General features: G+C 41.2%; 1 protein-coding gene across 3 annotated transcripts; it reads left to right on the forward strand.

Annotated features, from left to right (window-relative positions):
• Window positions 1–57,978: 57,978 nt before the first annotated feature.
• LOC124606623 (U6 snRNA phosphodiesterase) lies at window positions 57,979–102,527 on the forward strand. Of its 3 annotated transcripts, none has more exons than XM_047138615.1 (5): window positions 57,979–58,143; window positions 64,258–64,400; window positions 64,490–64,670; window positions 64,751–64,910; window positions 102,335–102,527. In XM_047138615.1, exons 1-5 carry the CDS (start codon window positions 57,980–57,982, stop codon window positions 102,524–102,526), a joined length of 840 nt encoding a protein of 279 aa, XP_046994571.1. In that variant the 5' UTR covers window position 57,979; the 3' UTR covers window position 102,527. The 3 variants fall into 3 exon arrangements, with proteins under 3 accessions (XP_046994571.1, XP_046994574.1, XP_046994573.1); XM_047138618.1 differs by lacking the exon at window positions 57,979–58,143 and adding an exon at window positions 58,333–58,531; XM_047138617.1 differs by lacking the exon at window positions 57,979–58,143 and adding an exon at window positions 58,793–58,938.
• The last annotated feature ends 9,340 nt before the right edge of the window (window positions 102,528–111,867 follow it).

Consider the following 111,867-nt stretch of genomic DNA (forward strand, 5'->3'; position numbering starts at 1 on the left):
CTTTCCTTATTGCCAGCAACAGTATTAGGTCACAAAAACCTTCAGAAACGGCAACTCTCTGTTCACCAGTTCCATAATACATGTCTATGGTGAAAGACTACTGAACTTCGAAACAGGCCTTCGACGAAAATTTTCCATGGCCATTTCTTCTTGTAGATGTTCGCCGAACAGTTTTTTGTGCCAGTTGTGACGTACAATTTTGATTTTATATATATATATAAAATTTTCGGTGTCTACAGTGTCACGTCTTTCAGTGTCACACAAATTTTTATTTTTAAAGGGGGTCACTTAAGACTATTTCCATGGGTTTGCCCCTCAAATTTCTCGCTCATATCACAAAATTGTCGTCTGATGTAGTACAAACTGAAAAAATAAATTCCTTTTAAAGCTCAGTTTCGTATATAATTTATATACAAAACCTTACACCTGTGTCACAGAACAAATCCTACATCGAGAATACTTTACACAAGTTTAAGGGAAGAAATGCTTCCGATAATTATTACAGTATTTAAAGAACATCAAAATACAAACAGTACATGAGACTACGTCAATCAATTCAACTGTAAAAAGCTAAGGAGCATATTACTAGCAAAATGAGAAATATGCAAAAGTGAAATCAGAATGGCTGAAAGAGAGCACAGTAACATGAGCCATAAACGAATAAGAGCTAAGCAACTAAAAGAATAGGCAAAAATGAGATGCCAACAAAATGAGAGATGGCCCAACTCCGTCGGCACTTATATATGGTTGCGCTCGTCGCGGCACCTCGCGGCCCGTACGCAACACGCGCGCCTGCTATCGCAATGCACTCTTAGCGCTCGCGGCGGCGTCTAGCGGCTCGTACGCAAGTTGTGCGATTGCTGTCGCAGGTCGACCCTTAATCTATGCTGTTACACAGTGTCGTTACTTGATGTTAAGTCATAAAAGTTGCTCTATCGGAAAACTTTCGTTGTTGCTGCAGGCTCTGTAGACGTGCCTGCTGACAGTTTAGTGTTTTTGATTGACCCACAGAATGAATATCGAGATTTTCTAAAGAGATATCCTGTCATTCCCATGGAGAAATCTGATAACAATTTTTCTGAAATTAATATGCAACATACAATCACAATGACAGTACCTCCACTGCATGCACAAGCCACAAGTCACCTAAAAAATTGGCGAAACCAAAATTTGAATTTCAGAAGATGATCAACATGCCATGTGTCGTCTTCCAAAAGGTCCTTGTCAGTTTCCCTTCATCTCATTCCAAAGGAAGATTGAACTTGATGTCCCATGGAGCTATAGAGTTTTAGATGCTATCACAGTCCCAGACCGCTATCCAATACAGTATTTATAAGATTTCAACTGTAAACTGCACAACAGAAATATATTCTCTAAAACTAACCGTATATGGGCTTATCACCATATTCCTGTCGCAAAAGCAGATGTACCTAAAACAGCTCTATTTGGACTTTTCGAATTTTTAAAGATATCATTAGGTCAAAATAATGCAGCGCAAACATGTCAGCAATTTGTTCATAGGATTTTGAATGATTTTCCTTTTATGTATTCCTATTTAGATGATATTCTTGTTGCTTCAGTGTCAGTTAAAGAACACACATCGGATCTGCAACAGCTTCTTCAATGGCTGGCTAAATATCATATTAATATAAAAGTGAGAAAATGCATTTTTGGAGAGAAAGAGATATCATTCTTGGGTTATCGTGCGTCACACCAAGGAAGTCCACGATCGGAAGAAAAAGTGAAAATACTGAAGGACTTTCCTAGTCCTAAAATACTTTTAGATCTTCATCGTTTTTAGGACTGGGGTATTTCTACTGATGATTCCTACAGCACACTGCAGAACTCTAACAGTCTTTGCTAACTTGTGCAAAAACACCAACAGGAAACTTAATCGCTCTGTTACATGGACCATTGAAGCAGGTAAATCGTTCAAAAAGTTAAAAGAAGAATAAAACTCAACTTGCTCATCCCTCAACAGATCTTCCCTTAATTTTCCTAATTTTGATGGCTGATGCTTCAGACTATGCTATAAATGCTTCGTTACACTAATTGCAGGAAGGAACATCTGAACCAGTTGTGTTTTTCTCCAATCTCTCACTGGTACACATGGTAATTTTATTACCTGCAACTATGAATTCTTAGCAGCATATTTGATAGTCAAACTTTTTTTTGTTATCAGTCGAAAGGCAGAGAATTCACAGTATTCACAAAGCATAAGTCATTAACATTTGCCTTTGAAGACAACCAGTCAATTGCTCAATATGGAGTTTCTTGGTCAATTCACCACAGATAATCGATACCTTCCTGGAGGAGACAACATTCCTGCTAAGACATGCTCCAGAATGAAGGAAACATACTGGATTAAAAACTAATGTACCATCATTATTTACACAAAATACAAACAACAGGCACATGGTACGAATAAACTAGCTACTGTAATTGTGAAGTAATTAACGATTAAAGTTCCAATATTTCAAGTCATCGGAAGGCAGCTATTTTTATGTTTTTTAAGTCAGAAATTGTTTGTCCTCCAGAGAGAAATATGACACCATGATTTTTCAGTCAGAATCAAACATGCTCGCGTTCTAATTGGTATTAGTTAATAGAGCTGTAATTACAACCATATAGATATGTAAAATTTTACTTATACTAAATTTAATTAATTGAATCTAGGCCTTTCATTCAATAAAACTAATCACTCTGTTCATCTGAAAACGATAGGATAATTTTCCTTTGAGTCAGTAAAATAATACATGGAAATTAATGAAATATGTTGTTGCAATAATAAAACATGTAATTTATATAAAGTAGGTTGATTCTTACAAAGAAGAAGACAGCAACCAGCTACTATTGATACCGCTATATATTTAAGTAAATAGCGCCATAAGCGGTTTCGAACTGACATGTTCATCGTCAGATGGCTATTCACAAGATTTATAAGATGTTGGGATGTTAGTTATGTTTACATAGCGCCTTTCTAACACTGTTTTCTACCGTAGGGCGCCAACACACCAAGAATATTTCGCTACAGTGGAAGAAGTAAAATCTAAAACTGACGATCTGAAAAGTGCATCTTGTAAATCTTGTGAACAGCCGTCTGATGATAAACTTGTCAGTTCGAAACCGGTTACTGCACTATTTACTTAAATAAATAGCAGTATTAATAGTGGCTGGTTGCTGTCCTCTTCCTTGTAAGAATCAAACTACGTTAACTGTACACAGCCACTGCCTCACCATGTACGTTTTAGACAAAATAGCACATAATTTATAGTCTTAATAGAAACAGATCCTTTCCTGTCTTTGTATGAAATTATTCACTGTTATTCCATGTAATTTCCTATATAATTTGAGAAGATGTATGTAAGACCTTTAATTGTTAATATAAAAAATTCAATATGTAACAATGACAGTAATTGTTTAAAATCATATAAATAGAGACGATTTGTAGGCCACCAGAGGTCAGTCTAAAGTCAGTCTTGGACTGAATCAACAGCATGTAGTCAGACTTTGTATGTTTGCTGCCGAACATCTAGCATGAGAAATAAAATTCTCTGTGAACAAGAAGTACAGAAACTTATTGAAACCATTACGTCAGTCCCATGTGGCAATGCAGATGATCAAGATGAACCTACGGCAGCATTAAGTAGCATCACCCCACATTACACAAGATATGTATTTTTTTTTGGTGGAGGATATCCTTAGTAAGACGTGGAATATTGAACATTGATTTTCTTGTGTTAAACAAAGATAAACATAAAAAACTTCATCACAAAAACATTTTCGCAGCGTTTTATTACACTGCAGACATCAGGTTATCACCATATTCGCCGGCCGGTGTGGCAGTGCGGTTCTAGGCGCTACAATCTGGAGCTGAGTCACCGCTCCAGTCGCAGGTTCGAATCCTGCCTCGGGCATGGATGTGTGTGATGTCCTTAGGTTAGTTAGGTTTAATTAGTTCTAAGTTCTAGGCGACTGATGACCTCAGAAGTTAAGTCGCATAGTGGTCAGAGCCATTTCAACCACCACCATATTCCAATGCCTGTGTTTTTACAATGTACTCTCCAATGTCCTTCAGACAGCATGCATATCTGAAGGAACAGTCACTGCTGCGATCGACAGCTGTATGAAATACAATAAATGTATTCGCATTTGCGAATATGACCAGTTTACAGCTGCACAGCCACGAGATGGGGATTCGAATCTGGATTTCCCGCTTTACGCACGGAGTCGTCTTACCCGATTCAGCCATTCCAGCACGCATCTAGGACCAACCCAAACTTCCATATGTCATTGTGTGTCTATGTCCTGCACTTTCGCAATTGCTGTGGTTCTCACTCATGGAGAAACTTATGATTATTGTTGCAGCCCTGTCTTGGCCTGACATACTGTATTGCTTTGCCTCTGTTCTATGATGTGCTCTGCAGTGTCCTTTGCACATGCTTGGACGTAAAAACACATGCATTGCAAATAGTATTTCATGTCAAGACAAGGTTGCTTTAATAATTATAGGTCTCCCTGTCCAGGAATCACAGCAAGTGTGGAAGTACAGGATGTAGACACTCAGTGACATATGAAAGTTCAGGTCGGTTCTGGAAGCATGCTCAGATGGCCATGGTGGTTAAGTCAACCACTTATGTAAAGCTGGACATCCAGGTTCAAGGACCAGTCAAGCATAGATTTTCATTGTCATGCATCTGGAGTCTCATCATATTCGCAAATGTTAATACACTTTTTGTATCATGTTATCAGCGAACATTTTTTAGGAAGATATTACAAACGCACAAAGCAGTGACCCAAAACTGGCCAAAGTGAACAATTCAGCCTCCTGTTCCTTAGTGTTTGTAGCAGTGTTGTTACTGTTGTTGTTGCTGAAGCATTGCAGCCAATTTGTTATAATTCTACAGGATGTGACAAATTTAAAAATTCATATTAATTTATTGAGAGGAGATACAGAGCTGGTTTAGTGTTACTTTGTAGGGAGACACAACAAGTTTTTTATCTTAAACTAAAGATGTTGTTTGTGGCTTCCGTTGGTTATCCTGCAGACATCTCATCACAAGTCAATTTCTTCCCCAAACTCTGTAGTATTGCGGGTGTAACTTGTTCCGTGATGCCCTAAATTCTTGCCCTAAGTTCAGGTAGAGAATCTGGCAGAGGAGGTACAAACATGATATCCTTGATGAATGCCCATAAAAAAAAAAATCGTGTGGTGTCAGTTCTGGGGAACGTGGGGACCATGCAATTGGCGTATCACGACTAATCCACTGACCTGGAAAGTGGTCACTGACAAATTAGGGAACGTTAGCCAGGTAGTGGGGTGGTGCACCATTTTGCATGAAGTAAACATTTCGTTCTTGGTCATCTTCATCGATCTGTGGTATCAAAAACTGTTGTAACATATCCAGGTACACCATCCTGTTGATGGTTCTCCTTGGAAAAATGGGGCCATACACTTTGTTCTTGCTCAGTGCACAAAAAACGTTCAGTTTAGGGCTATCACGAACATGTTGCAATGGTTGATGTGGATTTCCACTGCGCCAAATCCTACACTTATGTGTGTTAACCTCGCCACGCAAGTGAAAAGTCGAGTCATCAGAAAAGATGATTTTGTCCAAGAAATGTTCATCCTCATACAACCGATTTAACATATCCGCACAGAAGTTGTTGCGAGCAATTTTATCAGTGTCTTTTATTGCTTGAACGATCGTCAATCTGTACGGTTTCAAATGAAAACGGTTTCTCAACTCACGCCAACAGTCGTATGCGGGATTTTGCAGCTCGTGAGATGCACGCCCGGTCGATTTCGTAGGGCTGTTGACAAAACATTGTCTCACTCGCTCAACGACGCGTCAGATGTGCTTGGACGACCTGATGATTTCCTATGTATTAACGAGCACCCTGTTTCTACAAAACATTTATGCCACTCACAAACTGTGTGCTTACTGGGAGGATCTTTAGCGTATTTGGTATGGAAATTACGCTGAACTGTTGTCGCAGACTTCGATTCTTCAAACCAAAACACACATGCTCGGGTCCAGTGAAAGCAACCATCTTTAACACAACTGCCGCTAGCGCTCCTTACAGTGCGATTTGGTAGTAGCGTATTCGTGAGACAAAACTTGATGTATTTCCCTGCTAATTGACACTACAATCATCTCTGTAGGTACTATGAATTAATTTATATGAATTTTCAAAGTTGTAAAGACGTTTTTGAGACACCCTGTACAGGTAAACTCGGGCTGTCTGTTCCTCATCCTTACTGACAACAAGTCTTCCATAAACTATACGACTTAGGTCACCCTGGCATCAAAGGCACAGTAGACTGGATCGACAGCGCTTCATTTGGACTTCATTGAAACACGATATAAAGCTGTGGGCAAAAACATATGTTCGCTGTAAATGAGCAAGAATTTCAAAACATACAGCCAGTACCTGTGGAGCTTTCAGTAAAGTCGGCAGTTGCTTCTCGCATACACATGTTGATCCAGTCGGACCATCACCTTGCCCTCAGTGCTTCATCTATCTTTTAGCAGAGAGAGACACGTTTCACACTGAGGTGACCTAAGTCATGAGATAGTGATATATACATACGCAGATGGCGGTAGTATCGCATATACAAGATAAGAGTACAAAAGGGCCTTGCATTGGTGGAGCTGTCATTTGTACTCAGGCGATTCATGTGTAAAGGTTTCTAATGTGATTGTGGCTGTACAGTGGGAATTAAGAGACTTTGAAGTTAGACACATGGGACATTTCATTTTGGAAATTGTTAGGGAATTCAATACTCCGAGATCCACAGTGTCAACAGCGTGCTGAGAAAACTAAATTTCAGGCATTACCTCTCACCAAGAACAATGGAGTGGCTGACGGCCTTGCCTTAGCGACCGAGAGCAGCAGCGTTTACATAGAGTTTTCAGTGGTAACAGACAAGCAACACTGTGTGAAAATACCACAGAGGTCAATGTGGGATGCGCAAAGAAAGTATACATTAGGACAGTGCGGCGAAATTTGACGATAATGGGCTATGGAAGCAAATGACCAATGTGAGCCGCTTTGTTAAAATTATGCCATCACCTGCAGCACCTCTCCTGGCTCGTGATCATATTGGTTGGGCCTAGATGACTGTAAAACCACGACCTGGCTCGATTTCAGTTGGTAGGAGTTGATAGTAGGGCTGAAGTTTGGAGCAGACGTCATGACTCCATGGGCTCAAGTTGTCAACAAGGCACTGTGCCAGCTAATGGTGGCTCCGTAATGGTCTGGGCTGTGTATGGTAAAATTTGCACTCTCATACCTTGCACATTTTTGTGAATAGTAATTAGTAATGTTGAAAAGAGAATCAAAAAATTAATTAGTTAAAACAGGACTTTAAAAGAAATAAGAAATGAAGGAAAATCGTGGCACAGTGATTTATTTCAGTACATCATTTTTTAATTTTTTTTACAATAGAAACAGAGCAGAGTCAAGTTATCCATCGCAAAGGAAGGATGTGTTGTAGGGCTTAAATGAACATTTGGACAGAATATTAGGAACAGTTCTCAATTAGTGAAATTTCTTGTATATGCAACAGATGCATTTTAATCATAGGCCACATTTAAATTATTTAACAGTTAGTCACTCTGCATATTCTTGTGTGTCATTCATTTTATTCATTAAAATCACCTTCCTAAAAAGTAATTTGCATAAATAAGTTCGTGTGCAAAAGTAGGGTAGTCATGCTGAGTCTACAGAGTGAGTGAGAGGTCGCACCTTAGTTTTAAATCTCCATAAATTTTTATTAACGAATATTTGCACGTGGAACAAGCAGGAGTCTGTTCTCAGGACAATGAAAATATGAGTACTACACTACAATTCCTTATATACTCCTGCGTTGTTGACCAAATGATGTAGACATATAGGAATACCATCAACTAATTTGTACAGAAAAGTCCTGTTACATTTCTGAAGACAACTGTGATCCTCTCATCTAATACATTTAGAATGCGTTGGTTTGTTCAGTAAACCCTTTCTTTGGTTCACCCCAACAATAAGAAGTTACAAGGGAGACCATTCATGGAGTCCTCGCTGCCCAAACTAACATCTTGAAAAGTGTTCATCCAGCCAGTCACAAATGATGCAGGCAAAATGAGGTAGAGTTCTGTCTTGCTGAGAAAAGGATATCTGCAACATTGTCTGAATGTGATATCAGTGGTCACGCATATTCATTCAGCGTCTGGCCATGCCGGTCGCTGTTCATTGTGTCTCGCAGTTTGAATGGACCAGTGAGACGATCTGCGGTCTTACCACACCAGACTGTCAATTTTGGTCGACTTTGTGATTTTTCAGTTGTCTTTCCTGGCTTTGTTTCTGCCCAGTAATAGCAGTTGACGAATCCTCCAACATGAAACACCGCCTCACCTCTCCAAGTAATGTTCTTCAACAAATCTGGCCGACTGTTACGCCATGACAGCATAATTTCCCCACATTCCGTTCACCCGTCACAATCCTCCAAAAATAACACATGAACATAATGGAGTTTCCAGTGTTTCCAGATCAGGCTCTTCTTTATCCAATATGCACTGTGTGCCTGCTGATTCCACTCTCACGACCTGCCTGGTGCGTCGATTTACCAGGAATGTGTGTGATGACGTCCCTCCACGTCACTACATTTTCGTGCGATCACGGCAATGAGGGTCGTTCTCCTCTTGTTTTGTCCACAACTGATGAGTTGTCATTAGCTAGGTGTGAGAATTCCTAATGGTTTTAGCATCAAGTGAGGCACGAGTGTCATGAACACCCCATCACCATAGCTCAATATGGGATACAGACGGCCACACTTGAAACCATGAAGCGACCTGGGCACACTCTTGTAATGTCAACATCCATGCCATCTCATCATTAACCATGACAAGATGCTATGGACGGTATTCTCAGGGAACCTGTAACAAAACACAACAATGTTCATTAGCAAACATCAGCATTCACATAACTTATAGACATTTAAAACTACGGAGCGACTTCTCACCCGTCCTGTAGATCAGAATTTGCAGTCGAAATTTAAAAGTCAGACAGTTTTCAGATCGTTAGCGAAAAATTCAGCTATGCATAGTTTACAACTTCCACTGTTTATCGTTTCCATTGCAACTGTTAAATCCAGCCTAGTCGTCAAATATGGGGCATCCACTTAACTTTGTGTTACACAGATGTGTCGCAAGTAAAGGGCGACAGACAAAATAAGAAATCTCTTCAGTATAACGATTCCCAAGTCTGTCTGACATAGTATAGGATAGTGATTAGCGTTGATGCTTCTATCCAGGTTGCTTGTCTTGAACCAGCTGCATAACTGAGGTGCGACCAGTCGGGTGTCTCACTTATGTCCTCTTCATACAGGGGCCGTTGCTGTCATGTTGGTGTCCCAAAGAGGGGTCGGTCAGAATGCAATTGGCTGTCGTCGTCTCACAACCATCGCTTTTCTATCGTTCCCAACTGGCTTTCCAGTGCCTGACTTCACGCTGTAACAGCAACTGTCATTAAAAAGTCATATTATATGTGCATTCTTCGTTGTTTCATTTGTGTGATGTAACTTATTTTCATTAGAACCCCCAGTACTACGCACAGCCACCAGGTGTGATGGAAAAGTTGAAAGCCATTTAACCTACTAGAATGATTATGTCATTTTCCCCCTGTCAGTCAAGAGCCTACACTACTGCTGACAGATGGTATGAAGCATTAATTTCTTAGTTTTCCTTTCCTTCTTTGTTGGCAAATTTCTAAATCAGAAAATTTATTCACTTAAATTGACCTAGGTAATTTTATCTGCAGCTATTTGATTATGTAACTTACATAAGATCATGCCATGTGTTTATCATAGTAGAAACAAGCTCCCACCAATGTTCATGTAAGTCAAATTTCATGTGAGAACACCCTACTTGTATTCCATCATGTCAACTGACGCATAAGCTACGAAAGTTAAAACATGTATGACTTTCTTGTCTGAATCCGACTCCCCTGCATTCACCTAAGGCCAAGTTTCCATAGCATTGCACATCTTGCTAACAAATAACTTTTATGTATAGTGTACCATGCTCTATTTGAGCCATACATATTGTATGCAGTTACTCTTTGGGGAAATTTGAACAGCAATAGTACAAACAGAAGTTTTGTATTGCAAACAAGGCCATTAGAACGACATTACATAAAAAAAGAAACAGACCTATGCAGAACTGCCTTCCATAATCTAAAAGTACTGATATTTCCATGTATGTACATCTACAGAACAATAATATTATTAATCAAAGGCAACGCATTACTATAAAAAATGATGTTCATTCATGTGACACAAGAAATAAAGACCAGATGGTAAGTATAAAACACAAACTGAGAACTCCTGAGAAAGGTGTTCAATATACAGTTAGTGAAGCATCTTCCTAAGAGTGTACAGGACAGTATAAGTGAAAATACATTCCTGAAACTTCTACTGAAATATTTAATGGAAAAATAATTTTATGATATAGAGGATGTATGTATAATGAACTAGAAATGCCATTATATTTGTATGTATGTAGAGACATCACTTGAATATATTGTGACATGTATTAAGTAATAATTTTAAGACCTAAATATTAATCAAGAGAAAAAAATTATGCAACATTATTATCACTGATATATGCAAACTGAAGCGACTTGAAAAGGTCTCTGGGGCCATATAGTTTTATTTGATTATTTTCACTGTTGCCAATTTGATATCTTATATGGTAATAGGTAGTCTAAATATTAGGTTTAAGTTGATTTGTCCTAAATTACAACTATAGCTCTATACATACTGTAATCAAATGGGATCAAATAAGAATCAATCAAGCCTTAATTACTTTCAAATTCATCCTCCCACACTACCTTTACATGACAGTTTCCACACATTGAGGTTGGACTGACTGTCTGATTTTTATTTGATCCTGTTAAATTACACTCTGTATGAAGGTTGCACTGTAATGTAGGAGAAGTCAAAGAATACAGTATTACATGTTCAAAAAGAGGAGAAAAAATAATAATGTAAACATATAAATAAAAGGTATAACTACAACATTACCATCAAGGATTCAAGAAAAATGCAGTACTATAGACAATATACATAAAATATGTACAATATTACTTTATTTGCATACAAATTACATTATTCATAATATAACATATTTCATACAAAACGTATAGCTCTGGAAATTAATTTAAATTACATGCAGTATTGTTTATGACGAATTATTTCAGTTCCTCTTGAATACAAGAGAATTGTCAATGTTCTTTTTTTATACTGAGTATTAGCTTATTGTAAATTCTTATTGCAGACTGCATAATTCCTTTTGTACTATACTGAGAGTTATTGATCTTTGTGAAAGCTTTGTTTCTGCCTTGTGTCATAATTGTGAATATGATGGGTAATTTGGAAAGCTTTCTGGTTGCTGATTAGAAACGCCATCATCGAGTAGATTACTGACTTGTGACTGTCAGTATCTCAAGAGTTTTGAACATATGCCTACAGGTTGGCCGATTTGTAACACAGATCATTCCCACAGCTCGTTTTGTAATTTAATTTTTTTTCATTTTTGCATCGTTTCACAAGAGTATTATAGCACCCAAGATCAGAAAGTGGAAACATGCAGAATAGGACAACATTATTATCCAAAATAGCTCTTACTGTAAAGCATGCCAAGTCTAGTTTCTTGGGTAGGTGCTCAATATGTTCATTTCATCTTAATTTATTATCCATTCACATGCCTAGAAATCTTATACATTAATTTTCCTTCATTTTCTGATAATTGATATCTATTACAAGGACTTGTAGCTTGTTACCTGCTATCTGAAGCTGCATTAAATTTATTTTTCGGGAGTTTTAATGACACACTAATTGCTGTGAACCATTTCTATACTTGTTGTGTTTTTATTTCACTATTAATTTGCATTGAGGATTGCACCTCGCTGTGTACAGGAATTGGCGAAGGTAAGGCAATTTCAGGACATGGGCATCTGGGAGGGCATGAAAAGCAAGGGAATTGTTCAATTGCGAACAACAGAATATGGTTAAAAGCAACTGACTGGTATTTATTTCCAAAATCTTCCTCTAAGGGGTACTAGTGATGCCCAGCTGGCCACTAACAGACTAACAGACTCAGGGGCATACTGCCTAAGAGAGGGATGGAAGTCACGTCAGGTTGTGTTGAAATTGATTGCCAAGAGAGTCTGGTCATTTCCGGTCCATTCTTGCTAGCCAACTCTGTGGCCCCCACATGACCATTTGCAGCCCTCTGATTGGTTGCTGGAGCGTTTTCTAGAAGTTTTCCCTCATCAGTGAGGCTTCATCTAAGCACAACCTCTTAAATTTTCTCGCTGTGAAATGGTATGCATTTGAACAAAATGTGGATATCCAATGTTAAATGGCCCTGAACCAGCTCACACCTAGATATGGCTCTGCAGTAAAATGTAGCTCAGTGGCATATAGAACAAAACTTGTAAAATTAAAGATTTGAATTAAAAATAAAGCTTTCCCCACCCAGGCTGTCAGTCCACCATGCACATTCCCTCTCCCCTCCCATAGGAGCAGGTTATTGATCCCAAAATTACAAACATGGTAGTTGGATTTTAAAAATGCTCCCTTGAACAGGTGGTGGTTGCTAAGGCGTGCTACATTTAATGGGGCTAATATATATATATATATATATATATATATATATATATATATATATATATATATATATAACAAAATTTCTGAATGTAGTAGAAAGGGGACAGAGGTAGGAAGCCTGAAATAATTTTTCATTTAATAAATAGTAATAGAATAACTTAGAGTTTGAATTGGCTGATTTTAGTTAATAGAACAGAAAAGTATGTGGCCAACTGAGGTGGTGCACTGATGTGGTGGTGTGGTGGTGCAGAGATGATGCCAGGTGTGGCAACACTGTACTGAGCCAGGAAGGACAATGCCAGGATTGCTGAGGTGTATTGGCTGGGCAATGGGTGGCACAGTGGCCATGCTTGAACACAGTGATAGAGTATTGTGGTTGGGCTGCTGAAAATGGTTGTCAAGTGTGGACTCTAGTCTCAAAGATCATGGGAGACTCTAGCACTCCATCAAAGAGGCACAGTAGCGGAAGCTCATGGGGTGTTTCAATACAAGTAGGAGGGTTTAGCCTAAGAAAATTGCTACAGTTCACTGCCTTTCCTACAAACTCTATAGTTTCTTATACAGACATTATGATGTCTAAAGTTATTGAAAAGATATATTATAAGCTGATTACTCATGAACAGGTTCTATTAACACAATTCTTAACACTTGTTTTTCAACTTAATTCATATACCTCTCAATAGGGACTAATATTAATTGTTAAATTCTCATTTCCTATGACAAATTACTTATTTTGTCCCAGATCAAGGTACAATCATATTACAAAACAGTCAAAAAGGACCAAATTATCTAATGGAAGCAAACTAATACATATAAACATCCCCTAATGCTCAGTTATAAATGAGAGCCATGCCTGGATAACACCAATTTTAAGATGCTTCCAGTTATGATAATCATCCTATGACGACTGCTTGGGAACAGCTGGTTTTGGCGATTTGCGTCATTCACAAAATTCTCTGTTTGTAACACCACAGATTAATACTGTAAATAATTTGTATTGATTTATTATGAGTAATGTAAAGCATATATTCTTTAATATGTAATATCTTGGATCTACTTTAAAGAAATGTAAAGGTTTTGTGATATGTTTACTCTTTGCAAGTCAAGTTCTCAGTATTATTTGGAGGAGAGTAGTATTTAATTACGTTGACTTCTTCATATGCTTAAATGATGAGATTTTTTAAAATATGTTTGTTGGTAACTAGATTGTAACTGGTTCATACACAGGGACTTCGCATAATATAAAGAAAAACACAATGCAGTTCCCCTCTGCAATGGAAGCAAGTTGGCGTGCTAGGAAAAAGTGGATGTGGCGCTCGTCTGTGCGCCAAACGAGAGAGCACAGTAAGCAGTCGACAGCAAGTAACTGATGAGCAGACAGCGCAGGTACTGAGTGAGGCTTATAGTATTACAAGTGGAATGGAATGTCCTCGGATTTAATATGCAGCTGTAAAATGGTGCTCTCGATTTGGGAAAAGCTCTAAAATTATTATTAACAACGCCAAGAAGAGGTAAATAGAACCTGACACATACTCGCCACCTTGATTGCGCAACCACTTCGTCACACTCACAAGAGGTCAGACATGTTTTAATGTGTGAACCAGTAATGTTGTGTTAGGTTTATCAAAATATAATCCTGATGTTCAAGAACGTGTTTGAACAAAGTGTCCATCCTATGCACTTTTCCAAGTGGGATCCTCTCTGTTAAGTAATGAAACCCGAGAATATCCTTTTGCATAAAAAGCATTAACAATTCTGTGGTGTATTTTTTTGAAGTGTGGCTAAGTTTCATGCCAGTACAATTAATATGAAAGGCAAGAATTACTTGTTTCTCATACATATAACAGTGACTGTCCATGTTTGAATGTTTTAAAACTTAACTAGAAAATGAACTTAAAAGTCAGTTTAGAAAAGAGTATTACTTGGAAAAGAGATACTAATGTTTGCTGATTTAAAATTGTTTTCAAAACTTACTTGTTTCACAAGTGGTACCATAAACATTTTGTTTAGAGGTTGTTTGAAGTAAAATTTTACTGGAAATTGTCTCTGTTTTGTAGAGGTTATTGTCTGGGTAAAGAATGTTAAAATACACTCCTGGAAATTGAAATAAGAACACCGTGAATTCATTGTCCCAGGAAGGGGAAACTTTATTGACACATTCCTGGGGTCAGATACATCACATGATCGCACTGACAGAACCACAGGCACATAGACACAGGCAACAGAGCATGCACAATGTCGGCACTAGTACAGTGTATATCCACCTTTGGCAGCAATGCAGGCTGCTATTCTCCCATGGAGACGATCGTAGAGATGCTGGATGTAGTCCTGTGGAACGGCTTGCCATGCCATTTCCACCTGGCGCCTCAGTTGGACCAGCGTTCGTGCTGGACGTGCAGACCGCGTGAGACGACGCTTCATCCAGTCCCAAACATGCTCAATGGGGGACAGATCCGGAGATCTTGCTGGCCAGGGTAGTTGACTTACACCTTCTAGAGCACGTTGGGTGGCACGGGATACATGCGGACGTGCATTGTCCTGTTGGAACAGCAAGTTCCCTTGCTGGTCTAGGAATGGTAGAACGATGGGTTCGATGACGGTTTGGATGTACCGTGCACTATTCAGTGTCCCCTCGACGATCACCAGTGGTGTACGGCCAGTGTAGGAGATCGCTCCCCACACCATGATGCCGGGTGTTGGCCCTGTGTGCCTCGGTCGTATGCAGTCCTGATTGTGGCGCTCACCTGCACGGCGCCAAACACGCATACGACCATCATTGGCACCAAGGCAGAAGCGACTCTCATCGCTGAAGACGACACGTCTCCATTCGTCCCTCCATTCACGCCTGTCGCGACACCACTGGAGGCGGGCTGCACGATGTTGGGGCGTGAGCGGAAGACGGCCTAACGGTGTGCGGGACCGTAGCCCAGCTTCATGGAGACGGTTGCGAATGGTCCTCGCCGATACCCCAAGAGCAACAGTGTCCCTAATTTGCTGGGAAGTGGCGGTGCGGTCCCCTACGGCACTGCGTAGGATCCTACTGTCTTGGCGTGTATCCGTGCGTCGCTGCGGTCCGGTCCCAGGTCGACGGGCACGTGCACCTTCCGCCGACCACTGGCGACAACATCGATGTACTGTGGAGACCTCACGCCCCACGTGTTGAGCAATTCGGCGGTACGTCCACCCGGCCTCCCGCATGCCCACTATACGCCCTCGCTCAAAGTCCGTCAACTGCACATACGGTTCACGTCCACGCTGTCGCGGCATGCTACCAGTGTTAAAGACTGCGATGGAGCTCCGTATGCCACGGCAAACTGGCTGACACTGACGGCGGCGGTGCACAAATGCTGCGCAGCTAGCGCCATTCGACGGCCAACACCGCGGTTCCTGGTGTGTCCGCTGTGCCGTGCGTGTGATCATTGCTTGTACAGCCCTCTCGCAGTGTCCGGAGCAAGTATGGTGGGTCTGACACACCGGTGTCAATGTGTTCTTTTTTCCATTTCCAGGAGTGTTGTTCAAACTTAATTATCTCAAATTGAGAGAGTACTCCAATTCTACCTTAATGATACATAAATTTTAAAGTGTATACAATTTTGTTATTACAATGAAAGCGCTAGTTTGTTGGCTCACATTTCTTTCTCATCACAACAAAAAGAATAAATCAGTGTAGTAAGTTTCTAACTAATGATTCTTGAAGTAATCACTGAGAAACAAAGGTAAAAGGTTTGTAGACTGTGCGTCCTATTCGCTTCTTTATAGTGAATGTGTGTATTAATTGTACTTGACAATTATTACGTGCTATCTGGTCTTGTGTGGTTAGTGAAGGGCAGGTTTCAGCAATATTAGTTAAAGACAAAAGTAATGATTGAAGTAAACAAGAAAAGGGCTCATTTGCAAATCTAATGACTACTTAACTACTAAAGTGACAACTACTGATACCCACCGTGCAATTTGTCCGTTTGGGTGTGTTCATTGCTCTTCATAGAACTGTATTTAATGAAAGTTCGCTTTGAAGTAATAAAAACAGGTTGTTGATGAATAATGCTTTTACATTATTATGCCTAATTGGACTGGCGACCGTATAACTATTTCATTTAATAGTAATCAGTTACTGTTACTCCTTGCAAAATTATTTCTTTCTGTCATCTGTCTACAGCTATTCTTACAAAATTAAGGTTCGATTCCAATATTCCGTTAGGTAAACTCGGTCAAATTTCTAAATTCCTCTCAGAGGGTAACATTTACTGCAAGTTTAGGCCATATTTGGCAAATTTAGTACCGCTGTAGTGTTATATGTGGCTGCCTTGTGACAAAAATAAACCTTTTCGTCAGTAGGTAAGTGAAACGAGCAGACAACGTAACAGTGGGTTGATTACATTTCACAACATATAGAGGATCCCTCTCTGTCCAGATTGCCATAACAGGGATTCACTCGCTAAAAGGCGATTTGTAACTCGCCTCACCCTATTTTTTCTTCATTTAACAACATTAAATCCATATCAGCCATTATCACGACCTGGTGCGGAGTATACAATAGATTGTCCAACCATTGAAACATTATGCTGGAAGATGAAGGGTGGTTTCAGAATGGCAAAGTGTCTGCAACATCAGCAAACAAAGCAAACAACATACTCGTGCAGCAGTTCATCTTAATTAACTGGCGACAATAAGCGAAGGCACAACAACACCAATTTGGGGTGCATCGGCCATATCGCTCACAAACTCAATTATCTGTAAAATCACCAGCACAAAATGTTACAATGTGGCAAATAGTACGTTTTGCACAAGGCAGTAGATTCAATGTTCTGGCATGTTCCGATGAACTAGTAAAACAGTGATACATAACGTTGGACTTAAGTGACTTCACACTCGAATAACTGACAGGATGTTCACAGGTCGAACGATGTCAATAACGCAGTGAAGGAGAACTAAGTCAGTATGAACAGACAGAGGACGCAGGAGGCATTGTCTGGTCATTTATGCCTGCAAATCGCAAGTGTCAGCACTCACGCGGAGGTAAGTATAATAGAATACCGATGCTCGATTCCCTCGCAATCGAAACCACCGATCAGCAGGATTTGTAACATACTGGCAGACGCTAGCAGTTCAGAATCTTTGCACAAGTTCACAAGTTCATTATTCTTACGAGAAGGTAGTGAAGATTTATAATGACTGGGGTTGAATATTGAGAATCATAAATTCACAGCTAATGGTAAAAGTAGCGAGATTTGTGCAGGCTTTTAGAAAGGGTAGAAGGACTAGTGACCAGGCATATGGCAGGTCGAGGACGGCCATTTAATGAAAAAAGAAACCAGTAGCTAAAGTAGAGGTAAGCTTGCTGCTAGACTGAATTGAGGATCCAGGCAGCAAGAAACCACGCAGCAGCTGGTTATTGTAAATGGCCTACCGGCTGTTGCCCTTATTCCAACCTTCACGGATACACATTAGCCATGTGTATCCATAGCCAAACCAGTCTCAATTACTGTATTTGTGACGAAATTAACGTTGAGAGGATTTCTTAACTGCGTACAATATATTGAAATATATGAGAGGATGCGATAAGGATATGAGGTTAGGCTAGGAAGGCAATCGTGATCAGTTGTTCAACTTCGTAGCGTTCTAAGCAAATTGGCGCGTTGTGCACCAGACGGGATAGCCCATTGTGCGACAAACTGGAAACAAGTGTTCACAATAGTAACTTTTTGAAAAGGAATCTAGTGTTGTAACTACTCAGGGACCCTAGTGGTCCACACCAGTACTAATTAAATCAGACGAAAAGACCAGTTGGCAGAACATGACAAAGTCAGAAGGTGTATATACAGGAAGAGGAAAAGAGATGATATAATGCATTACAATAATTGCGGCGTACATTTAACGATAAAGGCAGACAAAAGAAACCACAGGAGATTTTTTTTTCTAGATAAGTCTGACGTTTTCAGTCATCTCGTCAGCATATCAGGGTGTAATGAGGCCTATGAGTGGTAGAAATCGAAGTGAGTGTGCAGCTGCCATACCAGAAATGTGTAGTGAAGCCATATACATAATGTTATGCAGTTACAAAAGGTATGCCAAGGATAGGGACAAAAGCAATGTGAAGCTGCGAAGAAAGGCCAGTACATCTGTGAGGTAAGTAAATGCCTTAAAAGAGCCATATCATTTGAATTTTTGAACAGCGAAGTAGTACTGGCAAAGAGGACATTAATTTGTAGTTGTAGCAAGTGTTGTTTTAAGGGTAGAGCTAATGAATGAGTTGCATGAAGGAAGCAAAATCTTTCCACTAGCAAAATAGTCGTCATCAGACGAGTCTGCATTCACATGATAAAAATAGCAGTGCCTGACTGGAAAGTATAAGGGTGATTAGTCAAAACACATCAGTAGGAGGGACAAGTGCGCGAATTTATGGGTCAGAGAATCTTTAATTAGAGTGTGAGTATAGCTGATAATGTTGGTAGTGGCCATATCGGAAGAAGACTTCATTCTTCATATTTTATTTGAAATTATGAGCAAAGCTGAAGTTGGCATGACGCCAGGTACGTGAGCCAGGATCTGTTCGCTAAACATAACTCTGTACACTCATAAACACTGCTTTAGATTCATGGGAGAATGTAACACACGGGGCATTCAATTCAGTACGCCAATACACCATACTATTTCCCACTCCTTTGGCTACAAAATTCTATTTTTCAACATAAGCTCCGTTCAAATGGGCAGCCATATGCCACCTTACTGAAGGACCTGTATGCCTGAATGGCACCACCTTACTGGTCGCCGTCGAAGTCAACGGCTTCTTGCTTCAATAATCTCTCCATCATCCTGGGCCAAACAGACAGAAGTCGGAAGCTGTGAGATCCATCCCATAGGGTGAATGAGAAAGAAAAATGGAATGAGGTTTTGTGAGTTCCTCTTGGATGCACTGGCTTGTGTGAGGCCCTATGTTGTCATGGAGAAAGAGAAATTCATTAGTATTCTCAAGGCGACGAACACACTGAAGTCGTTTCTTCAATTTCCTGAGGGTACAACAATACATTTCAGTGTAGATCATTGCACTAGGAGGGAGGAAACCGAACAGCATAACCCCTTCAGAGGTCCAGAAGACGTCACCTTGACTTTACCGTTTAAGGGTGAGGCTTTGAACGTTTTCCTTGGTGGAGAGGGTGTGTGGCACCACTCCATGGACTGCCATTTTGTTTCTGGTTCGAAGTGATGAGCCCACCATCTGCAACGATGTTCGACAAAAAATTGCTACCATGAGCAATGCTACACAGACGGTCGTCCGCTGCTCTTTATAGTCTTCTGTTAGGCAGCGAGGAACCCAGTCGGCTGATACCTTTGATTACCCCAAATGATAGACCAGTGTGTCGAAACTATCAACAGAGACGCCTGGTTGAGGAGAGAAATGATTGATTGTGACCTGTCGATTACCTCGAATAAGAGTGTCTGCTCATTTCAATACACAGCTATGTGTGCCCAGCTGGCACATGGAAGATGGGACAAGTAGTAAGGCAACAGCGCCATCAGTGCACTTTGCGTTCCCTACATTAGGGGCAAGCATACATTCAGAGGCAAACCTATTGTTCTCTTTTGATTAACAGGTCCTTAACCTATTGTTCTACAAAGAGGATTAAGACCCCCTGGGAATAATCCTCCCTTTTGATTGACAGGTTATGGCCCCCTGGGAACAATGCTCCCTTTTGAATGATAGGTCCTTAACCTATTGGTCCCCCACCCCTCCCCCCACCGCCTCCTCCTCATTCTCCACCCCCTCCTCCCCTATCCCACAGGGAACTCCTCTCACTGATACAAACATTTTTGATATCAATTTGATTGACGAATTAAATTAATCGATCAATTAATTAAATCCACGCTTTTGGAAAGCCCGAACCGTCCTCTCCCCTCCCGCACCCCAAAAGTGGTGGGAAAAGGACTCAGTTGATCGGTCATTTGTAAGGAAATCGATTGCATTGTGTGGAATTTGTTTATTTAAACAATTTATATGAAATGAGACAATGTATGGTATATAGTTTATTTGTTTATGTATAGAATTTGGTGGTTGGCGGGAAATCTATTGTCGTGTAGGGAATATTGTATAAACAATTTAGACATCATGTGGAATATTGGATATTTATTTATGGTAGTATGTGGGATATGGTTTATTTATTTATTTAAGGAATTTGGTGAGAAATCCATTGCAGTGTATAGAACATTCTTTAAACAATTTTGAGAATGTGTTGAATAATGTTTATTCAAACAATTTATGGGATACAAGTGGGTGTTTGGAATAGAGTTTATTTATTTAATTAAAGAATTTATCAGGAAATTGACTGCAGTGTATGGAATACAGTTTATTTAAACAATTTGCAGGATACTAGGTGGTGCATGGAATGTACTTTATTTAAAGAATTTGTCAGGAAATCAGACGTAGTATGGAATATTTAAACAATTGCATCGCTTTTTTTAATTGTGATTGCGCTTGAAAATGGTGAGTAGGTTTCCTTCAGGATAACAACATCACTCGACTAGAGTGGCCAGCATTTTCTCCAGACATGAACCCTATCGGTCATGCCTGGGATAAACTGAAAAGGGCTGTTTATGAAAGACGTGACCCACCAACCACAGAGGCGTGTGGTAGCCGCAGCGTCTAGGGCGCCTTGTCACAGTTCGCGTGGCACCCCCTGTCGGAGATTCGAGTCCTCCCTCGGGCATGGGTGTGTGTGTTGTCCTTAGAGTAAGTTAGTTTATGTTAGATTAAGTAGTGGGTAAGCTTAGGGACCGATGACCTCAGCAGTTTGGTCCCAAACGACCTTACCACAAAAATTTTCCACAAACCACTCTGATGGATCTAGGATGAATCGCCCTTGAGGAGTGGGACAATCTGGACCAACAGTGACTTGATGAACTTGTGGATAGTATGCCACGACGAATGCAGTCACGCATCAGTGCAAGAGGACGTTCTACTGGGTATTAGAGGTGCTGGTGTGTACTGCATCCTGGACCACCACCTCTGAAGGACTCGCTGTATGGTGCTATAACATGCAGTGCGTGGTTTTCATGAGCAATAAAAAGGGCAGAAATGATGTTTGTGTTGATCTCTATTCCAATTTTCTGTACAGGTTCCGAACTCTCAGAACAGATGTGATGCAAAACGTTTTTTGATGTGTGTACATCTACCTACTCTTCTACCAAAACCATGTGGCTCTTCTGGCGTTCGTCCACTAGGACATTCCTGCTAATTTTCCATAACACTAATGTATTATACACGGTTGCAAATCTTTGGGAATTACTTCTCTATAACCCAGTGGGCGTCTTGCGGTATAGAATACCATTATCTGTAACTGGTCGCATTCTATATCTCTCTCCTGTGCTTCTCTCAATTCTTCTGTTAAAACATCATCTGTCTGAACAACTCTGAACTTCCAGAATGAGATTTTCACTCTGCAGCGGAGTGTGCGCTGATATGAAACTTCCTGGCAGATTAAAACTGTGTGCCCGACCGAGACTCGAACTCGGGACCTTTGCCTTTCGCGGGCAAGTGCTCTACCAACTGAGCTACCGAAGCACGACTCACGCCCGGTACTCACAGCTTTACTTCTGCCAGTACCTCGTCTCCTACCTTCCAAACTTTACAGAAGCTCTCCTGTGAACCTTGCAGAACTAGCAGTCCTGAAAGAAAGGATATAGCGGAGACATGGCTTAGCCACAGCCTGGGGGATGTTTCCAGAATGAGATTTTCACTCTGCAGCGGAGTGTGCGCTGATATGAAACTTCCTGGCAGATTAAAACTGTGTGCCCGACCGAGACTCGAACTCGGGACCTTTGCCTTTCGCGGGCAAGTGCTCTACCAACTGAGCCACCGAAGGATGACTCACGCCCGGTACTCACAGCTTTACTTCTGCCAGTACCTCGTCTCCTACCTTCCAAACTTTACAGAAGCTCTCCTGCGAACCTTGCAGAACTAGCACTCCTGAAAGAAAGGATATAGCGAAGACATGGCTTAGCCACAGCCTAGGGGATGTTTCCAGAATGAGATTTTCACTCTGCAGCGGAGAGCTTCTGTAAAGTTTGGAAGGTAGGAGACGAGGTACTGGCAGAAGTAAAGCTGTGAGTACCGGGCGTGATTCGTGCTTCGGTAGCTCAGTTGGTAGAGCACTTGCCCGCGAAAGGCAAAGGTCCCGAGTTCGAGTCTCGATCGGGCACACAGTTTTAATCTGCCAGGAAGTTTCAACTCTGAACTTACGACTTAATGTATCAGTTTGTTTGTGGTGTACTTCATAGTCAGATGCAGATAATTTTAATAACGAAAAAGTTGAATGGCTGCTGGAGGCCTTTAGACTGAGAATCCTCATAATAGCGGCTTGGTCGGTGACCACAGCAAATTTTCTTCCACACAAACAACATTTGAAATAGTTCACTGTGAATACAAGTGGTAGAAACTTTTCCCAGTGACACTGTAATGGGTTTCTGCTTGATTTAACTCCCAAGAAGGGAGGACTTTCCCCACCATTATATTCCTGACTAAGAACAGCACCAATTGCATAATCAAAGGCATCTGTTGATAAGCTAAAAGGCGAGTCAAAATTTGGATTTATTAATAAAGGTGAATTCATCAAAACATCTTCGATATTCCTCGTAGGTGACTCATAGTCTTCTGTTGGGTCCTCCACACTGTGCAAAAGAACACTTCTATCTTTAGACTCAAATGTTCACACTGTAACATCGAAAATACGTTCCTTAGTCTCTCCTCATCAGTCCTGTAAAATATGGTATCATTCAAATAAACTAAAAACATAGTAGGCTTCAATTATCTTAACACCAAGTCAGCAAATCTTTGTAATAGGCAGGCGCATTTCTAAAGCCAGAAGGTATGCTTAAAAACTCATACATCACTGAGGGAACCAAAAATATGGCCTTTAGTTGGTCTGGTGGTGCGATTGGAATTTGGTGGTAACCAGAACGCATATCAGTGGTGGTAAAATATCTACAGTTGCCCAATCTGCCCAGTGTTTCGTCGATACAGGGTAGGAGGTAAGTATCAGGTGTCATTACCTTGTTCACCACGCACATATTAACGCATACATGATAGGCTTTCTCCTCATCGATTCACATTTTGAGTATCACAACTAAAGTCAACGACCAGATGTTGTCAGAGGGTTGAATTATTGCTGCAGCCGATGTTGTTTTAGTATCTTCAACAACAGATTGTATGCTGAGTGGGAGGCCATATAGTTTCTCAGCAATTGGCTTGACCTCTCCAGCCGCTGGCAAACACTACCATTTGTCGAACAACCAAGCATATTCCTCTAATACTTGGTATAAAAATTTTTCTCCTGATTCAACAGATAGCTAATTTTTCACCTAAATGATTTCTAAGTAAAGGCGCGATTACGCAAACATATTTTCACACTGAAATTCTTCCTGACAGTAGCAAGCACGTGGAAACTCAATATATCTTTACCAGAATTATCAGTACATACTGGAACAAAAAACATGTTTCCTACTATCTCTGTTTTACTGTTACCACTTCTCACATGAATCTGCTACGTGTCGAGATTGTCGTTCTGACTGAGCAGATCAACTGGTAAGCCCGATCTCACTGGTTTTCAGGTATTGACACTTGTGTATAGAACCTTCCCTGTGTCAGTACTGATTGTAACAGAGCTGATAGTTTTTAATGCTCACGTACCTGGTTTTGTTGGAGCTGATGGAGGAGGCTTCATTCCTCAAGTTCCTCACAACTGAAGGGCGTGGGCACTGCCAAAACAGTGAGATGCATTATCGAATCTAACTGTATCCATCCTGTAATCCCCCACCACACGGTACCAGTGTAGGAAACCATTCCCTGGGATGACATTGAAATCTCTTATGTATCTCCTCACAACTTCCAAATCAGAACCATATTTCTTAATATCTGCAATTTTACAGAACATGTTCCTGCAGATACTATTATTTCTTCCCCCAATCCACTAAAATTACATAGCGGTGGCTTGAGCATGTGGTTATCACTATAAGAAACAAATAGCAGACTAAGTTGATCCCCTGTATCTACTAATACTTTGAAAGTCTTTCCCCTGATGCTATCTTCTAAAATACATTAGACACCTCATTTACATTTTACATTTCCATATTCAACAGGATTCATTATTCATTAGTCATGTTTTGGAGTGAGGGTGCGCAGTAGGTTTATCGGATTTTCCAGTCTGATTTGAGAATATCAGCCAACAGATAAATAATGATATAACATGATAGTAGTATATGACCAAAGTATAAATTTTTAATGGCGCTTAACGCAAACTTTGGGCCCTTGACAATGGCTTTTTGCGTAAAGTCCGTTCATTGTAAGTTTGACCTTGTGTGACTCTTCTGAAAATATTTCTTTATCGGCTTGAGTAATTCCAAAGTTTGGGCTCATGCTGGGCCGTTCATAAGGTTTCTAATACGGCACCTTTAGCCAGGTCAAGACGCTGTTTAATTGGGACAATAGCTTGCAACATAAATGAAGCACAAGATTATATAATATAATTGTATTCACAAAATATTATACAAAATTAAATTGCGTCCTAATAAAATAGAATAATGGCGGTGTGCCAAATAATTATCTGCAGCAATGGCAGTTATGCATCCGATCTGGACCGCTACTAGAACAAAAAAGGTACTTTCTTCTCGGCAAGACAACTGAACTGCATAATTATTCTAATGTTTCAGTGGTTGCACGCCACAATCGATACATCTATATCTACATCTACATGATTACTCTGCTATTCACAATAAAGTGCTTGGCAGAGGGTTCAATGAACCACCTTCAAGCTATCTTTCTACCATTCCACTCTCGAACAGCGCGCGGAAAAAACGAGCACTTAAATTCTTCTGTGACAGCCCTGATTTCCCTTATTTTATCGTGATGATCATTTCTCCCTACATAGGCGGGTGCCAACAGAACGTTTTCGCAATCGGAGGAGAAAACTGGCGATTAAAATTTCATGAGAAGCTCCCGTCGCAACGAAAAATGCCTTTCTTTTACTTCCTTTACTAATTAATATCTTAAATAATTATTTGTTTATATTCTCAACTTATATCAACTTTTTTGCAATATGTCAACGCCCATCCTGCAAATGTGCCTTTGAAAGGTCCATTTGGATACCATGTACTCGCATTTTGTCTCTTATTTCACAGAGGATTCTACTTTGAGGACTCTGTTTTTAATATTGTGGGTAGCTATTGCTCGTGTGTCCTACCACATGGCGTTTGGTACACCACAGCGTACAACAGTGCTTACTGGTTTGGTCTGGCTTCCCACAACGTCTACAATTTGTGTTATTTACAGCGACTCATCACTTTGTGATGGAGTGGTAACGAGCAGTTTAGCCTCATCAGGCAACAAGGCTAATCTCATTGCCTCATGTAGTGAAGTATGTGAGACGACTTTGACTTCACTGCCTATATGCGAATTTATTCCAAGTATGAAGACAGTAGCTGCTCTGGCATTACCTTCCTCAATTAACAAGACATTACATGTGGCAGTCCGTCCTAGCAAGTACGTGCGACATGACACATCTCGTATTTAGTCGGCAAAATCTTCGAAATCTTTAGTCGGCTTTTGCTGTATGATGAATAAACGATCTGTTTAGTAACTGATTCCTCTTTTGCGGGATAGCACTCTGCTAATCAGTGCGCCACGGCTTTAAATGTTACTGCATGTTGTAATGTATTGTCAGATTCCAAGCATGTACGTGCAGCACCTAACAACTTTAGCCTCGTTCTGTCTCTACATCTACAGCTACATCTAGATAGATACTCTGCAGCTCACATTTAAGTGCCTCGCAGAGGGATTATCGAACCATCTCCACAGTTCTCTATTGTTCCAATCACGTATAGCGTACCTTTCCGTATGAGCTCTGATTTCCCTTGTTTTATCATGCTGGTCGTTTCTCCCTACGTAGGTCGGTGCCAACAAAATATTTTCGTATTCGGAGGAGAAAGTTAGTGGTTGGAATTTCGTGAGAAGATTCTGCTGCAACGAAAAACGCCTTTGTTTTGATGATGTCCACCCCAAATCCTGTATCATTTCAGTGACACTCTCTCCCCTATTCCGCGATAATACAAAACGTGCTGCCCTTCTTTGAACTTTTTCGGCGTCGACGGCACGGACAGCGACCAGTACTCTGAAAGATTAGCCTGTCACACAGGGGGCAGCGTCACCCAATGGCGGCGCCTGTGGCTCAGGTCTGACTGGCACCCACGGCGACGTGGTGGCGACACAGACTAAAGAATATGCCCACGCAGCAAAGGAGCTGACTATGGCTGGAACCCTGAGGTTTTGCGCCCTGTGCGCATTTTCACGCAGCGCGGCGTATGTAGGCGCATCTGAATGCAAACAAAATTGGAAAAACGCCTTATAGCGTGGTTTAGCCCAGCTCGCCAAGTGTCTAAGACAGTGTAGCAACGCTCTGGACTAACGACATGCAGCCATCTCCCTAACATAGGCAAAGCAATGTGGTACCCATCCGCAAAAGAAAATATTCGTTTGCTGGACTGAGTGGTGTGTTCGAATCAACCAGCTGATACCAGTGTACAGAGTGGGGCAGTGGGTAAATTACCGTCTCGCACAAGAGACTGAAAACTATTTTTCTGCTCATCCAGAAAGCGATGGAGAACATACTAACCATAATTTCCAGTCTCCAATTCCACATTTTTTTTTGTGCTCACTGGAAGAAGAGTTCTTACTTGCTATTTACTCAGCGCGATCAGGTACTATAACTATAAATAAAAGTTTTGAGTTTTAACTGATGGGTACATTCAGTAAACGTTCACATGCACAAACATGATAATATTCATGATAATAATAGTAATGTCCCTATTGGAAACAGCACTATAAGCGGTTCAGAGTTGACCTCGATGCTAAATTCCAAGCAAAATGGTCTGTCGCTCTGACTTTTTATCACTGAGAGTTAATTGCCCACTGCTCACTTTAGAAGTGGGAAATAGTCTCACCAATTGCCATACAGTTTTATCAATACTATGGTTGCCTGGCAAATAGTTACTTCTGTAAAATCTAAGATATCCAGGATGGTGTACAGTCCTCATGAGTTCAATTTCCCACTTTTATCAAAAATGCGTTTAGTAGCTGCCTGGGAGCGACTTCATCCAAGGCACAGCGCACACAGGCATTTGACAGATGTGGACAAATTGACATCTCAGTGCAAAGTGTCTCTGTTTACTGCCTGTCTGTCTGTATTTATAAATGGGCGCAGTGACTTGCCGAACGGGTCATTTGCTACCAACTGCTCTAGGCACAGATAGCAGCATCTAAATTATCGCTTTCTTGGACACATATTAATTAATATATCTGTCGTTTAGTAGTTTATGGTTTTCTTATCTTTTATATGACTGGAGTTACGTTTGCTTCAGTTACTGAAAATGTTTTAGTTTGACTGAATTTAAATTTCACTAGCTAGAACTTTTAGAATGGAACTGACAGTAGAACATGACTTCTAAACTGCCTCTTTAAGATTCCTAGTAATAATGTTTATTTATACTTAAGTCTTGAAACTTGGTACAGTTGTATTATTTTGTCAGCATAATCAAGTGCTGTCATTAAAACTTTCTATCACAAATACAAATGAAACTTAATCTGTTACAAATGAGAATATTTTTGTTCCAAATTTAGTTTTTAATAAACAGCTTGAAAACTATTAGAGGTAGATTAATGCAGTCAGATAGTTAATATTTTTATAGCAAACTAAGTCTCATACCTAGGGCCTTCAAATTTTCGAAAATACGCCGATTTTGACCGAAATATTGCTCCGATAAAGTTGAGACTTGTAACTTTTGATTGTGACATACATCCGCACAGTCTGAACGATTTTTAGCTTCATTATTTAGCGTCATTTCTTTTTTCCTTAAGATAATATATTTAGCAAAACATATTCATTAGCTCATTTTGAGGCTTCGCAACGTTAACACTAATATACTAAAGCAAACACTGACAAAGGTTATGAACATTATTTTAATTTTTGATTTCAAATGGCTCTGAGCACTATTGGACTTAACATCTGAGGTCATCAGCCCCCTTTTTGATTTCATTCTTAGTTTATGGCACAATACTTTGTATGCTATGAACAGGCGTATAATGAGTAGCAGTGAACTGGGGTAAGTCCTGGGACACTTGCTCGCTGCTGTATCTGTCATACTGAAACAGGACTTGTTTCACCACATCACTGTACATTTATTTTTGTGCAAAAATTTATTTTTGAACAAAACTAAATACAGTATTAGAAAGAAGTGATGTCACTGTAGCTGACCTCTTTTAAATGAAATTGATTTTAGCTAAATTTCCCTTAACACTACACCCACAGAATTAACCACACACACACACACACACACACACACACACACACACACACACACACACACACATACTTCATTTAATATATAGTGGATTTTTACTAATCATTTATACAAAATAACATAGAAACATAAAACAAAATTTTCGATTATTACAAAATTAATTTTGTGATTTAGAATTTTCAGTCTTTGGCTGAAAGAGAAACACAAAGAAATTTTGCTTTTAGTAATCACTCATTTAATCACAATTTTAGGCACTTTGATGTGTGTTCGATGAACCACTTTCACTAAAACATTTAAGGTAAAGGGTGGGAAGTCTCTACATATGGCATTCTTCGCGATACTCTATTACAATAACAAAAAGGAGAGGTGTCACTCTCATATGTGTCCTTCTCAGTTCCTTCTCCAATACAGCATTTAGGCTACCTTTCATGACACCTCCATGTCTCTGAGAAATGGAAACATAGCCTAAGCTTCTCTTCTCAGCTTACATCTGACGAAGGACATAATTTGTTCTACATTCTGTTTTCCTTTTATAATTTAATTGAAACAATTGAGAAGGTATCAGAAAGAAATTATCTTTTAAAAAATGATTATTTGGTAAACTATTATTAACTTTTCTAAAGTGATTATTGGCAATACATTGCTTCAGAAGATCATGAAATTTTATTTCATTATTACTCTAGAATCACAAACTTCGCAATTCTTTTTAACCATAGCTACTATGCCCAGAAAGTCCTTGTATCTTTTTAAAATAGTCACATTTTGGCGTAGTTTGCAATTTACTTCATTATCATAGATGTTGCTTTACTTATAAAATTGAGTAACTTTTGAAAGTTCTGTCTCCATATGGCTCAATTAGCGTACAGATTAGTGCAGTCTACTTGATTAATCGATGTCCAACTGAGGTACGAAAAAGCTAGAAGAAGTTCGAACAAACAAGAAGCTGGATCTTTGACATCTAAAAATATTTGGAGATAAAGGCCTCTGTTCACTTCCCAAGAGGCAACCGATGGAAATAGGACCAAAAGGTATTGAATGTACATTGGTAGGATACTGCGAAGGATCAGAAACATTTTTCAAATCTTATTTCCAGAGAATCATAAAAACGAGAAAAGGTTGCTGTTTTTGAAGAAGATACTTCTGAACCATGGACCTTGCCATTGGTGGGGAGGCTTGCGTGCCTCAGCGATACAGATGGCCGTACCATAGGTGCAACCACAATGGAGGGGTATCTGTTGAGAGGCCAGACAAACATGTGGTTCCTGAAGATGGGCAGCAACCTTTTCAGTAGTTGCAGGGGCAACAGTCTGGATGATTGACTGATCTGGCCTTGTAACTTTAACCAAAACGGCCTTGCTGTGCTGGTACTGCGAATGGCTGAAAGCAAGGGGAAACTACAGCTGTAATTATTCCCGAGGACATGCAGCTTTACTGTATGATTAAATGATGATGGCGTCCTCTTGGGTAATATATTCCGGAGGTAAAATACTCCCCCATTCGGATCTCCGGGCGGGGACTACTCAAGAGGACGTCGTTATCAGGAGAAAGAAAACTGGCATTCTAAGAATCGGAGCGTGGAATGTCAGATCCCTTAATCGGGCAGGTAGTTTAGAAAATTTTAAAAGGGAAATGGATAGGTTAAAGTTAGATATAATGGGAATTAGTGAAGTTCGGTGGCAGGAGGAACAAGACTTTTGGTCAGGTGATTACAGGGTTATAAATACAAAATCAAATAGGGGTAATGCAGGAGTAGGTTTAATAGTGAATAAAAAAATAGGAGTGCGGGTTAGCTACTACAAACAGCATAGTGAACGCATTATTGTGGCCAAGATAGACACAAGGCCCATGCATACTACAGTAGTACAAGTTTATATGCCAACTAGCTCTGCTGATGATGAAGAAATTGATGAAATGTATGACGAGATAAAAGAAATTATTCAGGTAGTGAAGGGAGACGAAAATTTAATAGTCATGGGTGACTGGAATTCGTCAGTAGGAAAAGGGAGAGAAGGAAACACAGTAGGTGAATATGGATTGGGGGGAAGAAATGAAAGAGGAAGCCGCCTTGTAGAATTTTGCACAGAGCATAACTTAATCATAGCTAACACTTGGTTCAAGAATCATGAAAGAAGGTTGTATACCTGGAAGAATCCTGGAGATACTAAAAGGTATCAGATAGATTATATAATGGTAAGACATAGACTTAGGAACCAGGTTTTAAATTGTCAGACATTTCCAGGGGCAGATGTGGATTCTGACCACAATCTATTGGTTATGAACTGCAGATTGAAACTGAAGAAACTGCAAAAAGGTGGGAATTTAAGGAGATGGGACCTGGATAAACTGACTAAACCAGAGGTTGTACAGAGTTTCAGGGAGAGCATAAGGGAACAATTGACAGGAATGGGGGAAAGAAATACAGTAGAAGAAGAATGGGTAGCTCTGAGGGATGAAGTAGTGAAGGCAGCAGAGGATCAAGTAGGTAAAAAGACGAGGGCTAATAGAAATCCTTGGGTAACAGAAGAAATATTGAATTTAATTGATGAAAGGAGAAAATATAAAAATGCAGTAAATGAAGCAGGCAAAAAGGAATACAAACGTCTCAAAAATGAGATCGACAGGAAGTGCAAAATGGCTAAGCAGGGATGGCTAGAGGACAAATGTAAGGATGTAGAGGCTTGTCTCACTAGGGGTAAGATAGATACTGCCTACAGGAAAATTAAAGAGACCTTTGGAGAGAAGAGAACCACTTGTATGAATATCAAGAGCTCAGATGGCAACCCAGTTCTAAGCAAAGAAGGGAAGGCAGAAAGGTGGAAGGAGTATATAGAGGGTTTATACAAGGGCGATGTACTTGAGGACAATATAATGGAAATGGAAGAGGATGTAGATGAAGATGAAATGGGAGATAAGATACTGCGTGAAGAGTTTGACAGAGCACTGAAAGATCTGAGTCGAAACAAGGCCCCGGGAGTAGACAACATTCCATTAGAACTACTGATGGCCTTGGGAGAGCCAGTCATGACAAAACTCTACCATCTGGTGAGCAAGATGTATGAGACAGGCGAAATACCCACAGACTTCAAGAAGAATATAATAATTCCAATCCCAAAGAAAGCAGGTGTTGACAGATGTGAAAATTACCGAACTATCAGTTTAATAAGTCACAGCTGTAAAATACTAACGCGAATTCTTTACAGATGAATGGAAAAACTGGTAGAAGCGGACCTCGGGGAAGATCAGTTTGGATTCTGTAGAAATGTTGGAACACATGAGGCAATACTAACCTTACGACTTATCTTAGAAGAAAGATTAAGAAAAGGCAAACCTACGTTTCTAGCATTTGTAGACTTAGAGAAAGCTTTTGACAACGTTAACTGGAATACTCTCTTTCAAATTCTGAAGGTGGCAGGGGTAAAATACAGGGAGCGAAAGGCTATTTACAATTTGTACAGAAACCAGATGTCAGTTATAAGAGTCGAGGGGCATGAAAGGGAAGCAGTGGTTGGGAAAGGAGTGAGACAGGATTGTAGCCTCTCCCCGATGTTATTCAATCTGTATATTGAGCAAGCAGTAAAGGAGACAAAAGAAAAATTCGGAGTAGGAATTAAAATTCAAGGAGAAGAAGTAAAAACTTTGAGGTTCGCCGATGACATTGTAATTCTGTCAGAGACAGCAAAGGACTTGGAAGAGCAGTTGAACGGAATGGACAGTGTCTTGAAAGGAGGATATAAGATGAACATCAACAAAAGGAAAACGAGGATAATGGAATGTAGTCAAATTAAATTGGGTGATGCTGAGGGGATTAGATTAGGAAATGAGACACTTAAAGTAGTAAAGGAGTTTTGCTATTTAGCGAGTAAAATAACTGATGATGGTCGAAGTAGAGAGGATATAAAATGTAGACTGGCAATGGCAAGGAAATCGTTTCTGAAGAAGAGAAGTTTGTTAATATCGAGTATAGATTTAAGTGTCAGGAAGTCGTTTCTCAAAGTATTTGTATGGAGTGTAGCCATGTGTGGAAGTGAAACATGGACGATAAATAGTTTGGACAAGAAGAGAATAGAAGCTTTCGAAATGTGGTGCTACAGAAGAATGCTGAAGATAAGGTGGGTAGATCACGTACCTAATGAGGAGGTATTGAATAGGATTGGGGAGAAGAGAAGTTTGTGGCACAACTTGACTAGAAGAAGGGATCGATTGGTAGGACATGTTTTGAGGCATCAAGGGATCACAAATTTAGCATTGGAGGGCAGCGTGGAGGGTAAAAATCGTAGAGGGAGACCAAGAGATCAATACTCTAAGCAGATACAGAAGGATGTAGGTTGCAGTAGGTACTGGGAGATGAAGAAGCTTGCACAGGATAGAGTAGCATGGAAAGCTGCATCAAACCAGTCTCAGGACTGAAGACCACAACAACAACAACTTCTGAACAGTATAAAGAGGAATCTGAGCGACAGAAACCAAGTCTGTTGTTTCTTCCACTAACAGAAAAGAAGCAAGAACCTACACCTGACACTGTCACATCAATGTTTCAAGAAACAGTAGGAGCAATCAGGGATCAAGTCCAGAAAATGTAAATTATGATAACGGGCAACTGGAGCAGTTTGAGTCACTATGAAAGTCATCCAGAATTGAAAACTAAACAAGCTGCATGACTTCAAAAGCTATAAGTCAAAACAGTCAACTGACACTGATCCTTTGACACTGGAAGAAGAAATGATATCAGATAATGCTGAAAACTGTCTGAAAGCCATACAAGAAAATTTACAGTCTCACAAAGAGAACCACATGTAGGTGTTTTAATTTCAGGTAAGAAACAAAAAAAAGCAAAATTTTTGTTTAACACAAAAAAAGATCTGAAAGGCCAGATTCAGAATCAGAAACAAAGTTTTTGTTGTCCCGTACCATACAAAGTTAAATAATAAATTTAATGTACAGGGAATCCATCAACACTTCAGTTAAAATTCGTATGTGTTACAGAACAATACCTTGAAATATCATTAATATAAAAGACATAATTATTAAAGTCATTTATTTGATAAAACTGCTAAGCCTAAATAACAATGTGTGTCAACTATTTGCTTTCTTACTCATATTTTCATAATATCATTCAGAAATTCTTCTAAGGAATAATAGCATTCGTAGACTAACAACTTTTGTTTACATTGCCCTAAATCCGTGCTGTGAATTTGTTTCTTTTTTAGAATGTAGATAATTTTCAAGTCCATGTATTCCAGGCTTTGTGCATATAGCTCTAATCTATGAGCAGGAAGCATGAAATTCTCCATGTTCCTAGTGTCATATTGATGTTTAAAATTATTGTCTGTGAATAACTTACGGTCATTGTATAGAAAAATAATAGGTTCATAAATGTACAAAGAGAGCTCAGTTAATATTTTTAAGTTTCTCAACAATGGGAGTCAGGATTCTTTTGATTCTTCTTTACACATATTTCTAACAATTTATTTTTGTAATTTTAATACAATAAACAGTTTATGGGAGCCTTTATATTTTATGAAGTAACAGCTTTTTCATGAGATGAGAAAACATTTTATTTTTTAAGCACAGATCAAAAACTAACAAGAATAAACAACTCATAACCAAGCCGACTACGGCAAAGATAAATATCTATCAGCTGCAGCTTTCACCCGCTGCTTTTGGTGCAGTAGATAAATGACGTCGCCACATCAGCCCCCGTCCCTTTCAAACCGGGTGCACCAGGTATGTGGGGAAACTTGCACTTGATTTTTCTACCAGATCTCGTGAAAACATCTGGTGCAGGCAATGGCTGCTCCTGTTCTGCACTTGCTGCTTCGTTGTCCTCTTCTGAAACCGAGGGCTCGGCGAGACTCTCTGCTGTTTCTTTGGCCTCCACGTTTGAGGGTGATTTTGCAGACCGAGGAAGGTGTGTACCCTCTTCGGTGTAAGCAGGTCTAAGCCGCTCAATTGAGACTGTCTCTTCTTTACCATCCTTATCGATTTTGAAGCTGTGGCTTCCTCTTGTGATTACCCTGTATGGTCCAGAGTAAGGCGAAACAAGCGGCGGGCGCACCGTATCATCCCTAAGCCACACGTGGGATGTTGCTTGCAGGTCTTTATGTACAAACAATCTCCGGTCTCCATGTCTGACCGGGTTAGTGGGTTTGATGTTTCTCATTCTAACGCTGAGTTGTCTCGTGAATTGCGTGCATAGCTCAGGGGCGAACGGCTGTGTAGATGCTGGAATGATAAATTCTCCAGGAGCCCTCAATTGCTCGCCATAAACCAATTCTGCGGAAGAGCATTGTAAGTCCTCCTTCACGGCCGTTCTCAATCCGAGTAGGAGCAGCGGTAGTGCTTCAGGCCATGAAGTGGAACTACACATTAATGCAGCTTTGAGCATGGGGTGTAGTCGTTCCACCATTCCATTACTAGATGGATGACAGCTTGTGGTGCGTAGGTGGTTGCACCCGCACAGTAGTAAAAGTTCATTGAAAAGTTGGCTTTCAAACTGCCTTCCGCGATCTGTTGTTATGTTTTGCGGAACGCCAAACCTGGAGAACCATGAATGCAACAGTGCTTTTGCAACGGACTCCGCAGAAATGTCTTGTATTACAACTACTTCTGGCCACCTGGTAAAACGATCAATGATTGTGAGCAAATAGCGTTGTTCTGAAGAGCATGATAGCAGGCCCACAATGTCCACATGTACATGTGAAAATCTTGCAGATGGCGTCGGTAAGTCAGCAATAGGTGCAAAGACATGTCTGCTGATTTTATTACGCTGGCATGTTAGGCATGCACGCGCCCATGCACGACAATCTTTTTGTATTCTAGGCCACACTACTTTGGAGGAAACTAACTTGGCTGTAGCTCGTACTCCTGGATGTGATAGGATATGTAGTGCACTATAAATCTCGCGACGATATTGTCCTGGTATGTAAGGTCGCTCCTTTCCTTTTGCTACATCACACCAAATTCTGTCTGAAACATTTGGGACAGACACACGTCTGAGCTGCAGCGCAGTTCTCTGTTCCTCTATTAGACGGCGCAAGAAAGGATCTTCTCGTTGCTTAGACGCTAACTCGGTCCAACGAATTGAATTTAAACTGGCACAATTCCTAGACAGGCAATCTGCGACCATGTTGTCTTTTCCTGAAATGTGACGCACGTCAGTTGTGAACTGTGCATTGTACTCGATTTGCCTGCACTGACGTGGTGAATTGAGCTCTGTGTCTCGTTGAAATATAGCTGCTAACGGCTTGTGATCGGTAAAAATTGCAAAGTGCCACCCTTCGACAGACGTGCGAAAATGCTTTATGGCTAAGTAAATAGCAAGCAACTCACGGTCAATAGCACTCCATTTTTGCTGCTGTCGAGTCAGGTTTTTAGAGAAAAATGCGAGCGGCTGCCATCTGCCATCAACTTCTTGCTGTAGCGCTGCACCCACTGCTGTTTGGCTCGTTGCCCGAGAAAGACATTTCTTTAAGTCATGGAAAGCTGCTTCAGCATCTGGACTCCATGGAATTTTACGATCTCCTGTTGTATTTTTACCTGCAAGTAACGTTGTGAGTGGCTCTTGGGCGGCAGCTAATTTAGGTAAGTGACGTCTGTAATAGTTGAGCATGCCTAAAAATCTGCGAAGTCCTTTGTAAGTTGTGGGTAGGGGCATCTGTTGTACTGCTTCAACCCACTCAGGCAAAGGTGACAGGCCTGCTGCTGAAACCAAATATCCCAGGAACTTAACCTCGCGTTTTCCAAACGTGCACTTTGTTTCGTTAATAATTATGCCATACTCTGTCAGATGGCGGAAAAGCTGCCGCAGATGTTCGACATGCTGATATACAGAACCAGAGAATACTAAAATGTCGTCCATATAAGAAAATACGAATGGTAATTCTCGAAGCACCTCATGGGTGAATCTTTGCCATGTTTGGGCAGCGTTTCTGAGGCCAAATGGCATAAAATTGTACTCAAACAAACTGAATGGTGTGATAACTGCTGTTTTTTTAATGTCAGGTGGAGCCATGGGAATCTGTGAAAATGCTTTGGCGCAATCAATCACACTAAATATTTTGGCATTGCTAATCGTACTGTTAAAATCAGTCACATTGTGTACTGGGTAGCGGTCGGGAATTGTGCGGGTATTAAGCGCCCTGTAGTCTCCACATACTCTCCATGAATTGTCTTTTTTACGGACCATGTGAATTGGAGATGCCCATGAACTATCAGACCTACTTACAATACCTGTTTTTGGAAGTCTGTCGAACTCAGCTCGCGCCGCGAGCAGCTTCTCTGGAGGCAGACGCCGCGGGCGGAAGGCAATGGGTTGACCTTGTGTCGTGCTGATGTGGTGTTGAGTATTGTGTCTGCATTTCCTGGTGGCGTTGATGGGTTCGGTAAGTGCTGGAAAGTCTTGAAGCAGTTTACGAAAACGTGATTCCTCCGACAGCGCTCTGATATTGCCTACAGTATACGAATCGTTACGACTGACGGGTATCTTCTTGCGTGACGCACACGTGTGCGCCCCGCTTAGTTGCGGGTACGAAATCATATCACAAAATCCCGACGCGGATGACGCGGTAGAGGAGCTGGAAATCTTCATGCGGAAAGACACGGGCATATCGCACTGCACTTGAACCGACGCGGAAGACGCAGTAGGCAATATCCCTTCTGTGGGAACTGTCACCAAACGACGGTTAACCAGGCCGGGCATAAGTCGGTAGTTCCGTAAAACGTCCTCTCCAGTTATAGGACTTGGCACATCAGCAACCACAAAAGTCCATTTTGGATGGAAGTTGGAATTCAGATGTAATGCCAACTGTTTCTCACCATAGGTAGATATTCTGGAATTGTTTGCCGCAGTCAGCACATGTTGCATTGTTGTCGTGAGTATATCACCTCTCTTTCTTGGATAAACACTGACTTCTGAACCTGTGTCAATCAGAAACTTCTCACCTGAAGAGAGGTGCATTATACAGCATTATACGTTGTCACCAGATTTGCGACTACAAAAAATTATTAGGCATGCTCAACTGTTACAGACGTCACTTACCTAAATTAGCTGCCGCCCAAGAGCCACTCACAACGTTACTTGCAGGTAAAAATACAACAGGAAATCGTAAAATTCCATGGAGTCCAGATGCTGAAGCAGCTTTCCATGACTTAAAGAAATGTCTTTCTCGGGCAACGAGCCAAACAGCAGTGGGTGTAGCGCTACAGCAAGAAGTTGATGGCAGATGGCAGCCGCTCGCATTTTTCTCTAAAAACCTGACTCGACAGCAGCAAAAATGGAGTGCTATTGACCGTGAGTTGCTTGCTATTTACTTAGCCATAAAGCATTTTCGCACGTCTGTCGAAGGGTGGCGCTTTGCAATTTTTACCGATCACAAGCCGTTAGCAGCTATATTTCAACGAGACACAGAGCTCAATTCACCACGTCAGTGCAGGCAAGTCGAGTACAATGCACAGTTCACAACTGACGTGCGTCACATTTCAGGAAAAGACAACATGGTCGCAGATTGCCTGTCTAGGAATTGTGCCAGTTTAAATTCAATTCGTTGGACCGAGTTAGCGTCTAAGCAACGAGAAGATCCTTTCTTGCGCCGTCTAATAGAGGAACAGAGAACTGCGCTGCAGCTCAGACGTGTGTCTGTCCCAAATGTTTCAGACAGAATTTGGTGTGATGTAGCAAAAGGAAAGGAGCGACCTTACATACCAGGACAATATCGTCGCGAGATTTATAGTGCACTACATATCCTATCACATCCAGGAGTACGAGCTACAGCCAAGTTAGTTTCCTCCAAAGTAGTGTGGCCTAGAATACAAAAAGATTGTCGTGCATGGGCGCGTGCATGCCTAACATGCCAGCGTAATAAAATCAGCAGACATGTCTTTGCACCTATTGCTGACTTACCGACGCCATCTGCAAGATTTTCACATATACATGTGGACATTGTGGGCCTGCTATCATGCTCTTCAGAACAACGCTATTTGCTCACAATCATTGATCGTTTTACCAGGTGGCCAGAAGTAGTTGTAATACAAGACATTTCTGCGGAGTCCGTTGCAAAAGCACTGTTGCATTCATGGTTCTCCAGGTTTGGCGTTCCGCAAAACATAACAACAGATCGCGGAAGGCAGTTTGAAAGCCAACTTTTCAATGAACTTTTACTACTGTGCGGGTGCAACCACCTACCCACCACAAGCTGTCATCCATCTAGTAATGGAATGGTGGAACGACTACACCCCATGCTCAAAGCTGCATTAATGTGTAGTTCCACTTCATGGCCTGAAGCACTACCGCTGCTCCTACTCGGATTGAGAACGGCCGTGAAGGAGGACTTACAATGCTCTTCCGCAGAATTGGTTTATGGCGAGCAATTGAGGGTTCCTGGAGAATTTATCGTTCCAGCATCTACACAGCCGTTCGCCCCTGAGCTATGCACGCAATTCGCGAGATAACTCAGCGTTAGAATGAGAAACATCAAACCCACTAACCCTGTCAGACATGGAGCCCGGAGAGTGTTTGCACATAAAGACCTGCAAGCAATGTCCCACGTGTGGCTTAGGGATGATACGGTGCGCCCGCCGCTTGTTTCGCCTTGCTCTGGACCATACAGGGTAATCACAAGGGGAAGCCACAGCTCCAAAATCGATAAGGATGGTGAAGAAGAGATAGTCTCAATTGAGCGGCTTAAACCTGCTTACACCGAAGAGGGTACACTCCTTCCTCGGTCTGCAAAATCACCCTCAAACGTGGAGGCCAAAGAAACAGCAGAGAGTCTCGCCGAGCCCTCGGTTTCAGAAGAGGACAACGAAGCAGCAAGTGCAGAACAGGAGCAGCCATTGCCTGCACCAGATGTATCCACGAGAGCTGGTAGAAAAATCAAGTGCAAGTTTCCCCACATACCTGGTGCGCCCTTTAGCAGAAAGTAATTTTTTTGCGACAAGGTTTCTTCTACTCGCTCTATCACTTCTAAATTTAGATGTGAAATCACTATATTAAATTTGTCGATGTTGTTAGACACCCCACGCTGCCGAAATATGCATTCAGCCTGCGTAAACCAAAGCTGGGGGCGCGTCGGCCAGAACGCGGAAAGCTTAACATTTCCGTGTCGCGCGTAGGTACTCCCATCTTTTGCGTTAACATCTGTCGTTCCGTTTTGTGGCGAATCAAAGGGCGTGGACCGCGATCCTTGGTCGAACAGACTGTAGTCTTCAATCTTGATTCGACTGCCCCATGCTTTTGTCTCTGAATTCATTATTCTCGTCGGTATATATATTTTCTTTATGCTTCTGCTACGATTTTTCGGGGTCACCACTGTGGGAGCCTTTATATTTTATGAATTAACAGCTTTTTCATGAGATGAGAAAACATTTTATTTTTCAAGCACAGATCAAAAACTAACAAGAGTAAACAACTCGTAACCAAGCTGACTACGGCAAAGATAAATATATATCAGCTGCAGCTTTCACCCGCTGTTTTTGGCTCAGTGGATAAATGACGTCGCCACAAGTTTAATTGTGTTACACCATAAAATAATGCCATACCTTATAACCGATTCAAAATGAATAGTTTTTTCATCTCCATACTAGTTGGCTATGACAGAATCTTCATTGTGAAGGTCAGCAGTTTAAATTATTTGCCAAGTACTTTATGTATGGAGACTAGAGCAAATTTTGGTCTAGATACATTCCTAAAAATTTGACACAGGCTGTTTCTTTCAGTTCTTGGTTTCTGTGATTATGTGGGTCTCATTTACCTTAGGGTTATTGGTTTTAAACTGCAATAAATTGTTTTTCTTTATTAAGGTGTTCAATTTCAATCTATTTAGTAGGAACCAGTTTTCTAAAGTGTCTAGTAGATTTGTGACAGCTGAGTGAATCTGTTCTGAGTCACTGCTTTTGACAAGGGCAAAGTATCATTGGCTAATAAAATTGAGTGTGAATTTATGTTTAGGGGCAGGTCGTTTATGTAGAATGAAAATAAAATTAACCCCAGAATTGAATCCCATCGACCACCTTGTATAATAATTATCCATTTGGAAAAGGAATTTCCCTTGCTTGATAAGATAACTGCACTTTGTTTTCTGTTTGTGAGATATGACCTAAACCACTCTAAAACATAATCCTCAATTCTGTATCTTTTGATTTTGCACAGGAAGAAGTGTTGGTTTACACAATCAAATGCATTTGTGAGCTCGCAGAATAATCCTGCAACTTTTCTCGACTTGTCTAAGACACATCTGATTTTTTTCACGAATTCATTAATTGCCTCTATTATGCTTTTGCCTGTTTGAAAGGCATATTCACTATCAGAAATTATGTTTTATTTCTCAAAAATGTTTTAATTTGCATCACCACTGCTTTTTAATATATATATATATTTTAAACTGGAAGACTTGAGCCTTCTTCAAGTTATGTATTAATTATAAAGTAAAGAGGGTGAGCTATTATCCAGGCAGTTGCTTTAACTGCTTTGGTTGGTATGCCGTCCCACCCTGCAGAGTTTTTCTTTCTCAGCTGTAATATAATTTTCTCTAGATATTTGGCTGAAATTTACTCCATTTTTAAAAGTATTCTTCTGACCTAAATGTACTTTTTCTATACAGGTATCTACATGTACATCTCATTTTGATACATTTATAAAAAAATATTGAATTATTGCGACATTTGAGCAGGATTTGTTACAATTTCATTTCCCACCTTGATTTTAGAAATATCTTTGGTGTCTATTCTAATTTTCGATTTTGATTTTATGACACTGCCTTTGATTTCTGTTGGTGAGCCATGATGTATTTATTATTCGCCATTTCTTTTGCTTTTTTCACTACCCTTTTAAATATGCTTTATACTGTTTATCATAATTAATGAAAACAAGTTCTTTGTTGTATTTCAGTTTCTTGTGCAGATGTCTTTTTCCCATTGGATATTGTTATCCTGCAGTGATCCAATTTCGCCTATTTTACACATTTTTGTGGCATGCTCTAATGGGAAATATTTCATTAAATAAAATAATTTTCTAAAATATGTTTTTCTAAAATATGTTAAAATGCACAGAGATTGGGATATCATGTCAAACTTGCTGCTCCAGCTGTTCTAATTCACAGCAGAACAGTAAAACGTCTTTTGATTTAAGTTTTTCTAGTGCTTGGTTCATTTGCACTAGTTATTTCAAAAAACAGGGCAGATTAGCCCGAAAGTCCCTAGTCTATACATAGTTTCCTTGTATCATCAAGTTTATAATTTGTCAAAATATTATCAATGCAGGTTCGTGTATTTTCATTTTCTTTTGTGACTTCCGTTAAGTTTCTCTTGACACCAAAATTTTGGATTAAGTCCATTAGTTTTTTTTTGAGTCACTGGTTTCGTTTGATAAAGTTATATTGAAAATGGCAGGTATTAAAACCCTTTCATTTTTCTAATTGCTGACTTCTGTAAAAGATCCATTAACTTTGCTAAAAACAATTTTGTTACCTCAAGACCTAGAATTCTGTATATTGATACATTAACAATACATTGCTTTTCTAATTCAATTGAGCAGCTTTCAAATACACCTTCTTCATTTAGAAAATAGAAATCATCTTTCACTTTATACTCCACAGAGCTATTTACAAGTATGGATGGGCCTCCTTACTTTACCGCATTTGATTAGGATATTTTCTGTCTGTATTTTAAATGAATATCCAGGGACAGATTCTCATTGTTTGAGATGTCTGCTCCTGAATAAACATTATCAGCATAATTCTCTGTCATCTTCATCACTTATAGTTGTTAGAATAGAATGCTTTTTATTCAATTATTTGTTTATCTTTTATTTTATATTTCTGCATATTTTATTAACTCACAGTTCTAGCCAATACACAGAGTATTTGACTACAGGATCACAGCTACAGGTTATTATTTGCATTTATTTAGCTGCAGGGCATGAAAGCAGACATGAGTGACTTGATCCAATGCTAAATCGAACTATTCCTTTTAAACAGAGCCGTGCATAGCCCCAGTACCTAAGGTATGAATGAACCCAGGTAAAGACACCACTGGTTTGTTTGTATGGACTGCTACTTGGAAGAGTAATGCGTCATTGCAGTAACCATTAGATACTGTTGCAATCACTATTAGATTTATTGCTACAATACCTATTCCATGCCACAGCCTAACAAAGCTGCAGTTAGTAGAGAAATAAAACAGATGCTTGAGTGGCATATAACAGAACTGCCCACATCACCCTATTGTAGTCGAGTATTACTTTTGGATAAACTTGGAGCCAATGTTTATTTAGTTTTGGATGTGAGGATAATTAACAAGATTATCATCCCTTTATAAACTCATCTGGAGAATTTGGATGAACAATTACAAAAATTCCTTTGGGTTATATTCCTCACTAGCATCGATTTGTTAGGTTCACACCGGCAGTAGGAGATGCTATGAGTCCTATGTACAGTCGTTTCGTTTAAATGTGAGTTCAGGAGTATTTATAACAACCCTAGATAGTATCTTAGGACATGAACTGTATGACCTAGTTACAATGTGCGATGATGATATACTAACAGCTATTCACACATGGGAAGAACATGTATAATCATTAGACAAGATACTACACAAATTCTCAGCAGGAGTGGCAAGTAATTTGTCAGCAAGAAGGTCAAATTTCTTCATCACCTCTACTGGAACAACACCTGATCCCGATGCAAATAGTGCCATCAAAAATTTTATATAGCCACATACAATGAAACAACTGAAAGCATTCATGGGCCTACACACGTTTTTTCGTCATTTTGAAGCCTGTCATCCTTTAAACAGTTCAAACTTGCTAAGCATTTTGAAGAAAAATGCACCTTGGATTTAGGTAAATTGTTGTGAGAATGATTTTACAGCAATAAAAGAAGCTACTTTGTGCATCATCTTGATATGGCTTAAAATTTGTGTTTAATTACTGAAGTATCATTTTCTGGATTAGGAGTTTGTTTATATCAGTTACCTGAAGAGAGGGAAAAGGAGAAATTCGAGTTATAATTTCTGCTAGTTAAACCTTATCTGAATGCGAATGTTCATACTCTGCTACTGGATTAGAATCTGGATTGGGCATTTAGAAAAGTCCACTATTACATTTATGGAAAGGAAAATAAAGTCTATTGTGACCATCAGGCATTGAGTTTTATCATTTCAAGCAAGTTACTACACCCCTTCTTGTTGCAGTGGTATTTGTTTCTTCAGGAATAAAATTTTGAAGTGATTTATATATCTACATCTACATAGATACTCTGGATGCCATCTTTTGGTGGCTGGTGCAGGGTACCCTGTACCACTACTTGTCATTTCCCTTCCTGTCTCACTCACAAATAGAACAAGGGAAAAACTACTATTTTTGTGCCTCCAATTGATCCCTAATTTCTCATATCTTATCCTTGTGATCCTTACGGGCAATGTATGTTGGCGGCAATAGAAACGTTCAGCAGTCAACTTCAAATGCCATTTCTCTAAATTTTCTCAATAATGCTTCTATAAAAGAACGTCACCTTCCTTCCAGGGATTCCCATTTGAGTTCCTGAAGCATCTCTGGAATGCTTGTGTGTTTTTCAAACCCATCAAAACAAATCTAGCAGCCTGCCTCTGAATTGCTTACTTCAATCTGACCTGGTACAGATCATAAACACTTGAGCAGTCCTCAAGAATAGATTGTGTCCTATATGCGGTATCCTTTACAGGTGAACCATTCTTTTCTAAAGTTCTCCCAATAAACCAAAGCCAGCCATTCGTCTTTCCTATCACAGTTCTCACACACTCGTTCCACCTCATATAGCTTTCCAACGTTACACCTGGATGTTTAAATGACTTGACTGTATGAAGCATGACACTAGTAGTACAGGTTTGATCTTCCTACACATCCACATTAACTTACATTTTATCCCATTTAGGGCTATCTGCTATTCATCACACCAACTAGAAATTTTGCCTAAGTCATATCTTCCTACAGTATCTCAACTTCGACACCTTACCATACACCACGGCATCATCAACAAACAACCGTAGACTGATGACTACCCTATCTGCCAAATCATTTATGTATATAGAGAACAATAGCGGTGCTATCACACTTCCCTGGGCACTCCTGACGATACCCTTGTCTTTGATGAACACTCACTGTCGAGGACAACATACTGAGTCTCATTATTCAAGAAGTCTTAAGCCACTCACATATCTGTGAACTTATGCTCGCACGTTCATTAACAACCTGCAATGGGGCACCGTGTCAAATGCTTTCCGAATATATAGAAATATGGAGTCTGCCTGTTGCCCTTCATGCATAGTTCTCAGTATATCATCAAATAATGGAACGTAACAATATTATGAGAAAGAAAGTTGCTACTCACCATATAGTGGAGATGCTGAGTCGCAGATGGACACAACAAAAAGACATTCACAACTAAAACTTACAGCCAATGGGCTTCATCAACAAATACACACATATGCACACATACGCACACACACACTCACACAAATGCAACTCACACACACAACTGCAGTCTCCGGCAACTGAAGCCACACTGCAAGCAACAGCAAAAGTGCACAATGGGAGTGGCGGCTGGGTGGGGACAAGGAAGAGCTTTGGGGGGGTGGGGGGGTGGTAGACAGTGAAGTGCTGCAAGTTAGAAAGTGGGCAGGGGAGAGATGAGGAGGGGGGAAAGTAGAGGAAAAGGAGAGAAATAAAATGGCTGGGTGTGGTGGTGGAATGATGGCTATGCAGTACTGGCATGGGAACAGGGAAAGGGGTGAATGGGTGAGGACAGTGGCTAATGAAGTTGGAGGCCAGGAGGGAACGTAGGATGTATTGCAGGTAAAGTTCCACCCGTGCAATTCAGAAAAGCTGGTGTTGGTAGGAAGGGTACATATGGCACAGGCAGTGAAGCAGCCATTGAAATGAAGGATATCTTGTTTGGCAGCGTGTTCAGCAACAAGGTGGTCCACTTGTTTCTTGACCACGGTTTGCCAGCGGCCGTTCATGTGGACAGACAGCTTGTTAGTTGTCAGGCCTACGTAGAATGCAGCACAGTGGTTGCTGCTTAGCTTGTAGACCATATGACTGTGAAACCACACAACCACTTCAAATAGTTTACATTGATGTTTCAGGACCTCTCCCCTCTCCAAGAGGTTGGTTTAAATTGTCATAGCTCTATATGACATATTCACCGTGTATGTTAAGTTACACACTACAAAATCTATAGCAGCAGCTCCAGTCATCAAGGAAATAGTAACTCATTACAGTTGAAAAACCTGCCACACTACTATTCAGCAAAGCATCTAGCTCTATCTGTGAAACTTGTAAAACATTTATAAATGAACATGACATTAAGCAATATTAATCTCGTTTTTTCATCTAGAAGGAAATCCTTGTGAACATGTCTTTAATAGTTCAATACATTCATTAGGGCACATACACACAAACATCAACCCTAATGGTTTGAGTACTTGGAATGCTTTGAAAAGGTTGCAAACAATCTTCTCTGCCCACCATACAGTTGCTACAATTGATCTGATAAGTACATCTAAACACAAAAATAAATGGATAAATCCGTTCTGAGAGTATGCAGTGCAGAATTTTCCTAGGAGGACAAGGTAAGGAAAGTATTACTTGCACTCACACAACAGGCATTCTTATGTAAATTGTACTGTGATGAGAAGCTGCAACAAGTACAAAAATACAAGGTAGAAGGTTACATTCCTGTAAGAGCTCACCCAAAATCATCATTTCTGTGTAACAAAAATTTTAAGTATCAACTTTTATATACTGGCAGTTATAAGAGTGTAAAAATATCCCCTCTTGGGAGTTATCTATTGATTGACCCTAAAAGTGGGAAAATAACAGGTTTATATTCCCATCAGGAGTTGAAGTATTTTCATAAGTAGTTGATCTTATTTTGTATATGTGATAGTTACGTTTAAGTTCCATTAATGAAAGTGATTTATTACTGCCTAACCAGTAATGTCTACAGGAGCCCTGAATCAAACGGCATAGAGAAACGCCCTAACGACGTTAAGGAAATGTGCTGTTAAATTGAGTCTAATATTTAGGTACTGGTAAAAAGAGGAGACCTAAAAATAAGTGTTCATATGAACACAGTCTTCACGTTCTCACTGTTAAACTGGAGGAGGTATAATTTGCTACGACAGCTGCTGCCTTAATCATTTGAATACTTTCCAATTTGTCTACATACATGTAAATAGCAGCTGTAAGGATTGTCACTTATGAGATTACTATTTTACGTTCAGTAATAAAGAAGGGTTCTCTAATTACTCAATGCATGTTTGCAGAATATTATTAATGTAACTCATATCAAAGTTATGTAGCTAATAGGTTAAGAAAATAAGCAGGCTTTGAGTGAGCACTGTACTTTGAGTCTTCAGGAGTTACATGTGTGAAGCATTTGCCTCTTCTCTTGTTTTCTTCGAATTCTGCTTTTGATTTTGTCTGACTCTGCACAAAGGTCCAGTTTTACCCAGCAAGAGGTAGTATTATCCTATCCTATGTAATTGTGTTACCTTCCCAAAACAATATCTGATGAGTCAGGCAAGGATCTCATGTAAGAAGCTGATAACTGAATGTAAATGTACCTATGTAGAAGCTAATAGGCAAGGTTCCTAAAAAGAGATTATGCATATATTTATTTATAAACAAATTACCTCATACATTAAAAATCTTGGAATCTGTGTGGGAAATCAGAAGAGCACGGATTATAAATGATGTAATGATAAATCGTGTTACAGTGAAAAGGATTGCTGTGATAGTAAATACAATAAAATGTAGGCTAGTGATGGATGCATACCATGTGAACGTTCAAATCTACAGTTAAAATAGTATAGTGTCAGAGAATGTTATTAGGGATGATAAACTGAAACGTTGGCATATACTTTGCAGTGATTCTTCACTTATGTTGAGATGGACTTATCGATCCGTTAATTACGTCTGATGTCATGCAGACTAGTGTATGGACTATGTATGAGCTGTGGCTCCTTCCAAATATGTCACAAGCAGTCACTTAGGAATTACACACAGCTGTCCAGCAAGATGCAACTGTGTACCGGGTGAAGTAACTGCTCAGTATGGGTGTGCTAAAGTATTAATAAAAAAAGTTTAATTTTGAGTGAACAAACTTATTTAACCAATGGTGACAGTAAAAAGCAACGAAATGGTGCTTTAACCATACTAATTTCAAATGCTTCCTACAACAAACATGGATCCATTTGATATAACAAATATATATGCAAGTTTTACACTGGGGAGGCAAAAGTCATGGAATAGCGGTATGCACATATAGAGATGGCGGTGGTATCGTGTACACAAGTTATAAAAGGGCGGTGCATTGGAGGAGTTGTGATCTGTACTCATGTGATTCATGTGAAAATGTTTCCGAAGCGATGGTGACCTGATGACAGGAATTGACCGGCTTTGAACGCAGAATGGTAGTTGAAGATAGACACACGGGACATTCCATTACGGAAATCGTTAGGGAATTCAATATTACAAGATCCACAGTGTCAAGAATACCAAATTTCAGGCTTTGCTTGTCACCTGAGACATTTCAGTGGCTGATAGCCTTCACTTAGTGACCGAGAGCAGCAGCATTTGTGTAGAGTTGTCAGTGATAACAGACAAGTAACGCTACGTGAAATAACCAAAGAAACCAATGTGGGACCTACAATGAACATGTCCATTAGGACAGTGCGGCGAAATCTGGAGTCAATGGGCTAAGGCAGCAGACGACCAATGCGAATGCCTTTGCTAACTGCATGACATGGCCTGTAACACCTCTCCTGGGCTCGTAATGATATTGGTTGGACCATAGATGACTGGAAAAACCTGGCCTGATAAGATGGATCCCAGTTTCAGTTGGTAAGAATTAATGGTAGGGTCTATGTTTATCACAGACCCCACAAAGCCATGGATCCAAGTTTTCAACAAGGCAATGTGCAAGCTGGTGGTGGATCCATAAATGTGTGGGCTGTGTTTATATGGAATTGACAGGGTCCTCTGGTCCAGCTGAACCGATTATTGACTGGAAATGGTTATGGTTGGCTACTTGGAGACCTTCTGCATCCAGTCATTCTATGGGTGACAGTACGCTATGTCACTGGACCACAGTCGTTTGCAGTTTGTTAGAAGAACTTTCTGGACAGTTTGAGAGAGTAATTTGGCCACCCATATCACTTGACATGAATCCCATTGAACATTTATGGGACCTAATCAAGAGGTCATTTTGTGCACATAATCGTGCACCACCAACACTTTCGCAATTATGGACGCCTATAGAGGCAGCATGGCTCAATATTTCTGCAAATTACTTCCAACGACTTGACTTCCAACAACTTGTTGAGTCCATGCTACCTCGAGTTGCAGCACTACACTGGGTAAAAAGAGTTCCGACATGACATTAAAAGGTATCTGATGACTTTTGTCATCTCAGTACAATTTTTTCTCTCTGTGTACAATGTTGTATGTGTACTGACACTGACTATCTTCTAGTATATCCTACATGGGCCAAGCATTATATATTGGTAATTGTGTAACACAGTTGTTTTGGGTACATGGGTACTGCTGAAATGACAGAGGTAACTTTGGGATGCCAGGGAACCTAAACTTATGTTGCCTGCCTGCTGTTCTGGCTGATCAGCTTCAATCAGGAGGCTGATTACTAGGATGTGTTCTAATACAGCTGAATGACGTCCCTGTGTCATTCTTTGGTTCAAACATTCTTGCTCATTGTACACCACAATGTATCTCCAGTCCTGAAATTCAACTCATTGTGAGCTACATCACTTATTGTCCATACCACAAGAAGATATTAATCAACTATCCATTGTAAGCACTTTGATTTAAGTCAACATAATTTTAAAACAGTACCTTAATAACGGAAAGACACTAAAAGTAATAACCAAAAAAGTAAAGCATTTGAAATCGACAAAAACTGATATTAAACTTTTAAGCTGTGAAGTGCAGTGGCCTGGGCTATGTTATAAATCATGAAACGTTTTTTAGACATCAGTTCTGAACAGTGATTCACTTTTCTTCCATCTTTACTGTTTGCAAAAGCTTTGTCTGAGAGATGTTTAAATCAAAATGTAATGACTGTTTTATCTAACTACTTGACTACAGTAGGACATAATGCTGTGCACAGCAATTACTTGAAATGTTGATACAGAAAAGAAACCTTAAAACCAATAGTTAACTAATACTCACTAAACAATGCAACTAACATAACTAATTACACCTGTAAAACTGTAACTACTATGTAAAATTTCTATATCTCATGAAACCATCCTTTTAACAGTGCATTTGAATAGCTACTCCAAGTTGTTACTAACCTTGTTACAGCCATTCAATGGGCGATGTAGTAGATTAATTCTGGTCATTTAATCAAATAATTTGCCCTCTCATTGATCCCTATATATTGGAATAAATGTATTAATTTCGTTCTTACGTTATATTAAACAAAGGAAGTTCTTCAGAGTCCTACTTGCTCCTCACTCCTGTTTTTCTCTTGAAACACATCAAAACGCCATATTTACGTCTGTACCTCAAGTGTGAATAATGATCTCATCTTTCAGCATGCACCTAAAAAGCCACTCATTGTCTGTGAAGTTTGCAGAAATCCAATTCCATTGGGAAGTGTAGGTTTGATGATGTGACAATTACATGCCATCAGCACAGTGTGATATGCATATTTGCATCCTTTTTTCTTAGAACATGCAGTCTACATTGTTTCTTATTCACAGTCCGGTTATTCGTTTTGAGCACTCTGACATATTTCATCACATTGTGTTGAATTTTAACAAAATCAACCATCTCCCAACTCATCTCTCTCCTAGAGCGTTCTCTGCTCCTGGTTTCATCACAGTGGGAAGAATAATAGTAACATGCACAGAGTTAGCTACAATGAGAACTTATTCAAATCATATCTCAATTACGGACTGAAAAGAATCATTTTCACCTCTACTGCTGCCCTCGCGATTTTCCCCACCTTAGAATGATACAGTTCTGAGGCACAGTGCAATCAAGCGTTCTATTTCTGTGCTGACTATTCAGATACCATAACATTTTTTTGGGGGGTGGGGGGCAGGGGAATGTTACAACAGGTGGTGGCTGACAATCAAGATCTCTGTCATGAAAAGTATTTCGATGATTTTTAAAAATTATTTCTTGTCAATTCTCTCTCCGACATAGAAGCAGGCCGTCAAAGTGAGATGTTTCTTCAAAGTTTGAAGGATAGAGTTAGTATAAATTCAGATGCTGCAATGCAATAATCTGAAATTACGAACTTGCTTCCCTTGAAGTTCATCGCCCCTCTCGATATCTTGTTTTTTTCTATTCGTAGACTTCATCTCTTTAACAGTTTGGCCAGTGCTTGAAATGCAATCGTGCTTATCTGTGTCCAATAAGCTGATAAATAACAGAAGCAACTCTTCTAAGATATGCATATATTGTTCCATCTCATATAATATTGAAATGTCTCACACAGTAACTGTTTTGAACATTAATTTGGGTATAATATCAAGCAATACAAATTGTTTGGGAGTTCAGAGCTGACTGGCTCTTCTTCTCAATCCTTGGTGATGTAGCTCACTGTCAGTGTGTGCACTGTTCCATGGATTGCAACGTGCCGCTGAGGCAGGGGCACAGCTGCAAGGAGTAATCGTTGAAGCAATATGTGCCACAAAGTGTGAGACATGCGGAGACAATACGAAATCTCTAAACACAATATATGTCCAGACTCACTAAACCAACTAATGAAAATTGATTGCATGTTTGGCGATCATCATTCATCGGTATTGTGATCATTGTGTAACACATCATGTGTTACAGATTGATAACCAAGCAGTTTAGGCCCTCTACTCCAACCCAATCATATGTTACACTACAACCGACAGCAGGTCACAGCTGAGCTCTGAAACTGACAGAATATATCCAATCAAAATCTGATTCTTCTTGGCATTTACACAACTCATAACTTCAGTTTCATCAAAACACATACCACATAAAAATTTTAATTGGCTCTTGCAATCTTTTCATATTTTTGCAGCTGTATATTAGTATTTATTAAATGCTCTCTAGGTCTGGAATCCAGATATCATTTAATTTCAGTTGATGTTGGCGAATTTTCATAATTAGCTGCAAGAATCAGTCATAATGCATCTATCCACCTTGACCATCAGATGCTGCCCCTGGAGAATTTTGTTTTGGTTTCTGTGCTTCATTTTTCTTTAATTTTTGAAAGTCTGACATTTTGTGTCTTTCCAGCCCATAGTTATAACACCGAAAAATAACGATTGGCACCTCTGCCATCTGATATAATATCATTACCAGATTTACCACTCTTTAGTTTCTGTCCTGACTGCGCCATAAAACCGTTGATGAGTAATATGAACTCCGTTGACAACATCTTTCCACTGCGTCTCTTCATCGAAAAGTCGTTTTTTCATGTAATCTATATTTGGAGTATCTGGTGACACTGTTTCCAGCGTTATAATTAGACTATCATACTACAGCAGCAATGTCAACAAAAGGTGGCAAACAAAGTCGGTTTTTTTCTAATCTTGCTCGAGATGATCGTAGTTCTCGAGTGAATTCTCAGGCACACAATTTATCAGTTTACTTACAATAACGAGTCATTTGATGAACATCTGGTAACATTTATTGACTTCTCAATAAGCAGAAGTATCTGTAACACTAGAAAAACCATCTATCAACAACAGAATAAAAGATAATAGCATGGAGCTGTCATCAAAATGGGAAAATAAAGTAGTGAAAAAAATTAATTTGAATTGCATATCTCAACAATATCTGTACAATTTACTTAAGGTTTTAGACAATAGTGGGGGGGGGGGTGCACAATGGTGTTAAGTGCTTTTAAGTTTCCTGTTTGTAATGTTGACTCACGGTACTACCAGCAAGCAGAATGTTTTCACAGCCCAGTTGACTGACTAGTGTGTTGTAGGTATACATGCGCAACAGCTATATCAAACCACTGAGCTACATGTATTGTGAAATGTTTTGACATTCAGTCACAGCCTAATATAACAGTCACAATACCTCGTCTGTTTTTTGTTACCTACTGCGATGGCAGTGCACCAAGCGGCCTGGTAGTTATACTGTTGAGATCGGCGAGATCTTGTGAAAGCGAAACTTAATTGTTTCTATCGGTCTGTAGAATTATTTTTGTAAACGAGAGCGTCTATAACGCAATAAATTGCAACAACAACAAGAAGATACCGCATTTGTCTTTTTGCCGGATTCATAACGACCCTAGGAGATGTGAACTGTTACATTACGGGACAGATCATTTACGACTCTCTTGTAACCTACAGATTACTGGAGAATATCGTATTCTTTAAGAATAAAAAAAATTGCTAGTAAGCAGCAGTAGACCTTTTGCAGAAAGGTGTCTTGTATCTATTTGAAAAACATAAAGTTTGCTTCACTACACTACCAGTCAAATCACTGAATGTCAAAGATTAGAAACTTGAATGGAATGGAATACCTACTTTATTTAACGTAGCAGATACGCTACAAACTGTAGCTGAAGACAAAATCCCGCAGACGTGATGGTAAGAAAAAGTAATAACACTGTTTCCCAGCATGGAAGAAACCCAACTCTACAATTGTTGCTGCATCTGAGCTGCAGACTGCAATAATCTTCAATACATAAGCTTTTGAATCAAAATTTATTACTAGAGACTAGACTGTATGCATTTGCACATTGCATATGAATTTGCATATATGGGTCATTTTCGCCGGTTTGCATGTTTTAACTTAAAACTAGTGACGATGCATATTTTTGCTCTATGTTTACAAATTTTTAAAAATTTGGACGGGCGATCTAAAGCTCGATCTAGATTTGATGTCTCACAGATTGTCCGCGACCTAGAACTGCGTGTAATCGCTAAGCGAGAGGCACTGCCTAGCAAAATCATTGCAGAAGAGGAACAGAAACAGGCAGACACAGTCAATGCTCCTGCGCCCTGCGCCTGCCCCTTCGCTGTCATAAGGTAGGCGTCTGCAACAATTAAATTAAACTACGCAAGCTTTTAGTCGCACGTCCATTGTTTCAGTTCAGCTTTGTATTTACTTCTTCACAGTTGAACGTGTTTACGACGTGTAGCGTGTAGTGTGTTGTGTAGAATGACGCCCAAAAGAAGAAACGTCATTTCATGGATAGCTGACCATCCTGGAACATTTACATATGACGGAATTGTTTTATATTGTCGAGCTTGGGAGAAAAACGTTTCATGCAAAAAAAAGTTTCAAGTAGATCAGCATGCCAAGAAAAGTCTTCATATCACAGGAATGCAGAAGAAAGGACCACAACAACAACTTCTGACAACAGCAAGTTGCAGTAGCAGTGACTTGTTCAAAGGTAACCAAAAAAGTCAGTTTAACATGGATTTATGTGAAGCTTTCATTGCAAGCGATATTCCTCGTCACAAACTTACAAAACCTATGTTCAGAGGCTTCCTGCCCAAACATTGCTTAAATCAAAATATACCAGAAGAATCAACACTGTGTAAAAGTTACATACCAACAATTCATGTAAATGTTCTGGAGGAAATATGCAATGAACTCAAGGACAGCATTATCTGGATTTAGGTTGCAGAAACTATAGACATTGCAGTTATATTTCAAATTTAACTGTTGGTGCTTTAAAAGAAGAGCCTTCTTCTTCCTATTTAGCAACCTGCAAAGAACTTGAAAAAGTAAATCATTCTACGATCGCCAGATTTGTGAATGAGGGTATTAGAAAATTATTTCCAGAATATTCAGCAGATGGAATGGTGTTTGTGTTTATTTCAGATGCTGCTCCCTATACGATCATGGCAGGACAAGCCCTGCGAGTATTTAATCCCAATTTGATTCATGTGACTTCCTTGCTCATTGAGTACATCGCCTTCCACGTTTGTGAATGTAAATAAACTGATTTCATCCTAACAGAAAGAGTTTCTAAAGGCTCCTGCTTGTATCAAGACCAATAAACGTGCCTTTAGCTCCCGAACCAGTGGTAAAACGTTGGGGTACGTGAGTCGAAGCTGTGTTATTTTAGAATGAACATTTCTAAGCCATTAGAGGCATAGTAAACGACTTCAGTAGTGCAGAGGCTTTGGCAGTTTGCCAGTGCAAGGAAGCTTTTAGTGATACCGGTATGAAAAAAAAGACATTGCTGTGATTAGCACTTATTTTTCCCATTTACCTGCAAGTATTAAAAAACCTGAAATTCAAGGTTTGGTGTTGAATTAATCTATTCAGATAATGAATAAAATTATTATTGTTTATTATGAATTATTTATTATGAATATAATTATTATTTAAACTCTCATGCCAAATTGATAGTTTTATTAATGTGACAGCTGAACCAGAAACATTAATTGCCAATATAGCACTCAAATTCAATTACTGCCCAGTTACCTCAGTTGATGTAGAATGATTCTTTTCTGCTTATAAAGACACAATCTTACTACTGAACATTTGGTCGTTTATGTTTACAACAGTAGAAAAAAATCAAAATACATTGTAAATGATGCTTTGGTCCAATAGTATTAATTTAAAAAAATCATGATTGATTTTTGTTTTTGAAATAAAATATTACCACAGTCTAACATAGCAGTCGCGACTTTCTCTGCTGTGAAAGTTGTTACCGTTTGACAGATGGAGCGACACTTGCGCTCCAAGCGGCGTGTAAGGTGAACGTCAGATGCGTCGTAAGCATTATGTTTGCATTGCATCCATTTCCTACGTAATTTACGAAATATTTGAGTTATTTTCTTGCCTCCAAGAGTTTGAGTAGTATCAGAAGACATATACGTTTCTAAAAATGATTCTAAATTAAGCCCAAGTATGACAAAAACCATGAATCGAGTGGCAAGCTATAACACATTCGTGAAGAAACACTTGTGACGTTGGATAGAACTGCAGGTTCGCAGGAGAGCTTCTGTAAAGTTTGGAGGGTAGGAGACGAGGTACTGGCAGAAGTAAAGCTGTTAGTACCGGGCGTGAGTCATGCTTCGGTAGCTCAGTTGGTAGAGCACTTGCCCGCGAAAGGCAAAGGTCCCGAGTTCGAGTCTCGGTCGGGCACAGTTTTAATCTGCCAGGAAGTTTCATATCAGCGCACACTTTGCTGCAGAGTGAAAATCTCATTCTGGAAACATCCCCCAGGCTGTGGCTAAGCCACGTCTCCGCAATATCCTTTCTTTCAGGAGTGCTAGTTCTGCAAGTTCGCAGGAGAGCTTCTGTAAAGTTTGGAAGGTAGGAGACGAGGTACTGGCAGAAGTAAAGCTGTGAGTACCGGGCGTGAGTCGTGCTTCGGTAGCTCAGTTGGTAGAGCACTTGCCCGCGAAAGGCAAAGGTCCCGAGTTCGAGTCTCGGTCGGGCACACAGTTTTAATCTGCCAGGAAGTTTCATATCAGCGCACACTCCGCTGCAGAGTGAAAATCTCATTCTGAAAACCTAATATTATTATACAGGTAAACTGTTTTCTTTCTCATAAGGTCTTCTCGTCTGCTACTAAATAGCCATTTTCTGCTCCTAAAATTAAACATTAATCATTACTACACATGTAGTTTGCAAGTGAATGCTGACGATACAGTTTAGTAATATTATGGTACATACCTCTCAGGATCCTTAGAAAACCTAAGAAAAAAGACAGCTGTGGTGTCTTCTTCCTGTTGTTGCTGCAATGTAGTGCGCTACAAACCCTCCCGCTTGTATAAACCATTGTAGAAATCAAAATAAACAGCCACTATTCGGTTTCACGATCGCGCCGAACTCACAGTTTAAGTTACTGGCTGCTTGGGGTGCTACCTCGCGCGGTAGGCAACAAAATAGAGGCGAAGTGTCTCGACTGTAATATGAGACTGTGATATTACGGAGGTCTTTAGTGTGCCCCTTTGGGTGCGATATATCTCGAATTTCATTTGTGCATATCGATTGTTTCGCTGCGGCTCACTCGCTTCGCATCCACTTGTTAACGACAACAATAGCAAAAAGTAAGAACTCTTGAAACACTGTATGTGTCCCCAGTTTGCAAATTTTTAGAAAATAATTCCAGAAAGGCCCCCTTCCTAACCTCCATGGCCGGAGTTCTTCCTCGTAACTGATATGCACAGCTTCGAGGGTTGGGTAGTTTGGGGGAAAGGAGACCAGACAGCGAGGTCATCGATCTCATTGGATTAGGGAAGGACGGGGAAGAAAGTCGGCTGTGTCCTTTCAGAGGAACCATCCCTGCTTTAGCCTGGAGCGATTTAGGGAAATCACGGAAAACCTAAATCAGGATGGCCGGACGCGGGATTGAACCGTCGTCCTCTCGAATGCGTGTCCAGTGTCTAACCACTGCGCCACCTCCACAGCTTCGACTTTGAGATATAATGCACGCAGTAACTAGCTTGTATATTTCGACACTTTTCATGTACATTTTAAGGTTTTTAAGATGCATATAATCTGGAGTGAACTGTAAGGCTGTACGAAACATTACTCCCCATACAGAGAAGTTAAGCGCCAAGAGAATAACAGATAACACAAGAAATGTTTTTTTTATTATCCATGAAATACGTTTTTGTATTCTCTTACTTTCTATGGAGTAATCTGCAATTATACAAATATTCGAAAGTATTTCCTCATCATAAAGTTGTAGCTTATGTCACTGAATCAGGGAGATTCGGCTGTCTTTATGTGTATTGCGTGATTGTTCTTATCTCATGACAATTTATAAATTCTTGGAACGCAAAAAATGTAATAATTATTTCGTCAATGAACTAGAAAAATAATTAAAAACAAATTTTAATTTTACGGATGCTTTCTCACTGCTTGGGGCGCTATGTCGCACCTAGTGTCAGACGGTAACAATGTTCAGAGCAGTGAGTGTCGCCGGTCGCTGTCGCGACAGTAATGTGTGTGGTGTAGTTCCGTGAAAGTCAGTGTGAATCGGTATGGTAAGTCTTTGGTGGCAGTAGTAAAGTATGGCGGGTGATATGAAGGGTGCTCTAGGACTGCTTAGTGGTTACGGTTCTAGTGATAACAGTGATGAAGAGTCAGTTCCAGGCGTCAGAGTTTCAGTGAAGAGAGCAGTTCCAGCAGATTGGAATACAACAGAAGAAAAGAAAAGGAGTGCAGACATTGTAAAGTAATTTCTTTGTTTAAAGCAGGATCGTAACGATTTTGTAGGTTATGTTTTGTATATACACTGAAGCTTAGGCGGTTTATATCTCCAATTTCCAGGCGTACCGATTTTTTGCAGCAGTTGCTGTAGGAACTAAGCTGTAACGAATGAATGATGTAGTTTCATTTGTTTATCCAGGGATAGGGTTAATACAGAGAAATAGCAGAAGTCGTATAAATGTATACACTTATGTTTAATGAGGGTGCGACTGGTTGGTCGTGGACTTGATAAAGCTTTTGTGAGTTGACGTCACTTTTCCTGCTACAGCCATTTTCTGAAAACAGAACATGAAACCCACCATACTGAGACCAGTGTTTTGTGAAGCGCACTCCCTTTTCACGTCATACCCACGGTAAAGTGTTTTATTGTTTATAGGTAGTTGGAACAAATTGGCTTGATGTCAGTAACATGGGGTAAGAGTTACACATTGTTAATTGGGTCGCTCAATACTTGTCACTGCACCCATTTCTTACGATCGCAAATGACTTCGTGAGTACGTCGATTATGATCGTGTTACATTTTCACAACAGTCTTTCTGCTTGCCTAAAAACCTAAGTTTTGTTCTTGTTAATATTCGTAGACATTAGTGTAAAACATCTGTAACGTTGGGTCAAGGATTTACGGCTAAAACGTTAAAGAGGCGTACCGTGAAATATTTTTTTTAAATATGCAGAAAATGACTCGAATATGTAGGTATCTTAACTTTAATCAGACTGTAATGGAGAAAGAATATCGCAGTGTTGCAGATTGTCTAATAAAGTGAGTCTGCAAATATTGTTCTATGTAATCTATAATATTAGAAAGGCCAATTAAAATTGTTTTGAAGAAACTTGTGACGCTGAACGTTCTATATTCTTGACGTGCCCTATGTGACATACGCACATAGACAATTACAGATTACATTAGTCATATGCTGTGGAGTGTGGTCTCTGGGGTGTGGAAAAAAGTCAAGATGTACTTATAATTTAAGTGTAATGCAGTGAAAAGACTATAATTTTACAGGATCCAAAGAAAAGTCAATTATATGCCCATTCACAGCTGTTTGAAAGAAAGCATTATTTTTTATTTTAATTTTTTTAGTGACATGTATACATTTTAACCATATTCTGAGGCTGTGTTATTTTGAATTCAAAACTCTAAATAAAAAATCATTTTAGTTTGTTTTCTCAGCGTTAAAACCTGGTCGTAATAACTTGTCCCGAAATGTTTTCCTGCTGTAGTGACTATCACAGACTGGGAAGCAATTAAATTGCATTTTTCTTACGTTGTGTATGCTTGCTCCTTTGATATAATTCTAACAACTGTACTGGTTTTTTGTTCAAGGCAGCGATAACAACTCTTGTTAGAAACACAGTGAGTTTAGGAGCATGAGTTTACAAACATTTATTGTTCTTGTGTTAACTGTTGTGAAAGAATTAACTTTAGATTTGATGCTCTGTCTCATCAAAGTGCAATAGATTTTTGTTGTATACAAGTGCAAACACATTATCATCCGATAAGTCACAGTTGAAGCATCGAAACAATGTTAGGAACACACTGTTGGTGCTAGAGCTGAAAACTCGCCACATTGGGGCACGAGGACTGCGGGCAACATTAATATCCCAGGTGGCTTACATCCAGCTCAAATGACAGTAAACTTTGAAAACACGTTGGCTAAGCCTCTGCCTTCAGCAAGAGTGAAGATATCTACATGTCTACCAATGTAGGACCCTTGGTGGTTGTGTGAAGACATTTGCATCTACATGCATACTCTAAGCCACTGCATGGTGCATAGTGGTGAGTACCTTGTGTACACACACACACACACACACACACACACACACACACACACACACAGAATTTCATCCATCAGTTGTTTTGGGTGACTTGACATTCTTTTTCTTGTTCCTCTGCACTTCTCTCATCCACTGAGCAAACTGGATGCAGTTGGATGTCCTTGTTTGACTACATAATGTTACACATATGTAGACTAGTTGTTCAGCCACCTACAGTTGGAAAGTGGTAAGATAGATTTGTTTGTATGGCTGAGTGCTGGCTGGTGGGCAGAGGGTGCAGCATGGCTGACCTAGTGAAGTGACCGTTACTGCCCTGCCTGGTTACAAAAGTGGTCAGTTTGGGCAGATATGGGTAGATCCCAGTGCAGGGACGGTTTGGACGGCAATTCCTCAAATGGTTAGGGTGCAGGAGGTGAACCAGAAATGGCAGAATTTAAGATAGTCTTAAATAAGGCTGCTTGCAACTCTTAGAATTTCAGTAATAAAGCACAGTTAAGTAAATCTGAGTACACCTGTGATCTCCGAAAATTGAGGACCATCCAATGAGATAATATCTTCAATATCTTAAAAACTACAGAAGTTAATATTTTTACAATCTCTGAATGTTTTCACGTTGAACCTTAGAACGTACGATACCTCCACATTGGTTATTTCAGGTAACTGGAAGAACTGTACTGCAGCTTCCAGGAAAGAAAACTATATGTTTCTGTTTGAACACAAAAAATTGTGGCTTCACTGAAACATTCTCCACCAGGAAATTGTACAATTCTTGAAGGTAGCCTTAAGGCTTCTTGATAGAACTGCATACAACTTCTCAAGTTTTGTTCTTTCTGAAGAAGTTAGAACTTCTATGGCATTCTCAACAGCAGTTACGAAGAACTGATCTTCCTTCTTGTGTTCCAACATATCCTTGAGTTCATCTTCTGGATCAAGATACTTCTTCGGAACTTTGGAACAGTCCTCTCCCAGTGATTTAAACTAGATTTTGGTGGCAGGCGAGTTCTGGATTAATCTTTCTATTGCATGTCCTAAAGAAAGCTAGCCAGTTGTAATGTGTCTCAATATCTCCACCCATTAAAGATCTAGACATATATTTTCAGAATAACATCTTCTGTGTCTGTATCAAAGTAATCAGTTGCATGCCTCGTATTATGGGCAATGTGAGCTGAGCAATTTGACTTCAGTTTCCTGCAACATGCATCATAAAGCAGCATAAAAACAGAATTTTGCTTATCATAAATTATGTTAGTTCAAAATGGTTCAAATGGCTCTGAGCACTATGGGACTTCACATCTGAGGTCATCAGTCCCCTAGAACTTAGATCTACTTAAACCTATCTAACCTAAGGAAATCACACACATCCATGCCTGAAGCAGGATTCGAACCTGCGGCCGTAGCGGTCGCGCGGTTCCAGACTGAAGCCCCTAGAACAGCTCAGCCACTCCGGCCGGCAAATTATGTTAGTGTTGTCTGCAGTATAGGCATTGAAAATGGAATGATCATATGGCATTTATTGACAGGGATATCCCCCTCGGGGTTCAGCTGCCGTATTGAGTGTCTTTTTTGTTGACGCCATTTCGGCGACTTGTGTGTCAATGATGATGAAAATGATGGACACACAGCACCCAGACCCCTGCTGGGAATCTAACCTGGCTCCCCTTGCGTGGTAGGCGGTAACACTACTGCTGTGCTGCGGAGGTGAACAGTATAGGCATTAATCTTGTCTGAAGGCAGGCCATTTTCATAAACTACCTTAATGACACACTCATTAATTTGGCACTTTCATAAAAGTCCAGCAACTGTTCTGTACACCACTTGTAGCTGTGAATTATCTTACAGAGAGAGGAAACATTTTATGATTGCCTTTATTGCTGGCTATGTTGCAACTGAAAAGAAACCATTTTTAGCAAAAGTTCAGTCACAATAACTTTTGGAGGCTTTGAAATCATATATATTGCCCTAAATTTTCTTCCTTTGTTCTACCACGTGAAACACTGCTAGCAACACTGGAATCCCCAAAGATATGAGAAGTTTATTTGAACAATTGATGTTGGTGTAACTGTGGGTGTTTTACAGTGTGAAACACAATAGTTCTGCTGCAGTCACTTTGTCTTGCTATGTTTGAGAGGTCAGTTGATTAACAGATTTTAAAATATTAAGAGACACACACATTCGTTTTTACAGGTCAGCAGTTCAAAATAGAACACACAAAATTTCACTTAAAATACAAGATGTCTCTTACAGCATGGGAAAAGTGGCAACCCTTGACTCTATACACTGTTCCTAGCTTGCCTGTTGCCACGCAAGTTGCACCGATTGCTACCACAAAGTTTAAGAAACTCTTGAGAACATGTTTACAGGTTAGAGTCCTGTGCTAGGGAATAGTGGCCAGAATCCTTGTCACCTTTTTTGTACACACTTGATTAGATTTTTGCGACCATCATCCACAGCGTTTATTAATACACAATGAAACAGCCACAGAACAACTTACATTTCACCAAAAGATGGAATGAGCTGAGTCGGTGAGCGAGCAAGCTTGGTGATGGAAGAATGATACCAGATAGACTGTAAGTCATCCAAAAGCTATAATCAGCTCATCAATAAACAGTCCTTAAAGCAGTCAGAAGTCCAATCCTGTAGCAGGCAGCCAGTTTCCAATAGTGTGTCCACACAATGATCAATGCACTGTGGGGTTCCAGGCCTGTGCTTATAAAGACATTTTGGCCTAGGGTGGCATTGCTGAGGTGAGACACCTGGAGCGCCACCTGTCTTTAGTCAGTCGCTGCAACTTCTTTTCCTTAATAATGTTGATATTTTCCTTTGCAGTATTGGCATAGCTCTTTGTGTGAGTGTACGTGATTATTTGCTGGGGCAATGGGCTTAAAGGGAATAAAGTGTTTATTCAGTAGAAGCAAGCAGTAAGAATATTGTGTGAAGTAGGTAAGATCTTGAAGCAGCTTCTTAAATTATTTTAGGCATTCTTATTCTCTTTCCCAGTATTACTCCGTAATGGTTATCCTTTCTGACATATAAATCAGTTTATGCTGAACAGTGGCCAACAGCAGTAGTATAAGCAAAAGATAATTTTTATGAAGACTCTGCTGCCTTTTTGTTTAGGGTTCTGAGTGGAGTTATGTACTCTGATACAAACGTGTTTCATTCAACTAGGGAATACTCACTAACTCGAAAGAAATTAAAACAAATATACCTCATTATCTACTTGTTTTACAATTTAAGGATTGAAAGGTTCTGTTAGCTACTTGGCAAATACCAGTGTTAATTGTAAAGCTGATTGGAAAGCAGCAATGTGATCTAAAGTCGCTCTGTATTTAGTGATGAAAGTAATTATGTTCTTGCAGACATAGCTCATAAATAATAATTTAGAAGTAAGAGATAAACTGCAGCTATGCAGAATAACTAAGGAGGCACCAGCTCTTTTCAGAGTAACAGATTTCCTTCTCATTTACTTGATTAAATTTAGTTGGAATAAACATGAATAGCCATAAGTAGTATAGTGAAGTGTAGTGATGAAACAGTATACAGGTTAGGTTTCTATGATTTTCTTGTCTTTTGTTAATTTATACCTTGACCTGTTACACAGCCATGAAGATTCTTCCTCTTCATGAGATCAAAAAATTAACGAATGTGTATTTTAGACCACTAAAGAATCCATAATAAAGTTAGGTGAAAACCATCTGGCTAAATGAAAATTGAAATTATTCAGTTGCATACAGACAAATGTAATCTAAAATCTATTAATATAATGCTACTAATAACTTCAGATAATCAGGCAAGCAAGATTAAAGAGTTAACAATAGCAGTTGTTTGCCGTGTGTTTTATTTGCCAGTTACAATGTGGGCATAATGAGTACTCTGCTATAAAATAACACACAGAATAGGCCACTGAGTCTACAAAGTTTTGTTAGTTATGGGACCTTATGAGAACAGTTTTTTATGATGATATTCTTGGCTAAAATCCCCCCCCCCCCCATACTAGATGTAAATGCTGATTCGTATCTTCCATCATTATCCCCTCTGTCATCATTGTCTGAAGGTGTCTTCTGTAACTGATGCCATGGAATGGTGGTGGTATGAAAAGATCAGGGAAATGTAATTTACTGTTGTAGATAGTCATTGCCTGCAAAGGCAGAATGCTAGTAGTGTCACAGGTTTATGTGGAAATTGAAAAGCTCAGTGTATTCTCATAAATCCTTGACTTTGTATTGTCACAGTCCAACTTTCATTTGTGATAGAATAGGTACTGTAAAATTAATAGTTGTACTGAGACAAAACTTTGTTACAGATTGCCTCTTCCACCTGCTCTGCGTTCGCTCTACAATAAAGATGAACAAGAAAGAACAGATGATGATCCATTGCTTCATGAAGGACGAGTAAGATCCTTTCCACATGAAAGAGGAAACTGGGTGACATTTGTATATATACCATGTAATAAATAGTTTATATCACATGTAAATGAACTTGCTACATGTTACATAGTTTTCTGAAACTTCTAACGAAATACATGAACATTGCAGGTGATCCATCGCCTTCACTACATACTTTGCTGGAGGTATTTTGTAATCTGTTGGAGAGCATAGCTGTACTTAAACCTGTCAGTGACTTACACATAAGCCTCACCCAAACAGTTGTACTGCGGCATCACTGGATTGACCCCTTTGTGGACTCTGTTTCTGAGAAAGTAAAAGAGTTGCCAAGGTAAAATACACAAACTGTTCTGTGCAGATTCAACTTTTTACTGGGCTCTCAAATAAGTATTCAATGTTTCAAAATTGCAGGTTTCGTATAACATTTGATTCAGTGAATGTGTATTGTAATGAAGCAAAAACCAGAACATTTATTGGGCTGACAGTTTCTTCTGGGGCAGATGCTCTGATGAGTGCAATAAGAGTGTTAGATGAATGTCTTTCTGAATTCAAGTTACCTGCCTTCTATGAGGTAAGAATCATAATTATCTCTAAAAAAGAAAATATTGTACTTGATACAGAATTGAGGTTAAGTTAAGTGTGCACACAATTAGCATGTAGGTAAGGCATGCACAGATTGAAATTGTGTTCCAGACTAGCATCAATTGCCATTATTTCAGCAGTTGGTAGTTATCTGCTTCTTGCCTGTTCTGTTCTTAAAATGTGCTCGTAATAAGTGCCTATGTTTCTTTGTAACAGATTTGAAGTACATCATATGGTGGCACAAGTTTCATCAGTGAAATACTGTCGTAATTATAGATTCTGGTTAGTTTTGCTGGTTATGTAAGCAGTTAAGGTCCCATTTATGAGACATTTTGAGTACTGAAAATGTTTTGTAGCAGTGTTGCAAAAGCAGAATTTAATTTTCTCAGACAAGAACTGTCAATATTGCAGCAATTATTGAGATTTTTAAATTCTGTAAGAGAGTCCAAATAGCAGAATTAAGCTCATAAAGGAAATTGACAATGTTTTTGAAGATCTGATGGCCAGATGAGATCTGAACACTACTCCTGCAGAATACTAGTCCAGTGCCTTAACCCGTCCCCAGGGGGCTTGTGGTTCTATTGTGAGTTTGTACATGGCCTTGAGCTATTGTAGTCCATTCTTCCTTCCTGGGCTGCATTCCTTTTCCTGTCCTTCCTCCTCCCGTTGTGCCCCTCCCCCTCCCCCTCCTCCTCCTCTTCTCTCTGTGTTCTTACTCATGTCAATCTTGCTATCCACCTGGTTTCCATGCAGTTTTGTTCCCCTTACCTTTTCTCTGTCATCCTTCTGATTAGGCGTTTTTGGTCCCACTTTGGGGTTTGGCCTCCACTTCTAAATTTTCTCTCTGTAGTATGAGCCATTTGGGGAAGAACTCCATCCCTAGTGCCTACGGCACGGGTTCCTCTGCCCCCCTTCCTTCCCTACTATAGCACCCTCCGCCACACTGGTTCATCAGCACATGTACAGTGTGTAAACTTTTAGATGGCAGACCTCTCCCTAGTCCTGAATCGGTAGAAGTCGGTACACGTCGGGAGGCTTCGGTAGGCACGCAGTTTCGACTGCTGCCAACATTACGTAGCTGACTGTGTTGTACAAGGTAGCCATTGTCGTCTGCTTCGTTATTGTTTTGCGCTGTACTGTTCTGTGTGTTTTATTGTACAGTTGTGCTAAACTTTATCAAAATGAGTGAAGAGGCAGTTTCTGGCCCATCTCGGCAGTCGCCAACAACCTCAACCGGTAGGCCTAAGGTTAGAAGGAAACCAGCATTACGTAGCGATGCTCGCAAAATTATATTACCACATCAGATATAAGTGAGGAAGACTCAGACACACAAACGGAAGACAGTGACAGTGAAAGCGATTGATCATATGGCGTGAAATGCTTTTACAAAAGATTACAGCTTGAATAAATAACAATGTAAATAGTATTTCTGTTCTATTTTAATCAAACAAAGAAACGGAACATAGTGACAGTGAAAGCGGTGGCTTTAAATGGTTTTACAAAAGTATGACATCTCGAATAAATATGAAAAACAATCTGCCATTCTGTTTCAGACTGTTTCCTTTCCTTGCGATAAGCGTACTTCATTGCTGCAGTTTAAGATATTTATTAAACAGTAGCTGTATGCCCGTGCTTCGCAATGGAAGAAATCTCGGAAAGTTGTTGAACGATCGATCGATCGATTTAAAATTTAGGCACAACGTTTTTTAGGAATACGCCTGTGGTTTTATATACTTTTTTAACACGTTTGCGAAACGTGTTGCGAATAGTGTTAGTAGTGAAGAAATAATAGAACAAAACGGCATGCCTGACGCGGCGCTTTTTCACGCATCTCGATGTTTACCACGTCATATCTCCTGAATTATATGTCGTAAAGAAACAAAAATGTGCCGGCCCATTTACTGATATATGTGGATACTGTATGCGAAATATGTTGCGATTAGAGTTAATAGTAACGAAATAATAAATTAAAACGTCATGCCTACTGCGGCAGATTCTCAGTATGTACTGAGAAAATGTAGTAAGCGACAACCTTTTTTCCTTTCATTGCAGTCGGATGAATGGTTTGTGAGCACATAGTAGACAAACATACATACATTCATTTTTATATACACTCCTGGAAATGGAAAAAAGAACACATTGACACCGGTGTGTCAGACCCACCATACTTGCTCCGGACACTGCGAGAGGGCTGTACAAGCAATGATCACACGCACGGCACAGCGGACACACCAGGAACCGCGGTGTTGGCCGTCGAATGGCGCTAGCTGCGCAGCATTTGTGCACCGCCGCCGTCAGTGTCAGCCAGTTTGCTGTGGCATACGGAGCTCCATCGCAGTCTTTAACACTGGTAGCATGCTGCGACAGCGTGGACGTGAACCGTATGTGCAGTTGACGGACTTTGAGCGAGGGCGTATAGTGGGCATGCGGGAGCCCGGGTGGCCGTACCGCCGAATTGCTCAACACGTGGGGCGTGAGGTCTCCACAGTACATCGATGTTGTCGCCAGTGGTCGGCGGAAGGTGCACGTGCCCGTCGACCTGGGACCGGACCGCAGCGACGCACGGATGCACGCCAAGAGCGTAGGATCCTACGCAGTGCCGTAGGGGACCGCACCGCCACTTCCCAGCAAATTAGGGACACTGTTGCTCTTGGGGTATCGGCGAGGACCATTCGCAACCGTCTCCATGAAGCTGGGCTACGGTCCCGCACAACGTTAGGCCGTCTTCCGCTCACGCCCCAACATCGTGCAGCCCGCCTCCAGTGGTGTCGCGACAGGCGTGAATGGAGGGACGAATGGAGACGTGTCGTCTTCAGCGATGAGAGTCGCTTCTGCCTTGATGCCAATGATGGTCGTATGCGTGTTTGGCGCCGTGCAGGTGAGCGCCACAATCAGGACTGCATACGACCGAGGCACACAGGGCCAACACCCGGCATCATGGTGTGGGGAGCGATCTCCTACACTGGCCGTACACCACTGGTGATCGTCGAGGGGACACTGAATAGTGCACGGTACATCCAAACCGTCATCGAACCCATCGTTCTACCATTCCTAGACCAGCAAGGGAACTTGCTGTTCCAACAGGACAATGCACGTCCGCATGTATCCCGTGCCACCCAACGTGCTCTAGAAGGTGTAAGTCAACTACCCTGGCCAGCAAGATCTCCGGATCTGTCCCCCATTGAGCATGTTTGGGACTGGATGAAGCGTCGTCTCACGCGGTCTGCACGTCCAGCACGAACGCTGGTCCAACTGAGGCACCAGGTGGAAATGGCATGGCAAGCCGTTCCACAGGACTACATCCAGCATCTCTACGATCGTCTCCATGGGAGAATAGCAGCCTGCATTGCTGCGAAAGGTGGATATACACTGTACTAGTGCCGACATTGTGCATGCTCTGTTGCCTGTGTCTATGTGCCTGTGGTTCTGTCAGTGTGATCATGTGATGTATCTGACCCCAGGAATGTGTCAATAAAGTTTCCCCTTCCTGGGACAATGAATTCACGGTGTTCTTATTTCAATTTCCAGGAGTGTATATAGATTTTAATGTTTCGTTTATGAACAACAGTTAAAGCGAGTTTTACTTCCAAGCCTTTCGTCTGCTTTCGTGTAAGCATGACGCGCAATTTGTAGTGCCAGCACTGCAACTGGTAGGTGTGCCTTGTCCCCCCCCCCCCCCTCCCCCACAACGGCTCCTCTCCCCTCGCCGGCCAATGCTTGCTTCCTCCTCTCCCCGCACTCCCCTCATAACTCTGCCATCTTACAGTTAACACATTGTAGCCAGTCAGTGTGATGGGGCTGTTATGTACCCGTCTGGGTAAGTCATATGACAACACAGGGATCACATTTCTGATACTTAAGCTGTTGCCGCCTCATACTTTCGTAGGAGTGGTTGCTTCTTATTCCAGAGCATCAGAACTCCTGGCAGCAGCAGCTGTGCCAGGTGGCCCTTGCTGTGACTGGGTGGTGCCCAAGGGGAGAGCCCCTGATCAGATTGGGTGGTATCAGGGCGAATACTTTGCACATGAAGTGTATCAAACTCCAAAAATCAGGCCATTCTCCTACGGCCATCTCTTCATGTGGTAATGAATCACTGAAAGATGCTTCTTATGACCCTGCGGCCTTCCCTTCCCTGGCTGCGTCCTGGAAGGAGGGCCAGGCTCACCAGTGTGGGCTGAAACACTTTCCCCACTACCTCGTCTGTACTAGAATGACAGGGACACATTCATTGCCACAAAGCCATTATTTATTGTGGAAAATATCAAAGACAAGTTTGGCGAAGTGGAGTCTCTCACTAAGAAGTGGATGGTTCTCCTGTTGATGAGAACTTCCCGTCCAATCTGCAGCTCTTCGTGCTTGTGATTATCTTGGCGACGTCCCGGTGAATATGATCCAGGTACTCAGTTTTCATAGGTAACTCATCCTTCAAACTGATGAACTCTGGAACGAAGGGGTGTTCCTTCTGTTCAGCATGTGCAGAAAGGGCATAAGGATAACCCCAAGGACACTGGCGTCTTTATTGTTGTTTTTCAAGGGAGATACCCTCCCAGAGAAGGTCAAGGTTGTGTGTGATTAGTGCAATGTGAAGCCATACGTCCCGCCACCCAGAGGTTTTTTCGGTTCGTGCATTTCAGGCACATATCTACCCAATAAACAGCAGACTGTCTGTCTGGCGATTGTGGACAGCCACCATCAGGTGGATTTACTGGCTGGGGCCCACTGCACTTCTCTCCGCCATGAATTCAATCCCTCCTCCTTGTCCTCTTCCCTGCATTCTCTCCCGACCATCTCCCTTGGTTGGTTCTTCGGCCATGGGTTTGGTTGGATCTCTTCCAGGGTCTGAAAGCCTCCATTGCTCAGATGGTGTTCTGTTGTTTGTTCCAAACATTCTTACAGAAGTTTCAGGATGGCATTGTTTTTTACACTGATGGCTCTAAATCCACTGATCATGAGGGTTATGCCTTCACGTCTTCTGTTGGCATGGAACACCTTCTCTTGTCTGCCACATGTGAAGTGTTTTCATTCAATGTTCCTCCCTCACACAAATTTTGTTACGTATGGACTCGATGAATGGCCTTCAGGCTATCGCTTGGTGTTTTTTCTGGCATCTCTTGGTCTCTACCATCCACGACCTTCTCACTGTTCTTGGTGGTGCTCCTTGTTTGATCAACTTCCTTTGGGTCCCTTGCCACATTGGTATTCCAGGTGATGAATTTGATGATCATTTGGGAGGGAGGAAGGGGGGGGGGGCAGTAGCCACCTACCCTCTGTTTGCCATAACCCCTTCAGAGGTGGATTTGCGGCTTTACGTCAAATCCTCTATTGCTCAATCTGGGCTGAATCTTGTGAGGCTGCCCTTCTCTCCCTCTTCCACCCCCAACCCTGTGTAGTAAACTTTACGCCATCAAGGAGACTCTTCTCATGTAGCATTCTTCCCTCTGCCTCTCCCATTGAGAGTCCACCATCCTCTACCATCTTGATATTTGCCATACTGGGTTGACACTTGGGTTTTTACTATGCAATGAGCCACCCCTCCCTTTTTCTAGTTACGTGTTTCCGATCATGGTGATCCATATTTTGCTGGATTGCCCTTCCTTTTGGCCCTTTGTACTAAATATACCATCCAACCTTCCTTGTTTCGGGTGTTAGCAGATGGCCCTGCATGGTTATGTCTGCCCTCGGTTTTCTTCGTGAAAGTGGTTCATATTCACAGGTATAAGTTCTTGAATTTTGCTATGGAAATTGAGTCTCCCCTGTTAGTGTAGGTGTTGTTTATGAAGGCCTTGACCTTGCTCCATACCAGCCAGGCTCTCCTAACCTTTTCTCTACATTTTGTCTGGCCTGTAGAGCTGTTTTTTGTCCCCTTTCCTATTGTCTTCTTCCCTGGTGTCGTCCTCGTTATATTGTGTTAGTGGTATGGTAATGTGTTCATTTTGGGACGGATTGGTGGGGTGCTGGTGCCCCACCATGTGTAGTGGTTCTTGGACACCCCTGCTCTCATTGTTTCCACCTACCCCCTCCCGCTGCTTCCTTTTCGTGTTGCTCTGAAATCCTGTTTTTGTGGTTTATTTTTGCGTGTTATCCCTTCCCGTTGATTGGATTGTGCTGTTTGGTCTCTCTCGCTCTCTCTCTCACACACACACACACACACACACACACACACACACACACACACACACACACACAGTGTGAAACTGGAACTTCTCTGCAGTTCGTGATGATGGAAAACATGTAAAATGAGATTTGGAAACTAATTACAAAATTTAATTTCCTGCTGAGTATCAGAAAGCACATAATCACTACAGCATCAGACATCTGCCCGCCCTGAGAAAGCGGTTCAGTAAAGGTGGACTTTTTCACACATGTGCAGATTGCTGAAATACAGCTATGTCTTTATTTGAAAGGCTTATCCCTGAAAATGTGTATGTCTGAAAAGTTAAGTGCCTACATGGAGATAAACACCTAGAAACAGCAACCAAATTGCCTGCTTTCGAATGCCGCAATGATATCCAGGATCATATTACAAATCTGGGATGCTTTCATGATATTTCAGGTTGCCAGTCCCTTGGTGGAGTGAGATGTATGTTGATCAAATGTTGGCGTATGGCACTATGAAAACACAAACCTATAAACTATTCCACAGGATCTACTAAACTGAGGAAGCATTCAGGAAAAGTTAGGTCAGAAATTAATGGCACTAATTTAAGACAACGTGGGCAGTCATACCTAAGTGGTTGATTAAATGGCTATAGTGAAAATCCACCATACCCCAAGGAATAGTTGATTGCTGAATCAATTAGTGCCCAAAATCTCATTGGTGTACTTGGCAGTTTTGTAAATCATTCTTGTTTATCAACAATATTATGGAAAGGATTGGATTGCTACTCATCACATAGAGAGAGCATTGAGTCACAGACTGACACCATGGAAGGACTGCTAAACATTTAAGCTTTCAGCCATAAAAGTCCTTCTTTGAAAGTAGAAAAAACACATTGTCACAGCAATTGGTAGCTATTTAAAATTCCATGTCACATTGCCTCGTAAGTCAAAAAAAAGTTTGTAAATTTTAGTTTTTGGGTATATTGCAAGCTTAATTTAAAAAAACTATTTAGTGTATCAAAATCGTTCAATAGCTGTTTTGCTCTTCTGTGTAATTTATGTTGACATTAAGCCAGTCATTGTCATCAGTAGCCTCAAATACATAGACATATTAACTGGACCTACGGCTTCATTGTTAATTGGTACTATTTACTTTCTCATATATTGGTTGTATATTATTTTACCCTTTTCCTAATTGAAATTGAAGTCTACCATTAAATTCCCTCTATTAAGTTCTGCAGTTAATTGTTGAAATTCATCCACACTGTAAGAAATAGTACAGTCAAATTAATGTAGGAAAGGTGATTCATTTTGCATTGACACATATTCCTTTATTTTCACAGTCATGGATTTAAAAACTTCCTTTAGGACTGTTGAGGATAGTTTTGGTGATATGGAACCTCCTTGGCTGATACCTTATTATACTCATAATTGAAGAGTAAAGATGTTGAGTTGCTGAAAGGCACGTAAAATGACTGAAAATTTCACACACACACACACACACACACACACACACACACACACACACCCCTAGATGGTGCAACATATGTCTTACTTTACACAGAACTTATAGATCTTGTAAGTTACATTAAACCTTTAGCTACAAATACCGAGATACAGATACAAATAAGAGATGCTATTTAGTGATCCCCACACAATTCATGTTCAGTTCTAATTTTTCACTGCCATGAAGTAATATAATGGAAGTTGTAGCATTGCAATAATCGTCTTTAGTACATTCACGTATACAATGTAACGGATTCCATTGATTTCCTGTGTAAATGCAGAAGCGCACAAAGGCATAGTGCATTGTTATCGCTTATTATGTGATTCTCTGTGTTGGAAAGCAGATCTTGAGTCAAGGCTTGGATTAATAGAAGTGGGAAATGTTTCATAACACAATTTTTCAAGAATAAATTAATCATTGCTCCCTTTGAAAGTAGTGTATGAAACTGGAGATTTAATTTTAAGAGCTTGCAGCCAAGGTCTATGAGCACAGATTTCGTCATAACTTAGTAAAGGGTTTCCCGAAACCTAAGAATCGCAAGCAGATTGGCAATTTGTATTCATTCTTCATACTATAAATTCAGTCATGAGTTGCCAACTACTTCCTTTGCCTGATAAAAATCTAATGTTTTTGCTATACAGTTGATGTTTTCCGAGAATATTTTGTACATTATGGTTGGAAGGCTGATAGATCTTTCCTGTGAAGTAAAATAATTGAAGCATTGCTCAGTTTTTGAAAACTGCCTTCCTCTACAGACTGACTGTAAATAATTTTGCAAATTCATTTAGTTTACTTTTACTCCAGTTTTAACCATCTTTGTTAAGACACCATTCTCGCTTTGACACCTTTCCATCTTAATCCTCTGAACTGCTCTATACATTTTTAATAGTATTACTTCTAAAACATCATTACTTGCAGTTTTAACAATATGTGTTTTTGCTTCTTGAATTAGAGAAACAGTGAAAATATTTTGGGATGCATATAAAATTTTCTCTTGTGTAGGTACACACTAGTTGTAATCTTTTAATGAAAGATTATTTTGTTTTCTCCATAGTCTTTTGTTTTTAATTGTTCCTTTTGTTAAATTTGGACTGTTTTTGTTACAGCTTCTTAGACATTCATGGATACGTTTGTTTAATTCAGCATATTCTGTCATGTTCCTATTATCATTTGCTTGAACCTCTTGCCATATGTTTGTTCTATTTGGTTTTTCATTGTCTTCTGTTGGCTCACTCTCTGTGTGCAATAGTTTCAGTATTTGCACAAGTATCTCTGCTAATTCATTGTACCTTTTACGTATGCCTGTATAACCTTCATTTTCTATAAAGCTGAACAAGGTTGTTAGTGGCACCAAAGTTAGTGTCCACTAGCTCGTGAACAAGACTGGAATTCAAGTAGAGAGTAGCAAAGCAAAAGCAGAAATGATTAACTCAGTTTTCGGATTTCCTTCAAAAAGGAAAACTTGGGGCATTGCCTCAACTTAATTCTCATACCACTAAAAAGATGTGTGAAATAGATATTAATGTCTGTACCATTGAGAAACACCTGAAATTGTTAAAATTGAACGAAGCCCCCATGCTCAGTGAAATCCCTATCAGATCCTATATCCAGTTTGCAGCTGAGTTAGTCCCTCTGTTGATGGCAGTTTATTGTAGACTCATCAAACTGTGCCCAGTAGTTGGAAGAAAGCACAGGTCACACTAGTCTACAAGAAGGGTAGCAGAAGTGATCCACAAAACTACCATCCAATATCCTTGACATCCATTTGCTGTAAAATTTTAAAACATATTCTGAGCTCAAATGTATTGAGATATCTCAAGCAGAATGTCCTCCTCCATGCCAACCAACCTGGATTTCAAAAACATAGAATGTGTGAAACACATCTTGCACCTTTCTCACATGACATCCTGAAAGCCATAGATGTACCCTCTGCCATGCACATCAGTGATTGACAGAGTATAGATGTTGATGTTGCTTAATTTAAGTTGCCATAGTGAATTGTTTGTTTAATTGTTGAAAGCTAAGGGATTATCCACTATTGACTTGCTGTGCCTTTTGTTGGATCACCTGTAGGAACCACAGCTACTGTTTTGCGAACTTGTGATCCCTTTCCTGTGATCAGAGGTTGGCCTTCAACTAATTTAAATACTTCTATATTATAGATGGTGTTTCAGTTGAGTGTACAAACAGAATTTGTCAAATAAATGTAATGTTGTTATTGCAATGATTTCATTCATTTACATTACTGAAACTGTAACATGTTTCTTCCAACCTTACTTTCTCAATACCAGGTAGAAAGTCCATTTTCTGAGCTATCTTGCTTATATGTAATGAGTATATTCATATACTAACCTCTTCATTACAGCGTTCCTCACTGTACGTCATTGCTTTCATAATGACCTACATCCTTCCTCAAAGCACACACACTCAGGGTATCTTTCCAATGGGTCATCAGGTGTGTTTTCTCTGGTGTTTTGGCAGGTATTTGCAGTTCAGTTTTTGCAATGTGTAGCTAGAGTAATACGAACAAATACTGCTCATCAGGTCTTTCCTGTGTAGCCCTGTGTTGGTGGAAAACATTGATTTGTTTCCTGTTGTGACCAAAATGATTTTTAAAGTGGAATGTTATGCGCCCATTCTATTGAGCAGTCCTAAATTTGTCTAGTGTGACCAGGACACTAGCAGCGACAGCACCAACCAGGCCTGTGGCAACTGATACTGCCATGCAGCAGTGCTGTTTAGTCACGGTTGGGTTATTGGTTGTTCTCCATATTTTACTGACCCTTTTAATACATATTGAAAAAACAATTGCTACACTAATGTAAGACTGTTGAATCAAATGGATGCGTAAAATTCTACTTTAAAAATCATTTTGCTCATAACAGGAAACACACTTTCTAGTGACACTGAGCATCATGTGAAAGGCTTGATGAGCAGTATTTGTTTCAGCTAACTCTACCTACACATTGCAAAAGTAAAAATACAGATATCTATCAAAACAGCAGAGAAAATGCACTGATGGCTCTTAGAAGAGTCACCCTATATGTTTGAACATCAGTAGCCACATCTTCCACTAACGTTACTAACACAGCTTCATTATAATAGTTTTCAAAAGATTAATCTCTTTTCATTGTTAAAGAGTATCCTTCATTACTACATTAACTCTTCACATTTCCTCCATAATTATTCCAAACTTTACCACTACTAAAACATTAAATTAGAACAAAAGTCATTATCACATAACTTCATGAGAGGCAATACATATTTATTTATATTGTCATATATCAGATTTTTTATGCAATTCAATATTATTATATTCTGTGTTTACTATGCAACTAAATCTGATCTTTTGGGGTAAAGTGAATTTTTCATATTTAAAGAGACTCGTATAGAACAAATTTCTCCTCACATAGTACTATCTTTCACTTAGGAACTTTCACATCTGCTGTTTCGTAGCTATTACAGTTCCAATTGCTTTTAGTAATCGTATTTGACCAATAAAAACATAGATTTCTGACCCTCTGATTACAATTAACTTTTATCATACGGAACTTGTGCTTGCTAAGTACACCACAATTAGGCATGTAAATAGTTAAAATATGCAGTCCCTATCTATATAGCATATGATGTCAGAGCTGAAAAATAAGACATAAATGAAGTAAGTTTAAATACTAGTAGGCACATGAACATAAGCCTGGGAAAGAAATGCCAGGTTAACATATGTTTATTTTCCAAATTATACGCCGCTAGTTGTCTTACTCCTTATATCTACTGGTTTTTTATCAAAATAACATTTTAAGAGAAATCACAATTATTTACATCTATATACTGTCCCTTACTGCCTGGCAATCAATAGTCTTTACAACCTGAGGAAATTTACACGACCTATCCGTCCAATCTACTGTTAACATCTCTGGTCACTTAACCCTAGAGCAGGTGTGCCGTTTTTTTGGTACTTCCTCCCTCCCCCTCGCTCTCTCTCCTTTCCCCCACCCCACCCCCACCTGCTTCCCCCGCTACTTCTTTATACCCCTATGCAGATTATGTCCTTGAATAGCTCAGGGCAGATATCCTTCACCATATTATCCAGTACTTACTAGTGTGTGATGTCATATGATACTTCCTTCCTTGTACCTCACTACTCTCACAACCCATTTCAATGACTGACTGTACATCCATTTAGTCTTTCTCTTCAGTTTAATGATTTTTTTTATCTTTAATGCACAACTTCTCTTTCTGCTGTTACTTTCTTGCATATGAGCTGCAGTTTTTTATTCTTATGTTTCCTACAAATATTTGCCACCTATATCTTTTTTGGGAAATCGTTCCCTTAAATCACAGTGTAAGTACTTATGTGATTAGTGTGATATTTCAGTTTTCTACTCTTTGAAGTGTTTGTTCCAAGTCAGTGTTGAAAAGTTTGTGACTGTGGCATGAACATATCTCAGTAAGGTAAACAGAAAGTTATTTGTTTACAGTTCAAAAAAAACATTGCATCAACCACAGTGCAACCCAATTGTGAATGCTGTTCATGGACACGAGATAAGTCAGTTGCTGTTAATAAGCAGCTGGAAATTGCATGACTGCTGTCAAGCAGTTAGAATCTGCTGCGAATAGTTGTTGGGCAATCTACTGAGACACATGTACTTTGTACACATGCAAAGAATAGTTGTTTTCATATTGCCAAGGTAAACATCTATTAGGAAAATCACAGTTTAATATCAGTTTAACTAAACAATGATAAAATAAAGTTAAACATTATGAGGGAGAGCACTGTTTAACTAAAGAACAATGAAATAAAATTTCATTATATCACTCTGTTGCCACAGACAGGTGTTACCCCACAGTAATGGTCCACTTGAAGCATTAAACAGCGCAGCTAACTGCTTATTTGATTACTATTTATCTTGTAGACAACTGCTTGCTCGTAATCAGGGTCATTTTGTTGCACAGAGTGTTAATGTTTTTCCTCACATATCTCGCTCTATATTTCATGTTATTGATGCTCCCTTCAACATATGACAACAAAATTTATCACTGTGTTAGCTGGAGGAAAATGAGGGAATAGGTTTGGGCTCGCAATCGTTAAACAACAATAGAATGTTGCAAAACAATTTTATTTCTGGTTGGTATACTTTATACATAGGTGTGTCCACTCGAGGGTTAGCATATGTATCCTAATAAGTTGGTTTGTCTTATCCTAGTTAGCCTAATCATTATAACACAGTGCATCATGTAGCCATCATTGTCTATCTTAATTCTTGTTGCATATTCATAAATGCCCTTTACATAAGGTAAAATGTCTGTTTATCATAACACAAACATTCTCTTGTACTAAGCATTTCATAGCACTGCAAATAAGTTAAACAGCACAACATTGCTTCCAATTAGCACAAAGGAAAAACAGTCCTTAGCTAAGAGCTTACATTTTTTAAACATACATATTAAATAATGTGAGCACAGTGTGTTTATGGCACGTCACATGCTTCACAATAAACATAATCAGAGAGTAATTAACACACAACATAGTAATAAATCATTAACTAATTGTTAATGAAGTTGATTATTTCGAAGGTATGTTATAATTTCAACACAAACTATTCCGTAGCAAAAGTAAATTCCGTTCATTGGATAAAGTATAAAACAAATATTTTTGCACAAATCTCTTAGTCTCCTTCATTAGCTTCTAAATGATACAAATTGGCTTATAACAGAGTTAAAATATTACTGTCTGGCAGAGTAGATAATGAGTATTAATTGTTTCATGGGATAAAGTGTTAAAGTGACAACACTTTTTCCTGATTCAAGTGGTGTATAAATGTCATGATATTCAAACATAACTTAAGTGAACATCTGTGGAGCTACAGGAGAATATGCCATTTGTGTGATTGGTCTTTTCACAAGGTAACGTTTTGGTCTGTGAAATATGCAGTTGTTGCAGAAAAAGAGATACTTGTTCCAGCAAAAATCATATGACTCTGTAACTCTTAATAAAAGCACAAAAATGGTATCATACATCACAAATAAGAAAAATAGGGTAATTATAAAATTGTAATCATTCTAACATCAGTCATATGATTGACAAAAAGTTTCTCGTAATTACTAATTCAGGAAGAATGGATTGTGATGGCAGTGGGAGATAATTTTAACAGGTTTACAGAATTAAAAGAAGACACAGAGGACCTCATGCTCGCTATGCACATGACATACGAAAACAATATGCCCCCTTGGGTTATAATGTGTCATAAAAAAACAATGTAGACAAAATGTAAAATTAGATGACCCAGAGTTGCTTTGGTACACTTGTTCACATTAGTTGTTTGCATTGCTTACCTGCTTACATGATTTCAATTTGGTTAAATTTCTCAAACCAAAACATTTTCTTGGTTTTGGATATACAGGGTGAGTCACCGAGCGTTACCGCTGGATATATTTCGTAAACCACATCAAATACTGACGAACTGATTCCACAGACCGAAAGTGAGGAGAGGGGCTAGTGTAATTGTTTAATGCAAACCATACAAAAATGCACGGAAGTATGTTTTTTAGCACAAACCTACGTTTTTTTAAAATGGAACCACGTTGGTTTTGTTAGCACATCTGAACATATAAACAAATACGTAATCAGTGCCGTTTGTTGCACTGTAAAATGTTAATTACATCCAGAGATATTGTAACCTAAAGTTGACGCTTGAAACCTCCGACGTTCAGTTGTGTGTTGTAACAAACACGGGCCACGGTCGGCGAGCAGCATCTGCAGGGACATGTTTACGATGACGTCCGTGTTTACGAGTGTGGCTGTAGTGCACTGTTGTGGTTTGGTCTAGCTGTCGCAGTGTCCGCATGTAGCGCTTCGTACTATCGTTATTCTGCATTCGTCTCCGCACGCAGACCAACTGTAGTATACTGTGTTACCAGATGTCTGTGATAGTGTAGTGTTGTAGGAACTGTGACCATGGTGTATTCGAACTCTGAAAAGACGGAGATGATACTCATCTATGGCGAGTGTCAACGAAATGCAGCTGAAGCCTGCAGGGTGTATGCAGAATGGTACCCGGACAGAGAGCATCCAACATGCCGCACATTGCAAAACATCTACTGCCAACTGTATACAACAGGTATGGTAGTAGCACGCAAACGGGTCCGTAACAGGCCCGTCACAGGAGAAGCGGGTGCAGTTGGTGTGTTAGCTGCTGTTGCCATGAACCCACTCATGAGTACACGGGACATTGCGAGAGCTGGTGGACTGAGTCAAAGTAGTGCCATGCGCATACTGTATCGTCACTGCTTTCACCCGTTTCATGTGTCGCTACATCAGCAATTACATGGTGATGACTTTAATCATAGAGTGCAATTCTGTCAATGGGCATTAACAGAGAATGTGTTGCAGTTCTACCTGTTTACCGATGAAGCGGGTTTCACAAACCACGGGGCAGTGAATCTACGGAACATGCATTGAAGCGGGTTTCACAAACCACGGGGCAGTGAATCTACGGAACATGCATTACTGGTCCGTGGACAATCCTTGCTGGCTCAGACAGGTAGAGCGACAGCGACCGTGGACTGTAAATGTATGGTGCAGAATCATTGGCGACCACCTCATTGGTCCTCAATTCATTGCAGGAGCCCAAACAGCTGCAACATACATCGCGTTTCTACAGAATGATCTGCCAACGTTGCTCGAAAATGCCCCACTGGAAACGCGCCGACGTATGTGGTATCAGCATGATGGTGCACCTGCACATTCCGCAATTAACACTAGGCTGGTCCTTGACAGGATGTTCGACGCGCATTTCATAGGACGTGGAGGACGCATAAATTGGCCAGCCCATTCTCCTGATCTTAAACCTCTGGACTTCTTTATGTGGGGTACGTTAAAGGAGAATGTGTACCGTGATGTGCCTACAACCCCAGAGGATATGAAACAACATATTGTGGCAGCCTGCGGTGACATTACACCAGATGTACTGCGGCGTGTACAACATTCATTACGCCAGAGATTGCAATTGTGTGCAGCAAATGATGGCCACCACATTGAACATCTATTGGCCTGACATGTCGGGACACACCCTATTCCACTCTGTAATTGAAAACGGAAACCACGTGTGTACATGTACCTCACCCCTCATGGTAATGTACATGTGCGTCAGTGAAAAAGACCAATAAAAAGGTGTTAGCATGTGGACGTAATGTGCTGTTCCAGTCTCTTCTGTACCTAAGGTCCATCACCGTTCCCTTTGGATCCCTACGTAATTCGGTGCTCTCTAATACACACAATTGAACAGCGGAGGAGTGGTACTCAAGCGTCAACTTTAGGTTACAATATCTCCTGATGTAATTAACATTTTACAATGCAACAAACGGCACTGATTACGTATTTGTTTATATGTTCGGACGTGCTAACAAAACTAACGGGGTTCCATTTAAAAAACATAGGTTTGTGTTAAAAAACATACTTCTGTGCATTTTTTTATGGTTTGTATTAACCAATTACACTAGCCCCTCTCCTCACGTTCAGTCTGTGGAATCGATTCGTCGGTATTTGATGTGCTTTACGAAATATATCCAGCGGTAACGTTAGGTGACTCACCCTGTATATGTCTGTAAGCATTTGGCCAAGGATTCTAAAGTACTTCTAATGGACAAATATAAATACTCACAGATAGATTGAGTTTTCATTTGTTTTGACTAGGACCAGGTCACCTTAAACTGGGTTGGATTCAACTTCTTATCCCTCTCTCAATTGATGCTTTTCTAATCTTAACTGACAATATTCTCCCAATACTTTATTCTATGTTGATGTGGCTTTCGTGCCTCAGCAATACAGATAGCAGTACCATAGACTCACGATGTAAAGAGTGGTATTGCCATTGGATGTCAAATAGATGTCATATTTTTAGATTTCCAGGAGGCTTTTGACACCATTCCTTACAAGCATCTTCTAACCAAACTGGGTACCTCCATATCACCTCAGTTGCGTGACTGGATTGCCCTCTATCATTCCTGATTTATATTGACAACATAGGAGACAATCTGAGTAGCGCTCTTACATTGTTTGCAGGTGATGCTGTCATTTACCGTCTTGTAAAGTCATCAGATGACCAAAATAAATTGAAAAATGATATAGATAAAATATCTGTATGGTGCAAAAAGTCGCAGTTGGCCCTGAATAAAGAAAAGTGTGGAGTTATTCACATGGGTACTGAAATAAATCCACTAAATTTCGATTAAGTGGTAAGTCACACAAATCTGAAGGTTGTAAATTCAACTAAATACTTAGGGATTACAATTAAAAATAACCTAAATTGGAACAATCACATAGATAATGTTGTGGGTACGGCAAACCAAAGATTGTGATTCATTAGCAGAACACTTAGAAGGTGCAACAGGTCTACTAAAGAGACTGCTTACATCACACTTGTCTGTCCTATTCTGGAGTTTAGCTGTGTGGTGTGGGATCCGCATCAGGTGGGACTGATGGATGACATCAAAAAAGTTCAAATAAGGGCAGCTCGTTTTGTATTATAGTTAAATAAGAGAGATAGTGCCACAGACATGATACATGAATTGTAGTGGCAATCATTAAAACAAAGGCGTTTTTCGTTGCAACGGCATCTTCTCATGAAATTTCAATCACCAGTTTTCTCCTTCAGTTGTGAAAACATTCTGTTGGCACCCATTTACATAGGGAGAAATGATCATCATGATAAAATAAGGGAAACAGGGGCTCGCACAGAAAAATTTAAGTGTTTATTTTTCCTGCGTGCGCCATTCGAGAGTGGAGCGGTAGAGAGACAGCTTGAAGGTGGTTCATTGAGCCCTCTGCCAGGCTCATTATTTTGAATATCAGAGTAATCATGTAGATGTAGGTGCAACCACAATGGATGGCTATCTGTTGAGAGACCAGACAAACATGTGATTCCTAAAGGGCAGCCGTCTTTTCAGTAGTTGCTGGGGGCAACAGTCTGGATGATTGACTGATCTGGTCTGGTAACATCAGCCAATATGGCTTTTCTGTTCTGATACTGTGAATGACTGTGAAAACAAAGAAGAAACTGCAGCAGTTATCTTTCCTGAAGGAATGCAGCCCTACTGTATGGATAGATGATCATGGCTTCCTCTTGGGTAAAGCATTCCGGAGGTATAATAGCCCCCATTTGCATCTCCTGGTGGAGACTAATCAGGAGGATATAGACACCAGTAAAAAGAAAATGTGCATTCTGTGGATCAGATTGTGGAAGGTTATACCCCTTAATTGGGTAGGTAGGTGAAAAAATTCAAAAAGAGAAATGGATAGGTTGAAGTTAGATAAAGTGAGAATTAGTGAAGTTCAGTGGGAGGATGAACAGGACTTCTGATCGGGTGAGTAAAGGGTTATAAATACAACGTAAAGTGGGGTTAATGCAGCAGTAGGTAGAATGGCGAATAAGAAAATAAAAATGTGGGAAAGCTACTATGAACAGCTTGGTGAATGCATTATCATAGCCAAGATAGACATGCTGCCAACACCCACAGCAAACTAGCTTCGCAGATAATGAAGTGATTGAAGCAATGTAAGCTGAGATAAAACAAATTATTCAGATAGTTGAGGGAAATGGGAATCTGATTGTGATGGGCACTGGAATTAAATTAGGTAGTAGGGAAAGAAGACATGGAAAAATAGTAGGTGAATATGGACTGAAGGAAAGGAGTGAAAGAGGAAGCTGCCGACTAGAATTTTGCACAGAGCATAATTTAATCATCACTAACACTTGGTTTAAGAATCATGAAAGAAGGCTGTATAGGTGGAAAGGACCTGGAGCCACCAGAAGGTTTTGGATTGATTATATAATGGTATGACAGAGACTTTGGAACCAGATTGTAAATTGTAAGGCATTTCCAGGGGCAGATGTGGACTCTGACCACAATTTTTTGGTTAATAACTGTAGATTAAAACTGAAGAAATTGCAAAAGGTAGAAAATTAAAAAGAATGGGACTGTGGATAAATTCGAAGGATCCAGAGAGTCGATGGAGCATCAGGCAATGATTGACTGAAATCTTGGAAAATAGTACAGTAGACGATGAATGGGTAACCTTGAGAGATGAAATAGTGAAAGCAGCAGAGGATTACATAGACAGGACTAGTAGAAATACTTGGGTATTACAGGAGACATTTTAGTTGATGAAAAGAGAAAATATAAAAATGCATTAAGTCAAGCAGGCGAAAGGAATTACAAATGTTAAAAAAATGGGATTGATAGAAAATGTGAAAAGGTGAAGCAAGAATTGCCAGAAGACAAATGGTATGGTATAGAAGCATACACAACTAAGGGAAAGCTAGATATTTCTTATTGGAGAATTTAAGATGCCTTTGTATAACAGAGAAGCAGCTGTATGAATATCAGGATCTCAGATGGAAAACCAATACTAAGCAAAGACGGGAAAGGTGAAAGGAGTATTATGTCATCGTCGTCTTCTTCTTCACTCCAGAGACTGGTCTGAAGCAGCTCTCCTTGCTATTTTATCTTGTGCAAGCCTCTTCATCTCTGAATAACTGCTTCAACCTATTTTCGGAATCTACTAACTGTATTTATCTCTTGGTCTCCCTGTACAATTTTTACCACCAACACTTCCCTCCAGTACTAAACTGGTGATCCCTCGATGTCTCAGAATGTGTCCTATCAATTGATTCCTTCATTTGGTCAGGCTGTGCCACAAATTTCTTGCCTCCACACGTGTCTTACATTCCAAACAATTATCTTCAAGAAATGCTTTCCAGCACTTGAATCTATATATGATTTTAACAAAGTTCTCTTTTTCAGAAATGCTTTTCTTGATATTGCCAGTCTACATTTTATATCTCCTCTATTTCTATTATCATTGGTTATTTTGCTGCGTAATAACAAAACTCTTGTACTACATTAAATGTGTAGTTTCCTAGCCTAATTCCATCAGCATCAACCGATTTAATTTGATTACATTCCATTAGCCTTGTTTTGCTTTTGTTACTGTTCATCACATACACAGGTCTTGCATTAGGCCTATTACAGGGGTATGGGCCATGAGGTAAGGGGTTGGAAGCAGGGGTTGTGTAAGGGCGGGTGAGTATGTTGTGTAGATTCGCTGGATGGCAGATAACCACTGTGGGAGGGGGTGGGAAGGGTAGTGAGCAGGACATTTCTCATTTCAGGGCACGACAAGATGTAGTTGAGGCCCTGGGCGGAGAATGTGATTCCATTGCTCCAGTCCTGGATGGTACTGAGTTACTAGGGGAATGTTCATCTGTGGCCAGACACTGGGACTTTGGGGTTGGTGGGAGACTGGAAAGATAAGGCATGGGAGATTCGTTTTTGTATGAGGTTAGGAGGATAATTACTGTCTGTGAAGGCTTCAGTGAGAACCTCGTTATATTTCGAGAGGGACCGCTTCTCACTGCAGATCCGATGACCACAGGTTGTACGGAAGGGATTTCTTGGTGTGCAACGGGTGGCAGCTGTCGAAGTGGTGATATTGCTGGTGGTTAGTAGGTTTGATATGGACAGAGGTACTGATGTAGCCATCTTTGAGGTGGAGGTCAACATCTGGAAGGTGGCTTGTTGTGTTGAGTAGGACCGGAAGCAAAGGGGGAAGAAGCAGTTGAGATTCTGGAGGAACGTGGATAGTGTGTCCTCACCCTCGATCCAGTTTGCAAAGATGACATCAGTGAATCTGAACCAGGTGAGGGGTTTAGGATTCTGGGTTTTTAAGGGATTCCACTCCTCTCCATCTTGACCTTCAAGGGCTATACATAGCCTGAAAAGGTCAAGGTAATGGTCTGCCGGTGCGACATTAAACTCAGTTTTCCTCCCCTTATGCGGTGCTTCAAATGCTGGAGATATGGGCACATGTCCTCTCAATGTAGCGCCAGCCCCACACATCAGGAATGCGAACGTCTCACACGCGAATGTTCCTTGTGCCCCTCCTCCCGTTCCTGTCAACTGCAGAGAGTATCACCCTGTTCACTGGACTTGCACCATTTATCAGCAAGAAAGGAAAATAATGGAATATGACACTGGATAGGCTGACCTACACAGAGGCAAAAAAGAAATGACAGTCTTAATCCTGTACACATGGGATTTTCATATGCTATGACTAGGACGACATTGCCCTGTATTAAAACAGCATCTCCAACAGCTATGCTTCTTAAAACGGGCCCCCAGGGCCATGAGACTATGCATGCGCACTTGATCGTTGGGGACACTCCTCCTCCTCCTGTTGCTCTAGTAACATCTACAATGAAGAGCCAAAGAAACTGGTACACCTGCCTAATATCGTGTAGGTCCCCCGTGAGGATGCAGAAGTGCTGCAACACGATGCTGCATGGGCTCAACTAATGTCTGAAGTAGTGCTCAAGGGAATTGACGAATTGACACCATGAATCCTGCATGACTGTCCATAAATCCGTAAGGACACATGGGGGTGGAGATCTCTTCAGAACAGCGTGTTGCAAGGCATCCCAGATACGCTCAATAATATTCATGCCTAGGGAGTTTGGTGGCCAGCGGAAGTGTTTAAACTCAGAAGTGTGTTCCTGGAGCCACCCTGTAGCAATTCTGCCCTTGTGGGGTGTCACATTGTCCTGCTGGAACTGCCAAAGTCTGTCGGAATGCACAATGGACATGAATGGATGCTAGTAATCAGATAGTATACTTACACATGTCACCTGTCATTCGTATCTTGACGTATCAGGGGTCCCACATTACTGAAACTGCACACGCCCCACACCATTATGGAGCCTCCACCAGCTTGAACAGTCCCCTGTTGACGAGCAGGGTCCATGGATTCATGAGGTTGTCTCCATACCTGTACAAGTACATCTGCTCGACACAATTTGAAACGAGACTTGTCCAACCAGTCAACACGTTTCCAGTTAACAACAGCCCAATGTCAGTGTTGACGGGCCCAGGCGAGGCATAAAGATTTGTGTCGTGTGGCCATCAAAGGTACATGAACAGACCTTTGACTCTGAAAGCCCATATCAATAATGTTTCTTTGAATGGTTCACATGCAGACACTTGTTAAAAGCCCAGCATTGAAATATGCAGCAATTAGCAGAAGTGTTGCACTTCTGTCATGTTGAACGATCCTCTACAGTCATAAAGCAATGGAAAATTCAGGATACCACAAACGGAGTCAAGGTATGGCTATGGGCACCTGCATTGGACCATTCTATGCCAACCTATTCATGGTCCATCTAGAGGAATCCCCTAAAAACCCAGAATCCTAAACCCCTCACCTGGTTTAAATTCATTGATGTCATCTTTGCAATCTGGATCGATGGTGAGGACACACTATCCACATTCCTCCAGAATCTCCACTACTTCTCCCTCATTTGCTTTTGATCCTACTCAACACAACAAGCCACCTTCCAGATGTTGACCTCCACCTCAAAGATGGCTTCATCAGTACCTCCGCCCATATCAAACCTACTAACCACCAGCAATATCACCACTTCTACAGCTGCCACCCGTTCCACACCAAGAAATCCCTTCTGTACAGCCTGTGGTCGTCGGATCTGCAGTAAGAAGCGGTCCCTCTCGAAATATAACGAGGTTCTCACTGAAGCCTTCACAGACAGTAATTATCCTCCTAACCTCGTACAAAAACGAATCTCCCATGCCTTATCTTTCCAGTCTCCCACCAACCCCAAAGTCCCAGTGTCTGGCCACAGAGGAGCATTCCCATAGTAAATCAGTACCATCCAGGACTGGAGCAACGGAATCACATTCTCCATCCAGGGTCTCGACTACCTCTTGTCGTGCCCTGAAATGAGAAATGTCCTGCTCACTATCCTTCCCACCCCTCCCACAGTGGTAAGCTGCCATCCAGTGAACCTACACAACATACTCACCTGTCCTTACACAACCCCTGCTCCCAACCCCTTACCTCATCGCTCATACTCCTGTAATAGGCCTAATACAAGACCCGTCCTATATGTCCTCCCACCACCATCTGCTCCAGTCTGGTCACAAACATCATCTATCCCATCAGAAGCATCCTATATGTGAAACCAGTCATGAATTCTATGTGGGCATGACAACAAACAAGCTCTCTCTCCGCATGAATGGCCACCGACAAACTGTCTACAAAAACAAGTGGATCACCCTGTTGGTGAGCACGCTGCCAAACATGACATCCTTCATTTCAATGACTGCTCCACAACCTGTGCCATAAGGATCGTTCACACCAACACCAGCTTTTCTGAGTTGTGCAGGTTGGAACTTTCTCTGCAATACATCCTATGTTCCCGTAACCCTCCTGGCTGGGGTGGGGAGGGGGAAGGATGTATGGTATGGGTGGCGGACAGTAAAGTGCTGCATTGCATCTGTCTTATTTGGCTGACTCACGGTCAGCTCCTGTGTCATGAGGATCCACCTCAGTGTCGCTGTGGTTTTCACTTGACAGTGGTCAACATCTTGTTGGACTGTCGTGCAGCAGACTTTTAATCTTCCTGAGACGCTATCTTTGGTGTTAGGGAACAATGCCTTAGCGGCTGATCTAAGTTTCGTCCATGAAGAGAGTTTTTATCATTGTATTTAAGGATGGTTGCCTTATCGTCATCTTTCAGGCCCTCACCCTACCTGCATTTTAACTCTTCCTTACTCCCTCTGGCGCTGTCTGTTCGACTTGGCATTAGTCTTCTTGTGTTTGTCGTGCCTTGTGTTTTTAGGCTGGTGATTTTAGTGTGTTGCAGAGTGGCCGGCTCATCCTTTTTTATTCTTGTCATCAGCCAGCCAAGGCCATCTGCTATATTGTTTTTAACACCTTCTACTGCTTTGTTTTCCCCGTAGAGATAATGTTTTCAATTTTGGCTTGCTACTATCATTGCTTCCTTCAGTGTTATTACACACTTAGTTTTATACATTTTGTTCATTCCCTGGATTGCAGGTGATGAGGTTCTTCTGGGGTATGATTTTAATGTGAGACCTATGAGACTAAGGAAAAAGGGACTGATGACACAGTTTAGTTCCTTTTTTCTCCAAATCAACCCACCATTTATAAGTTGGGGCAAATGCCCAAAATTCATAAATCCCCAAGCATTATACATTTTAAAGATTTATAAAAAAAAAATTTAACTGGTATATTGTATTGGGAAAGGTGTTTTGCAACACTGCTTGTTTAATGGTTGGGTAACCAAGTCGAAAAAGCTGCACGAGAATTAGGGGAGAGTTATTTGGGGATGGACTGTAAATGTAACTGCCAAATCCTTTTGGTAGGTCCTGGGTGTGATGAGAGACATGGGGTGAGGTGTTATCTTGAAGAACTCCGCTCCTTTGCCCAGTTTTCCATTCCAGCAGTCATATATCATCTGTCTTGTTTCCTTTGTGTGTTGCAATACCTGTCTAAGCTTATCTTTGTTCCATGAGGCAAACAGTTGATCAGCAATATCCCTTTATGGTCCCAAAAACACAAGTGCCATCAAGTTGCTATCAGATTGCATTTAAACACCCATGTTTCATTGCTTGTATTGATTGGGCCCAAAAATTCCTCCCAATTGTTTCCAGATTGGCACAGCTGACACATTGCTGCTTGTGGTCTTATGTAAAGATTTCTGATACACTAAATGTTCAGGAAAAATTCTCTCAGCTGGGCTTGTGGACATCTCACGTACCTGAAAAGCATGCTCACGAAAGCTGTTCCTTTGCTTTTAGAGCAATAGTCTCTTGACCTTTTCAGCAGTCTTACAAAGGGGGTTTGGAAAGTCCATGCAAAAATAAAAACTACTTACATGTTTGGGGTAAACCTTTTATATATTTCGACATAGTCTCCTTTTAGACTTATACACTTCATCCACAGCTGTTGAAATTTGTTGATCCCTTCCAAATAATAGAAATTTTCCAAGTCTGCAAAATAGCTATTAGTTGCTGCAATCACCTCCTCGTTTGAATAAAATCTTTGTCCCGCCAGCCATTGCTTCAAATTGGGGTACAAATAGTAGTCCAAGCGAGCCAAGTCTGGAGAATGGGGGGGGGGGATGTGAAATGAGTTGGTGTGTTTGGTGCATTGTCGTGATGGAAAAGAACTTTTTTGTGGTCCAATTGCCAGCGTTTTTCTTGCAGTTCGGTTTTCAGATGGTCCAATAACAATGAATAATATTCACCTGTAATAGTTTTACCCTTTTCCGGATAGTCGATGAGGATTATCCCTTGCAGATCTCAAGACAGTCACCATAACCTTTCCGGCCGAAGCACTGGTCTTCACCTTTTTTGGTGCAGATTATCCCTTGGTAACCCATTGTTTAGATTGTTGTTTGGCCTCAGGAGTATAGTAATGTATCCATGTTTCATCCAGTAACGAAACAATGCCTAAAGTCCTGTGGATTCTTTCTGAACAGCTGCAAACCATCCATGCAACACTTCACATGATTCCATTTTTTGTCAAGCAGGAGCAATTGTGGAGCTCATCTTGCGGACAGCTTTCTCATGTCCAAATGTTTATGCAAAATATTATATACCTGTTTATTCGAGATGCCCACAGCACAAGCAATCTCACACACCTTAACTCATCTGTCACCCATCACCATATCGTGGATTTTATCAATGATTTCTGGAGTTGTAACCTCCACAGACATGCGAGCTCTCCCGATTTAAGCGGGAGACTCCCGATTTTCCCTTCTTCCTCCCGATCTCCCGACCGTGTAGACTGATCTCCCGATTTTCAGAGCAGTTTCAATACTTTCCTTACTATTTGAAAATCTTGCGCCTTCGATATATTGGTGGATGACAGGGTATGGCTGCTACTTGTGTATGTTAACTTGGAAGATTCGTGCAGTGGCTGTCAGGAACGGCAGTAGGCGTAGCTTGCACTTCGTATCTACAAGGAAGTAAGGAACTTATTGGCAGCATTCGGAGACAAATGAATATCTATCAACTAGTGCCAATTTCCTACGCTTCTGGTAGCACCAGCGCAATCCTAAAGTTATGGTGAACAAGAAGTAGTCGATAGTCGTTCCAAGCGAAGTGATTAGCATTGTTGTGTCTACAAGGCAGTGTTGCCAAGTTGGGGGATTCCCCCTAAATTTAGGGGGAATTAAGCTGCCTAGGGGGCGTTAGAGGGATAAATGTTTCAGGGGAAAAAATATTCAGGGTTACTACCCTTCCCTCCCCACTCCTCCGCTTGACAATTTCATTCTTGACTCCCCTTTACGGTGCGCCAGGGTTGGCATCACTACTACAAGACCATTGTTTAGAACATAGGACCATTGTGTTCTCGGTTCTGCTGTGGGATTTGTTTACTCTGTAGTAGTTGTTGGCTGCATATCTTGGAGGTGTTGATTATTTTTTGTGCAGAATGCCGAAGACATACAATGCAACGTTATTACACACTTGCAGTCGAATCCATTCACTGTTGCTACCGATGGTAGTAATAAAACGGACTTTAAGTTATATCCTATTACCATATCGTTCTTCAGCCCTGAAGTGCATGAAATTCAAAGCTGCCTACTCTCTGTGCCTAATTTAAAAGGGGATGCCACTGGAGCTAATATTGCTGATCTTCTACTTTCAACTTTATGGGAATTCCGTATTCCATTAAAAAACTTTCTGGCTTTTGGTGCCGATAATGCTTCTGTAATGGTAGGGCTAAAAAAGGGTGTGGCAGGATGTTTGAAGCAAGAAATTGCCAACTTAATCATTGTAGGCTGTTCTTGTCACCTAATTAATCTTGCTGCTGAGAAGGGGACGGCATGTTTGCCTTTAACGTTGATGAAAATATTATTGACATATTTTATTCTTTGGAAAGGAGTGCAAAACGGAAAGAAAAATTTAGAAAGTTTCAAACTTTACATGATACAGAATCGAGGAAAATTCTGAAACATGTGCCTACACGATGGTTATTGTTGAAAAGATGTTTAGAAGATGTGTCTAATTCATATCACACGTCCAAGCACTGTGATAAGATTTCACCACACTCCTTACTTAAAAGAAAAACCCAATCATCAGTTTTACAGAAAAACATTGACGCTGTGGACCATGCTTTATCACATAAGGAACGACGACCGTTCATGTTTCCGTCATCAAATTTACATAAATCTTTATGCCTTTTCCTTTCAAGTTTTACGCCCATCTTTGAGAGCCCAAAAGTAGCGCTTCAGTCAAGTGCCCCACATATCCACTTATTGAGGTCAATTTTGGAGGAACTATTGAAGAATGTGATGGCAAGATTTGTGAGATGACTTATTATTAAAACCTCCAGCTCCCTTACTGATGTAGATTTATCATACTCCAGAAAATCAAAATGATGATTGTGATCTGATGATAGGGAATTCTACATTTGCTTTGGTGATCACTTTGAAGCCTGAGGAAAAGTCTATATTCTTTAAGTCTGTAAGAAAATGTTTCTTATCATGTGATTACATGATACACAAATTTCCGTTTAAAGATGAAGTTTTAATGCATGCAGAAGTTGCAAATATTTCTACAATTGGCAAAGCATTCTCCAGCCTTAGATTTTTCATAAACAGGTTTCCTAATATTCTGACTAGCGAAAGCGAACACTTAGATACTGAAGTTGATATTCTCCATTCTCATTTCTGTAACTTTCAGCTGGAAGAAACCAACTCGGCAGCAGAGGGAACTGATTTTCAGTGATGAAATCAGCTGATGGGGTTCAATATAATAAACTTGCAAAGGTGATGCTGGCTAGTTTGTCAATTCCACTTAGTAATGCGGAATGTGAGAGGATTTTTAGCACAGTTACAAAGACCAAAACCCAGTTCAGGTCGTCCATGCTTTCAGGAATGTCTTTGGAGAAATTTTTAATTTTAAAATCAGTTCAAAAAGGAAAGTGCTTTGAGCAGAAGTTTGGGTCAGAGTTTTTGAAGAAGGCTAAGTCAGCTGTGGGTGTGCTGAATAAGTAACTACCGTAATTGGACAAATTCAGACTGATAAACTATTCAGATTATTTGCTAAGCCTAACATGTACATCCTGTATAAAATTGATTTAAATTTGGGAAACATGTCTTATGGATATAAGATGCCATGCAAATATGGGTTGCATTATGAAATGAAAATGTGTGATCACTTAACAGTGATTTATTCGTGCAAAAACTGTGCTAATGTCAAAACAGAAATCTAATAGACGTTAATTTGTTTCCTCGTATCGTAATTTTGAACTGTAGTTCTCTCGAGAGTGCTTCACTTGAATGTGTGTGAATCCAAAGGAACCTGCAGAGTTCATCATTCATGTTGTTCAGCATGTTGAATGATAAATTATACAGTTTGAAGCCTCAGGTATGTCCATTATTTAGTATTTACATGTAAATAATAAAGAAAATGTAATTGAGTTGTTACAGGTATTGAATTATTGCAACTTTAATCATCAGGGATGTGTTGTAGTTCACAATTGTACACCGCTAAATTCTCCTGATTTTTCACTTTTGAAAGTTGGCATGCATGCGTCGAGAACATTCAGCATCACTTGTGTCCATATGGTCACTCTGGAAATTTTGAAACCACTTATAAACTGTTATAATTGAAGGTGCAGTTTCACCAAAATGTTCATCAAACTTTTCTTTAGTCTCCTGAGGTGTTCTGCCTCTCATAAAGTAATGTTTAATCACCACATGAAATTCTTCTTCATCCATTTTTTGACAATCACTCGACTTCCTTGATTCACACGAATGCCACACACACAGAAATAGGCCAATATGGCTGAAACTTGGTGTGTGTTCTTTCCAAAGATGCTGGAGGTGCCACCTCTGGGACTTTGCACAGACGTTTCAAACGCCCCTCATATCTGAAATTGATGGTCTTCTGCTCAGGTCACCATTGTAAATAGCCATGTGACCGGCAGTGAACTCTCTACACCATTTGCGATTGTTTTGAACAGACACACACTTCCCTTAACAACTGGAGAACTGAGTGGATTTCACACTTGGTGGTAGCAGCAATTAGGCCATCCATTGCAGACAGCTGCTAGGTGAACATTGATTGTTGGAGAGGAGAAATAGTTGGGGTCAAGAGTGGGAAAGCTGCTGTGCATGCCACTGTTGCCAGGTTTTGCCAAACGCTTCCTTGTGGATTTACCACTTTAGGAACCCTACTTGTGAAACAACCATCTTATAAGTTTGAAAGTCAAGTGATGGACTCGTTGCAAGTGGGTTTTATGTGAAATTAAAGTTGATAAAGTGGTACTCCTGTGTAACCAGGCAATGAAAATACTCATCTGACTACTGGACTCCACAAAGATCTGGGGTGTTCTATCTGCAGTTTGCTGCCTGGAATAAACTTATGAGCAAATTGGTATTCCAAATAATGTAGATGACACCAGGCTTACAGTTAACTTTTGACATTTATTACAAACATTTCTTTGCACAAAACGAAATGTAGCTCCACAAAACTTTGAAAAGACAAGGAACATAAAAGTTAGTCCCCTGCGGGTCCGGGGGCAAGAATAGGCCCGAGGTATTCCTGCCTGTCGTAAGAGGTGACTAAAAGGAGTTTCACAAGTTTCAGCCTTCATGTGATGGTCCCTAGTAGGGTTTGACCTCCATTCTTCAAAATTTTCCAGAAGAGCAAAGGGCTCCTTACATGGTGCATTGTGTCCATCGTGCATTGAGATCTTTAGCCCCCTTTCTCATTGTCACATTTCAGTCCCGCTCATTCTCCATCTCTCAGGCGAAGGACACCTTCCTGGGTGCGTTTTCCACAATGCACTATGCAGTGTCGATTTCTGTGTCGACAATGACCACGGACTTCTTTGCTCCTGATATCCAGCACGGTAGCCAGTCAGTTGTGGTGGAGCTGCCATATACCCTGTTGGTTGTAGCCCCCTGACCACACAGGGATCGCTCTGCTGATGCCTGTGCCGTTAACTCCCCACTTATGCCAAGGGGTAGATGCCCATCCCCCTGGGGCATCGGGACTCCCGGCAATGGCCATCCTGCCAGGTGGCCTTTGCTGTGGATGGTTGGCGCCCGTGGGGAGGGCCTCTGGTTAGAGTGGGTGGCATCAGGGTGGATGACACGCGATGAAGTGTAGGCCATCTCTTGCTGGTGGTGAAACACCAGCAGTCTCTAAGCGATCACGAGCTCAATTCAAAGCACAGAAGTACGACCCCAAATTGTTCCCCTCCCTGGCCACACGTCAGGCTAAGGATGGCAGCAGAACTTATTCGCCCCGATAGCTTGAATGTTCGAGAGCTGATGGGGACTCTTTCATGACGATGAAGGATAAGTTTGGGGAGGTGGAGGTATTGTCAAAAATTAGATCTAGGTCAGTCTTGATCAAAACAGCATCCTCTGCCCAGTCAGACGTTACTCACTTGTAACAAGCTAGGAGATATGTCTATAACCATCATGTCCCGTAACAGCTTAAATATGGTGCAGGGTATTATATTTCACAGAGACCTTCTTTTGCAATCTGATGAGCTGCGGGCCAATTTAGAGCGGCGAGGTGTACATTTTGTCTGGTGTGTCCACCAGGGTCCGAGGGGTAATCAGGTTGCCACTGGTGCCTTCATCTTGGCTTTCAAGGGTGATACATTGCCTGAGAAGGTCAAGGTGATTGGTCTACCGCTGTGATGTAAAGCCCTATATCCCTCCCCCGATGTGGTGCTGTACTTCCAGCTTCACATGACAAGATTGCGGACGCTCATCACATCCCAATACTCCAAGTGCCCAGCCTCCCATCTGTGGCAACTGCGGAGAGCACCATTCGCCTTTCTCACCTGACTACAGGATTCTCCAGAGAGAAAGGAAAACTGTGGAGTAAAAGACCCTGGACTGACCGACCTACACTGAGGCTAAGATAAAATTTGAATGCCTGCATCCAGTCAGTATGACATGGTCTTACACCGCCGATACAACTGTTCTGGCACCATCAGCTCCGTCAACCCCAGTCACCTCTTGGAGTCAGAAGACTACACCGGCCCCCTTCTTAGTGGGGGGGTCATTTTCGTCTCTATTCCTCAGGAGCAACCCCCTCCCAACCATCAGGGACATCTGTCCCCACTTCTAAGCTGGAGAAGCATATGTCTTCTGTGGCTTCTCTCGCTGGGTAGGGGTCCTCTGCGTCACTCCCTTCCCAGGTTTCTGCTAGTGGGAAAGATGACACCCGCCAGTGGCTGAAGAGCTCAAAAGCAGCTGGTCGTAGGGCTTCATTCTTATCTTCATCCTCAGTCCCGGAGACTGAGCCAGTGAAGTCCTCCCAGCCAGGGAAACCCAAGGAGCAGTGAAAGAAATCCAAAAAGAAGACCCCTAAGACCATGGAAATTGTGGTGGCACCCACACCACTGCTACCTAGAAGCTCTACATCTGAGGATGGGGTGGACATTGAGGTATCTGCTGAGGACTAGCTCTCGCCAGACCCTCAGACACAATGAATATAGATTGCGCAGGCAATAAATCGGTGGCAACAGGTGACCCCGAGGTGTAAAGTGCCTCATTGAATCAGAAATGTCGAAACTTTACTGTCTCAGTTCGACCTCTGCCTGTTAAATTTTGGGGCCACCACACATTTCAGTGTGGCTCATGGTAGTTACTCGGCCATCGATTTATGAATTTGCAGTCCAGGATTTCTCCCATCTATCCACTGGAGAGCGCATGATGACCTGTGTGGTAGTGACCACTTACCCATCTTCCTTTCACTGCCCCCGACGTCAGGCCCACGGACACCTGCCCAGATGGGCTTTGAACGAGGTGGGCTGGAAAACTTTGGCCTCTGCTGTCACCGTTGAATCTCCCCCACATGGTAACATCGATGTGATGATTGAGCAGGTGACTACAACAATTGTTTCTGCGGCAGAAAATGCGATGCCTCACTCTTTAGGGTGCTCCCAGCATAAGGCAGTCCCTTGGTGGCTGCTGGAAGTCACTGAAGCAATTAAGGAGCGTCGGCAACCTCTACAGTGGCATAAGCAGCACCCTTCCCTGGAGCACCTCATGGCCTTTAAATGGCTACATGCCTATGTCCGTCAACTTATCAGTCGATGGAAGCAGGAGTGTTGGGAGAGATACGTCTCGACCACTGGGTGCCATACATCACCTTCCCAAGTCTGGGCAAAGATCAAGCGTCTTTCCGGGTACCAGACCCCAACAGATGTTGGCAGTGTTACCATAAATGGCATGTTATCTACGCAATTGCCGAGCACTTTGCTTGAGCCTCTGTGTCGGATTATTATCCCCCACCCCCCAGCCTTTCGCACTCTCAAATGGCGGCTGTAAGGGAAAGGCCTCTCTTTCACTACACGCCACAGTGAATCCTATAATGCCCCATATACAGAGTGGGAGCTCCTCAGTGCCCTTGCACATTGCCACAGCACAGCTCATGGGCCTGATTGGCTCCACAGTCAGATGATTAAACATCTCTCATATGACTACAAACAACATATCCTCGTCATCTTCAACCGGATCTGGTGCAGTGGCATCCTTCCATCGCAATGGTGGGAGAGCACCATCATTCTGGTGCTCAAACCTGGTAAAAACCTGCTTGATGTGGATAGCTATCAGCCCATCAGCCTCACCAACGTTCTTTGTAAGTTGCTGGAACATATGGTGTGTTGGCGGTTGGGTTGGGTCCTGTAGTGACATGGCCTACTGGCTCCATGTCAGGGCAGCTTCCACCAGGGTTGCTCTACCACTGATAATCTTATGTCCCTCGAGTCTGCCATCCAAACAGCCTTTCCCAGACGCCAACACCTGGTTGCTGTCTTTTTTTACTCACGTAAAGCATACGACACGACCTTGCGACATTATATCCTTGCCACATTGTATGAGTGGGGTCTCTGGGTCCCACTCCTGATTTGTATCCAAAACTTCCTGTCACTCCGTACTTTCTGTGTCCAAGTTGGTGCCTCCCATAGTTCCATCCATATCCAGGAGAATAGAGTCCCACAGGGCTCTGTATTGTGTCTCTCTCTATTTTTAATGGCTGTTAACGGTCTAGCAGCAGTTGCTGGGCCCTCCATCTCACCTTCTGTGTATGCAGATGACTTCTGCATTTCGTACTGCTGCTCCAGTACTGGTGTTTCTGAGTGTCGCCTACAGGAAGCCATCCACAAATCCAGTCATGGGCTCTAGCCCATGGCTTCTAGTTTTCCACCATGAAGATGTGTCTCATGCTTTTCTGTCGGAACCAGCACTTTACCTTAATGACAATCCCCTCATTGCAGTGGAGACATATCGATTCTTAGGTCTGGTTTTCGATGCTCGTTTGACTTGACTTCCTCATCTTCATCAGCTTAAACGGAAGTGTTGGCAGCACTTGGTTTGGCTGCGCCCTCAGCATTGCGTTTGCTCAACCCATTGCACCATTGCGGAGTTAGACTAGTGACAGGAGCTTTCAGGACGAGTCAGGTGACAAGTGTATTGGTGGAGGCTGGAGTCCCTTCATTGAAGATCAGTTACGTTGCACACATTCATAGCTCTCCTGAACATACTAATTACGATCTTCTTTTCCCAACCACAGTGGTTCACCTCCCGCATAGGTGGCCCAGGTCAGGGCTAACGATTGCGGTTTGTGTGCGATCGCTTCTGTCTGAACTGGAGTCCTTACCTTCACCATCTCTCCTCGAGGTCCATTCTCGTACACCTCCATGGTGCACACCTAGGCCGCAGCTTCGCCTGGACCTTCCGCATAGCCCTAAGGACTCTGTTAACCCTGTGGCTCTCCGCTGTTAGTGCCTCTCGATTCTTGAAGTGTTCCGGGGCTCTTAAGTGGTTTACACCGATGGCTGATGGTAATATTGACTTCGCCTTTGTCCACAGAGGCCGTATTGAACAGCATTCCTTGCCCGATGGCTGCAGTGTATTCACTGCAGAGCTGGTGGCCATATCTCGTGCACTTTCGACCAGTGCTACCTTTGGTGGCATCCATCCAGGAGTCCATCTATGCCCTGGACCAGTCCTGTTGTTCAGTTTTTTTGTGGACTCCAGCACATGTCGACATCCCAGGCAACTAGCTTGCCAACAGGCTACGCAGAAACCATTTGTGGTGATGGGCATCTCTGAGTGTGACCTGCATTCTGACTTGTGCCGCAGGGTTTTTCGGCTTTGGGAGACGGAATGGCATTACAGTATGCACAACAAACTGCGTGTCATTAAGGAGACTACGAATGTGTGGAAGTCTTCCATGCAGGCCTCTCGCAGGGAATCAGTTGTCCTCTGCTGGCTCCTCGTTGGCCACACTTGTGTGACCCATGGTTACCTCTTGCGCTGTGAAGACCCGTCTGTGTCGGTGCGGCACCCGGTTGACAGTGGCCCATATTCTGGTCCACTGTCCCACTTTTAATGCCCAGCAACGAAATCTTGGGCTACTGGACTCGTTGCCACTCATTTTATCTGACAACGCCTCATTGGCTGATTTAGTTTTACATTTTATTTATGAGGGTGCGTTTTATCGTTTGATCTAAGTTTTAGCTCGTGTCCTTTGTCCCTCTGTGTCCTCCACCCTCGTTCTTTTAGGGTGGAGGTTTTAATGTGTTGCGGAGTGGCTGGCTTTTCATTTTTATTCTTGTGGTCGGCCAGCCACTGAAATCTGCTTTCTTTTTTTACTCTCTTCCATTTTTGGTGTCTCTGTTTCTTGTTTTCTTGTCCTCTTTTGTTCCTTTTAGTGTTCGTTGCTTTTCTTTCATTCTTGTGGTTTTCCCTTTCTTTCCGTTTTGTGTTATATATCTCTTCTGGTTTATTCTCACACTTGTGGCATTGTTTTATTAGGAACAAGGGACCAATGACCTCGTAGTTTGGTCCCTTCCCCCCTCTTTTAAACCAACGAGCCAGCCATAGAAGTTATAATGAAACAATGGAAATACTAGGATAAAATAACAATAATATTTTGAAAAGAATAGAGTGCTGCTCACTGTACAGAGGAGACGTAGATTCACAGAGAGATACAGTGAAAAGACTGCCATATATTTAAGCTTTCAGCCAGGTCTTCTTCTGAAATAAAAAACATGCACACATTCAGACAAGCACAGCTCACACACATGAACACAATAGCCGGAGATAGATGGGGACAGGGGGTGGGGGGAGGGTCTTTTCAGTGAGCCTGCCTGCAACTCAACTAATCATAACAAAAGTTCTAATGAAATGATACGGTTTTTACGTATTTTACCACCAGAAGTAGTACTTTGGCTGCCTTTGAAGCCCCGACTTTCATAGTCTAAAACAGCTGGTGAAATAGATATATTGTTGTATTTGATACATAAGTTAATTTTCAGTCACAACTCTTATGTTTTCATTATTTTGTGCATATGATTTAATTACAGAGACAGTTACAAATTAGTACGTTGTTTTCTTTATCGTGGATGCAAGTTTTTCACATCCATAATTGAAAAAGCTGTTTAACAGCATAAGAAATAAAAAAAAAAAAAAATTTTATTTACAGTATAGCGTTTGTTTCTAACATTTGCACAACTTACTGTTATAGTGTATAATGATATGCTAGTTAGCTTTTAATAGCGTCATACAAAATCAAGGAAACTGCGAATACAGGTGTTTTCATTCAACATGATTTTTTAACTTTTCTGTGTCAGCTAAACATACTACTGAGTTTTCGAATTATTGATGATTTTATACTGCACAATTTAGTTTAGAGAAAGATATCACGTCAGTTCGTAAAAGCTGTTATTACACACTTCATAGTTTCCAACCTTGTCTCCATATTATAGCAATTATGCAGGTGTGTGTGTTTGTTTGCATTTTCTGCTAAGTCAGAAGAAGGATTTGCCCAAAATCTCAATGTTTTGGCTTTTTGATGTGCTGTAAGTGTTCCCTTATTAACAGAATTGAAAATTTCATTTCATTGCAAAGCAGTGGTGCTGGGCTTGGTCTCTTTTTTTATGCCCTGTTTTCTGGTCTGAGGGGATAAAGGAATCTGTACTTGATCCGCAAGCTACACTGACGGCTGAAGGCCTTAGTAAGAAAGAATTCAAATTATTTGTCAGCTGAATGCCACAAGCAATAGGAATAATTTAAACAAAACATTATTTTTAAACAATTGACACAAACAGACCAAAAAAAAGGGGAGTGATCCGCAGACAGTGCTCCAAGGATCGACCTGAGAAAAGTCATTACAGTTGCGTAAGCGGTGAGTCAGGCAGCCAAGAGTTATGCTCACTTAACAGGATGGCAACTCAAACTAGGGGCAGCTTAAACACCAGCCAGCACACTCGCAAAATCCACCTAAGATGTGGTAACAAATATCACAACAGAATAACAGTTATCATCAAATGACAAGCATTTAATTACACAAGTTGGTTCCACCAAGTCCTAGTAGGCAGACAGGGTTAAGACCAAACCGCCTATTCAAAATCTGACTAGATGCACGGGGAACCACATAAGACAATTCCAAAAACGGACACTCAAACATTGCTAAAACAGTCACTATACAGCAACAAGACTAACGTTACGAAGACAGAAACGGTCAAAAGACCAGATACACATTGTCCACTGAGACGACTGACCGAACGACCAACCAATGGTCGTTGCCAATCAAGTCAGGCAAGGGAAATGTCGGAGTATAAACCGCCAACTGACAGCTTGATGGCATGAGGTCACTTTTACGGACACACACACACACACACACACACACACACACACACACACACAAACACACACACACACACAAGTGAAAGTTGCACTACTCGAATATAACAATCCATTCAACTTAAACTTGCTGAATCCGGACCATCGACGTGGTCATGCACTCTTGCGACCACATCCTTCCGTTGGGCAGTGCATATATCGCCAGCTCGCTTAGCGAGTACTGACGCTGTCAGACCTCACTGCTGCTCCGTCCCAACTGACTGAACTCCGACACATGATGACCCGGAAATACTAGAGGTCGCTCCAAAGATAGTACCACAATACTCGCTAAATGCCACTGCTGCCACTCACAGACAGACAAAGTGAGCAAACGTAGTGGCACCAGTGAACGCACTAAGGAAACGAGAGATCACAGTCCGAATACATGACGCCAACCTGTCAACGGCACAAACGCGAGCCGGAGCACGGCTCAGTACTATTACTCAGTTCACTGCTCACTTGCCACAGTAGCACTTGAATCCCATCCAAGGTGCTCCTCTCTCTCTCTCTCTCTCTCTCTCTCTCTCTCTCTCTCTCTCTCTCTCTCTGTAATAACCTTGGTTTGAATGGATTTCGTTCCTTCCTGTTTGTCCAGTTTTTTTTTTTTTACAGCCAGTCTTTCAACTATGCTGACCTTGCTCTTCACAGAATAGTAAAAAAAAATTGCCCTCATTGTTATGTTTTTGCCTCTTTGTTCCCGTGTAACTGTATTGTTAATTGTATCTAAAAACACAGATGATGTGTCTTACCGAACGAAAGTGCTGGCAGGTCGATAGACACACAAACAAACACAAACATACACAAGAAATTCAAGCTTTCGCAACAAACTGTTGCCTCATCAGGAAAGAGGGAAGGAGAGGGAAAGACGAAAGGATGTGGGTTTTAAAGGAGAGGGTAAGGAGTCATTCCAATCCCGGGAGCGGAAAGACTTACCTTAGGGGGGGAAAAAGGACAGGTATACACTCGCGCACGCGCACACACACACGTATCCATCCGCACATACACAGACACAAGCAGTCATTGTTAATTGTATATGTTTATGTAAACATACAAAAATTAAATACTGTTTTTAATTTTTCTGAGGTTGAAGTTTGATTTAAAATATCCCTTGTATTAATTGGGACAGTATTATCTTATGTACAAGGTGCTAGTGCTTACTTGCTTTAAATCTTCCATAGTTTACATTAGAAAATAAGATTTTCTGGCAAGAAATACTTTGCAAAAGTAAATTATCAATAATATTTTGGTAAAACTTTTCTTCTCCAGGATCCGTCATTTCACTTGAGCATTGGATGGTGTCTTGGAGACCTTAAAGAACCGATTTCTACTCTCGTACCACAGCTTGACGTAGTGTTTCAACAGTTTCGTCAAGCACAGCCAGATAAATGGCACATAGACGTAGAGAAACTCATGTGCAGAACTGGAAATAAATATTTTACATTTCAGCTACAATCATAAATTTACTTTTTGTTTCTTATATTGTGCATTTTCAGAGACATAATGTGTGAAAACTTCTAGAACAGTTAAGATTTAATTTTGTAAGTAATATGTAGTAGTTTGTTCTGTGAGCAATCACCACAATTGTTACAAAGAAGAAAAAATTTTATACTCAGTCTGGTACCACAGCAAATTATATTTTCTAAATTACTTTCTGCTTCTTCTTCTTCTTCTTCTTCTGTGTAGCATCTTCTGTTATGTTTTGCAAGGGCAGGGGTGGAGGGCTGATTTTTCACTAACATAGTTCATTTACACAGCAGCAACAAAAACAACAAAATGTCAAAATCTACATAGCAAAATATGGGTATTAAATTCAGCTTTGTACAGGGAAAAACCTATCTCTAACTAGCTCTTTCTGAAATTGTGCATCTTCATTACCGCTCTATGTGGAAACAGATACTTACAAGGGAACCTCCCCATCGCACGCCCCTCAGATTTAGTTATAAGTTGGCACAGTGGATAGGCCTTGAAAAACTGAACACAGATCAATCGAGAAAACAGGAAGAAGTTGTGTGAACAAAAAAAAAAAAAAGGCAAAATATACAAATTAAATATTCCATGCGAAGATAGGCAACATCAAGGACAATGAGAGTTAAGGAGCGCCGTGGTCCCGTGGTTAGCAAGAGCAGCTACGGAACGAGAGGTCCTAGGTTCAAGTCTTCCCTTGAGTGAAAAGTTTAATTTTTTATTTTCAGTTTATGTGACAAACTCTTGTTTTCATCACTTTTTTGGGAGTGATTATCACATCCATAAGAAAACCTAAATTGGGCAAGGTAGAAGAATCTTTTTACCCATTCACTAAGTGTACAAGTTAGGTGGGTCGATAACATATTCCTGTCATGTGACGCACAAGCCGTCACCAGTGTCGTATAGAATATATCAGACGTGTTTTCCTGCGGAGGAATTGGTTGACCTATGACCTTGCGATCAAATGTTTTCGGTTCCTATTGGAGAGCCACGTCCTTTCGTCTATTAATCACACGGTTTTGCAGTGCGGTCGCAAAACAGACACTAAACTTATTACAGTGAACAGAGACGTCAATGAACGAACGGACAGATCATAACTTAGCGAAAATAAAGAAAGTAAAATTTTCTGTCGAGGGAAGACTTGAACCAAGGACCTCTCGTTTCGCAGCTACTCATGCTAACCACGGGACCACGGCGCTCCTGAGCTCACATTCTCCTCGATGTTGCCTATCTTGCGCGTGGACTACTCAGTTTGTATATTTTGCTTATTTTTTTCATAGTTCCACACAACTTCTTCCTGTTTTCTCGATTGATCTGTGTTCAGTTTTTCATGGCCTATCCACTGTGCCAACTTATAACTAAATCTGACGGGGGTGCGATGGGTAGGTTCCCTTGTTAGTGTTGTTAAAAAGAAATTCAGAATGAATTGAAGCAAAAGTTAAATGAAATCAAAGAATTTTTGGAAAGACTATTGAGTAATAGTTATACAGAATTTGGAACTCACAAAGAAACACACTCGTTAAAATGAACTGCAGATAATGAAAAAAAAAAAAAATTAATATATAGACAGAGGAGCAAAATCTTGTCAAGTTGTTTGTGAACCAAACTGATATTGAAATGGATGATACAGTATTAAAATGAACTTATGAAATCAGATTTTTCAAGGTGTATACGACCCGGAACAACCGGGAGATCCGAGAAAAACCCGGAAATTTTTTCATCCGGGAGAAAACCGGAAAAACCTGGGAATTTTTTAGAAATCCGGAAATTTTTCATTGTTTTTGTCTTGAGTTAAATTTTTGTAATTCTGACTGGTAAGGATCGATACTCTAACAATGGATATTACTGTAACCTGCTACTGCAGAATAATACTGCAGCAATAAAACACGAACGAGAGAAAAACGAAAATAAAACTTAAATTGCAAAGGAAATGCGCCATACACAACAACAAAACAAAGTGCTCATACAAGTGTCTGCCAACAGCAAAATGTATCAAAGGCTTTAAGAAGACTATGCAATGCCTCAAATTGCCTCCGATACGTGTCACGTCACAACTGTTTACGTTAGATTCCTTTTAGCAGTTGCGAGCGGGGTCATGGGCATGCGCAGTTGAGTAGTACCTTCTCCCGCTTCTGGCTACAGAAATGTAACTGTTGGCTGTGTAAGCAGTCGCAGGTAGATGCTACGGGGAAAAATATTACTGGAGCACCTAGGCTGCCAGATTCATGCATGCGCAGCAGGCCCACATCTAGGAGGGGGGTGAATTCATATTCTTGAGGGGGGGGGGGGGGGAAACCTTGTTTCACAAAGCGCCTAGCATCCAGCGGACGTTAGTCTATCGATTATTCATATGACTTTGAAACACATCCCTGTTGGTTTCTGAACGATTTTGAACACATTCTAAGTTGATTTCTGAATGAATCGTAAGTTGATTTGTGAATGCGTGCATAGTGTACATGATGTCTCTGTCAGGGGAATCTTCGTCGCACGTAGAAACAAACTTTCCTGCAGACAAAAGGGGCTATACAAGCTGAGCGGAGTAAGGCCGAATGGATGAACCAACCGCTGTCTGATTGTGTGGTTGATTGGGTTTGTGAATGATGAGCGTTGTTATAATTAGTAGCGAAATCCATAGATTCAGACTACAGGAGTGGAAATAAACGAATAACAGGTAAGAAAGATTACGTGTTATCTTCTAGATGTATTTACATCAATATCTACATCCATACTCCGCAAGCCACCTGACGGTGTGTGGCGGAGGGTACCCCGAGTACCTCTATCGGTTCTCCCTTCTATTCCAGTCTCATATTGTTTGTGGAAAGGAGGATTGTCAGTATGCTTCTGTGTAGGCTCTTATCTCTGTGATTTTATCCTCATGGTCTCTTCGAGAGATATATGTAGGAGGGAGCAATATACTGCTTGACTCTTTGGTGAAGGTATGTTCTCGAAACTTTAACAAAAGCCCGTACCGAGTTACTGAGCGTCTCTCCTGCAGAGTCTTCCACTGGAGTTTATCTATCATCTCCGTAACGCTTTCGCGATTACTAAATGATCCTGTAACGAAGCACGCTGCTCTCCGTTGGATCTTCTCTATCTCTTCTATCAATCCTGTCTGGTAGGGATCCCACACTGCTGAGCAGTATTCAAGCAGTGGGCGAACAAGCGTACTGTAACCTACTTGCTTTGTTTTCGGATTGCATTTCCTTAGGATTCTTCCAATGAATCTGTCTGGCATCTGCTTTACCGACAATCAACTTTCTATGATCATTCCATTTAAATCAGTCCTAATGCGTACTCCCAGATAATTTATGGAATTAACTGCTTCCAGTTGCTGACCTGCTATTTTGTAGCTAAATGATAAGGGGTCTATCTTTCTATGTATTCGCAGCACATTACACTTGTCTACATTGAGATTTAATTGCCATTCTCTGCACCATGCGTCAATTCACTGCAGATCCTCCTGGATCTCAGTACAATTTTCTATTGTTACAACCTCTCAATATATCACATCATCTGCAAAAAGCATCAGTGAACTTCCGATGTCATCCACAAGGTCAATTACGTATATTGTGAACAGCAACGGTCCTATGACACTCCCCTGCGGCACACCTGAAATCACTCTTACTTCGGAAGACTTCTCTCCATTGAGAATGACATGCTGCGTTCTGTTACCTAGGAACTCTCCAATCACACAATTGGTCTGATAGTCCATATGCTCTTACTTTATTCATAAAACGACTGTGGGGAACTGTATCGAACGCCTTGGGGAAGTCAAGAAACACGGCATCTACCTGTGAACCCGTGTCTATGGCCCACTGAGTTTCGTGGACAAATAGCGCGAGCTGGGTTTCACACGACCGTCTTTTTCGAAACCCATGCTGATTCCTACAGAGTAGATTTCTAGTCTCCAGAAAAGTCATTATACTCGAACATAATACATGTTCCAAAATTCTACAACTGATCGATGTTAGAGATTTAGGTCTATAGTTCCGCACACCTGTTCGACGTCCCTTCTTGAAAACGGGGATGACCTGTGCCCTTTTCCAATCCTTTGGAACGCTACGCTCTTCTAGAGACCTATGGTACACCGCTGCAAGAAGGGGGGCCAAGTTCCTTCGCGTACTCTGTGTAAAATCGAACTGGTATCCCACCAGGTCCAGCGGCCTTTCCTCTTTTGAGCGATTTTAATTGTTTCTCTACCCCTCTGTCGTCTATTTCGATATCTGCCATTTTGTCATCTGCGCGACAATCTAGAGAAGGAACTACAGTGCAGTCTTCCTCTGTGAAACAGCTTCGGAAAAAGACATTTAGTATTTCGGCCTTTAGTCTGTCATCCTCTGTTCCAGTACCATTTTGGTCACAGAGTGTCTGGACATTTTGATTTGATCCACCTACCGCTTTGACATAAGACCAAAATTTCTTAGGATTTTCTGCCAAGTCAGTACATAGAACTTTACTTTCAAATTCATTGAACACCTCTCGCATAGCCCTCCTCACACTACATTTCGCTTCGCGTAATTTTTGTTTGTCTGCAAGGCTTTGGCTATGTTTATGTTTGCTGTGAAGTTCCCTTTGCTTCCGCAGCAGTTTTCTAACTCGGTTGTTGTACCATGGTGGCTCTTTTCCATCTCTTACGATCTTGCTTGGCACATACTCATCTAACGCATATTGCATGATGGTTTTGAACTTTGTCCACTGATCCTCAACACTGTCTGTACTTGAGACAAAACTTTTGTGTTGAGTTGTCAGGTACTCTGTAATCTGCTTTTTGTCACTTTTGCTAAACAGAAAAATCTTCCTCCTTTTTTAATATTTCTATTTACGGGTGAAATCTTCGATGCAGTAACCGCTTTATGATCGCTGATTCCCTGTTCTGTGTTAACTGTTTCAAATAGTTGGGGTCTGTTTGTCACCAGAAGGTCTAATATGTTATCGCCACGAGTCAGTTCTCTGTTTAACTGCTCAAGGCAGTTTTCAGGTAAAGCACTTAAAAAAATTTCACTGGATTCTGTGTCCCTGCCACCCGTTATGAACGTTTGAGTCTCCCAGTCTACATCCGGCAAATTAAAATCTCCACCCAGAACTATAACATGGTGGGGAAATCTACTCGAAATATTTTCCAAATTATCCTTTAGGTGCTCAGCCACAACAGCTGCTGAGCCAGGGGGCCAATAGAGACATCCAATTACCATGTCTGAGCCTGCTTTAACGGTGACCTTCACCCAAATTATTTCACATTTCGGATCTCCGTCAATTTCCTTCGATACTATTGCACTTCTTATCGCTATAAACACGCCTCCCCCTTCACTGTCCAGCCTGTCTTTGCGGTATACATTCCAATCTGAGTTTAGGATTTCATTACTGTTTACGTCTGGTTTCAGCCAACTTTCTGTCCCTAGTACTATACGGGCGGCAAGTTCTTTCGCGTACTCTGTGTAGAATCAAATTGGTATCCCATCAGGTCCAGTGGACTTTGCTCTGTTGAGTGATATCAGTTGCTTTTCCGTTCCTTGGACACTTATTTCGATGTCAGCCATTTTTTCGTTTGTGCGAGGATTTAGAGGAGGAACTGCAGTGCGGTCATCCTCTGTGAAATAGCTTTGGAAAAAGGTATTTAGTATTTCAGCTTTACACGTGTCAACCTCCGTTTCAATCTGGATATGTTGTTTCGATCCACTTACTGATTTAACGTATTTTCTGTCAAGTCGGTACATAGAATTTTACTTTCGAATTCACTGAACGCTTCACGCATAGCCCTCCTTCCGCTAACTTTGACATCGTTTAGCTTCTGTTTGTCTGAGAGGTTTTGGCTGTGTTTAAATTTGCAGTGAAGCTCTCTTTGCTTTCGCAGTAGTTTCCTAACTTTGTTGTTGAACCACAGTGGGTTTTTCCCGTCCCTCACAGTTCTACTCGGCACATACCTGTCTAAAATGCATTTTACGATTGCCTTGAACTTTTTCCATAAACACTCAACATTGTCAGTGTCGGAACAGAAATTTTCGTTTTGATCTGTTAGGTAGTCTGAAATCTGCCTCCTATTACTCCTGCTAAACAGATAAACCTTCCTCCCTTTTCTTATATTCCTATTAACTTCCATATTCAGAGATGCTGCAACGGCCTTATGATCACCGATTCCCTGTTGTGCACTTACACAGTCAAAAAGTTCGGGTCTGTTTATCAGTAGGTCCAAGATGTTATCTCCACGAGTTGGTTCTCTGTTTAATTGCTCGAGGTAATTTTCGGATAGTGCACTCAGCATGTCACTCGATGCTGTGTCCCTATCACCTGTCCTAAACATCTGAGTGTCCCAGTCTATATCTAGTAAATTGAAATCTCCACCTAAGACTATAACATGCTGAGGAAATTAATGTGAAATGTGTTCCAAATTTTCTCTCAGTTGTTCTGCCACTAATGCTGCTGAGTCGGGTGGCTGGTAAAAGGAGCCAATTATTAACCTAGCTCGGTTGTTGATTATAACCTCCACCTCCTCAGGGTGCTCAGCATTTAGTTGCTGGGTACGGTCTTGGTGACCCCGGGGTCCCTGAGCTGGGGACTGGGAAGCACCACCAGTCCTCAATACCGTAAGTCGGAGCGTGCTTCAACGACCACCATAAGGTGCGACGGTGAAACGATGTACGGTACAGAGCCCGGGGATCTTGGCTTAACTGCCTGGGTCGCAAGGATGGTCTAACCCTATATAAAAAAAACCTCAATCTCAAGGTGTGCTGTGAGCTGAGGAGATGCGTAGCTGTTGAGGTAGAACAGTTGGTAGTGGGCGACCTCTGGGGAACCTGTGGCCCTCCCGGTTGTATTAGGTGTACCCAGGCAAGCGGGGCTCTGTCTGGGTGAACATTCCTTTCCCTAGCTGCTCGTAGGACCACCATGAAAGGAAATACAAATAGTGCGCAAGCACGAGTCTCTAAGAAAGGAAAGTTCAATGCTTTACAGTATGACCCTCAATCGTTCCCTTCCCTGCCCACACCAGGGGAGGAACGGCAGTCTAAATTACCTGCTGAGACGTATTCTTCTCGATTTCTGGTTTGCAGCCGATCGGATGGGGACTCATTTCTGACCACAAAGCCTCAGTTTTTTGTGGAAAATTCAGAGGACCAGTTTGGAGAAGTTGAGGGCATGTCTAAAATGAAGTCTGGAGCAGTCCTCATACAGACAGCATCTCCAGCACAGCACGGGCATTGCTTGCTTGTGACAAGCTCGGTGATGTTGCAGTCTCCATTACGCCTCATAAGAGCCTCAATATGGTTCAGGGACTTATTTTTCATTGTGACCTGTTGTTGCAGTCTGACAAAGAACTCCGTGCAAATCTGGAACGCCGTGGCATCCACTTTGTATGACATGTCTTCAGGGGACCTAAAGATAGTGGGGTCGCCACCGGCGCCTTCATCTTGGCTTTCGAGGGTGACACCCTGTGATGTTAAGCCTTACGTCCCCCCTCCCATGCGCTGCTTTAAGTGCTGAAGGTTTGGGCATATGTCATCGAGATGTGACGCCAACCCTACCTGTCGAGATTGTGGACGTGCCTCCCATCCCATATTCGCCGCCCCCCGTTTGTGTCAACTGCGGACAGAAACATTCACCTTGCTCGTCAGACTGCGCGGTTTATCAAAAAGAACAGAAGATTGTGGAGTATAAGACCATGGACAGGCTCACTTACACAGAGGCTAAACGCAAGTACGACCGACTTCACCCTGTGTGCATTTCATCGACGTATGTTGCAGCAGCTTCAATGTCGCCATCCCTGGCGATGAGCCCCCAAGCTCAGCCGCTTTTTGTGGGCCCTCCAGCCCGGCCGTCTATTCCTGCCCCCCTTGTCATTGAGGGAACACCCTGTTCCGTTGCTCCCGTTTTCAACATCGGGAGTGCCAACCCCTCCTTCTTTGGGGACTTCAGTCCCCACCTCTGAGCCGGAGAAGTGCCCGCCTCCGCCGGCTCCCCTCGTGCGGAAAGGATCGCTTGGTGCCCTCTCTGCCACGGTTACTGCCCCTCCAGATGTCAGCCAGTGGCGGAAAATGCCACCACCTGAGGGCCGTAGGGCTTCTAGGTCTTCCTCGGTCCATGAGACTGGGTCGGAAAAGCCCACCCAGCATGATAAACCGAGGGACAAGCGTGACCCTACCAAAAAGAAGAAAAAGCACAAGGAAGAGGTCATAGAGACAGAAAAGGAGTTCACCACGGCACGTGAAGATGATGTGGAGCACCTAGCGTCCACTCAGGAGCTAGATTTTGCTCGACCCGCAGCTCCTAATGAAGTTCATCAGGCTACTTCGCAATTGGTGGTGGCGAGTGTTTCTAAGGCGTGACCTATCCCCCCCCCCCCCCCCCAGGATCTTTCATGTCTTCACAGTCGGATACCATTATCCTTCAATGGAATTGCCATGTTTTTTTCCACCACCTTGCTGAGTTGAAACAGCTTTTGTGCCACTTCCCTGCCACTTGTCTGGCCCTACAGGAAACCTGGTTTCCTGTTCGGCGGACCCCCTCCCTCTGTGGCTACCGGGGTTACTATAAGAACCGCGTAGAATATGACAGGGTGTCTGTGTTTAGGTTCTTACCACTGTTCCTAGTGCCCCCATGCCACTTCACACGGCTCTCAAGGCTGTGGCTGTTTGAGTCCGGGCAGGAATGGAGCTTACCATCTGTTCCCTCTACCTTCCCCTGAGTGAGGTTGTCCCTCTTGCTGACCTAGCTGCCTTGTTCGCCCAGCTCCCCCCCGCCATTCCTCCTTTTGGGGGACTTTAGTGCCCACCACCCTTTATGGGGTGGGGCCCAGATCTCGGGCCAGGGTAGGAACGTTGAGGCTCTCTTGGCACACCAGGACATTTCCCTCCTTAACACTGGTGCTCCCACATATTTTAGCTTGACTCATGGCACATACTTGGCCATTGACCTATCTCTTAGTAGCGCAGGTCTTCTTCCATACCTAATTGGAGGGTCCACGACGACCTCTGTGGTGGCGACCACTTTCCTATCCTGGTTTCTCTTCAATTCCAACCCCCTGACCAGCTGCCACAATGGTCTCTTCGTGGAGCTGATTGGGCAGCCTACACCTCAGCTACTATGGCCATTGCTCCGATTCCTGGTGACATTGATTTGACAGTGGACGGGGTTACTATGGCCATTGTTTCTGCTGCCGAGGCAACTGTCCCCTGTTCTTAAAGTACCCTAAGGCGTAAGTCAGTCCCTTGGTGGACACCCGAGATTGCAGAAGCTATCCAGGACCGCCGGTGAGGCCTGCAATGACACTGGCATCATAAGTCCTTAGCGAATCTGGTTGCCTTTAAACGGCAGAGGGCCTGGGCTCGGCAGTTAATCCGGCG

The sequence above is a fragment of the Schistocerca americana genome, chromosome 3 (genome assembly GCF_021461395.2).
Source record: "Schistocerca americana isolate TAMUIC-IGC-003095 chromosome 3, iqSchAmer2.1, whole genome shotgun sequence".
Classification (NCBI taxonomy): Eukaryota; Metazoa; Arthropoda; class Insecta; order Orthoptera; family Acrididae; genus Schistocerca; species Schistocerca americana.

Bases quoted from the DNA above. Each gene is read 5' to 3' on its own strand.
- LOC124606623 (XM_047138615.1), top strand. From the start codon at position 57,980: ATGGCGGGTGATATGAAGGGTGCTCTAGGACTGCTTAGTGGTTACGGT. The intron at 58,144-64,257 runs GTAATTTCTTTG...ACTTTGTTACAG, and splicing joins AGGAGTGCAGACATTGTAAA to ATTGCCTCTTCCACCTGCTC. The intron at 64,401-64,489 runs GTAATAAATAGT...TGAACATTGCAG, and splicing joins GACATTTGTATATATACCAT to GTGATCCATCGCCTTCACTA.